This window comes from Takifugu rubripes, chromosome 20 (assembly GCF_901000725.2).
Source record: "Takifugu rubripes chromosome 20, fTakRub1.2, whole genome shotgun sequence".
NCBI lineage: Eukaryota > Metazoa > Chordata > Actinopteri > Tetraodontiformes > Tetraodontidae > Takifugu > Takifugu rubripes.
The window spans coordinates 15,158,671-15,295,841 of NC_042304.1; the positions used below are offsets into that span (position 1 = coordinate 15,158,671).

Sequence of the window (137,171 nt, forward strand, 5' to 3'; positions counted from 1 at the left end):
CTGCAGCCAGAGTTCTGACAGGTAATCACAAAAGAGATCACATAACTCCTGTACTGGCGTCGCTTCATTGGCTGCCCGTTAAATTTAGAATAATTTTTAAAACCCTTCTATTGACCTACAAGGTCCTCAGAGGCGTAGCTCCATCCTACCTGGAGGAGCTAGTGACACTTTACCAGCCCAATAGACCGCCCCGCTCTCAGAATGCTGGTCTACTTGTGGTTCCCAGAGTTTCTAGGAGTAGAATGGGGGGCCGAGCATTTAACTACCAGGCCCCCCTGCTATGGAACCAGCTCCCTGTCCAGGTACGGGAGGCTGACTCCATCGCTACTTTTAAGATTAGGCTTAAAACCTACCTTTTTGAAAAAGCTTATTGTTACTAATTCTGTAGTTCCAGTTAGTATTATAGACAGACAAATTACCATACTTAAGGGGTCGTCTAATCTTTAAGTTAACATCTTAGCTATGCTGTTATAGGCCAAGGCTGCCAGGGTCCAGAAACATGATCATCTGACTGGCCTCTGTCACCCCACTGGGTCATGGTTTTCTCTCCTCTCCTCTCCTCTCCTTTCCTCCTCCTCATCAAGCAGACTGCTGACCCGCTGTATAAATAGTGTATTTTTGTATGTGTTTCTCTCCTCTCCTTCTCCCTCTTCTCTCTTCTCCTCTCCCTCTCCTCTCCTTCTCCTTCTCCTTCTCCTTCTCCTTCTCCTTCTCCTTCTCCCTCTCCCTCTCCCTCTCCCTCTCCCTCTCCTCTCCTCTCCTCTCCTCTCCTCTCCTCTCCTCTCCTCTACCCAGCCGGCCATCAGCAGGACATGAGCCTTGTCCTGCTCAAGGTTTCTTCCTGTTAAAGGGGAGTTTTTCCTTGCCACTGTTGCTTGTCTGGGGTTAGGCCCTGGGATTCTGGAAAGCGCCTTGAAACAATCTTGATTGTAAAAGATGCTATATAAATAGATTGACTTTGAAATAAAAGGCTGTCCAGAGGTTGATAAAGACATCCTGATTCTCTTTTTCTTCACCATCTATTAAACTGTTGTTGTAAATAATTTACTCCTAATTGAAAGCATATTTGCAAACCTTTGCATTTATGATGTGTATCATTCGGGCTGGACAAACTTGTGAAATCATAGTCTGTGGCTGCTTTATTCCCAGTGTATTAGGTTGACTTGGTGATGGACAGCTGCTTTGTAGGAGGTAGGATGGTTGCAAAGAAAGGAGAGAGGGTGGGAGGGCAAAAACAAAGATGATAATGAAGGTGGCAGTAAAGATAAATATTCCATCTGAGGGTACCTAAACAGCTGCTGTATCTCAGCAGCGATCTTTTCACAGCAACAATCTGATGACGCTGATGTCACTGGAAGACGGAGATGGCTACATCTCTCCATTCAACACCTCCTGCAGACTCATGTCTGATGCTTGGAAATCCACTCTCATCAGTGCAGTTCTGGCCTGCCTTGCTCCGCTCACTGTGGTGCTTAATTTAGTGGTTGTTGTCTCCATTTCTCATTTCAGGCAAAGACACTCTCTTGAATTATAAGTTGCATTCGTACAGCTAAATTTTGTTTTGTTTTTTTTACCAATGAAATAGCACAGATGTGAGATAACTTGTTACATGAGTAAAAGCAACATATTTATTGCAGTTTTCTCTGTAGATGTGTGATTTGAGTTGGAGATATTGACAATGATCTCTGTCTTTAGGCATTTCCAGACCACCACCAATCTCATCCTGCTCTCCATGGCAGTGTCTGACCTTCTGGTGGGCCTTGCTGTGATGCCGCTCATGATCGTCACCCTGGATTCCTGTCGGTGCGTCAGTTCATTTTTATGCTTTCTTTTCGACCTGTTTTGCTATATCCTCACCTCTGCCTCTGTTGGGAACATGGTGCTGATATCAGTAGATCGTTATGTGGCCATTTGTTACCCTCTGCGTTATTCCTCCATCAAACCAAGTACAGTTAAAATCTGTGTGTCTGTGTGTTGGGTCATTGCTATTATCTACAATCTCATACTTCTAAAAGATAACCTTTTACACATAAATTTTTCCAGTTCTTGCAACAAGAAATGCCCTCTTTACATGAATTACATTTTATCTATTGCAGATATAATCATCACATTTTATGGCCCTCTAACTGTGATTATAGTTCTCTATGCCAGAGTGTTTGTGGTGGCTGTCACACAGGCACGTGCCATGCGGTCTCAGGTTTCAACAGCCGGGTCAAAAACTGTGAGTGCAATGAAATCAGAGTTGAGAGCTGCGAGAACACTCGGAGTTATCATTCTTTTTTTCCTCATCTGTTTTTTCCCCTATTATATTTCTTCTTTAATAGGACAAGACTTAAGTGATGAAGCTTCAGCAGGTCAAACTTTGCTGTTCTTTAGTAATTCTGCAATCAATCCTATCATCTATGCTTTTTTCTATCCTTGGTTTAGAAAGACAGTGAAACTCCTCCTGAGCTGCAAATTCTTGTAACCTGTGACCAGGAGTAGGTAGATGAGAGCATATAGGCTGACACATGTTTGTAACTTTTGTGGTGGTGAAAAATGAACAGTTCAAAAGGTCAAAGAGAGAGGATAAATGATTATCATAAATAATTATTTTAAATTTGTGGCTCTAGTGTTTTTGATTCCATGGTGTTTCACGCAGATCTTCCTGATTATGACTCAATATTGTTCGTTGAATGAAGGCAACATTGGAGCCTGGAGTGTTGTTTATCCATCTAGGCTGTACTACAGGCTACACCACGGATCTGTCACCCGCTCATCACACTGGTCCTGGAATACTTTCATTTGTATAAATTTCAAAGGAATATTCAACCACACTGATTCTTTGTTAATGTTGAATTTATGTCAAATACATTTGCATTTCTACATTAAAAAAGATAAAGATGTTGTCTGTTTCAGCTTTATTCCACTTTCTGTGCTTTTAGTATAAACTTCAATAGATTGTATTTCAATTTCTTGAATGTGTCTTGACATTAATCACTGTCAAAACATCAGTTTAAACATGAATGATCTGACACATTAATGTCTTTAACAACCTTGTTAGTCAGCTTGAAAAGAGTAATTATGAACAGTGAGAAGTGGGCAGAGAAATAGTTATGAATACATATTCTATTCTTATTCTATGTGGGTTTACTCAGAGGTCAGCTGTTCTCTTTAGCAGCATACTTTGATGACACTCATGTCCCTGTCCATCAAGAATGTACACTTGTCATGCACATAAATGTTTTTTTTTGCCATAGCTGTGATTGCAGCACTTTAATAAGATAGGAATACATTCAGTTGAAATAAAATTTTTCAATCTAAACTGAGCCATTTTATTGGGCCTTTTTCCAGCATACGTTTTTGAAATATAATTGACATGACTCCCACCCTTAACTAAGATTGGCCCAGTTACATTTTTACTGTTAAATTGTTTACTTTAAAAGGAGTGTACTGTTGTTGCATGCAGGAAAGCTAATGTTAAGATTTAAATTTATTTAAAGAAAATATCGATATGTGCGGCTGCCTGCAGCACCAGCTGCTGCCCATCGACTCTTCCACGTCCTCTGCAGGAAAAACCAAACAACCCGGAACCCTGGACCCCAACATACCTTACCCTCAATGGACGCCTCCTGGCGCCCTACCAGGCTTATCCGGGGGGCGCAGTAGAAGTCACGGAGGAGGTTGTTGTCCAGGATGAAATGGCAGGGGACCCACTATCACGTTGCCGGACCGTACCCCTCCCAGTCCACCTGGAACTGGAACTCTCGTCCCCGTCAGCGTTTGTCCAGGATGCTCTGGACTCTGATGGCAGGCCCCCCATCCACAACATGAGGGGGAGGTGGGGGCTTGGACGGAGGGACCAGATCTGACTCAGTGACCGGCTTCACCTGGAGCGGGAGGTCCTTCATGGACAGCCAGACCTTCTGGCCCGGATGATAAGACAGGACTGCGGTCCGGTGCCGATTGGCCTGCCTTTGAAAGCGCTGGGATGCCCGCAGAAGTGCAGAGTGGACCCGCCTCCCAACCCTCCTTTACCGGCGTACGTCGGCCTGTACTGAGGGGACTGCCACCTTGTCCACCAGGACTGACGGATTGTTCAATGGGACCTCACTTGGATCTGGAAATGATTGCTGGGCTGCTGGGACTCTCTCCTCCCCTTGCCGTGATGCGGTGTCGCGGAATTTTTAGCCGTTTTGAGAAGTAAACAATGAATCTAAGTTACTGCGTAGAAGATGGTTTTATTCCAGTCAGTTTGTCAGAATACACACACGGAAGCATGCGGAGAGCTCTCTACTAAATGTACACAGTACTGATCTTATATAGTCGAAGGCCCGTCTCTGAGGCGCGGACACAGGACGTCTTCACAGTAGGTGCACGCTGCATGCACCTCAGGAGTTTGGTGCCTTCACAGCATGTGTTCCGGCTGCCGCAAGAAGTTGAATGACTGAGAATGTAACCCCCCTCAATAGTTTGACGCTGGTCTTCTTTGAACCTCAGCGCGTCTTTGTTTCCTTGTAAATGAATGAGGAACCAAACGGACTTCATCTGCTCTCCTAAATTTCCATTTTAACCCTTCTTTCTGCACTCAATTTATATTTCACAGTAAAATTCCATTTCAATTTCTTCCTTTTGCAGTCAATTTACATTTCACAATCAAATTCCATTTCAGCAGCTACCAGGAAAACTGCAGCAGCTCTCCTTCTTCAGAGAGCTTCACCGACCCCAGGCACCTGGACTGTGCCACCTGGCCGCGCCACACAGGTGGAACGCCCCACCTCCTTAGCTCTCCTGGTGATGTCCGGGCCAGCAGGCATGGGGGTGTGAACAGAGCAAAGGCAGTTAGTCCGACAGGCCATGCTCCAACTCACCACTCTACCGGTCGACCAATCAATCTGGGGTTGTGGCGAGCCAGCCAAAGAGACCAAAGAACCCCTGGGGAAGAGGATGCCAGGATGAGGAACAGGCAGATCTGCTCCCGATGGGTCCTGGAGACAATGAGGGTGAGGGGTTGGGTCTGATGCATCACTGTTGCCAGGACTTTGCTTTTGAGACCAGGGACGGGTCTTGGCTCAGGCAGAGTCTCGATGGGGATACAGGCTTGCATGGCCAAGTCCTGGCAGATGAAGTTGTCGTCTGCACCAGGGTCCACCAGGAATGGTGCAGAGACAGCTTCCTGGCCCCAGAGGAGCGTGCACAGCAGTGTTAAGCGGGGCGGCACGAAGTAGGAAGAGGACGCACTCGCCAGCACTCCAACGCGTGTCGACGAGCCTAGTTCCTTGGGCTGAGACGCGGTATCGGCGAGGAAGTGACCAGCCTGGACACAATATAAACAGACCTTCGCCGACAGCCAGCGCTACCGCTCCGCGTGGGAGAGTCGAGTTCGTCCCAACTGCAAAGGTTCACCGCCGTTGTCATCCTGAGGTGGAGCAGGGACTGGAGTTGACGATTCAATGGGAGCTCCACTTCGCCTGGATGGACTCCCCAAACTCCTCAACGGGAAGTCCCTGTCCCTCTGCTGACATCTCTCTAGCAGACGGTTGTCCAGCAGAATCGCCAGACTGATAAGGTCTCCAGGTACCCGGACTCCTCTCGAGCGGCTAACTCATTCTTGAGTTCCTTGGCGAGTCCTTGGGTGAACACCCCCCAGAGGGCCGCTTAGTTCCACCTGCTCCTGGCCGCGAGAATGCAGAACCGGATGGAATAGTCCGCAACGGAGCTGGAACCTCGGGGCAGGGACAGGATCTGGGAGGCCACCTCTCCACTCTGAACAGGTTGATCAAACACCAGCTTTAATTCAGCTGTGAAGGCCGGAAAACTGGAAAAAGCGGGTCGATGAAGGTGATCTTCGCCCTGTCGCTGGGGTAGATGAGGGGCTGGAGGTCGAAAACTATGGAGCACTGAAGAAAAAAAACTGGCACACACTCCAGCCTCACCAGAATACCGCTCCGGGATTGGTACATTGGGCTCCTGCGGTGTAGCGGTAGCAAGGTGAGGATCGGTTCTCGGCGCCTCAGTGGCTGGCAGAGACAGACCCTGCTCCGCCCGTCCTGAAGTGAGCAGGTCAGTTACGCTCACGTTGAGAGTCTGGAGCGAAGTACAAATATCCGTGGAGCGCTGGTCGTGCTGACCTTACAGCCTTCCCTGAGCCTCCAGCGTACGGCACACTGCGTCTTTATCCGCCGGGTCCATACTGGTCGGAGTGTTCTGTTAAGTTTTGGGTTTTAACAGGACCCGAAAGCAGGCAAGAATGCAGTGACAATAAGTCCAGAAATGACAAAAATGGCAGTCCCCCTGGACTGCAGGGAAGCACTAGTTAAAACTTCTGGGGGGCACAGAGAGCTCCAGCGCGGAGCCAACACAGGATTCTGGTTCTGCATGTTTCAGAAGTCCAGCAGGACGGCACGGAGACCTCAAATGAGCAGGGGAACACACCTAAGACAAGACACCAAAACACTCTGATGCTGGTAGGCAGGCTCTCCCTCTTTAAATAGGTGGCCTGATGGCCGCCACAAAACTAAAGTTTTCATCTTCTGTATCTGAACTAAACAGCTGCACTATTTCAATGTCCATAATCGCTCTTCTTAATCATCTGAATTAGACTCACTGATGTTCCGGTTCAGCGTTGATTTTGTGAAAGCTCTTACAATACATGAAGACGGTATTATAGCCCATGCGTCTACAATTCACCCGCATATGGTGGCATAACTTGCCCGCTTCTGCCTCAGTCTTTGTGAAGGAGTGTTCGCCTTCCGCCATCCAACCCTGTCCGTTTCCGTGGCAGCCGAGAAACACGGTGAACGACGACTTCTTGTGCGCTGTTGTGCGTATCGCCACCGTGCTGGTCCCTTTTCTCCACTTTGTGGGTCAAAGGGAGTCAAAAATCAGAGGGATCTTATCCATGTTGGTAATGTGGCTGGGCGCGGTTATCTTGTCGGGCAGTAGGTGCGGAAAATGGCCACCCTCTCCTGGTAATCCGCAGGCAGCCGCTGCGCAACAGTTGTCCTTGCGCGTAAGGAGAGATGCCGCCGACTCATAAAGTGAAAACACTCAGATTACTCGATTGCCATTTTCAGCCGCATATTTGATGGCCTGCAGTTTAAAGTAAGCCTCATTCATATGCGTCTCGCTTGACCGGCGCCATTCTAGGGGATCCTTACGCGTAGGTGTGCCCCTAATCGATTGGCGGAGCATTTACCGCAGTGCACCCACCAAAGGCGCACAGTAGATTTTGGAACTCAGTCCACACACAAGGCGCTCCATATTATAAGGCGCACCGTCGATTTTTGAGAAAATCTCAGTGTTTTAGGTGCACCTTATAGTCGTAACATAAATAATTATTTTTAATTCGTGGCTCTAGTGTTTTTGATTCCATGTTGTGTCACACAGATCTTCCTGATTATGACTCAATACTGTTTGTTGAATGAAGGCAACATTGGAGCCTGGAGTATTGTTTATCCATCTAGGCTGTACCACAGGCTACACCCCGGGCCTGTCACCCGCTCATCACACTGGTCCTGGAATACTTTCATTTGTATAAATTTCAAAGGAATGTTCAACCACACTGATTCTTTTGTTAATGTTGAATATATGTCAAATACATTTGCATTTCTACATGAAAAAAAGATAAAGATGTCTGTTTTAGCTGTATTCCACTTTCTGTGCTTTTAGTATAAACTTCAATAAATTGTTTTTCAATTTCTTGAATGTGTCTTGAGATTAATCACGATCAAAACATCAGTTTAAACATGAATGATCTGACACATTAATGTCTTTAAAAACCTTGTTAGTCAGCTTGAAAAGAGTAATTATGAACAGTGAGAAGTGGGCAGAGAAGAACACCTGAGAAATAGTTATGAATATATATTCTATTCTTATTCTATGTGGGTTTACATTTTAAAAAAAGATAAATATGTCTTTTTTTCGCTTTATTCCACTTTCTGTGCTTTTAGTATAAACTTCAATAGATTGTTTTTCAATTTCTTGAATGTGTCTTGACAATAATTTTAAAATTTAACTAATCTTGGTGTTGAGCGCACTCTGGGCTCTGATTATCTGCTCAAGATGGCCAAGGAGTGCACCCAGGCTTGGCAGAGAACAGCTCACCAAGTCTACTGGGTGCATTGTGGGCAGGTAGTTCAGTTATGCCAAATGAAGCCAGAAACAGGATCAAAAATGCAAACACAGACAAACCCATCCGTGAAATGTTTGGATTTTCCCAAAAGAGCTGACAAAAAGATGGGAAATCTAACTGAGAAATCCAAGATGAAAAGTCCAACTTCAAAAAATTGTCAAGAAAAATGAGCTAAGCATTACCAAAGACAATCAACAACAATCTGGTGACAGGAGGCAAAACAAACTGCTCTTTAAAGCTGCAGATCCAATCGACCCAGAAGAGCTACAGTGAGGTGCTGTTTCAGACCTGCCTGCCTTTGAATGGGGAACGAACAGGAAAAAACACAAACAAGACCCTCAATCAATAACTTGAAGTCACTATATGTGTGTCTCATATAGAAAATGTCAATGTATAATATAAACAGAACTTGTAAATTGCACCAAAGTAGGGACAAGATTGGTACATCTGGAAAAGAAAAATTGAATCCACCAAATAAAAGGCTGTCCAGAGGTTGATAAAGACATCTTAATTCTCTTTTTACTCACCATCTATTAAAATACTGTTGTGAATAATTTACAGTCTCCTAATTTAAAGCATATTGCCGAAAATTTTCATTTATGGTGTGTATGAAGGCTGGACAAACTACAGAAATCTGGTTTGCACCAAGGGGAATTTGTAAAATCACAGTCTAGAAATTGTGGCTGCTTTATTCCCAGAGTATTAGGTTGATCGGGTGATGGACAGCCACTTTGAAGGATGGTTGCAAAGAAAGGAGAGAGGGGGGGAGGGCAAAAACAGAGATGGTAATGAAGACGACAGTAAAGATAAATATTCCATCTGAGGAAACCTAAACAGCTGCTGTATCTCAGCAGTGATCTCTCCACAGCAACACTGTGACACCAGTGATGTCACTGGAAGACGGAGATGGCTACATCTCTCCATTCAACACCTCCTGCAGACTCATGTCTGATGTTTGGAAATCCACTCTCACCAGTGCAGCACTGGCCTGCCTTGCTCCTCTCACTGTGGTGCTTAATTTAGTAGTTGTTGTCTCCATTTCTCATTTCAGGCAAAGACACTCACTTGAATTATAAGTTGCATTAGTATTTTTATATTTTGGTTGATTTGCACCTTTAAAGTAGCAGAGATAATAACATATTTCTTGCAGTTTTTTCTGTAGATGTGTGATTTGAGTTGGAGATATTGACAATGATCTCTGTCTTTAGGCATTTCCAGACCACCACCAATCTCCTCCTGCTCTCCATGGCAGTGTCTGACCTTCTGGTGGGCCTTGCTGTGATGCCGTTCATGATCGTCACCCTGGATTCCTGTCGGTGCATCAGTTCATTTATATGCTTTCTTTCCCAACTGTTAAGCTTTGTCCTCACCTCTGCCTCTGTTGGGAACATGGTGCTGATATCAGTAGATCGTTATGTGGCCATATGTTGCCCTCTGCGTTATTCCTCAATCACACCAAATACAGTTAAAATCTGTGTGTCTGTGTGTTGGACCAGTTCTATTATCTACAATCTCATACTTCTAAAAGATAACCTTTTACACCTTGATTTTTCCAGTTCCTGCCACAAGAAATGCCCCCTTTACAAAAATTACATTTTAGGTATTACAGATATTATCATCACATTTTATGGCCCTCTAACTGTGATTATAGTTCTCTATGCCAGAGTGTTTGTGGTGGCTGTCACACAGGCACGTGCCATGCGGTCTCAGGTTTCAACAGCTGGGTCAAAAACTGTGAGTTCAATGAAATCAGAGCTGAGAGCTGCTAGAACACTCGGGATAATCATTCTTTTTTTCCTCATCTGTTTTTTCCCCTATTACATTTCTGCTTTGATATTACAAGAAAGTAATGAAGATTTAACAGGTTATATTCTTCTGTTCTATTGTAATTCTACTATAAATCCTATTGTCTATGCTTTTTTTTACCCCTGGTTTAGAAACTCAGTTAAACTCATTGTCAGCTGCAAATTCTGTAAACGATGACCAGGAGTAGATCAGCAATTGAAAACGACTCGTTTTCTCATCCAAATTATGTCATCATAATGTAAATATAAAATGTTTCTGAGAGAAAAGTTTGATTTTGTGATTGATACAGTTTGTGTTCAGTATCTGTTCAGCTTCATCCACCTCCTTTGATCACATTAAATCCTTTTTCTGTACTGGGAATATTTTCTGTCAGTTTTCATTTATGCTTATTCGTCTTTAATGATACGTGATATTATCCTCTATGTTTTTGCATATCAGTTGTTTATAGTCTTGTTTATGCAGCGTTTACATACATTTCAACAGTCATGGCCTAAACATGGTTTAGAATCATTTTTAAAACCTGTCTTATGATTCATTTCCATCATATAATAAATAAGTAAATGGCCAAATTTTTCCTTAATGGCTAATATAAATTCATCAAATTATAGAATTGTGATTTGTGTAGGTGCGGAAAAACACCTGAAAAATGATATACAGTCATTTTCCATGTAGTTTTATTCAGAATTCAACTGTTTTCTTTTCAGCCAAAATGTGTTGATATTAATGTCCTTGTTTGTCTATATATACATATGCTATCTAATAATGCAATAACATTATATTAACATCATATTAATATAATATTTAATTCTACTTACAAACTCACTGGAAGACAAAAATGGCTATTTTTTTAAAGATATATTATCTTTCATTTAACCTGCTGTGATATGTCTCAGAATGTTTATTGGCAATTTCATTTTATTTCATCAATATTATTGCTTTAAACTAACCTTAGTCATTGCACACTTGTTCTCACCTCACATGTTTTTAAGGAGCAATAGTCTTAATAATCTTCATCCATGCTCTCCCCCCACCTCTCTCTTTCTCTTACTTTCTCTCTTTTCTCTTAAATTTGTAATTTTCCTCATTTAAAAGTTGGAACTACAAATTTAAAATATTTATTGCACCATGTAGTGCCACTTCTTTTACAGGAAATGAACCTACAGGAGGCCAAGAGATATTTTTTGTGATAATAAAATCTTATTCTTTGCACTAAAATGCAAAAAGATCTGACGGAACTGAAATCTGCTGTTATTTTTCAATAAAGGTTTCCTGCTTTGGAAGTTTCACTATTGTTGAGACAAAAGAGTCCAATGGAACATTGTAAAGAAAATATAGTTAATCTTTTAAACTTATTACTGGATAAATTATTCATTTATTTTACAACAGTATTTATTATCGGAGGAATACTCATTTGGATCTAAGAGCCTATCTTCCAATTTTTAATGGCTGCTTAAGCTAATCATGCCTTTTTGACAGCTAGAATGCCAAATGTGCCTATGATACATGGTGATCAAAATGTGCTATTCCTAACAAAGGATGTCAAAACTCCAAGTTTCGGAGTAAATCCCTCAGTAAACTTTCATGTTCCAATTACAACTTTAGTCTTTACAATTTTGGATAGACAGTGAAGGGTATTTGTATTCCATGCCTAATTAAGTGAATCTGTCGTGCTTCTTTAAGAGATGCTGGTGGTTCTGCAAACTGGTTTGGAGAAGCCGCTTTGGTCCACTGTGTATTTCACTGCCAGTCTGATGCAGTAGGTTGTCCCGGGCTTGAGATCGGTCACATTGTAGAAAGGGCCTTGTGTAACTCTCACTCTAATAAGCTGGTTTGGCTGCTGGCCGTTCTTCTCCTCGATCATGAGTGTATATTCAATTGCTTCCACCACAGCAGTCCACTCGATATACATGGAATCCCGATTCACTCTCACGGTCACCACTTCTGGTATTTCAAGCCCTGTGACACCAGAAGACTGTTTTATCATGAAGGCAGCAGCCTGATTATGATATAGGGGGACTATAGTTACCTTGGTCTAAAAGGGATGACACATGAGTTGCCTTTAGTTCTCTCTTTCTGCGAGCCCCCGTGGGACCTGAGAGAAGCAATAAACATATTAAAACCATGTCTGATTAGAGGGAAATTCTTATCATGTTTTTCAGTATACAGATATACAGACGCAAATGGCTGGATCAGTTACATTAAGTCAAGGCTACAGATTGTCTTTTTTTATTTTGTTAGATGTGCAAACGTTGTAAAGACCATAGCTACAAAAATAGTTAATAGTCTATCTATAGTTGTGGATTGCAGTGAAACATTCAGCTTGTTTAAAAAGCCAAAAGGTGCCGGTGTTGCTATGGATGGATGCTGAGTTCTAACACGTGACGTGAGACCCTGGTCAGCTCTATTCAAAGTTCCCATGGCTAATCCTGGACTGGCTGCACGCTGACCTGTGATATCTCTTGTAGGGATGCTCTCTCCTGCCACGTTGCTGGCAGTCACTTCAGTGGTACCAGGGTCAAAGGGAGCCAGCTGGCAGTAGAGTTCAGTGGTGTTGCAGAGTTGAACGCGGCTCGTTCCTGACACATTGTAAACGGTGTAACGAGCAGAAAACACTGATGCATTCCAGGAGAGCACAGCAGACTCTCTGCCACCAGAGTATTTAACATTCTGTGGAGCGCAGGGGACTGTGGAAGAGGCGACAGACACAAGGTTTATTTCCATACTGCATGTGGAAAAGAAATTCCTCTTAAAGCAATAGAATGCACGTGGTTTCCTTATTTTGCAGTGGTTTATATCAATGCTTGAGAGTTCAGACGCCCATTTGTACTTAAAAATCAATAAACGATTTGGAATTTCTCATTTTCTAAAAGAGTCCAGCATAGAAAAATATCACAAAACTCAAAATGTTTAAAGAATAATACACCGCTTAAACAATGCTTTTATATTCATAATTACACCAATATTTTGTGCATGTCCCAAATTTAATCATTTAGTTTGAATTAAGAGGGCATACAATTTGCAACCCAAGACAGTGGGCCAGATTCACCAATATGTTCTTAAGAACCTTCTTAGATTCTTTCTTAAGTTGTTCTTAAGAAGTTTCTTAAGAAAACCCTACGTCGGATTCACCAACGCGTTCGTAAGCCTCAGAATTGTTCGCAGCTGTGTTCTTAGATTGATGAATGCCATCTGTTCGTAAATTGAGAGTGCGTGCCAGGTGAGTCTAATTAACATACGATTAGCATAAGTCACCGCCCACTAATGCCCATAAAAGGAACTGCAGCAGGACCCTGTCGACAGAGCAAAAACCAGCATAATGCCCAAAGCTTGCCTCTCCACGCCTGATTTCTGACGCCGTGTTGAACAATCAAAGGATGGCTAACATGCTTGATAAAATTGCCTCAACCCTGATGACTATAGCCAACACGCTTAAAGAAATCAACAAGAATGTAAAAAAAATAAACGTGTAAAAGCTGTGCTCTGAAACCTGTCTCTCTTTTTTTTTCTTTTTGAAGTGAATCAAGACTGTTAGACTAAAATTGTGACAATAATGCATTTTATTCACAAACGGGCAATTAATCGCGCTCGAACGTGAACCGCGTGCCTGCAGTCTGGCCCCATCATTGCGTCAGGACGCACATCCTCAAGGGGTTGTGGCTCTGTGTCCAAACACATCCAGCGCCCCTTTAAAGGCCGATGGTGCGTTCAATGGTGGAGCGACTGCGCGCATGCATCTGATTGAATAAAATTTCCTGTGGAGTCTGAGGGTTGGTCAGTGGTGTCAACAACCAGGGCATATCCTCGATCCCTTAATAAAATAAATCAAGATAAAATCAAATAAAAAGACAGTTTTGGCATGGTTTCCAATTTGGTTGATTAAAGTTCAGTCATTGGCACATTTACGTATTTTTAAAATTCTCCGTGAATCACCAAAAATAGGAAATAAATAAATATGACATAATTATCATTGTAATATTGAATTTTATTGAAGTCCACAAGAGAAGAAAACACAACCATGCCAACATGTCGGCACTGAAATGTGCGTAAGAGTACTCCTGAGTGTTCGTAGGATTTGTTCTCACCTACGCATAAATCCAGGATAAGAAGAAATTGGTGAATGCCACAATCTTCGTAAAATGTTCGTAAGTGGGACTTAAGAACAAATTTGTTCGTAAGAACGTTTCGTGAATCTGGCCCATTGAGCGTAGTCTGGGCTCTTAACCATAAAACCAGGTCACACTGCAATAAAAATCCTCAGCACTTGTCCCACAAACCATAAAAAGAAATGGGTACTAATCTTGAAAAATACTCATATTGGGCCCGATTCACCAATATGTTCTTACGAATCTTCTTAGATTCTTTCTTAAGTTGTCCTTAAGAAGTTTTTTAAGAAAACCCTACGTCGGATTCATCAACGCGTTCGTAAGCCCCAGAATTGTTCGCAGCTGTGTTCTTAGATTGATGAATGCCATCTGTTCGTAAGTTGCGAGCGCGTGCCAGGTGAGTCTAATTAACATACTATTAGCATAAGTCACCGCCCACTAATGCCCATAAAAGGAACTGCAGCAGGACCCTGTAGACAGAGCAAAAAGCAGCCAAATGCCCAAAGCGAAATGCCCAAAGCGAAATGCCCAAAGCTTGCCTCTCCACGCCTGATTTCTGATGCCGTGTTGAACAATCAAGAAAGGATGGCTAACACGCTTGATAAAATTGCCTCAACCCTGATGACTATAGCCAACACGCTTAAAGAAATCAACGAGAATGTAAAAAAAGAAGAATGTAAAAAAAAAAAAACGTGTAAAAGCTGTGCTCCGATTGTGACAATAATGCATTTTATTCACAAACGGGCAATTAATCGCGCTCGAACGTGAACCGCGTGCCTGCAGTCTGGCCCCATCATTGCGTCAGGACGCACATCCTCACGGGGTTGTGGCTCTGTGTCCAAACACATCCAGCGCCCCTTTAACATGCCGATGGTGCGTTCAATGGTGGAGCGACTGCGCGCATGCATCTGATTGAATAAAACTCCTGTGGAGTCTGAGGGTTGGTCAGTGGTGTCAACAACCAGAGCATATCCTCGATCCCCTAATAAAATAAATCAAGATAAAATCAAATAAAAAGACAGTTTTGGCATGGTTTCCAATTTGGTTGATTAATGTTAAGTCATTGGCACATTTACGTAATTTTAAAATTCTCCGTAAATCACCAAAAATAGGAAATAAACAAATAAATAAATAAATATGACAGAATTATCATTGTAATATTGAATTTTATTGAACTGCACAAGAGAAGAAAACACAACCATGCCAACATGTCGGCACTGAAATGTGCGCAAGAGTACTCCTGAGTGTTCGTAGGATTTGTTCTTACCTACGAATAAATCCAGGATAAGAAGAAATTGGTGAATGCCACAATCTTCATCAACTGTTCGTAAGTGGGACTTAAGAACAAATTTGTTCGTAAGAACGCTTCGTGAATCTGGCCCATTATCTGCTCAAGATGGCCAAGGAGTGCACCCTGGTTCGGCAGAGAACAGCTCACCAAGGCTGTTTCCGAAACCACACACTCGTTCCCTATTCACTACTCACTACATGTGGGACATGGATTGAGTGACATGGGGGACATGGATTGAGTGAACTACGTAGTGCACTCAATTTATTTACGGTGCCTATAAAGTGACGTCATGGTTTTGCATAATAATTACGAATCGGTCGCCGGGAAAAGTGGCCAGGTCCATTTGGGACTTTAAAGCTGCAGATCCAATCGACCCAGGAAAGCTACAGTGTGGTGCTGTTTCAGACCAGCCTGTCTTTGAATTGGGAACGAACAGGAAAAAACACAAAAAAGACCCTCAATCAATAACTTGAAGTCACTATATGTGTGTCTCATATAGATAATGTCAATGTATAATATAAACAGAACTTGTAAATTGCACCAAAGTAGATTGGTACATCTGGAAAAGAAAAATTGAATCCACCAAATAAAAGGCTGTCCAGAGGTTGATAAAGACATCTTAATTCTCTTTTTATTCACCATGTATTAAAATACTGTTGTGAATAATTTACAGTCTCCTAATTTAAAGCATATTGCCGAAAATTTTCATTTATGGTGTGTATGAAGGCTGGACAAACTAGAGAAATCTGGTTTGCACCAAGGGGAAAATCACAGTCTAGAAATTGTGGCTGCTTTATTCCCAAAGCATTAGGTTGATCGGGTGATGGACAGCCACTTTGTAGGATGGTTGCAAAGAAAGGAGAGAGGGTGGGAGGGCAAAAACAGAGATGATAATGAAGACGACAGTAAAGATAAATATTCCATCTGTGGGTACCTAAACAGCTGCTGTATCTCAGCAGTGATCTCTTCACAGCAACACTCTGTTGACAGTGATGTCACTGGAAGATGGAGATGGCTACATCTCTCCATTCAACACCTCCTGCAGACTCATGTCTGATGCTTGGAAATCCACTCTCATCAGTGCAGCACTGGCCTGCCTTGCTCCTCTCACTGTGGTGCTCAATTTAGTGGTTGTTGTCTCCATTTCTCATTTCAGGCAAAGACACTCTCTTGAATTATAAGTTGTGTTAGTACAGCTAAATTCTGGTTGGTTTTTTTTACCAGTAAAGTATCACAGATATGTGATAACATATTTCTTGTTTTCTCTGTAGATTTGTGATTTGAGTTGTAGATATTAACAATGATATCAGTCTTTAAAGTTTATCCTTATCCTTTAGGCATTTCCAGACCACCACCAATCTCATCCTGCTCTCCATGGCAGTGTCTGACCTTCTGATGGGCCTTGCTGTGATGCCGCTCATGATCGTCACCCTGGATTCCTGTCAGTGCATTAGTTTATTTTTGTGCTTTCTTTTCGACCTGTTAAGCTATATCCTCACCTCTGCCTCTGTTGGGAACATGGTGCTGATATCAGTAGATCGTTATGTGGCCATTTGTTACCCTCTGCGTTATTCCTCCATCAAACCAAGTACAGTTAAAATCTGTGTGTCTGTGTGTTGGATCAGTTCTATTATCTACTGTCTCATACTGCTAAAAGATAACCTTTTACACCTTGATTCCAGTTCTTGCTACAAGAAATGCCCCCTTTTATTAAATGACATTTTATCTATTGTAGATATAATCATCACATTTTATGTCCCTCTAACTGTAATTATAGTTCTCTATGCCAGGGTGTTTGTGGTGGCTGTCACACAGGCACGTGCCATGCGGTCTCAGGTTTCAACAGCCGGGTCAAAAACTGTGAGTTCAATGAAATCAGAGCTGAGAGCTGCGAGAACACTCGGGATAATCATTCTTTTTTTCCTCATCTGTTTTTTCCCCTATTATATTTCTACTTTGATAGGACAAGAAAGTAATGAAGATTTAACAGGTTATATTCTTCTGTTCTTAAGTAATTCTACAATAAATCCTATTGTCTATGCTTTTTTTTACCCCTGGTTTAGAAACTCAGTTAAACTCATTGTCAGCTGCAAATTCTGTAAACGATGACCAGGAGTAGATCAGCAATTGAAAATGACTCGTTTTCTCATTCAAATTGTGTCATCATAATGTAAATATAAAACATTTCTGAGAGAAAAGCAACCACTGCACTCTAAGTTTGATTTTGTTATTGATACAGTTTGTGGTCAGTATCTGTTTAGCTTCATCCACCTCCTGTGATCACATTAAATCCTTTTTCTTTACTGGGAATATTTTCTGTCAGTTTTCATTTATGCTTATTTGTCTTTCATGATACGTGATATTATCCTGTATGTTTTTGCATATCAGTTGTTTATAGTCTAGTTTATGCAGCGTTTACATACATTTCAACAGTCATTGTCTAAGAATCATTTTTAAAACCTGTCTTATGATTCATTTCCATCATATAATGAATAAGTAAATGGCTGAATTTTTCTTAATGGCTCATTTAAATTCATCAAATTATAGAATTGTGATTTGTGTAGGTGCGGAAAACACCTGAAAAATGATATACAGTCATTTTTCATGTAGTTTTATTCGGAATTCAACTGTTTTCTTTTCAGCCAAAATGTGTTCATATTAATGTCCTTGTTTGTCTATATATACATATGCTATCTAATAATGCAATAACATTATATTAACATCATATTAATACAATATTTAATTCCACTTACAAACTCACTGGAAGACAAAAATGGCAGTTATCTTGTTGATGTAATGACGGGGCCTGAAAATAAAAGGTATCAATATTTTATGTGAAGTCACCTGATCTGTAGATTAGAAACCGAAAATTAATCATTTCAGATTCAGAAGTGAAAAACAAAATTCACAAATGTGTCACAAACTTTTATGTGGATACATTTTCATCATGTCCTTTATTAAGCATGATATGTTCGACAACACCTTAAGTGAACTCAGTAATAATCAGACTGTGTAACATGCCTAATATTAAAACATTCGAGACAGAATTGGGATAAAACAGCTGAATTAACCTTTAGTCACCATCAGAATAGCTTACATCCACTTCATAATACACTTTCAAAGCCTTTTTCAGTCTTTTGCCATATATAATTTTAATATTATTCAAACTATAACTTATTTTTTCACCCATAAACTGTGTTTTACCTTTTCACTCAACAGCCAAACTTCCTGTACTCAGACATGGATATATTATCTTTCATTTAACCTGCTGTGATATGCCTCAGAATGTTTATTGGCAATTTCATTTTATTTCATCAATATTATTGCTTTAAACTAACCTTAGTCATTGCACACTTGTTCTCACCTCACATGTTTTTAAGGAGCAATAGTCTTCCTAATAATCTTCATCCATGCTCTCCCCCCCCCCCCCCACCTCTCTCTTTCTCTTACTTTCTCTCTTTTCTCTTAAATTTGGAATTTTCCTCATTTAAAAGTTGGAACTACAAATTTAAAATATTTATTACACCATGTAGTGCCACTTCTTTTACAGGAAATGAACCTACAGGAGGCCAAGAGATATTTTTTGTGATAATAAAATCTTATTCTTTGCACTAAAATGCAAAAAGATCTGACGGAACTGAAATCTGCTGTTATTTTCAATAAAGGTTTCCTGCTTTGGAAGTTTCACTATTGTTGAGACAAAAGAGTCCAATGGAACATTGTAAAGAAAATATAGTTAATCTTTTAAACTTATTACTGGATAAATTATTCATTTATTTTACAACAGTATTTATTATCGGAGGAATACTCATTTGGATCTAAGAGCCTATCTTCCAATTTTTAATGGCTGCTAAAGCTAATCATGCCTTTTTGACAGCTAGAATGCCAAATGTGCCTATGATAGATGGTGATCAAAATGTGCTATTCCTAACAAAGGATGTCAAAACTCCAAGTTTCGTAATAAATCCCTCAGTAAACTTTCATGTTCCGATTACAACTTTAGTCTTTACAATTTTGGATGGACAGTGAAGGGTATTTGTATTCCATGCCTAATTAAGTGAATCTGTCGTGCTTCTTTAAGAGATGCTGGTGGTTCTGCAAACTGGTTTGGAGAAGCCGCTTTGGTCCACTGTGTATTTCACTGCCAGTCTGATGCAGTAGGTTGTCCCGGGCTTGAGATCGGGCTAGCTCTCACTCTAATAAGCTGGTTTGGCTGCTGGCCGTTATTCTCCTCCATCATGAGTGTATATTCAATTGCTTCCACCACAGCAGTCCACTCGATATACATGGAATCCCGATTCACTCTCACGGTCACCACTTCTGGTATTTCAAGCCCTGTGACACCAGAAGACTGTTTTATCATGAAGGCAGCAGCCTGATTATGATATAGGGGGACTATAGTTACCTTGGTCTAAAAGGGATGACACATGAGTTGCCTTTAGTTCTCTCTTTCTGCGAGCCCCCGTGGGACCTGAGAGAAGCAATAAACATATTAAAACCATGTCTGATTAGAGGGAAATTCTTATCATGTTTTTCAGTATATAGATATACAGACGCAAATAGCTGGATCAGTTACATTAAGTCAAGGCTACAGATTGTCTTTTTTTTATTTTGTTAGATGTGCAAACGTTGTAAAGACCATAGCTACAAAAATAGTTAATAGTCTATCTATAGTTGTGGATTGCAGTGAAACATTCAGCTTGTTTAAAAAGCCAAAAGGTGCCGGTGTTGCTATGGATGGATGCTGAGTTCTAACACGTGACGTGAGACCCTGGTCAGCTCTATTCAAAGTTCCCATGGCTAATCCTGGACTGGCTGCACGCTGACCTGTGATATCTCTTGTAGGGATGCTCTCTCCTGCCACGTTGCTGGCAGTCACTTCAGTGGTACCAGGGTCAAAGGGAGCCAGCTGGCAGTAGAGTTCAGTGGTGTTGCAGAGTTGAACGCGGCTCGTTCCTGACACATTGTAAACAGTGTAACGAGCAGAAAACACTGATGCATTCCAGGAGAGCACAGCAGACTCTCTGTCACCAGAGTATTTAACACTCTGTGGAGCGCAGGGGACTGTGGAAGAGGTGACAGACACAATGTTTATTTCCATACTGCATGTGGAAAAGAAATTCCTCTTAAAGCAATAGAATGCACGTGGTTTCCTTATTTTCCAGTGGTTTATATCGATGCTTGAGAGTTCAGACGCCCATTTGTACTTAAAAATCAATAAACGATTTGGAATTTCTCATTTTCTAAAAGAGTCCAACATAGAAAAATATCACAAAACTCAGTGTGGCATCCAATTAAATGACAAAATGTTTAAGAATAATACACCGCTTAAACAATGCTTTTATATTTATAATTACACCAATATTTTGTGCATGTCCCAAATTTAATCTATTAGTTTGAATTAAGAGGGCATACAATTTGCAACCCAAGACAGTGTTCTGTCAGTGTTCGGAGTGTTCTGTTAAGTTTTGGGTTTTAACAGGACCCGAAAGCAGGCTAGAATGCAGTGATAAAAAGTCCAAAAAGACACCAAAACACTCTGATGCTGGTAGGCAGGCGCTCCCTCTTTAAATAGGTGGCCTGATGGAAATAGCCGACAGGTGCGCCTGCCCGCAGCACCAGCTGCTGTCCATCGCAGGAAAAAACAAATAACCCGGAACCTTGGACCCCAACAACGGACTGGCAACACTCCTTAAAATATTCTCATTAAAAGGGAGTCGAGTATGACCACAGATGATCAATAATGATCTGGCAATGGGAGGAAAAACAAGCCGCTCTTTAAAGTTGCAGATCCAGTCAATCCAGACGGGCTGCAGGTCAGTGAGATATTGTTTCAGACCTGCCTGCCAGGGAATGGTGAAAAAATGGTGGCTGCTGGGAGGCCTTGTAATGGGCATATGTGGTGGAGCCAGAAACAGATTCCCAAGTGTCTGCTGCTGTTGGCCACCAGAAATGTATCCGAGCAAGATTAAAGTCTGTTGCAAACTGGGGTGACCGCCAAAATGTGTCTGCCCACTGCAGCACCTGCGACAAAAGGACAAACAATTAGACAGGCCATCACCTGGATCTGGCTCATGCTGCAATGCTTCTCTTATTCTTCATCGCTCCAGGTGAGTGGTGCCACAACCCGACTTCCAGGGACGATGGTGTCTGCAGTAGCATCTACATCCTCTGAGGTATGAAGGGAGGATAATGCATCTGGTTTGGTGTTCTTGGAAACAATATGGTAGGTGATGGTGGAATTAAACCAGCTGAAGAACAGGGTCTAAGAATATGACAAGAATTCAGTCTATTTATTGTATGCCGAGTATACGCTACATTGTCGAATGTACACTAAATTCCTATGGTCTGTCCATACCACAAAGGGTTGTGGACCACTCTCACGGTGCCTCCACTACACCAGATCCAACTTGACTGATAGCAACTCCTGGTTGCCAGCATTATGATTGCACTCCAGGGAGAAAGATGCCTTGAGAAGAAGGCACAGTGATGCAATTTCCTGTCTTTTCCTTAGTGCTGAGATAATATAGCTTGACCCCACTGTCTGAAGAATTGACTTCTAGCCTTGGGGAAGAGTTGGGTTCAGATATCTGACTCACCAGTGTCCCCAAACTCACAGGTGAGGCCGGTTCCTTTGGCTGTGATGCTGCAGGGGGAAAAAAAATTACCAGTCCTGTCACAATAAAGGCACACATCTGCCCGGAACCTCCAGAAACTTTCCTCTAGTGTTAATCTGATGTGACCTCATTGCCTGGGTTCCTCCCCCACAGGATAGGCTGGATGTGCCGGCTGACTATGTGGACTGGAAAATGTCTGGGGAACAGAGTCCTGGCAATGCAAGATGGTTGGCAAGGAGGGGCACTCGCTTGACCCACTATATGTTCCTGGTGCCGTTTTCATAGTATGTTATCCATCCGGATGTCAAGAGTTGCCAGGAACAGGAGATTTGCAGGGGGATGATGGGCAGTCAAGTACTTTAATGAACACTCCCTGCAGCACAAAAGTCGATCAAATAATCAGACCAGGACCCTTGTCATAGTCCCAACAACGACTGGAGGCAGTTCCGGTATAACTGGAATTGTCAAAAAAAGATTTTAAAAAGTTCATATTTACTTCAAAAGAACATGATACAAAAGGATGACTGTAATTCACAGCCTCTGCCCAAGCAAGGACTCTGTCCCGGAGAAGGCTAAAACAACTAATCTTGGTAATCTTGAGCGCAGTCTGGGCTCTTAACCAAAAAACCAGGTCTCACTGCAATAAAAAAAATCCTTCAGCACTTGTCCTGCAAACCATAAAAAGAAATGGGTACTAATCTTCTACAATACTCAGATTATCTGCTGATGATCTGCAGATGATCCTGTGTTTGGTTCCTGCTTCTGTTGGGTAAGTTATTGCATCACTTCCTGTCTTCTCAGTAAAGTTCATTGGTGCACTGTGCACGGTGTGTGTTGGATTCACTTTATTTAAAATTGAATACTCGGGAAATTCTAGTTACTTGATATAAACAAGGAGAAATAATTAATTTTAAACAAATATAGGACTGCGCCAATTCAACTGATCACTAGCATTAGCATGGCCTAACCATCTGTCTCACCCTGTGTCTGTTCAGTTTGTGAAATGTTCAGTTACTCTTCTGCCCCCTTTAGTAAGGGAATAGATGCAGAAAGTGTAGTTTATTAATGGTGTGAGGGATTTAGTGCAAATTATGAGAATCCCTCCAATAATTTGCCAGTCTCCTCATCTGCAGTGGGCACTCCGGTCAGAGAGTCACAGGACAGCAAGAGAGTGCATTCAATAGCTTTATTCGATAACAAAGGCAGTCAAGTTTGGGTGTGGTATCTGAGATAACAAAGAATGTAGATTCAGGTTTACAGAATGGTTAAATTATACAATTAATGCAAACAAATCACCATCTGAACTCAAAGGAAATTACTTACATGCCGCATGGGCATCAACGCATCGCTGGCTGCCTTCTTCAGCAGTTCACCATACAACAGACCAAGAAAAAACAATGGCCGCCAAACCTATTTATAGGGCCCGAGGACCTCCCCAGCTGCCCAGGCACTGCCCGAATAAAATAAAGATAAAAATAAGACAGAACGGGAAAAACAAGGAGGAATTCTGTACAGCCGCCCCCAGGATAGCACGGCTATTCTGTAATGTGGAGGAATTCCTAAGGTGTTGCTGTAGTTGCCTCTTCCTGCTGATGGTCATCTTGGGGCATCTAGGACATAGGACACCTGGGGTAATGATGCATCCCGCCGCCCCATCAGCAACATACTTGGCGTCACTGGATCAGGATCCGCTACATCAGAGGACACGTACCCAAGTGGTTTGGCATTGAGGATTCCTTCAACTTCAATCAGAACGGTAAGTAGCACGTCTTCAGGCACTGCCTGGGCCCCAATCACCACTTGTAAGGCCCTCTTGACTGAGCGAATCTCCCGCTCCCAGATCCCACCAAAGTGTGGGGATGGAGGTGGGTTGAATCTGAATATAATTTGATGTGAAGCTGAACTCTTCTGGAGCTGTGGTTCCATGTCAGCGAAGGCTTCCTTCAGTTCTCTTTCGGCACCTCTAAAGTTGGTTCCTTGATCGGAATAAATTTCTGATGGGGTTCCTCGGCGAGCGATGAATCTCCTCAGAGCCAAAAGAAAGGCGTCTGTGTCCAGGCTATTTATTAGATCTAGATACACACACCTCGTCGTCAGGCACTTGAAGATCAAGCCCCAGCGCTTCTCGTTACGGCGTCCAACCTTCACTAGATAAGGTCCAAAACAGTCGACTCCCGTGGAGTAGAATGGCGGTTTGAACAGTTGCAAGCGTGCTGCTGGAAGATCAGCCATAAGAGGTACGGTTGGCTTTCCTCTCCATTTCTTCATTTCTTCATTTCTCTGGATGTGTTTGACCGCCTGTCGTCCTCGCAACACCCAGTACTGTTGTCGGAGCTCTGCAAACACTCGATCAGACCCCGGATGCAACAGCCGATTGTCCACTTCTCTAATAAGGAGTTTCACCCACTTGTGATGAGGTTCCAGAACAATGGGATGAATGTCAACTGGGTGTGGTTCTTCCATGAGTCGGAAGCGGCCTCCAACTCTAATCAATTCGGTTGCCAAGTCCCACTCCGGTAAGGGACAGCTTAGTCGGCTGTTACAAGACACCTGTTTCCCCTTCCGAAGAGCCTTGACCTCATCAGGGAAGCTGTCCGCTTGGCAGGTTCTCAAGACTTGTAGTTCAGCATCTCTATAACTTGCGGAAGGTGCCATTGGGTCTTGCGAGACTGACCCAAGCATGGACTGTTGTGTGGCATTCACCACTTCCGCCCAGGTCGTGAACTGAGTTGCCTCTGAAGTGGTAATTACTTCTGCTGTCTGAGTGAGGCCACAGAATGTGCTTCGCTTGAGTTCTTCAGTACCCTCTTTCTCCAAGTTCATTGAAGCTGACGGCCAATGTTTGGAAGACTGGCAGAGAAAAACTGGACCCTCTATCCACCGGTTTGGGAGAATAAGTTCAGCCACGGTCTTCCCGCGTGTGACATCATCGGCTGGGTTGCTATGGGAGTCGACATATCTCCACTCATGATTTTGGGTGAGCTCCGGGATTTCCGAGACCGCCAAACCTATTTATAGGGCCCGAGGACCTCCCCAGCTGCCCAGGCACTGCCCGAATAAAAAGAAAGATAAAAATAAGACAGAACGGGAAAAACAAGGAGGAATTCTGTACAAATGGCTCTGGAGGCGAGACTTAGCAAGCTTGAGACACAGTTCCGCAGCTTGGAGTTGTCTGGAGTTGCGTCAGGAAGCCAGGAGAAGGTAGCTGCTGTGGAGCTTAACTCACACATTAAAATAGTCTCTGGAAGTGCATTTTTTCACCTGAGAACCAGCGCAAAGATCAGGAAGCGACTAACGCGGCATGATCCTGAAAAGTTAGTCCATGCATTTGTTACTTCCAGGCTGGACTATTGTAATTCCTTATTATCAGAGTGTCCAAACAACTCTTTAAGAAGTCGCCAGTTAATCCAAAATGCCGCAACTACAGTTCTGACAGGTATTGACAAAAGAGATCACATTACTCCTGTACCGGCGTCTCTTCATTGGCTGCCCGTTAAATTTGGAATAATTTTTAAAATTCTTCTTCTGACCTACAAGGTCCTTAGAGGCCTAGCTCCATCCTACCTGGAGGAGCTCCTACCTTATCATCCCTATAGACCACTCCGCTCTCAGAATGCTGGTTTACTTGTGGTCCCCAGAGTCTCTAGGGGTAGAATGGGGGGCCAACCATTTAGACAGGGAGCTGTGGAACCAGCTCCCTGTCTAAATGTACAGGAAGCTGACTCCATCTCTACTTTTAATATTAGACTTAAAACCTCTTTGAAAGAGTTTATTATCACTAATTCCGTAGTTGCAGTTACTATCCTAGACAGCCAAAATATCATACTTAGGGGGTTGTCTAATTATTAGGTTAACATCTTAGTTATGCTGCTATAAGCCGAGGCTGCCGGGGTCCAGAAACATGATTACCTGAAATGCCTTTGTCACCCCACTGAGTCATGGTTTCCTCTCCTCCTGCTTCCCCCCCCCCCAGTCATCTAAAGGTATCGCATTCATAGCTGTATGCTGACCTACTGACCTGCAACCCCGCTGACCCACTCAACTCTACTGGCAGCTTATTTCAATTAATACAATGTATTTCTATGTTCTCTACCTATTCTCTCCTCTATCTGTCCTCCCCTTCTCCTCTCTCTTTACCCAGCCGGCCATCAGGAGGGTCCCTCTATATGAGCCTGGTCCTGCTCAAGGTTTCTTCCTGTTAAAGGGGAGTTTTTCCTTGCCACTGTTGCTTGTTGTGGGTCAGGCCCTTGGATTCTATAAAGCGCCTTGAAACAACTTTGATTGTAACATATGCTATATAAATAAAGATTAGTTGGTTGGTTGGGTGGGTAGGTGGGTGGGTCGGTCAACAACAATCTGGTGACAAGAGGCGAAACGAACTGCTCTTTAAAACTGCAGATCCAATTGACCCAGAAGAGCTACAGAGAGGTGCTGTTTCAGACCTGCCTGCCTTTGAATTGGGAACGAACAGGAAAAAACACAAAAAAGACCCTCAATCAATAACTTGAAGTCACTATATGTGTGTCTCATATAGAAAATGTCAATGTATAATATAAACAGAACTTGTAAATTGCACCAAAGTAGGGACAAGATTGGTACATCTGGAAAAGAAAAATTGAATCCACCAAATAAAAGGCTGTCCAGAGGTTGATAAAGACATCTTAATTCTCTTTTTATTCACCATCTATTAAAATACTGTTGTGAATAACTTACAGTCTCCTAATTTAAAGCATATTGACGAAAATTTTCATTTATGGTGTGTATGAACGCTGGACAAACTACAGAAATCTGGTTTGCACCAAGGGGAATTTGTAAAATCACAGTCTAGAAATTGTGGCTGCTTTATTCCCAGAGCATTAGGTTGATCGGGTGATGGACAGCCACTTTGTAGGATGGTTGCAAAGAAAGGAGAGAGGGTGGGAGGGCAAAAACAGAGATGATATGGAAGACGACAGTAAAGATAAATATTCCATCTGTGGGTACCTAAACAGCTGCTGTATCTCAGCAGTGATCTCTTCACAGCAACACTCTGTTGACGGTGATGTCACTGGAAGATGGAGATGGCTACATCTCTCCATTCAACACCTCCTGCAGACTCATGTCTGATGCTTGGAAATCCACTCTCACCAGTGCAGCTCTGGCCTGCCTTGCTCCTCTCACTGTGGTGCTCAATTTAGTAGTTGTTGTCTCCATTTCTCATTTCAGGCAAAGACACTCTCTTGAATTATAAATTGCATTAGTTCAGCTAATTTTTTTTACCAAAAAAGTAGCATAGATTTGAGCTAACTTTTTACTGTATATGACTGAAAGTAACATATTACTTGCAGATTTCTATGTAAATGTGTGATTTGAGTTGGAGATATTAACAAACATCTCTGTGTTTAGGCATTTCCAGACGACAACCAATCTCCTCCTGCTCTCCATGGCAGTGTCTGACCTTCTGATGGGCCTTGCCATGATACCGCTCATGATTGTCACCCTGGATTCCTGTCGGTGCATCAGTTCATTTATATGCTTTCTTTCCCACCTGTTAAACTTTGTCCTCACCTCTGCCTCTGTTGGGAACATGGTGCTGATATCAGTAGATCGTTATGTGGCCATTTGTTACCCTCTGCGTTATTCCTCCATCAAACCAAGTACAGTTAAAATCTGTGTGTCTGTGTGTTGGATCACTGCTATTAGCTACAATCTCATACTTCTAAAAGATAACCTTTTACACCTTGATTCCAGTTCTTGCTACAAGAAATGCCCACTTTCAATAAATTACATTTTATCTATTGTAGATATAATCATCACATTTTATGTCCCTCTAACTGTGATTATAGTTCTCTATGCCAGAGTGTTTGTGGTGGCTGTTACACAGGCACGTGCCATGCGGTCTCAGGTTTCAACAACCGGGTCAAAAACTGTGAGTTCAATGAAATCAGAGCTGAGAGCTGCGAGAACACTCGGGATAATCATTCTTTTTTTCCTCATCTGTTTTTTCCCCTATTATATTTCTACTTTGATATTACAAGAAAGTAATGAAGATTTAACAGGTTATATTCTTCTGTTCTATTGTAATTCTACTATAAATCCTATTGTCTATGCTTTTTTTTACCCCTGGTTTAGAAACTCAGTTAAACTTATTGTCAGCTGCAAATTCTGTAAACGATGACCAGGAGTAGATCAGCAATTGAAAATGACTCGTTTTCTCATTCAAATTGTGTCATCATAATGTAAATATAAAACGTTTCTGAGAGAAAAGCAACCACTGCACTCTAAGTTTGATTTTGTGATTGATACAGGTTGTGTTCAGTATCTGTTCAGCTTCATCCACCTCCTGTGATCACATTAAATCCTGTCTTATGATTCATTTCCATCATATAATAAATAAGTAAATGGCCAAATTTAAATTCATCAAATTACAGAATTGTGATTTGTGTAGGTGCGGAAAAACACCTGAAAAATGATATACAGTCATTTTCCATGTAGTTTTATTCGGAATTCAACTGTTTTATTTTCAGCCAAAATGTGTTCATATTAATGTCCTTGTTTGTCTATATATACATATGCTATCTAATAATGCAATAACATTATATTAACATCATATTAATACAATATTTAATTCCACTTACAAACTCACTGGAAGACAAAAATGGCAGTTATCTTGTTGATTATTAAATTAACATGCTCAATTTTGGATGTAATGACGGGGCCTGAAAATAAAAGGTATCAATATTTTATGTGAAGTCACCTGATCTGTAGATTAGAAACTGAAAATTAATCATTTCAGATTCAGAAGTGAAAAACAAAATTCACAAATGTGTCACAAACTTTTATATGTTGATACATTTTCATTATGTCCTTTATTAAGCATGATATGTTCGACAACACCTTAAGTGAACTCAGTAATAATCAGACTGTGTAACATGCCTAATATTAACACATTCAAGACAGAATTGGGATAAAACAGCTGAATTAACCTTTAGTCACCATCAGAATAGCTTACATCCACTTCATAATACACTTTCAAAGCCTTTTTCAGTCTTTTGCCATATATAGTTTTAATATTATTCAAATTATAACTTATTTTTTTCACCCATAAACTGTGTTTTACCTTTTCACTCAACAACCAAACTTCCTGTACTCAGACATGGATATATTATCTTTCATTTAACCTGTGGTGATACAGTATGTCTCAAAATGTTTATTGGCAATTTCATTTTATTTCATCAATATTATTACTTTAATCTAACCTTAGTCATTGCACACCTGTTCTCACCTCACATGTTTTTAAGGAGCAATAGTCTTAATAATCTTCATCCATGCTCTCCCCCCCACCTCTCTCTTTCTCTTACTTTCTCTCTTTTCTCTTAAATATGGAATTTTCCTCTACAAATTTAAAATATTTATTGCACCATGTAGTGTCACTTCTTTTACAGGAAATGAACCTACAGGAGGCCGAGAGATATTTTTTGTGATAATAGAATATTATTCTTTGCACTAAAATGCAAAAAGATCTGACGGAACTGAAATCTGCTGTTATTTTCAATAAAGGTTTCCTGCTTTGGAAGTTTCACTATTGTTGAGACAAAAGAGTCCAATGGAACATTGTAAAGAAAATATAGTTAATCTTTTAAACTTATTACTGGATAAATTATTCATTTATTTTACAACAGTATTTATTATCGGAGGAATACTCATTTGGATCTAAGAGCCTATCTTCCAATTTTTAATGGCTGCTAAAGCTAATCATGCCTTTTTGACAGCTAGAATGCCAAATGTGCCTATGATAGATGGTGATCAAAATGTGCTATTCCTAACAAAGGATGTCAAAACTCCAAGTTTCGTAATAAATCCCTCAGTAAACTTTCATGTTCCGATTACAACTTTAGTCTTTACAATTTTGGATGGACAGTGAAGGGTATTTGTATTCCATGCCTAATTAAGTGAATCTGTCGTGCTTCTTTAAGAGATGCTGGTGGTTCTGCAAACTGGTTTGGAGAAGCCGCTTTGGTCCACTGTGTATTTCACTGCCAGTCTGATGCAGTAGGTTGTCCCGGGCTTGAGATCGGTCACATTGTAGAAAGGGCCTTGTGTAACTCTCACTCTAATAAGCTGTTTTGGCTGCTGGCCGTTCTTCTCCTCGATCATGAGTGTATATTCAATTGCTTCCACCACAGCAGTCCACTCGATATACATGGAATCCCGATTCACTCTCACGGTCACCACTTCTGGTATTTCAAGCCCTGTGACACCAGAAGAGTGTTTTATCATGAAGGCAGCAGCCTGATTATGATATAGGGGGACTATAGTTACCTTGGTCTAAAAGGGATGACACATGAGTTGCCTTTAGTTCTCTCTTTCTGCGAGCCCCCGTGGGACCTGAGAGAAGCAATAAACATATTAAAACCATGTCTGATTAGAGGGAAATTCTTATCATGTTTTTCAGTATACAGATATACAGACGCAAATGGCTGGATCAGTTACATTAAGTCAAGGCTACAGATTGTCTTTTTTTATTTTGTTAGATGTGCAAACGTTGTAAAGACCATAGCTACAAAAATAGTTTATAGTCTATCTATAGTTGTGGATTGCAGTGAAACATTCAGCTTGTTTAAAAAGCCAAAAGGTGCCGGTGTTGCTATGGATGGATGCTGAGTTCTAACACGTGATGTGAGACCCTGGTCAGCTCTATTCAAAGTTCCCATGGCTAATCCTGGACTGGCTGCACGCTGACCTGTGATATCTCTTGTAGGGATGCTCTCTCCTGCCACGTTGCTGGCAGTCACTTCAGTGGTACCAGGGTCAAAGGGAGCCAGCTGGCAGTAGAGTTCAGTGGTGTTGCAGAGTTGAACGCGGCTCGTTCCTGACACATTGTAAACGGTGTAACGAGCAGAAAACACTGATGCATTCCAGGAGAGCACAGCAGACTCTCTGTCACCAGAGTATTTAACATTCTGTGGAGCGCAGGGGACTGTGGAAGAGGTGACAGACACAAGGTTTATTTCCATACTGCATGTGGAAAAGAAATTCCTCTTAAAGCAATAGAATGCACGTGGTTTCCTTATTTTGCAGTGGTTTATATCAATGCTTGAGAGTTCAGACGCCCATTTGTACTTTAATTTCAATAAACGATTTGTAATTTCTCATTTTCTAAAAGAGTCCAGCATAGAAAAGTATCACAAAACTCAGCATGGCATCCAATTAAATGACAAAATGTTTAAGAATAATACACCGCTTAAACAATGCTTTCATATTTATAATTACACCAATATTTTGTGCATGTCCCGAATTTAATCATTTAGTTTGAATTGAAAGGAGGGCATACAATTTGCAACCCAAGACAAAAAGACTACCGGACATGAAAGTGACACCTTTGCAATATTACTTTGCTTTTTCTTCTAAGGCCTCAACCAGTTTTATCATTAATTTGAGGTTATACTTAATTGCATAAAATGATCAGTTTAAATGCTCTCCTCTGCCAGGGTTAAACATGTGGTTGAATGTGGTGTTACCTGTGATTCCTGTAAGGACGCTGGACGGTTCGCCGACCCCAGCTGTGTTTCTAGAGCGAACCGTGAGGTTATAGGCTGTGCTGCAAGGCATTGGAAACTCAAAGTATGTGGAGGAAACCCAATATGAAGAGACCGCCATCAGAGCATGTGGGCTGTTTTGTATTTCGCCAATTATCTCTACAAGGTATTCAACATCAGGACAATTCACACGGTCCCATGATGTGAGAGCCCAGTGAGATTGGCCTATCTTCTGCATTCGGACCTTAAGAACATTTGGCGCACAAGGAGCTGAGAAGAAAATCAAGAAGATCTTAGGAAATGATTATACAAATGGAAAAATATCAGTTTCCCAACAACTTCCACACAAGTGCAGTGTCCCAAAGTGTTTTAACTATCATTTTACCATTATTTTTTACCATCCATGTCTGGCAAAGAAAATAATAAAGTAACATTCAGAGCTTCAACAGTTGTACTGGTGTTTTGCGTAATTTAATATTTACCTGCTCCGACCTCCACAGGTTCACTGAAGGAGCTGTTGCAAACATCATCAGAGGCCTCCACAGAAAAATTGTAGATTTCTCCACATTCCAGGCCTTCGATGGTGCACGAGATGTCAGTGCTATTGCAGTAGAGCATATTTCCACCCTCAGACTGGGCGCAGCCAAAGTACTCCACAGCGCCCTCGCTCACATCCCAAGATAGGGTAGCAGAGCTGGTCTCACAGTCGAGATCCACCACAAGACCCGATGGCTCACACGGCACTGTCAGGGGAAAGAGAAAGACCATATTTAAGTGAATCAAGCGGGAAACTGATGGTGGATTTCTCAATCTGAAGAGATTAAACTATTTATTTTATTTCTTCATGTTTATACCCGTTCTGAAAAGTGTAGTGCTGGGATAACTGGTGCAGTTGTCCCCGCTCGCAGTGATGCTTAAGTTGTACGACTGTCCGCATTGCAGGTGAGCCAGGGTGCAGTTGTTCACAGAGGTGTTGCAGACTGCAGAGTGCCCATCTACTCCTGTAGCTGTCAGCTGGTAAGATGTCGCCACTGGCGAGTTTCCCCATGTCACAATAGCTCCGTTGTCCTCACACAGTGGTACAGCTGTTATATTGTCTGGGATGCAGGGCACTAAAGAGAAAACAAAACATCTCTATTTAGATACCCTACGTTGCGATTTTCTGGTCTGTTACAAATGTAAACGCAGGTTCAGTGTGGTATTCATATAAAATAAACAATTCTTTATCAGAGTTTTGGGCTAAATTATTTCATAGCATGTGATGCCGCACAAATACCTGTTTTAATCTTCTTTGGCGGGCTTCTCATGCTGCTGCACTTATCGGATGAAGTAGAGACTATGATGCTGTAAAGCATTCCACAGCGGATATTGTGGAGTTCACACGATGTGGACGAGCTGTTGCAGGAGATGAGGGATTGGTCGTGACCCTCAGCAGTCACCACGTAGAGGGGCGTGTTCTCCGACAGCTCCCATTCTACCAAAATTGTGTTACTGTTGCACTGTGACGCTACATTGATGGATGTTAGAGCACAAGGACCTATAGAAGGAAATTAATTTAAATGCACCTTTTATTTATACATATACCACGTTCAAATGGACAATAATCATTCGTTCTGGTGAGCCTTTAAAATGGTGCAATACCAACTTGAGAGAGTTTAGTCAGGTACCTGTCTCAATCTCAAAGCTGGTGTTGTGATTACTGTGACAGTGTGTGTTGACAGCAGTGATGTAGAAGGTGTAGACTGTCCCACATTTCAGATCAGGTACACTGCAGGGGGAGGAGGTGCTTGCACAGCTGGAATTATGACCTCCAACCTCTTGGGCGAGGACAGTGTAACTGAGAGCTCCATCTGAGGCGTCCCAGGTCACCCAGGCAGAGTTTGACACACAGTCCAGGTGTCCATTGGCGTTGGTGGGCACACACGGAGCTGTGAAAGGAAAAGCATAAAAACAAATGCCACATAAAGCAGCACATCAATTTGCAACAGCTATGTTCAGTTTGCATGTGAAAAGAAAAAGTTCACCAGTGAATATTCACCTGAGGACATCTCTACTATGGTGCTGGGCTGGCTCTCACATCCTTCTCTTACAGACACCACGGTCACATTGTAGTTCTGTCCACACGGGAGATTTTCTATGGTGCAGGCTGTGCCGCTGGAGTTACAGTGGTGTCGAGCACCAGTGTTGCTTGCTACAATGACTTGGAAGTCCTGAGCATCTGGGTTTCTGGACCAGGACACGACCATGGAAGCATCACTGCACTGTGAAATAACATCCACATCCTGTGGTGTGCAAGGAGCTGATAAAGAGAGAGGAGGTAAAAAGTTGCTTCAATTTCCAAAAAAACAACTGTAGCTGAATATCATTAGCTGTTTAATTTTTTACTTTCTGTATAATGTACATCGTAATGTACATAATATAAGAGTCTTTTTTATTTTTTTATTTTAGTACTATTCTGTATTGTACACCAAGGGCTACCGCTGTAACGTGTAATTTCCCCGATGTGGGATCAATAAAGTTTTTTATCCTTATCTATATCCTTTATGGTGTCTATTATTTATTTTTATTAATATTTACAATTAAAATTCTGTAACAAAAGTCCAATAACAACTACATTAAAATGTAGACGGAATAAAACAATAGGTGCGATTACTGTTTTTAGGTTTCAGATTTAATTAAGTGATTGGATAAGTGACTCCAGATATTCCACCATCTCTAACAATAAATGATACTGTTATTTCTTGGATGCCTCTTTTTTACCATTACCTGTGCGCACATATGCCTTGTCGCTCTCCACACTGGAACAGAACTCATCAAGGCCAAACACGCTTATGTTGTAGTACCGTCCACACAGCAGATCAGTCAGATCACAGCGGGTCGCAGTGTTGTTGCATTCGATCTGGTGGCTTCCATCCTCTGTGACACCTACGACACGATATGACTGTGCTCCACTGGATCTCTCCCAGGTGACTGCAGCAGAGTTTAAGTGGCACTGCAGAGAAGCCTGGACGTTGGTTGGCCTGCATGGCACTGGGAGAACCAAAGTCAACAGATATGAAGTGAAATATTAGAGGATAAGAGTCTTAATAACTGGGTTTGAACTGAGTCCTGGTATGAACTTGGTTTAATATATCTAATATACAAACCTGACTGTAAGGTCTGAGGGGCATGGCTGCTGTCACACTGCCCATCTTGGGCTGTCACTGTCAGGTTATACATTTGGCCACAGTGCAAGCTGGGAAGTTTACAGCTGGCTGTGGTGCTGTTACACAAGGTCTCATGACCATTGGGCCCAGAAGCTTGCACCACATAGGAGGACACACCATCTGCTTCTTCCCACGACACAAGGCCGGTGTCATTAGAGCACACCATCTGTGCTGCCACCTGCTGTGGTACACATGGCACTGGAGGAAGACAAGTAGAATTAGAGTTGGATATTCAGGATAAATAGAAAAAGAAAATGAAATGATCGCTAAATGTTGATTCTACCTGTGTTCAGCTCCACAACAGAGCTTTCAGCACTGCTACACATCCCATCTAAAGCACTAACAGTGATGGAGTAGTTAAGGCCACACAACAAATCATTGAAGAGACATGTTGTATGACTGCTGTTGCATGTAGAAGCATAGCCTCCGTTGCCCTGGGCGATGGTCTGGTAAGATGACGCCCCTTTACTTGACTCCCAAGAGACGGACACAGCACCAGAGTCACAAAGCACCTGAGCTTCCACCTGCTGCGGTACACAGGGCACTGCACAAGCACGACAACAACTGTGAGGTTTGAGTTGGCTTAATGACGAAAACATACTGCTTAAAATAATCACAGATGGCCAAACTGAAATGTCTGTGTCATTAACCTCAGTCCTGCTATCAAGGGTCATCATTTGAAATCTCTCATCCTTACCTGCTTTGAGCTGGGCCACAGCACTCTCCGAGACATTACACACACTGTTAGCTGCAATCACGGTGATGTTGTACGTGGCGCCACATGAGAGTTCTGTGAGGGGGCACGACTGCGTGGCTGTCTCACAACCAGAACGGTGCTCTTCCCCCTCGAAGGCTTGCACAATGTAAAAATCAGCTCCGCTTCTGGCCTGCCAGTCCACCCAGGCTGTGTTAGTAACACAATCAAGCACGGGTCTGACACTTTCAGGAGGACAAGGCACTGAAGGAGGACAGTTAGAGGTCTCATTTAGGAAAAGTTCAAAATATTGTTGCCTTACTAAAAGAATAACTGCATATTATTTTTCTCAGTATGCAGTTATAATAGGTGATAATAAGAACTATTAATATATTAATTTACATGTTTTAACCACTCACCAGACTCTACTTGCAAACTGGTGCTTGGTGCGCTGCTGCACACCTCATTTGTGGCCACAGCACTCACATTATATGTCTGGCCACACTGCAGGTTCAACAGCTCACAGTTGGTGACGTTGGAGCTGCAGGTAGCAACATGGCCATTCATGGAATAAGCTGTTGCAGTGTAGTTAAGGGCATTCTCAGAGTTGGTCCAGTCTAAGAGGGCGGAGTTGGTAAAGCAGTCCAGAACCACTGAGTTGAGGACAGGCTTGCATGGAACTAAGAGATGGGAAGAAAAGAGGATATCACATTAACAGTTAACACACATTAGTGGCCTGATAGTCAAATATAATAACTAAAATCAACTACACTCAAGTAGTTTTTGTTCTACCTGACTGGAAACTTTTGGCTGGGCTCGGTAAACTTGAGCAGATATTATCCTGTGCCACGACCTGTACCATGTAGGAGTGACCACAGGTCAGGTTTGTCAAAGTACACGTTAGAGCTGTAGTCTCACACAGGGATGTGGATCCCTGTGTGCTCAGAGCCGAGGCTTTGTAAGACAAGGCTCCATCACTGGCACTCCAGGTGACATTAGCCTCATTTTTAGAGCAGTCTATCACCACAGTCACGTCAGTAGGAACACAAGGAACTGAAAATACAAGCGAGACAGAGAGAAAGAAAGGTTTAAACTTTCATTTTACAGCACCAGGATTCCTGAGGAAGTGCAAATGTAATCTGGGCATCTAACCTGACTGCAGTGAGTCTGCCTCGCTGATCTCAGAGTTACATTTCTCATTTGAGGCGACAACAGTCACTGAGTAGTTCTGTCCACATAGAAGACTTGGCATCCCACACTGGTTGCTGTCAGACCAGCAGCTCATGGACTGTCCATCTTGTTGTGTCACTTGGGCAGTATAGAACTCCGACCCAGCCGAGACGGTCCAGGACACCACAGCGATGTTTGAGAGGCAGTTCATGAAGCTAGAGATGGCAGTGGGTGGGCAGGGCTCTAAGGGAGGTAACAAAAAAACAACAGGTCAACTGACTTTTATAACTTGTGCTTTTTATGAAGGGCAGTAATTTGTGCTCTCGTTTATCTTAGCATTGGACGAGTGATTAAAAAAAAAAACTATTTAAAAACCAGTGTTTTCAATGTACCTGAATTAAGTTGTGAGGGCTGACTGGGGCGACTTGTGCACTCAGAATCTCCAGCTTGAACGGACAGGAAGTACTCCTGACCACATATGAACTCAGAAAAAAAGCTCCAGGTGTCATTGGTGACGAGCTGCATTTTGTGGCCACTGATGCTCTCTGCTGTCACAATATAAAACTCAGCAGTTTCAGTGGCATTCCAAGTCAGTGATCCCACCTTAAAACAGATTGGATATTATATTAATTGCAGCTTATTTCATAATATACCTCACCCTAACCCTTTCCAAGCCACAGCCCTTTATAGAAATGGGATTGAACAAATTCAAGTTAGAGTGCAGACATGATTTGTTACAAATAAACGTTCACCTTTGTCGTGCAGTTCAGAGAAGATGTCAGGTTCTGGGGAATACAAGGTGCTTCAAACAAAAGAGAGAAGTTTCACAGTGAGCATTTCCCAATTTTGCATTATTGGTGGGAACGTTGATGTACAGTATCAAAACTTCACCCATTCTTAACGAGGTGCTGTTGCTTGGCATGCTGCTGCACAGGTAGTCATTGGCAACAACATGGATGGTGTACACCTCGCCGCAGTGCAGGTCATCCCAGGTGCAGTTGGTGGTGCTTGTGGTGCACATGTGGATGTGGCCATCCTGTCCTACTGCAAAGGCTACGTAGGAATCAGCTCCGTCGCTACTGGCCCAGCTAACCGAGCCGAGATTGTTCTCGCAGTGAGAGAAACTCTGCACGTGCTGAGGTATGCAGGGGCCTGTCTTGAATTCTTCAGGCAGACTCACTACGCTGTCACATTGGCTGTCTTGTGCTCTGACAGTGAAGGTAAACAACTGTCCACAGGGCAGTTCGAGCTCGACCATTGTCTCATTGGTTTGAAAAGATGTGACGTATCCAAGATTTCCCCTGGCTATTATTGTGTAGATTAATGCTCCATCAGCTGCAGACCAATCCAAGACCAATGTCTCATTGTCACATGACCCACTCACTGTGAGGCCAGTGGGCTGACAGGGCTCTGGAAGATGAGTTTGACAGGGAAAGGTTCGGAGGTGATCATTTTATACCCAAATTGTGTATATTTATGTTGATGAATATGGATGTTTAACTGCATTATACAGTAAATACATCATCCAAAGAGATGGATAATGATTTAATTTGTTAATCAATAATAGGGGAGAGATTTTTTACAATAAAACACATTTTTTTTGTTGCTAAATTAGTTAGTTTGACTGGAGACTATCCCATTTGCTTTGTGAAAGGTATGAATAGACACAGGACGGGTTACTAACCCATCACAGGGCACAATATCTAACATGCCCTTGCTCTTTTCTTGGGATAATTAAAACTATGGATTAGTTGACTCTGGATAGAAGGTTGAATTCAAACAACATACCTGTCTGAATCTCCACTGTGCTGCTGACTTCACTGTAGCACATGTTGTTGTAAGCAGAAACAGAAAACTCATAAGTTTTTCCACACTGTAAATTGGAGAAGTTGCATGTCGAGTTGGTTGAATTGCATTGCTGAATCTCTCCCATGTTGCATGTGGCAGTAGTCACATAGAGCTCCACTCCCTCCACTTCTTCCCAGTGCAAGTTAGCAGTACGCGTTCCACATTGCAGGTCAACTCCGACATGCATAGGTTTGCATGGCCCTAGTGAAGAACAGTATTTAGCCAGAGAAATTGAAAAATGCAAATAGAAACATTTTAATAAGAAAATTTACAAGCAACAATCGTATTCAGACTCACATGTTCCAAAGCTGACATTTGTCTGTGCCGTTCTCTGGCAGTGGGCGTTGATGGCTGTCAGGCTGACGTTATAGACCTGACCACACTGAAGCTCCGTCACATTACACTGATTCTCATTAGTCTCACAGGAAACCCGGTGGCCATTCTCTCCGACGGCACTCACAAGGTAGGACTCTGCCCCTTTGACTGAACTCCATGACACCTCAGCTGAGTTGTTGTAGCAGTCCAAACTAGCTGCCAAGCTTTCAGCCATGCATGGAGCTGCAGAGTGAAATTTGAGCAGAAGCGGACACACAATGACCTTCTACTAGGCTCCTTTAAAATACACTGTCCAAGTGTAATGGTCATTTATTTGCTCCAAAAATATTTAGGAATACTATGAAGAATTTATTTATTGTGGGTGAGAGGTAAAGGCCTAAGAAGTTAATAAATCTGTGAATATTACCTGAGACCAGCAGAACAGTCGAAGAACTGCTACTGTTGAAGACCTCTCCAATGGCAATGACATTGGTGTAATAAGTGACTCCACAGTTGAGGCCTTCGACATTGCAGAAGGTGTCATTAGTGTAGCAGGAGAGAGAGTGGCCGTTGCGCCCGGCAAGAGTGACCACGTATTCTACTGCACCAAAGCTTGCCTCCCATATCACTGTTCCCATATTGTGCTGACACTGCACATTGGTTTGCACGTTTCGGGGTGGGCAAGGCTCTAAGAGGCAGGAAGAGGGAAAAGAGAAACATTGTCTGATAAGAAAAAAATTGTCTGTAATATCTGGATATCTGCAAATTTGAAATGTATCAGTTCGTCCATGTATTTGTATTAATCTATCACAAAGTTTGAATCACTCAGGTATTAACCTGACAGTCTATACTTCACAACTGAAGGCACACTTAACAGGAAGTACCCGATTGTAAGATATAAAAAGTCCATGTAGTCCTCTTCTTTCAAATGCAGAAAGATAAAAATAGAATCTTCCATGTAGCTGTTTTCTCACCTGTTTCAATCGTGACAGATTCAGTCGAGGTGGACACGCCCTGGCACACGTGATTATGTGCGGTGACATTGATGGTGTACATCTGGCCACAGACCATGTTATTCATAGCACAGTAAGTGTCGTTGGTGGTGCACGAGACCATCAGGCCCTGCTGTGTCACCCCCTCCACAGTGTAGTACTCAGCACCAAGGGAGCGGTCCCACAACACCTGGCCAATGTTCAGGCTGTACTGTGTTGTGATGTGCTCAGGGATGCATGGCTCTGAAAAACACAGATCAGTCTATCATACTGCAGAAACAACTAACAACGAACACCTAATATACAAAACAAACAATTGATGCCATGAAGATTTGCAATATGAGAATAAGCATATTGTCAATGTGAATAAAATGGCACTGTAAGTTGTGATATCTATAAGAAATCCCTTAAAGGATACAGATTTATGGTGGAGTACAAATAAATATTACTGCACCTAGAATTGAAGAAGTGGTGATAATAAAAGAAACAGTGCACCGTGGAACAGATTGCAGTTTAAACAAATATTTTGTTACCGGTGAGCAGTTGCCCTGTCATGTGGGCAATGCTGCTGCAGGTGTCTCCAATAGCTCTGAGCGACACAGAGTAGCTCTGGCCACACAGCATTCCTTCCAGGTCACAGTTAGCAATGCTGGTCTCACAGGTGACGTTGTGGCCTGATGCAGATGTGGCCACAGCTTCATACCTCAGTGCTCCATCACTGGGGTACCACTCCAGCATGGCAGTCAGTGTGTAGCAGTCCATCACTGCCTTGATATTGCTCACATTGCAGGGAACTGAGAGGGCAATAAGACGGTTATTCTATTCTAAAATTCAGGTTAGCGGTTATCTTCTATTTTTTTTAAGCACGCTATGTCGTTTTAGCAGGATTGGTTTCTTCTTCATTTTCTGTCAGGGGATGATGTGCCCTACCTGAAGGTGTGTCAACTTCAGGAGTGGGCGGGCTTTCACAGTATCCATCTGAGGAGACCACAGAGGTGTGGTAGATCTGGCCACATGCAATGCCCATCACACTGCAGGAACCCTCTGTTGTGCCCTGGCAGGTTGTGGTCTGACCATAACTGTCCAGCACTGTTGCAGTGTAGGAGTCAGCTCCGGGGCTTTCAGGCCAGGACACAATCAAGGACTTGGTCTCGCAGTCCACCTCAGTAGAGATGTTTGCAGGGGTGCAGGGTGCTGGTGGGGGAGATAAATGAGAAGCTGTGTCTGGCCCATCTAAACACTTTAAATAGTGACCATGATGCGCTGAAGCTGCATTAAATGAGTTTCGGAGATAATCTCTGTTGTAGCATCACGAAATTTCCATATATTTTCTATTTAAGATTAAAAATTCAACCATACAACCCTTCTATATATTAATTACGATGACCCAGATAGTGGTGCTAACTTTAACATGGAGCTAAAAGAGGGGCTGGTGACTGCACATACCTGTCTTGATTGTGATGCTGTTGCTGGGTTTGCTCTTGCAGTCACTGTGCTCTGCCAACGCGGTGGTCGTGTAATGCCGTCCACAGAGCAGACCTGTCAGGTCACACCCGATTTCCCTAGAAATGCACTCGTCCTTGTGGCCATCAGAACTGACAGCGGTCACTGTGAAAAGTTGTCCCAGTACCTGGCCATAGTTCCAGGATGTGGAGGCCACATTGTCACTGCAGCTCAGATTGGCCGTGAGGTTCTGAGGAATGCACGGTGCTGTAGAGGGAGATTTAGAATTTTGAAAGTTTAATTAAGTATCAGGGACTCAAAAAGTATTTTCCATATTTGCTAAAATGGGAATGCCTGGGCATAATATAGAGCATACCTGTCCTCATGATTTCTGCTGCACTCTGGGAGCTGTTACACGTTCGTCCCTCAGCTGTAACAAGCAGGATGAACATTTCTCCACAGGGGAGATCTGAGATGTGGCAGCTGGTGTCTGCTGTGGTACAACAGGTGGTGTTTCCATTGATCTGCTCCAGTGTTGCTGTGTAGGTTACAGCACCGGGAATGACTGACCAGGAGATGCTTGCTGTGTGGTTGTCACACCACACGGATTTCTCGATGTCCTCAGGAGGACATGGAGCTGAGGAAGGAAAATGAGGAATAACATGACCATAACTTAATGATAATCACTTTTGTACGGCTCAAGTTTTTATGTTTAGATTTGAACTGTTCTGATCAATTTGTTTGTCAGCAGAAGAGCTGATGTGGTTGTAAAATATGGACCTTCTGTCTTCTCTCTATTTTAATGTACCTGTTTCCACTGTGACGGCATTGCTGGGTGCACTGGAACACTGCTGGTCGGCAGCTTTGAGAGTGAAGGTGAGGTTTTTGCTGCATGCCAGTGGTGGCAAACTACAAACCCCGTCTGCTGTGAAGTTACACTCATACATCTGGCTGTTGCCTAGACTGTCTGTTGCCATGACAACATAGTCCTGAGCACCATCTGACTCCTCATACATCACCCAAGCTGAGTTTGCTAAGCAGTCGATCTCCACATTTGATAGGTGAGGTATACATGGAACTGGAGGAATATTGGAAAGAGGTAGAAATAGTAAAACAATGATTACCTTTACTGGTTTATTTAAAATCCCTTTTGGAAACTTATAGGTGAATAGAATTGTATTTGAACTCTTCCTTGCCTGTTGTGATCACTTTTGTGGGACTGTCTCTGCCCACACATCCGTTCCTGGATGGTGTGATGGAGACGTTGTACATCGTCCCACATGAAAGTGTGATGAGGTCACAGCTGCTGGTTGTGCCACTGCAGTTGTGTTGGTGCCCTGCGGCATCAACCGCTGAGACCGTGTGCACAACCTCTGGTGAGCTTTCATTCCAGGATACAGATGCAACGCCAGTGTTGCAGTCCATGGAGGTAAGGAAGTCAGTCAATGGACACGGAGCTACAGAAGATAAATTCAGGTGAAAGTGTGAGATAAAGAATAAATGTCTGGAATGTGGTGTAATAATTCTGAACTTAACATACCTGCACTTATCTGTTGTGCAGGGCTGTAGGAGCTGTTGCAGGCTTCATCTTCGGCCAACACTTTGATAGTGTAGGTATGACCACACAGCATGTTGTCGACAGTGCAGTGACGCTTATCTGTCTTGCAGATGCTGACATCACCCGTGCTGCTCACTACGGAGGCGTGAAACTGAACCACATGACCTGTCGACTGCCAGGTAACATTGAGCACACCGTCCAGGCAGTCAAGGCTGTTCTGTATGTCCTGCGGCACACAGGGAGCTGGAAGTGCACGGAGAGTGGTCAGAGAAATCCTCCTATTGGTTCAAGCACCTGTTAAGGCTCTTTAGGAGCAATTACAGTTGTAAGGAATGAAAGCAAAATTTGTTCTACCTGTTTGAATCACTTCAATGTTGCTCTTGGCTCCAATGCATTTTTCATCAAAACCAGCAACATACACTTGATACTGCTGTCCGCAGAGCAGACCGGTAATCTGGCAACTGGTGCTGCTGGTGTTACAGGACCACCGGCGGCCATCTACATTCTCTGCTACCGCAGTGTAGGAGACGGAGCCCTGTGAGGCCTGCCATGACACTGAGATGTTGTTCGAGTCACAAGAAGAGTCAACCCTCAGCTGGGTTGGGGCGCAGGGAGCTGTAGACAATAAAACATGCAACATTTTATTTAAAAATATAATTGATCTCTATCATGTACTTTATTCAGATAGTACTGATTCCCAACATTGATCATCATATATGCTTACCTGTGTTGAGTCTGCTCCAGTCATTAGCAGGACTGGGACAGTTCTGTCCCTGTCCAGTGACGGTTACCCTGTAGCTCTCTCCACATTGCAGATTACTGATATTGCAAGAGGAGTTGCTGGTTGAGCAGGACTGTACATGTGTGAAGGAAAAAGCACTGGCAGAGGCGTTGTAGTAGAGGATGCCACTGCCGGGTGTCCAGGATGCCACAGCTGTGTTTGTGTCACACTCCAGTGAAGTCTTCAGAGCACTGTGGGGACAGGGACCTGCACAGAGCGACATCAATCCCAAAAATATCAGCTGAAGTTTGGGAAATACAGATGTGTACGATCTTAAATCAGTTTTTGCTTTGATTTCATTATTGACTCTTTTTTTGTTCAGTGTCTCCTTCAAAAAAATAACAAATGTCATTTGTCTTTACCTGTAGTCGCATTGATGGACTCACTCATCAAACTGACGCAGGAGTCGTGACGAGCCACCACAGTAATGTTGTAGTCCTGGCCACATGCCAGATTACGGAAATCACAGTTGGTGTCGGTGTTGTTGCATTCATCATTGTAACCGAGGCTACCCCTGGCATACACGGTATAGGATGTGGCCCCACGCGCCCCATCCCATGTTACTACAGTAATGCCCGTCTGACAGTCCACTTGTGCCGTGAGGTGGCTGACAACACATGGAGCTGGTGGACAGAGGTGGAATATTTCAGCTCAGGTTTCAGTGACATTGTTGGAGCCTCGTAACTACAACTAGAGTATGGTGATAACAGCTTTATACCTGTGCTTAAGCTTCCTGAAATAACAGGCTCGCTGCTACATGTGTTTGTGTGGCTGACCACGTTGATGACATATGTTTCTCCGCAGGTCAGCTGGTCAAAGGTGCAGTTAGAGCTGCTTGAGTTGCAGGTGGTGATCGCTCCCCTGCTGTTCACCGCTGACACCACCTGGGTCTGATCTGGTCCTACATTTTCCCAGGTCACCAAGGCTGTATTGGTTTTGCACTCCAGGTTCACCTGGACTGTTTCTGGCTTGCAGGGGGCTGAGGAAGAAGGGAGGAACAGGCACGAGGACAGTACATGTATGTTAGTATATTTAGGTACAATGTCTCCACCTAGTGGACACTCGCAAATACTACGAGCTTCACGCACCCAGGTACTAAAACCAAAGGAAACGCAGTTACCTGACTGCAAACTGTAGTCTGACCCCTCGATGCTGCCACAATTGACTGAAGATGTAACCACAACAATGCTGTAAGTGAGGCCACACCGTAGGCTCTGGATGGTGCAGTTTGTGCCGGTGGTGTTACAGCTTTCACGAGTGCTGTCACTGCCAATGGCGAGGGCGGCATAGGTGTCAGTTTGGCTTACACTCCCCCTCCACTGCACTGCCAAGGAGTTGACATTACAGTCCAGGTCTGCTACCACTCTGTCAGGCAGACAGGGAGCTGAAGGGGAAAAGGGTCCAAGAGGAAAACAAAGCTTTATTAAAGCAAATTTTAAAAGTGTAAATCAATAGTCCAGACAACCGCGCTGGATTTATACCCGAGTCAAACGTTAAGGATGGTCCTGTGCTGCTGTTGCATGCTGATGTGGAGGCAACCAAGGCTGCTGTGTAACGGTGCCCACAGTCAAGCTTTGCTGAGCAGGTTGTTGTGTTGGAGGAACAGGAAGCTACATGGCCATGGGTACCAGTCATTGTAGCGGTGTAGGAGACAGAATTGACACTTGGCGCCCAGTTCAGGATTCCCAAATTAGTGCCGCAGTCTGCTTTGGCAGTTAGGTTTGTTGGGGGACATGGAGCTGGCAGATAGAAAAAAAAATAGTTGCATTTTACGTCAAGGCAAAATAATACACATGAGTTGGAGTTCAATAAAAGTAAATGAACCCAATAATGTTAATGCATTTTTTTCTATTTGATTTCCCTACAGTGATAAAAGCAGCCTAAACAAACGTTCATGTTGAACCATATCTTAAACATATCATAAAGGGAGAGGGCTAAAATAAATAGCACACAATACATACATCTATATCGAGAGCAAAATAATGCTCTAACTGAGCATTTGATAATGATCCATCTGTCTTCATTTCAACACTAATATACAGGCTACCAACCTGTCTCCGTCTGTACTGGTTGGCTGAATACGCTGGTGCACTCTGCATCGCTGGCAGCCACCGTGAATGTGTACGTCTCGCCACACTGGAGCCCTGTGAGCACGTGTGATGGCTGTGCTGTGGAGTGGTTGCCACTGGTCCCACCATCTCCATTAAAGTTGACCGTATAGATGACACCACTCTCTGGACTCTGGTCCCAGGTAACTGTGATGTCATTATTGCCGCAGTTTGTAACTCCAGTCAAGTTGGTTGGTGGGCAAATGACTAAGAGCAAAGAACAAAGGTTGTCAAAAGGTTGGACATCAATCTAATCATATCTGGTCTCATGAATCTACATAAATGTTCTCTGACCTGACTGGAATGTAAAAGGTAAGCTTGGTCCACTCGTGCAGCCTCTCTCAACAGTGGCTACTGTGACAACAGTCGTTTCGCCACAGTGGAGGTCTGTAAGGGAGCAGCCTGTTCCATTTGAGGCGCAGGTGTGATTGTTCTGGTCCACGCCAGAAGATACCGCAGTGGCCACATACTGATCTGCTTGTCCTGCAGCACTCCAGGTCACATGACCTACATTACCAGCACACTGCAGGGACACATGCACATTGGTTGGAGGGCAGGGTCCTGGAGGGCAAAGGAAAGGCAAAACAGTATTATTAATAAAATATTCCCAAAATATTCCTACTAAAATCTTAATTATTCAAACTTTACATTACCCGCATTGTACAAAAGTGGGTAGCTGTCAAAGCCCTTGCAGTCATCAGAGAAGGGGGTGACGATGATGGTGTATGACTGCCCGCAATGCATGCTGGGTAGATGACAGTTTGTGTCATTTGTGGTGCACTGCTTTACATCACCATTGGTGCTATTTGCCATCACTTTGTAGAAAATGGCACCAGAACTGTTCTGCCAGCTCAGCGCTGCAGTGTTATTGTCACACACCAGGGAGGCACTGACATTGGCAGGAGCACAGGGGGCTGATGGGGAAAAAAAATTAAAGACAATGTTTGCAATTTCTTTTTCTTTTTTTTTGTAGCATCACAGCAATGTTAATTAACCCATGTCAGAACTATGTGGTGAGGAACAATCTAGCTTAAAAATAAAACCTATATCAACAATCAAATATGTAGATTTAGACCGAATTACTACCATAACATCTCCAATGTTTTTGGTAGAAGTTATACATCTGGGAGCTGTTCATTACACAACCTTCATGAGTTCACCTGTTGTCATTTGTGTTGTGCCAGGCACACTGCTGTTACAGTGTTGAGCTACACTTGTGACTTCCACATCATATGTGCGACCACAGAGCAGCGAGGGCAGGACACACTGAGTCTGGTTGGTGCTGCAGGAGGCCACGTGGTCCCCTGAATGGATGTGAGCGTAGAAACTCCTTCTTCCGAGTGTTTCCTGCCAGCTCAGGGAGGCGACGCCAGTCTCACAACTGTATGTGTGGCTCACATTTGCAGGGGTGCATGGTGCTGTGTGACAGAAATACTTCATATTATATTTGGTCAAGTATTAAAGAATACAAGGAAGCTCATTATTTAACCAATAATGCAATATGTTGCTTTCTCCACATAACATTAATATTAAAATATGATTATGCTATACTGGCAAACCTGTAACAATGATATATGCAGAGCTGGGTTTGCTCAAACACTGGACTCCTTGTGCGAAAGCCTGGATGCTGTAGGTGTGTCCACACTCTAGTCCACTCAGGACACAGCTGGTGTTGGTGGAGGAGCTGCAGGATGCTGTGTGTCCAAGACTGGAGGTGGCATTGACTGTGACGCCTACAGCAAACTCATCCTTAACCCAAGTTACCAAGGCATGATTGGAGACACAATCCAGGGAGTGATTCTGGATTACGGGAGCACAAGGAGCTTGGGAGGGTAAAATAAAAGAATGATTTGGGTCATGCTTTGACAGTTACAAGGGTCACAACACAACAGCTAAGTGACAATAATGAACATATTCGGGGATTAGCCAATGCATTTTGTAAATGACACCTCGCTAAGATAGCATGCGAGGTGTCTTTACTCGGTATCAACTCACCTGTTGTCACATTTGTTCTAGCGAGTAAAGAACTGTTGCATTTCCCGTCTCCAGCCAGGACAGTCACAGTGTAGTTCTCTCCACACTGCAGGTGGATTAATTCACAGGAAGTGCCAGTAGAATTACAAGAGTCCATGTGTCCATTGGCCTCAGCCAGTACTGAGTAATAATTTGCTCCTGCGCCAGCTCCCCATGTGACTGTCACGATGCCAGAGAGGCACTGCAGGGCGGCTACAACGTTTGTTGGGTCACAGGGTGCTGGAGAGACATTTAACTGATTAATAAAATCCAACATATGAGGGGCTTGCTTTTTACAAGGCTACTAAGGTCGGGGTTTACCTGTTCTTGTTGAGATGACAGAACTCTCAGCACTGTTACATCCATCACTCACGGCCATTACGCTCAACATGTACGTCTGAGCACACTGCAGACCAGTGAAAAGACAACTTTGGTTTCCTGATGGGCAGGAAGAAGAGAAATCTCCTGTTCCCTTCAAGGTGGCAACGTAGGAGGCAGCCCCGGCAGCTGGATCCCAGGACGCCTGCAAGATGTTAGTGGAACATTCCACAACACCCTGGACGTTCGCAGGAACACAAGGCACTGAGAAAGAGATTATGTGGTTGAAAAGAGGGCAGAAAGTCCAGTTAACAATGTCACAGTACAGTTAAATTATGGTTAACTGTTTAGGGGTCAAATGAAACACGCACCAGAATGAACTATCTCAGGGACACTGCTTGGTCCCTCACATGTGTTGCTGACAGCTTTAACAGTCACAGAGTACTGCTCTCCACACTTTAGGTTAGTCGTTGCACAAGTTGCATCCTCTGTTGTGCAGTGAACTCTGGTTCCATTTCTGGTCAAGGCGGTGGCACTGTAGTTCACAGGCATGGCTCCAGGCACCCAGCTCGTGGTGAGTATGTTGGTGGTACAGTTCAGGGAGCTCTGCACATTTTGAACGGCACATGGGGCTAGAACAGGGGGTAAAAAGAACAAATGTTCAGGGATAGTGCATTTAGTGCCATAAAACTAACCCAATTCAGGGGTATGAAACAAAGATGAAAACCTATGCCTATGCCGTTCCCTCTCACCAGTTTTAAGCCTGACCGGCTCACTGTCGGGACTCTGACAGTCACCAGCAGAGGAAGACACAGTGAATGTGTACTCTTTGTCACACTGTAGGCCATGGAGTAGACAACCCAGGTTGATTCCAGCATCGCAGAGCACGGTGTGACCCTCGCTGTTCACTGCCTTGCCAGTGTAGGACAATGCATTAGGGCTGATGCTCCAGGATAATGTGGCAGAGTTATTTGCACAAATCATTGAGACATTGAGCTGAGACGGAGGGCAGGGTGCTGTATAAACACACAGATGGAATTAGTCGGACCTAAATCCCTGACAGAACGCTGTTTTTAATTCCTTCCCTACCTGTTTGGAGTGTCACTGCTGCACTCTCATTACTGGAGCAGTTGCCTTTCAAGGCAGCGACTCCAACGCTATAAACCTGGCTGCACATCAGGCCCTCCAACCTGCACGTTGTCTCATTGGAAGTGCACAGCAGGTGCCCGCCATCTTTGTCTTTTGCAGTGGCTTGATACGACAGGGCACCACGGCTTGCTTGCCAAGTCACTTCTGCAAAATTGTGGCTGCAGTTACCCCTAACAACCACATTGGTGGGCACGCATGGCGCTGAGGGAGAGACATGAGTTTAGCACATCTGAAGAAATGGTTAACAGGTACATTTATGGTCGAAGCAGTTGGCAGTGCTCTCTTACTTTGCATGACAGGCAATTCTGTGGGTTGACTGACACAGGTGCCGTTGAAGGACATCACCGTCAAAGAGTAATCCACTCCACATTCCAGTGAGCTGATCCGCAGTGCGGGCTCCGTGGTGTTGTAGGATGCATGGCTGTTGCTGTGTGAGATTACTGCCATGTAACGCTCTGCTCTAGTTGAGGTATTCAAGCCGAGGGTCAATATGTGCGACTTGCAGTCCAAGTCAACCTTCACGTTGGGCCCACAAGGAACTGGAATGAAAGAGAGGATCTAAAAAAAATGGATTCAAAAGACTTTACACTGACACGAACAGGAGAATCGTATCCTGCTACCTGACTCCATATAAATGGGCTTAGAAGGCATGCTGGGACATATTCCATCATGGTGGCTGACGGTGACAGTGTACAGCTGGCCGCATTTCAGGTTGGGTACGCTGCAGCTGGTGTTGATGGAGCTGCAGCTGAGAAGTCCTTGATCTTCATCCGTGATGATGGCAGTGTATGAGTTCACGTCAAGCTGGCCACGCCACGAAATAAGAGCCTCATTGGCTGCACAGTCCAGAGAGGCAACGACCTCATCTGGCGGGCACGGAGCTGAAATGAACCAAAGGGCCAATTCAACAGCTGAAACACTACTGGACACATATTAAAATGTTAATATAAAATTTGAAAGACAGGGTTACATTTCCCTCGTTTCACAGAAATAACAGAAAAGAAAGAGAAAGAGATACCTGTTTCTATGGTGACCGTCTCACTTGAAGAGCTGTTGCACATGAAGTTGGAAGCAATAACATAAGCTGTGTAGTTGGTGCTGCACCGCAGGCCCTCGATCTTACAGCTCAGATCCATGGAGTTGCAGCTGTGAATGACGCCATTGCTGTCTCTGGCCATGGCAACGTAGAAAATTGCGCTGCCACCACTCCACGCCACCGTGATAGCATCCGCTCCACATTCCTTCACAGCTGATACGTTATAAGGAGCACAGGGCACTGCAGGGGAGGGGGATTTAAACTTTTAGTTCTGGGTGACCAGATTCAGACACTTTTGACTGGCTGTCCTGAGGAGAAAATATGATTGTTGATTGTTTCATGAACAGTGTTGTGAATGTTCTTCACCTGTCTCCGCCACAGGCCCCAGGGTCCTGGGGCTGCTACATTCATCATCAAACGCCGTGATGTAAACTGTAAGGTAATCGCCACAGTGGGTGCCCTCTATGGCACAGCTGTTTGACATTGAGCTGCAGTTGTAGCTGTTCCGTCCCTTGTTGCCGTAAGCCTCCAGAGTGTAGCGTAAGGCCCCCTCAGCGAGGTCCCACTTGCTTAGTAGAACATCAGACCTGCAGTCAGCTGAAGTCTGAAGATTCTTTGGAATACACGGTGCTGGAGACATGCAGAAATGATGATCAATTAGATATTTTATGATTTTAACAACAGACAAAAGAACACCCATCTTATGCAAAGTCACCTGGGTAAAGGTCTTATTATATATTTATATATTCTACTGCCTAAGATCTATAATTGTCGTACCTGTACGAATGTCCACAGAAGAGCTGACCTGACTTTTGCACTGTCCTGTGATGGAATAAACTGTAAAGTGGTAATGCCGTCCACAAAGTGTGTGTGTGAAATAGCAGGAGTTGTCTTCAGTCAGGCACTCCTGGACGACTCCCTGGATGCAGACATGGCAAATGTTAAATTACATTTTTAAGATACCTCTGTGTTAAACCTAATTAACATTTAACTAGTAGTCAAATATTGACTGATTCAGATTAACAGAAAGACTTAAAAAACAGAAGTCACAAGATCTTCTGATTAGGTGGCAGGTGGTTGGCTTCATATATCTTTAAAAAAAGGTTTTGTATGATGGAAATTGCTGTTGAAGGCATTGATTCTTTGCTAAAGTACCTGAGAGTCCACTGCTTTGGCATTATAATAGTCGGTATTATTGGTGTGTTCCCAGGAAAATACAATTACTTCACTGGAGCAATCTCGCAACAACTCAAGTTTCTTCGGTGGGCAGGGAACTGAGAGAAACAAACACAATGATGAAGTAAACAAACAAGCAAATTAGGTTACAGAAAATGTCAGCATCAAAGGGTGAGTGTTTCAAATCCGGCTTCAGGTTAAAACGCCCTGATACAGAAGATTACACGGGCCTATTTTCATTGGATTGAGTTTCAGGTGTAGCATAAACGCTGGCCCCTCTCATCCACCTGAACAAAATACAATGAGACTCCTGCAACCAAACTCAATGGGAGACCCAGTTTTCTGAGTGAATACCTTTGATCCCAAACATGTGTGAAACAGTGTGATCCACATAAACGACTTCTTTCCAGATGACCCCAAACTGATTTGACCTTGCACATTGATTTCAAAGATTGTTTCCACCCTCTATATGCATCTCACTTTGTTAGCTCCACAACCTTTTTTCAGTTTTTCAACAGACTAAAACCTCTTACCTTTTGTGGGAATTGTTTAAAGACTGAAAATATAAAATATACAGGAAAATACAGGGAAAATAAATTAGCCGGAGTTAAAATGTATGTGCACTGACATAAAATCCACCACAGGAACTTCCTAGCACACTCAAAAACATGTATTTCAGTCTACGAGGAGTCTTTTCAATTTAATGTGACAGAATCACAATTTTAGCTTTTATTTTATTCAGTTCAGCCTATTCAGTGTTTGTATCTGCCTTATTCTCTACAGATAAATGAATATTACAATGACGCCTGTACAAGGATTAAATGGCTGCATGTAACAATTACTGGAAAGGTTATATTCGGAATCAGTGTCATTCTAGTCACGGAAATTTAGCGGTGCACAATGTGGGCACAAGGGTGGGGTTGACTGGCTCCTGCAGAATAGAAAGCAATGGGAGGTGAACGGATTAACAGCCTCTGAAACACAGGCGCTGGGGCGGAGGCACTGTAAAAATGGGCATCAGCCAATTACTGAATAGACAATAAGTCAAGCAAGTTAGTTTTCTGGTGGGTTAGTTGCTCATTCATTTGTTGGTAAAATTTTATGTTTGGATTTGTGATCAAATGTTTCACTCAACTCAAAATAGCAATAAAATAGACAACCATTCATCAAGCGGTGCCGAGCTTCTCTTAACAACGATGTTGTGATATTTGTTAGTATCCGTTCACATCCATATTTAGGATTTTTGGTCTCACCTGTCTGAAATGTAGCAGAGGTGGTGTTTATCATATTAGTGCAGCTCGCTGACATGGGTATCACATGGACCACGTAGCTCTGGCCACAGGTCAGCCCACTGATCTGACAGCTGGTGCTCTGGCTCGTGCATGTTAGCTGAGTGCCGTTGTCCCCCATCGCAAAAGCTTTATAAGACTCGGCTCCGAACACGGCTGACCAAGACACCATGCCGGAGTGGGTGGTGCAGGTGTAGTCCACGGAAACCGATGACACCGGCATCAACTCTGCACACACATAAAGACACATTATTACAGTCATCGGAATATGTAATTCATATCGAATGTGTCATCAGCTCCAGCTAATTTTCTGCTGATTCTGAAACAGTCAGTCCTGCATACCTCATATCTAACATAATTAATGGTGCTTAGAGAATTAAGCTTCACTCTCCATTCATGGCTTTAGATCTTGTGACTAACTAAAAGCAACAAGTAGGTTGTTGGGACATTTGAATCCTTACAGCCCCTGAGGATTATATTCTACATATCTGAAAGGGATGCCTTAGAGAGAATAGCTGACCTAGATACTAATCAGCTTTGTGGCAGTAATTCAGTGAACTCACTGTTGGTGGTGTAGGTGTAGTCTGTGGGCTCGCTCAACATCAGGAAATTGTTGAATGAGGACACTGATATCAGATAAGTGGAACATGGGAGGATGCCTTGAACACTGAGATGAGTGTCTGAGACGTTGTACAGCGAAGGTTGCCTGGTGGGGTCATCGATCACCCGGACTTTGACCTGGTACATCAGAACATCCTGCACCGGCTCCCAGGTCACCCTCACAGCACTCCAGCCGGTCTGTGTTACGCTGATGTTCACTGGCGGCTCTATCACTGCAGACAGAGATAAGGCCCAACCCGACGCCTCAGGGACACATAGCGAGCCGAAAAATCATGTTCCAAATTGTCTAAAAAGTAAAGCATCACTCACAGGTGGTGATGGTCTTCACTTTGCTCTGGCTGCCCACACCGCCGCTGTTTGCCGTATAGACGTAGCAGTCGTAGTTGGTGGAGGGCTGCAGGTTTTTCACCACTGCGCTGGTGTTGGTGAGGGTCATATTGAGTGTCTGTCTGCTGGCCTGAGATTTCACCAGCAGGTGGTAAAATTCTGCTGAGGGGATTCTACTCCACTGGATCATGATGGATGTGCTGGAAATTGCCCATCCGTTTGTTATCTGTGACGTGTCAGGAACTGGGTGATGAGAGCAGAGAAATCATTTAAAGGCTTTAAAGTAATAGTCTCTTTATATTGCTGCATGCAATCCCATATTATAAATGATATATAGATTATACCAACTTGCTATGGCTCATGTAATTTATGAGGATGAAAATGTCAAGATTAATGGTACATAAAAGTGTGTTATGTAGGATTTTCCTCACCTGTGGTTGCCACGTCTGTGTCCATGCACACCACAAAGTAGAACTGAAAGACCTTGAGCGTCACGCTGTATTGAGTCCCAGGTCTCAGACCCTTGACATCTCTCTCTGTCTGGGATGAAGGCAGCGTCACCACAACTGGTGCAATGTTTGTGTTGTTTCTCACTCGAAGGTCCAAAAAGTAGTTTGTTGCCCCGGCGTAATTTTCCCATTTTACTAAAATCGACGAGGGCCCGGAGGGTTTTGCTGACAAGATGTTACAGGCTGCATGAGATGGAAACACAATCAACCTCTTGTTTGTTTAAACTTTAAGTATTCTCTAAAAGAAGGTCCTGGACTCACCTTCTGCACCCCAAGGTATCTGCAATTAACAAACAAATATGCCAATTATAATTGTTTTCTATAAATGAATGTGGATATTGTTGAGCTTTGTATCCAAAGATTAACACATGAATTACAAAATTAGCACCTTTACCTGAATCAGAGATGCCAATGCTAAAGAAAAGCCCACAGCTCCCAACAATCCCATCTTTGGTTTGGAGTGCAAGATTCCAATTAGGTTAGTATACAAGGAACCCAGAGACAAACATTGTCCTGGATTCTTCTGACGTTTAGTCCAATAAACCAATCCCAGAATGGGGCCGGGCCTCAGGCAGTGAGGAGGGGGGGATGGAGGGGTGGAGGGCAGGATGGAGGGATGGGAGCCTGGTAAATTCAGGCTGAGTCACAGGTAAAAAGAAAGTCTTTCTCTCACACACAGGCTCTCACGCTCTCAAAGATCAGTTTGCATAACTATAATGAGACCGAAGATGACAATGACAAGGGTGTGAACTTTATAGATCAGATGTGGCGCGACTGTAAATATATTTTTTAAACTGATGCTTCAGAGGCACGATGTGGTTGAGGTCTTCAAGAACCAAAGCTACTTTAAAAAGCTACCGATATTCATGTGATCCAGGCCAGTGATGGTCACTGAGAGACGCTTTCATGCAATATGATTCAGAGCCAACGATGTTGCGAAACTTGTCCAAATGAACTGCAGGAGGTCAACTAGTGACTGTGATTCAGAATAATTTGAATGAATTGCATTAACACAGTTTTTTCTTATTAATTTCTCACTGTCTATATTTATTTCAATCTCTATTTGTCTGGTGTAAATCTGAAGGGACAGTGTGGCTTCACACATTCTCTATTAGCTGTCCTTTCATCCCTATAACAATACATGGGAACACAGAGGGAGCTGAACCAAAGACATAAAGGCCTGGGAGGGACCACCCAACCAACAGAGACAAGTGCCACTGAAACCAAAGTCAAGAATGCGAACTTGGGAATTGAAACTCAAAATACTGAGTCGTTCAAAAAACAAACAAAAAAAACACTTCGCATTCATAATCTGTTTGTGGAAATATTTTTATGAAGAACTTAAATTCCTGGAAACATCTGTAAGGCCGTACTAGTTTTCTGTGGGAAACATGCAAAGCTGAAAATGACCTTTAATAGCAGGATAACAAAAGCGATCACCTAATGGTTTCTTGCTTTTTTTTGTTTTTTTTTAAATAAAGGAAGTCCACGTGAAAGTGGATACATGCCATAAACCTGACAGGAAACCTAAGCTGCCCTTCTTAAACAAGAGAGCAATTTTGAGGCACAGCAAGTAAGGACAATGATGTGAAAACCTTGATATGTCATTGTATTATCATGTAGGAGATATTGTGCGTCAGATGCAGATCACATGAAAATCTTCTGATACAGTGTCACAAATTCTGAAGAAGGGTAATGCCATGACGTCAAAATGATGACAATCAAGACAATAAATCAATGCATCTGGAGTGGATAGAGGGCGAAAAACAAGAACTGGGCAAAAAGTCAAGGAGCTGTTTGATATGTTTGAAGAAGTTACTAAAAAAGAAAGTGCTGAATCAGCCCTCTTACAACATACTGGGAGACAGCGTTTAAAAAGGACTGTGACTCTCAAAACCGCACGAGTAGAACTAAACTTCCTTTGTTTGAAAGCCTGGCACTTCAGTCACATCTGGCACCAGTTTAAGTTAAATATTCATAATCATCGTCGTGACTTTTAAACTTTGGAGGCCGAAGTTTCAAACTTACATTTTTTAACATTATTTCATACAAAAACGGTGAAGAAATTAATTTACACGATATAAGTAATTAAAGAAAAAATAGGTTTAAATTCCAGATTATCTTTACAGAGTACAGCGAGATGATCTGATAATTAGTTACATCATGATGGGTTTCATAACCTCAGTGTTGCATAAACCTGTGAATGACCAGGTCTAAGCAAAAAGATCTCCAACACACATTTACCTATCTTAGATTGCCTCTGGCTGTCTGGATAACTATCCCCAGCCTAAAGCGTTCTTTTTTGGGCTGTAACATTTGTCACAGTCAGGCATCCTTCTCATGCTGCTTGAGGATGCAGTGGCTGGTGCACATCTGCAGCACAGCTTGGAGGTTCACCTGATGGGCCTTCTTGTGGCGCACATCTATATTGAGTTTGCTGTGATGTCACATAACTCATCTTGGAAGCACATCCGTGGTCGCTGGGGTAAAACAAACAGGCCTGTGGCAGCCGTGGTGCCGATCGCTGCCAAAAGGTGCCACTGAGGTTCTGTTAGCAGGACTCCAAATGGGCCCAAGTCTCAGTCTTGAGGGATACTGAAGCAGCCTGGAGAGTTTGTTGTGGGGGTGCGACCAGGGGACACTCTCCATCCACCAGTGGTGTCGCGCTCCAGCCACGGCTGATCCTGGTGACGCTCAGATGTGGTTACACCTGCCATGAAAAGGTCTGAGCAGGACACTTTCTGAGGAGAGTCTCCACCTTTGGCCAGAGGAAAGATGCTGTAGTGAAGCTGACATTAAATCTGAACAGAATAAAATTTAAAAAAAAAAAAAAAAAAAAAACTCTACCCGGATCTACTTTGGAATCCAAAGTTTTCTTTATGGTTTATGACACGACCCATGTTGTGAATATGTAAAGCTTTATATCGATGAATACTCAGTATGGATTAAAAAAACAACACACAAGAGATGCTGAAAACCTTTTATTATGTGTAAAGAAGACAGTTCATTCACCCTGATCACAAGCAGCAACGCGTCTCAGGAGGTATCTTAGTTGGGGCTGAAGCTATATGATAGAATTAAAAATAGAATTAATTAATTTGTATTTTTCATTCATCTTTGACATTTTCTTTGCAGCTCCATTTAAATTATTTATTTTAAATGGAGACTTTTTTGTCTCATTTTTGTAACATTTAAGGGTTTATTTATTTATTCATTATCACGGTGTGCATTTATTTAGTTATGAGATCTTATTTCTCATGAGTAATCATGATGTCATCATTGTTACTGGTCAGAAATGCTTCTATCTGATTTAATTCTAAAGGGGGAGAATTAATGCAAGATGAAGATGTCTGCAAAGAAAGAGATTGATTAGCAACACAGGCACTATTCATTGTTAATATTTTAACTGCCCAGGTCTGCTTTCTCATTTACTCACTATTTCCTAGTCCACACTTCGCTTCCCTCTGAAAATCACTGCAGAAAAAAGATGGACAGTTTAACATTTTACATATTTTTATTAAGAGTTTTATTTAAGTAGCTATAATACAGTTTGACCGTGCAGATCCAAAGTCAAAGTTTTCTTACCTGTGCCAACAAAAGTCCCTGAGCAGGTAACTAAGAACAAAGGAAAAGATTGAAAAATTCAGTCAGAGGTTTATTTGTAACATTTCAGCAGAGGTTCCAACAGTATATCTATCCGTCTATATCTATAGCTCTCCTACCTGAGTACAGTCTGTGCGCACAGAACTGGACTTTGCTGCCTTCTGGTGTTAGCGGAGCCACCACCACATTATACACATCCCCACACTGGACACCAGCGATGTCACAGGAGTTCTGTCCAGGTGACGCAGTGCAGGTGTAGTTATTGCTGCTGCCCAACAACTCTGTCACATAGTTGTGGCTGCTGCCAGAACTGCGCCAGTGCACACGGAGAGAATTACTGTCCATCCTGTAGAGCCTGACACCCGAAGGACAGCAGGCACCTGAACACACACATTTAAGCATTGTACTGAACTGTACGCAGTAAAATTATATCAGAAAACAGGATCACCTTGATCATTTGTAAGCACAAACTAAAATGGAAATCCATTTCACATTTACTTTTTCTATCTTTTTACAATTTCAGAATAACTTTTGAAACTAATCATTCGACATAGTATAAGTGATTTAACACATTATTACAATAATAACCACCAGGTTGTTATGTGACAACCATAGATAGATAGATAGATAGATAGATAGATAGATAGATAGATAGATAGATAGATAGATAGATAGATAGATAGATAGATAGATAGATAGATAGATAGATAGATAGATAGATAGATAGATAGATAGATAGATACAGTTAATTTAATAAAGTTTAAGTTCTTCACTATGGAAATATCAGTATTTCCTCCTTTTTGATGGAAAGCACCATCACTCACTGGATGAGAAGCCCTGGTAGGTGCAATTGGACACATGCCCACTCTGGCTGTGTGTCGCCATGGTGACAGTGTAGTTAGTGCCACAGGTGATGCATCCCATGAGGCAGTGGGACTCCTGGGTGTGGCAGCGAGCATGTCCACGGGATGATGTCAGAGAAATGATGAAAGAACTGGACCCTCTGGCATGGGACCACGAGACATTGGTCATCGCCTGAGTCACCTGAACCACTGTCAGATTCGCTGGGCAGCATGGTGCTATAAATAAATATAAAAGTCAATATGCTTGTCCACATTTGCTGGTTTCATCTATGCTACCCCATAATCCACCTAAAGCTTTGAGGCCTTGCCTGTTTCCAGTACATCAGTGTAGCTCGGTAAACTCTGGCCTGCAGCACTGTTTGCCGTAACGCTGATTTCATAAGTGGAGCCACAAGGAAGGTCAGTGATATTACAGCTGCTTCCAGAGGAGGTGCAGTTGTGCACTCCACCACCTCCCATTGCACGGGCTGCGTATGTAGCAGCCCTGTTCTGTGCGGTCCAGCTGACACTGACAGCGGAGGAGTTCTTCAGAGTCAGCTGTAGATTCACTGGCATGCAGGGAGCTGATGGAAACAAAGCAGATAACAACTTAGTATTTGACTTAAATGAGAATCTTCAATAGCGATGGATTTATAGTCATTTAAATAACCCTGTTTATTACATACAATTATCCACATCTGTCACCTGTGTCTTTGGTGTGAGCTCTGCATCCTCGGTTGCATCCGCTAATGTCGTTGCAGGGCGTCACCAGCACGCTGTAGGAACCGTCGCAGCTGAGGTCAGAGAGGGCACACACGGGCGCTGTGTCATTACAAAGGATGACGTCCGAGCCGTCCACAGCTCGAGTCTCGTACAGCTCTGCCCCTCGGGAAGCCGCCCACGTGATCTCCAGCGTGTCGGTGCTGACCGCAGACACAGACACGCTCTCTGGACAGCAGGGCACTGCAAGGATGTATTATTAACACCAGTGTCCGAGCCAGGAATGGAACAAAGTAGTCTCATAGTGGTGACTTACAGGTAGTATAGTTAAAAACTTCTCCTTCAGGACTGGTACCAGCCTGGTTTAACGCGAACACGGACATCAGGTAGGTGTAGCCACACTCGCAGCGGTATGTGCAGTTGTTTGTGGTGGTGTTGCAGCTCTCCTCACCACCATCACCTCTCTTAATGAAGGCCTCGTAGCTGTCAGCGTGAAGAACCGTTTTCCATTTAAGGGTGCAGTTCCTTTCTGATGACTCCACCAGCTCTAAGGAGCCTGGAGGGCAAGGGTCTGGCCAGACAAAAGGGGCAAGTTCAAAACAATAATGCTCTTTGGAACAATAAACAGTAAAATGCAATAGTCAGTAAAACTACACGCACAGGTGGTGAAAAACACAGGATTGGATGGCTGGCTGGGTCCGGCCTCGTTTGAGGCAGTGACCTGTATAGAGTGTGTTTGTCCACAGTCGGCAACCCACAGGGTACAGGAGCTGGATGTGGAGTTACATGTGAGGTTCTGGTCACTAATCACATGGTACTGAACGGATCCGTACAGCTCTTGGTCTACATCCCAAGATACAAAGAGCCCAGCTACACTCTTGTTCATTGCCATGGAGACATTGGCAGCGGTTGGTGTTGGAGGTCCTGTTAAAAAAGAAAACAATGACTGATTTAAAAAAAATCTTAGAGTCATGACTACATTGATAGTTATGGAGGTGCTCCACCTGCATTATCATGTTTAAATTCAGGAGAAATATGGTTAATCTGGTATTTTTTGTTTAAAAAAATTAAAATCTTACGTGTTGTCTGGTTGATGTACAAACTTTTCTCTCCCTCTCTGCCCTCGAGGTCCCAGGCGTGACCCGTGATGGCATAAAGTGAGCCAGCATCCAAGCCAGAGAAGGTCCAATTGGTGCTGCTGGTGTTTTGCTTCAAGTGGGTGCTAGAGCCAAATTTGTATATGGACAGTGTGTATATCACAGCGGTGGCAATGGGGCCCCAGGATAAAGTGATGCTGTCATTCTTAAAGGAGGAACTGGTGATTTCAATGGGAGGCAAAACTGTGGCAGAAAAAACAGGGTTAAGTTCCAACAATTAACCAGCAATAAAAAACTGGACAGATGATACATCAGAAGTTGTGCAGCATATGCAGTTTAAATGGCAAAATGCTCTGTGTTTCATTTAAGCATATAGCTATATGCCCTCAGGAAGTCTAGTATTGGTTAAAAATGTTCTATACTGGAGTAGTGTTTGTTGTTATAAATGTCTGAAATATATTCTGTCAACTAGTCCCATAAAGTGAACATTTTTTAGTTTTTCTTGTTCTTATACCTCACCAAAGTGTTGGTAGTCATGTAAATAAAGAAAAGAAAATGAAAGTTGTGTTGTGTAGGTGCTAACTTTCAGGCTTATTTCAGTTATTCATATGTTTAAGCATAATTTCCCTACACGTAATTTATAGTCAGTAAAATTTTTAAGCTGTTTTACAATAAGACATTTAAGTTTTCAGAGAGCTTTCATCCTGAAGTCACTTTAAAGTTAAATCTTCCTGCAGTTAGGCAACTGTGGTTGTTGCTGCTGTTTCTTTTAATTATTGACAATCAAAGAGAGCTCTACATTAATATCTGTATAACTGCAATTCTGAAATAATTAGTACGGTAATAATATTCATGTAATTACAATTTCTAGGGTTTTGTACAGTATAAAAATTGTTGTCACTGCATTTGCACTACAGTTAACATATCTGTATTAATGTTTTCTCTTTTTTAAATTTAATTTTGCATTTATTGTGAGTGTTTGATCAAATTTCCTCCCCTGGGATAGGAGGGAAGGTGAGAAGTGACAATTACATTTTTAACCCAGGGTCAATGTCACTGTCATTGTCAGGTACAGTAAGTAGAAGGGGCCCAGAGGGGGTCCCGATGTAAGACACACCTACATTTGCCCAAATCCTGAAACTGGGTTCAAATTATGGTGAAACCAGCAAACGATACAGCAGATCGGGTGACTTCTGCAGGACACATTGACTGATGGCGTAAATACTCTCTGTTTCCTGGTGACAGCATGACTAGTTTTGGATATAAAACTCTGGCCTGGAGTGTTTCTTTGTCACTAAGCAGGAAAACAAGCATACCTGTCTTTGCAGTCACAGGAGCAGAGGGCTGACTGCGCCCTCCACTGTTCACAGCCATGATGCTGAGAGTGTACTCTGTGTACGGCACCAGGGACTGAATCTCTGCAGGGGAAGAGCTGACTCTGTCTTCTCGAAAGAAGCCATTGCCATTCTGGACTCTTATGATGTATTGACTGGCCCCAGACTTCAAGTTGAAATCCACCATCAAAGTCCGGCTATTTTTTAGCTTCACTGATTGGATGGGATCCATCACCGCAGGGGCTAAAATAGAGCCATAAGAAGATGGTTTACACAAGAAAGGAACACACAATTTAAACATATCTGTCAAATTCATTCCTATTTTACAGTGCATTTCACGTTGTTAAGACATTTAAAAGTCATTCCTCCCTTTTAGGCAATTAATAGCAATTGTTTTACCCATGAGATGCATACGCCACAACTATGCTATTAAATCCACTTTCAGAACAGGATTAGACTGAAGTGTACATCACCTGAAGATGAAATCAAACTGCCGCTTGTCAGTGGTGCTTGAGAATTATCCAGTGCTTCAATCTCAAATGTATATTCAACGCCCGGGGAGAGAGAGTTTACAGAACCCATCACTGTGTTTGGACCAAAGGTAACAAATGCAACTGGGATGTTTGGGGAGCTCTGGGTGGCAACTGTTATCTTGTATGAGCTGGCTCCGGGCACCCTTGTCCATCTGATAATTACGCTCTTCGATGTTGCTGAGAATATGGAAGCTTGGATTCCTGATGAGATATGTGAATTAAGAGTGAATAGAATGAATCATAAATATCTATACAACTCACAGTTTTTGTGTTCATTTTGATAGTACAGCAATACATTTACGGGGAAAGAAATAGAGTACCTGATGTGACTGCAACCTGCAAAGCAGAGTTTAAAAAAAGTTGATGATTTTAAAATAAAATTTGAAACAAATATAACAGTTAAATGCTGGTTGTCCTCGTAGCAGCAGAGCCTTTGCATGAGCTATTCTGATAGGAACAATCAAACATGCTACTTTACCTGTGAGCAAATGCTCAAAAAGACGAAAACTATTAGCATCTTCATAACTCCAATCTTCAGCACCTCTGCTCTATTTCTTAACTTCTTTCTTCACTCTTAATCTTATCTTTCTATATGTATACCTGGTGTCCATTCAGCTTAAAATACCAAGACACCTTCATCCAGCCCCTCCTACCAGAAGCAAACATCCAGTCACATGAAAGGGAGACCTGGACCATGGGGCATATGCAGGTTAGGTAGCATGATATAGACACACCTTCACAGCTATAGGCATGTTATTCTATATTCAAGGATGTAGCCACCACAATTGTAGCATCTTGAGGGATCTGGATTGGATACCCCTACCCAGAGGTCCAGAGTCCTTCCCTTTTAACAGAGTAAAATATAAAAAGGAATTCGATTTCTGTCAGGAAAATAACTAATAACTACTCCGAAGGATTTTGTTTTTCCATTTACTAGATCTAGTAATGTAACAGCAGCATGTAATGGAAATACTTTCAAGCTTTTAAGATCTTTATTTTTTATAAAGAACATTTTTCTCTACCGGATATTTAATTGTGGGTTTGAAATTTTAACAAACCATAATTATTATGTTAGAATTAGAATTATGTTAGAATGTTAGAAGTTAAAATTGTGTTTCCTTTAATAAAAATAAAAAAAGGATATGCTTCAACCACAAAGGGCTACAAAGAAATTGGAACTCGAAAAATGTAAATAAAATTTATCTCTAAATTATTTTATTATTTTACAATGAGGACATTATTTCTCAATGTCGAGACTGGGGGGGAAAGGGGGGGGGGGGGTGATGTCTCGATCATCCTGCTCAACCATAAAGCTCTAAATAAAACATAAAACCCCACTAGATCAACTCTGTCTCCAAGCACCTTGATTCTCTTACTGTAATCGTAGGCTATAAGCAACCAGCTCGGAACAGGTGTATTTTTTAAAGGATTTGAAAGATGTTTTTGTGCTTGTAAAATCACTTCTATCAAACCTCTATTTGCAAAGAAAATAAACACAAGTCGGCGCGCTGTCGCATAGTTGATGACGTAAATGTCGTCACAGCCCGGGGGAACCGGAAGAGGCGCAGAACGAAGGGAAAATAGACAAGATGGCAGCAGTCACAGACTACGGACTAAGAAAAGTAGTTTGGAAAAGTAAGTTTACTCCAGTTTGACACGGCTAAACGTCCATTTTAAGCAGTACGACAGTGCTTGGTTTTGTGACTAACAACTGCGTTTCAGCTTTATCAGCTATTTAATTTACACCATGAATCGAATAGGATGTGATTCTTCTGCTTATTGTTTTGTTCGTAAACGGAAGTTCAAAACTTTGATCTGGGAGAATTTGAGGGATGACCAGTCGAACAGGACTTACAGTAGACTGGCTACAGTCTTGTTCGTCGCGTTGTTTTTGTCACAACGTTATAAAAAAGGCGATTTTGGAAAATAGTTTGTAGCGAGGTCACAGCCTCCTGTTGCCACACCTAAAGTCATCTGGCGAACATTAGCAAATCACTTTAGGTTTTAGAGAAGCTTTAACTATCTGGCCCGGACCTCAACATCTTTTTACACATTTATTGAGTTAAATGTTGAGTTTGTCCCAGGTTTGCCTGATGTCCAAGGACATGGCAACTGTTACCAAGGATGGCAACCCTGGTTACTGAGTATTTTCTTTTCTGTCCTGATCGTCAAAAACATGTTTTGTGTCTCACGCAGAAATAAAAGACACAATTATTGCAGACTGCAGCAAATCAGAAGTATGGAAGGTAGGTTAACCTATTATTGGGTAAATGCTGAGTCTATCTAGTTGCATGAAAAGATTACCATTCATAACATGCCTCTGTTCAGTTAACTTTGTACTGGGTTACCGAATGACAGCTGCTGATTTATTTTCTGACAGATAATGATTCTGGACCCCTTTACCACCAAGCTTCTGTCATCATGCTGCAAAATGTCCGATCTAATGGCAGAGAAAATAACAAGTACAAGAAACACTCAATATTTTTAGTGGAAGGATGTGAAAAAACATTCATATGGATGATGTACTGATCTACTAAAACATTCTTTGTTTCTAGTTGTGGAAGACTTGTTCAAAAGCAGAGAACCTGTACCCGAAATGAAGGCCATTTACTTCATGTCCCCAACTGCTAAGGTTTATAAGATGAAATCTATATAAAGCATTTTCATAAAGAAGCCACGTTATACAAACAGATGATTTTGGTATTGATGTTTAAGCTTTGTTGTTATCAGGAAGTATTTTATGTAAATTAGTGACACATTTTATTGTGTTCCAGTGTGTGGAGTCCTTTATTGCTGACTTCAAGACCAACCCGAAATATAAAGCGGCCTATGTTTATTTCACTGACTGTAAGTAGCTTATAGATGACTTCTTCAAGCAAAATAACTAACTTGTGCCCATCTTAATCAAATGGAGTTTTTTTGGTATAATTTTCTTTTTAAAATGACAGGCTATTTAAAAGCATTTTGGTCTCACAGATTGTCCTGATGACCTTTTCAACAATATGAAGTTGTACTGTTCAAAATACATCCGTGTCTGCAAGGAAATAAACATGAATTTCATGCCACTAGAAGCACAAGTGAGTACTTATGTGAAGGACCAGCTTTTCATGTGCTATTTCTTTCTTTTTTTGACGGCTCCTGTAGTAATATGCATTTTTGACTGAAACTGTGTTTTTGTTGTTTAACGTCGTTAAATTTAGGTGTTCTCGTGTGATAACCCAGGAGCTTTCAAAAGCATTTACAGTCCCAAGAGTCAAGACAAACAGAAGACACTGGAGGAACTGGCAGACCAACTTGTTACACTTTGTGCAACACTGGACGAGTACCCAGGGGTCAGATACAAGAAGTAAGCCTAGATGGCATTTTCTGACCAATGTCTCGAATCAGGGTAATGTGAGATTCATTTGATTGTGAGAATTATTTTGACTACTTTGTGTCCCAACTAGAGAGAGCAATATGGAGAATACAAAGATCTTTGCGGAACTAGTGGACAAAAAGCTGGCAAGGCACTATGAGCTCGATGACAGTGGGACAAAAAAGGTGAGATCACTGAGCTTGAGAAACGAAACAGCCTCCAGGAGATGATAGGAACATGAGAGCTTTTTGGGCATTTCCTTTATACAAACCAACAATGGGCAGCAAACAAAGATACAAAACTCCCACCTTTTCCTGAAGCATAATAATTATACCCAGAGATTTAATTTGTAACTTTCTGTCTCAAGGGAAAGACGCAGGCACAGCTGCTGATATTGGAGAGAGGTTTTGACCCAGTCAGTCCACTCCTGCATGAGCTGACCTACCAGGCCATGGCTTACGACCTCATCGATATCCAGAATGACACCTACAAGTAGAGTCATCTTTCATACAATCCATGCAGTGTGTTGTATGGTTATATATATTTGTCTACCAGGGATGCTTTTTTCAATGTAGCTAGTATATTTCCAGCTGTACATTGTTTTGTTTTTTTAAATCAGGTATAAGTCTAAAGATGGCTTGGAGAAGCAGGCTATTCTGAATGAAGATGACATGCTCTGGGTTAAACTGAGGCATAAGCACATTGCTGAGGTTTCAGAGTAAGTATGCAACATCTGAAGATTAGAGTGGTTACATTTATTCTCTTTTAACCAAATTGTAACCTTTTTCTACTGTCAGACAAATTCCCAAGATGGTCAAAGAAATATCGGCAAGCAAAAAGCAGCCAGATGAGAAGGTGCAGTGCTTTGAATTCTACTGTCAAATTTATGCTCAGTATTTTGCTCTTTAATGATGTCATTTAGACAATATTGTTTTAATTTCAGATAACAATTCGCAATTTGGCCCAAATGATGAAAAAGATGCCCTCAATCCGTAAACAGCTGACTGAGGTATGTGGAGACTTTAGGAATAAATAGCTTTTGAAGGACATCTGGCAGTCATGAACCCTAAAATGTCCATTTAGATGCAATATATTAAAACACAAATGAGTCATTGTTGCTACTAAATATATTTGTTTCCAACCAGTTACTATAGGTCTTGGTTGTAATACTAATATAATCAGATGTGGTGCAAAAACAAATAAAGAAACAATCAGATTTGACCATTTTGTTTTTATCTGAATTCTAGAAAACGGCCCATCTGCAGCTGGCTGAGGACTGCATGCAATGTTTCTCCAATAATGTGGAGAAACTCTGCAAAGCTGAACAGGTCTGCTTCTATCAAGTGTTTACATGTTTAACACAGTCTGAGTTAACCATATGCATAACAGTAGCAAGCGAGCAGGCATGCACAAGCATGGAGGGAGAGTTGACAGAGGGAGTAGGATTCCCCAGACGGGAGTCCTGAGAATGCTAAAGCACATCATTGCAATTTTGGTCCACAGCCAGGTTCTCCACCCTCCACCTCTCTGCCCAGTCCCTGACAGACGGAGCACCCACCACCCCATACTGGTGATTCTGTTAACCAAGTTTCCCTTTAAATCATCTAAAACTGTGTCTCCGTGCAGGACCTGGCAGTGGGCTCAGATGTGGATGGTCTAAAGGTGAAGGATCCCATGAGGACCTTGCTGCCTGTGCTGCTCCACCCCTACAGCACCCAAGACAAGATCAGAGCTGTGCTGCTCTACATTTTCAGCCTTGGAGGTACGCAGCATACTCCTTTCAACATATTCATCATTTACAGTAATAATAATAAAGCTGTTTAAATTTTCACTGAACAGGAACAACAGATGAGAATTTGAGCAAACTCATCCAGCACGTGAAGATTGAAGATGAGCGAGAGTTCATCCTCAACTGGAAAGAACTGGGAGTCCCAATCATCACAGCAGTATGTGACCTTAACTGTTGATGTGCTCCTTTTCATTTCTTTGTCACATATTTTACTGCTGATCTGGCTCAACGTTGCTTTTGTTCTTCATAGCCGAGTTTCTTCTCACGCAAATCGAGTCGAAGGGATCGTTCCCAGGACGAAACGTACAATCTTTCCAGATGGACACCAGTCATAAAGGATGTAATGGAGGTGAGTGAGTGTGAGCACCTAATGTATTCCGCAACGTATCCACCTGGGATGATTCAGTGTATTCACCCTTACTGTAAGAATCACATGCTTTAAAATTGGATTTTATTCTGTGCACAAGACAAAAGTTTCAGCAGCAGCACAACATATTGTTTCCTTTAGCAATCACTAAGATCAATCTAGGTCACTGTAAAGAAAGAAGTGTAAAAACACAACAAAGGGGTGTCATCCGATTCAGGTCATTTACGGTGGTCATGTTACATTTATGGTTATGTTGCGTATGCTTTTGTGCATGTATAAATAGCAATAATGCTTCATGCATTGAACCCTACAGAGGGCCCTCTGTCAGGTGACAACCCTCTCTATTCATCCTCTCATGTCTTTTTATGTACATTAAACGTGTAAAGTGGTTACAATGGTTAGGTGAGATGCAGTTTTGAGCCTAAACAAAGGTTACGTCTCTGTCACACGCTGCCTTGTTGAGGCATTCGGCGCAAAATAAGTCATGGCACAGACGACAATGACGATTTATTGTTTCATTGTGAGGTTTTCCTGCTGGTGTGAGTCTAGTGATTCAGCAACACAAGCCCTTTTGTAGTATGGTGACCACTCAGTAACACCATTATTTTCATTGCAGTGGAATTGAACGCACACACCTATCTTATAAATGAGATTGACATTTCCTTTTATTGGGGTTTCGAACACACAAAGTAATAAGGTTTCCCCCTCAGGATGCTGTGGAGAACAAACTAGACGCTAAAGACTGGCCGCACCAGTCGGAGTGTCCTGCAGCCTGGAACGGTTCAGGCGCCGTCAGGTACACTAGGTTCCCTCCTAAAATTCAGTTAAAAGTGGTGATGAGCGGGGTATGGTGAGGTCGCCTTCCTTCTGAGATACGGACATTCTTGTATTAAATAGATGTCTCGTCCTGTCCTCTACAGCGCTCGACAGAAAAGCAAAACAACCCAGGATGAACGCCGGTCAGGCTCCCGCCTCATCATCTTTGTTCTTGGGGGGATCTGCTTCTCTGAGATGCGCTCTGCTTATGAGGTCAACCAGGCCGTAAAATCCTGCGAGGTCATCATCGGTGAGATCGAATAACTGATTAACTCGGTCACGTCAACGTGTCTCTGATGTGCTCGGCCTCTTGGAGCCTGCAAGGAATGATTTATGTCACTTCTGATGTTTTGATCTAGGGTCTTCACACATTTTGACCCCGACCAGCCTTCTGAATGACATCAAGGCTCTGAGCAAAGGCCCCATGGAGACATTCACAATAGAGGAAAGGAGCAATGCCTGATGCTCCTCTCAAACCACGGCAGACTTTCACCGCCATCCCACGTCTCAAATCAGGAAACCTGAAGGGAACTTGCCTTACACTTAGCTTTAGATTATAATCCTCTTTCAACCCTGCACCCTGTGTAAAGTAGTGATAAGGACAAATGCTTTTGGACTTAAAAATATGAGTTTATACCAATACTAAAATCTGGAACATTTCTAATTTGACCATTTGCATTTGCCTTAAAGGAAGATATTGATTGTTGTCTTAATTTTACATCCCTAGTAAACTTTAAGACAGAATTACCTTGGCAAAAAGTTATTGTATATAGTGTATGTAAGCACCGGTCCTCCTACTTTACATTTCCAAGCGCTACTGTCAAGTTTATAGACGCTTGATGTACTGTGTTTTGAAGTGTTTTTAACAATGAATTTAAATTTTTCTTTCTGGAAATGAACGATGGACAAATAAATGGATGAAGTGGTTCAAATATTTGAGCTACAATTGCATTTTTCATTTTAAATTGCCAAAATGTATATATATTTGTAAGGAAATAATTTGACTACTTGACTCGCCATACACACACATGCGCCACATTGAAAGATATGTAAAGTTTGCAGAGAAAAGAACTTTGTTACACTAAAACACATGATGATAAGGTGACCTGTGGTCAAAAATGGAAACAGGAGCCTGACCTTAATAAAGATCAAACGATTCTAGAGATCAAAGAGTGATGTCCTCCAATGACAATGACGAAGCAGAGACAGAACAGGCGTTGCACAACAGCGTCACTCTCTTCACACGCTTGAGGATACCTTAAGCACAGCGCAACAGCGCCCCCTAGCATTCGGGTGTTTCAACTGCACAGTCTCTATAAAAAATAGCGGATCAAAGGGGATTTGACGCTTGACCTTTGATTTTAAACCGTGACATTTATATGACTGGTATCGATTAACTTTAACCAGTCAGCAGCTATAGAAAGAATTCAAAATAAACTGGACCATTGTCCAAGATCAGAGCGTTGTGAACAAATCCTGCTGTCAGTTACCAGTTTAAAGACAAACTCATTGATGGGTCCTGACTGGCATCCTCGTTCTGAAGCCTGAAGCATAAAACAATTGGTGTAAACTATAATTAGAATTATGACATTTTGACAAAAAAAAGAAAAAATGCTAAGTGAAGAACACTTCTCAAGCCTCGCTTATGATGGATGGGACTCTGTAGACAATTGTATGAATTCCATATGATACCTAAACACATCTAAAGACCATAAAGCCCATCCTTTCTGACACCCATTGAATCACTTAATCCCATTTTACAAACTTTCACGTTTCAGACGCCCCAGAAATGAAAACCATGGCCTCTCAGGAGGATGAGGAGAGACCACCAGGATATGATATTGAGGAATGGGATGACGGATCCATATATGAGGGGGAATTTAGGAGTGGATTGAAACATGGAAAAGGAAAATATTCCTGGAAGACTGGAGAGGTTAGAGCCAAGAGTTTTCCCTGGTAATTTTAGAAAATGTTTACATATTAGGTAAGACACTTAAAATACTAAGTTTCAAAGTCCCATTATTTTTCCCCCCTCGTGCATTATATGAGTTTTTATATTTCTAGCCAATGAGTTGGGTCACCTGTTTAAATGGATCTGGATTAAAATAGTATTTAACGCTGGAGGTAACTGAAAAACCAAAGGAGGGATTTTCAGAACACTTGTTTTTGCGGCAACGTTTCGCAACTTAAACATATTTTAATTGAACATTACAGTACTACGAGGGGTGTTTCTACAAAGACTACTGTCACGGTGAAGGTTTTTACTTCTGGCCCTCAGGCCACAAATTTACAGGTAAGTTCTACCTCAACAGGAGGGAAGGATACGGACATCAACTCTTTCCCGATGGCACCAGCTTTCAGGTAAGAGGTCGTTGGATCCGTGGCAGGCATGTTTTTAAAAGTAAATTTGTAAAAGCTAACAAATCACAATACTCTCCCCTCTCAGGGGTTGTACCACCTCGACCACAGGTTTGGTCCTGGCATCATGACATATCCAAACGGCCAAATAGATGTGGGTCTTTGGGTCGGGAAATATTTGCACAAGCTCTGTGATGCAGCGGAAGAAAGCTTCACCCTGGAGAACTTTCCTGAATATGCTGCCTACATGGACCCCGGTGCCCCAATTCAGGTACAGCATGGCCCTCGTGGTAAAGAGCCACTAAAAACCACAAGTTGACTTACAACAGAGTGAATTCATTCTCCACTCAGGGGGATTTGGGCAGAGATCGGCTTTTAGATTATTCTTTTGTCCCCCCTGGCATTGAGAGATCCTCAGCAGATGGCGATCTCTCACTTCTAATCCCTGCCCAGAGAAGAGACTTGGATCAAGTGTTTTTTGGTGATCTGTGGGAGGCGGATCATTACCAGGGCGAGCGAGACCCGGCCTTCAGCCTGACCCTGCAGGCCCGTGTGGAGGCTCACATACACAAACACAGGTCAGATAAATATCTAAATGTGTTTGAAACACACTCAGCTGCCTGTTAGCAATAGTGGAAATTGATTTTTTTTTTATTTTTCACAGGCTTGCGGCTGAGAAATTGAGCTGGGATGTCGGAGCTGTTTTGGCTCCGAACAGGAAGGATTTTGGTCCTAAAGGACCTTTGGAAGTCATCTCAGAGCAGCTGATCCGGCATGCCGCCCGTGGTGATCTCCAGACTGTGTCAAAGATCATCCGTGCCGGACTGGTCCACCCCGATGTGGCAGATTCACGAGGAAACACTGCGCTGATTGTTGCCACGGTAACGGCGGTTTCAAGGACTTAGGATTTGAATAAGATGTGATTGTTGCTTCCGTTGATGCTGTGGTTTGGTGCGGATCCCGGACAGCTGGTGTCAGGTGGCACGCTGTCTCTTTCTGACTGCCGTGCATGGTTTTGTGCACCCGTCAGGTAAACCGCCATCATGATGTGCTCCAGCTGTTGTTAGACGTGGGGGCCGACATCGACAAGCTGAACAGTGAGGGCATGTCGGCGCTGGCTGTCTGCCATGTGCTCTATTACCCCTTTCATTGTCTACATGCTGCTTTCACTAAACCACCAAACAACACTCAGGTTAGATTTTACCTCGTGCCATTTTTCCTACAGTTTGCAGCACACAAAACATTTTTGTTTGAAGTAGATTTCTTATCATCAGGTTTTGGAGTCCCTTTCTAAAGATGAAAATAGTCCCGATATCAGCCAAGTGGATCCCTCCACGTGTGAAGTGGCCCTGAGCAGCCAGAGTCCCCCGTCTGACCCGTATGGACTGTTTAAAAATGAAGAAACTGATCATTATCTTGAGTATTATGACGCTCGCGTTCGAGTCCCTCATTTTGTTTCTGCAGGACATCCAGAGAAATATCGTCTCTGGCCTCTGAAAAGCAAGTTGTCCAGGAGTCAAGAAAAGAGAAGAGGAAGGATTATTTAAACACCCTGGAGCTGTTGGTGAAACGGGGAGCAGACCCCAACATGTCCAGGATCCCCATGCCTGTCCTCTTTTTAGCCATCCTGGCATGTGATGGCGAGGGCATTAAGAGGCTGCTGCTGCTGGGGGCCCGCACTGACATCCCTCTTTCTCCTGAGGCAAGACTTCAATTTTTAACTTTAATCTAAGATCAGGAATATTTGTTTCCAGCTAATTAAAGAAAAAAAACCTTTGGTAGAGAAAAGGCCTGTATCCGCTGCACGTGGCTGCAGCACTGCCAGGTCCTGCAGGTCCTGAAATCACAGAGATGCTGCTCCACACAGTCCAAGACCCAGACGCACGGGCAAACGACCACGATGAGATCTTTGAACTAGATAAGGTCTGACGTCAGTTGGAACTTTTAAAACATGTACTTAACATTATATATAAGAACTTCTTTTAATGGCCTCAGGTTTTCATGAAAGGCCAAAAGAGCACAAGTGAGAGTGCAACGCTCAAAGAAGGTGGACGCACAGCTCTGCACGTGGCCTGCCAGAGAGACCGCGACCACCTGGTCAGCACACCGGCTACGCAGGCTTTCATGTCATTATTGTTAAGGAGCTACATAATAATAGAGCTACATAACAATGACACAAATGAAATGCATTCGTTCTTGCAGAACGCTAGTAAGATCGTAGCCCTCCTGCTTTCCCATCGAGCCAACGCAAACCTCCTGTGGAGCGGCCACTCCCCACTTTCCTTGGCTATAGCAACTGGGAATATTCTGGTATCCCCCCCCCCCCATACACACACACACACACAATCATACAAAACCTGTTTGATCTGTGTTTTCCATGTCCAGGCAGTGGAAGCGCTGTTAAATGGAGGAGCAGATCCCAACCTCCCTCTGGGCCCCAGTGTGGGCAGCGCTCTCTGTGCCTTCGCTAACATCCACTACACTTTAAATGGCAATAAAGAAAAGCTGGTACGTGCATGTGCATATAAACTGTTGGCCAACCCGTGACAGGCAGATCGAAACTGGATTGCATCCGTCATTCCATTCGAAAAGAATTGTGATATAGAGATATCACTGGATGTCTGTCCTGCCCTTCAGGTGTCAGGTTGGTGCAGCCTCCAGGTGAATGTTTCCTCCTGCTTGTGTCTTCACTATAGATGGAAATGTTGGTTAAAGCTGGTGCTGACATCCTGATGCCAGTTATGGTGGATGGCGTGGGAACGGCAATGGACTACGCATACTACTCCTTCAACCAGGTAAAGTGTCAAATGCTTCTTCTGCTGGACTTTGTTGTAGTAGCTGTGTGTTCTGTGTCATCAGTTTAACCAACATGCAGCATCGATTGCTTGATACTTTGGGATTATTTAGGATTTGCACATCACCTGCACACCCTTCAACCATCTGAGCGCCCAGGAGCAGGACATATTCCGAGCAAGGTGTCGGCTGCTGTGCATGATGAGAGATCAGATGAGGGCGGCCGCTCATTCTGGTTTTGGGAAAGCATTTCCAAAGTTCTGCTACTACTGTGGCCGATCTGTGTCGGTGACGCTGACCCCGTGTTACCGCTGCTACAAGGTGCTGTACTGCTCCAGGCCCTGCAGACTGAAGGCATGGGATGCAATACACAAGAAAGAGTGCTTCAGGGTGAAAGCTGGAACACGGGACTGTGGTACTGCTCACTAAAACTATCAGATTATAAAATAACTGGTTGGCTTTTTAATACACCCTCCATTTAATGCTCTTATTCATGAGTGTGTGTGTTTTTTCTCAATCTAGTGGCAGCTGTTGGTCTTTCCCAGAATGGCCTGGAAACATCAACAGTCATCCAAGGCGATCCAAGAGAAAACTACACCTTCAACTAAACGGCTCCGGAATTATCCGTAAATAAGACGAGCTAAACACAGCTGTACCCAACGTTAAACATTTCTCCCCTTTTTCTTTTTCTAAAGAATGTCCATTTTATTACTTGAACACTGACATTAAAGTTCCACTGAAAACACGTGTGTGTTCACAGTTGAATGAGTCCATGTTGAATGACGACAATAAGTTCCTTTTAACTTTTATTTTCCCAGCCAGTGTTTTCCAGTGATTTATTTAACTGGAAAATTTATTTAACTGCTTTTTGAATGGTTACAATCGTGTTATTTGGATTTGAAATTCCGATTATTAATGAATATTGATATAAAATATGCTTTATGTGACTGAGAAGGGACTTTATCGACCTGCACACGTGACGTCACTGCTGTTTTCGAGCCTTGCGTCACTCGCAGATGAGTCAGGAAGGGACGGACATTCACAGGCGATTCCACACGGAACAGACCGGAATTGTCTTTTTAAACCAGCTGCCTCGGACCTGTAATCAGAGGGAGTTCAACTTCTGTGTGATTCGGGTCCAAGTTATGAGTTCCGACTTTGAGGAGCAGGAAGACGAACTGCTCGCGCTTCAGAGTATCTTCAGTCCGCAGGAGTTCGGCCGGAATGAGCCGAAGTTTGGCGGAGAAATCCGAGTGTGTGTGGACGTTCCTGCGGGTTTCACTGTGGCCACGAAAGAAGGTAAATTGAAAATAAAGCTCAGGAATCTTTTCTTGTTTGTGAAAAACAAACCGATGGTAGAGTTAGACTCTGATTTCCAATGACCTCATTTCAAAGCACTTTATTACAAGCAATATTCAATGCTGAACGTCCAGATTATGGAAAAGATAGCCTGAGACTTGGATTAAATGTTGTTTTTTTTCTTCAGGTGAACTGTTGTGTCAGTATGAGATATCGTTCCTTCCTCCTCTGCTCCTGAACTTTGACCTACCTGAGGATTACCCCTCCTCCTCCCCCCCCTCCTTCACTCTCACCTGCAGTTGGCTGTCTCACACTCAGGTAATTCTGGACCTTTATTACCTGTGACACTCACGAATGGAGATAGAGAGAGTGCTATTGTTGCAGAGGGTCAACGGAGATTACATCAGTCTCTTTGCCGTCTCCTCCCACAGATCTCTGTGTTGGGAGCCCAGCTTATTGATATCTACCAGGCCACCAGAGGCACTGTGGTCCTCTTCACCTGGGTGCAGTTTCTTAAAGAAGATGCTCTCAGGTTCCTGGACATTGAGAATCTGCTGGAGCTTCCCTCTGATGATCACACAAGCAAGAACTGTTGCCATGCTGCAAATCAACAGCCAGATAATCACCCCGCCCCAGACGCGGGGACTTCTCATAACGTGAGCTGTAATCTATCAGGTCACTGTGAGGGGGATGTGTCTGCTCCATCTGACCTCTCTGCATCTGCACCATCAGAACCAAGAGCTGAAAATGCATCCCTATCCAAAAGCCCTGGCCACTCTAACTCCCAGGAGGACGACCAATCCATCTCCCCTCCTTTTCTGTCTCCATCACAAAGACTTGTGTCCCAGATTCTGATCAACGATGCGACCCAGCAGCAGAAGCGCTTTGCATCAACCGTCTTTGACTGCGGCGTGTGTTTTTCGGGCTACCTCGGCTCGGACTCCGTGAAGTTGCCCGAGTGCGGCCATATCTTCTGCCGGGGCTGTCTCTCGGAGTTCTGCAAGGTGCTGATCACAGAGGGGAACGTTCGCGGCGTCACTTGTCCTCAGGCAGAGTGCTCCTCTGCTCCAACACCTGCACAGGTACGGGCCTCTCTCTTCATTATCGGTCAGAACTTTAGCATTCTGGACGGCTCATTCATTTCTATAAATGTATCTAGTAACACGCTGATTGGTGACACTTGTTCTTTGACAGGTGCGGACCCTGGTGGGAGAAGAACTGTTTGGACGTTATGATCGTCTCCTGCTTCAGAATACTCTGGAGCGTATGTCTGGTATGTACTCCGCACCCTTGTTACCCTGAAGGTCCATCAAAACCTCGTTTAGGTGAATGCTGCGCTGCCGGTTGTTTATTGTTTCGCCGCCCATGTGCGCTTCCTCTTAGATGTGGTGTACTGTCCCCGGCGTGACTGCGGTTCTGCCGTCATCCGGGAGAAATCCAGCAACGCAGCAATGTGCTCCGCGTGCGGCTTCGCCTTCTGCGTCGCCTGCAGGAAGACGTACCACGGCGCCGGCAGTTGTCGCCCCGAAATCTCCTTGGGTTCAAATACAGAAAATGAATCGGAGGAAGGGAAATTACCGCTGCCGAAGTCAAAAGGTACACACAAGTGTTTTATATTGCAATGGTGTCTGCGTGGTCTTCGACTGCTTGGAACGCTAAATGTGTAAGATGAGAAGCACCTCTTCATGTCGGGCTTTGTTGTCAAAGATTGATCTGATTGATGAGTTGGATCAGTTCTTTCACAAGAAGCTGTGAGGTGTGTGCTGTTGTGTCTCTCAGAGGGGTTGGTTGCTCTGTGGGAGGACTATATCGGTGGAGGTAAGGAGAGAAAACGCCTCCTGGAGAGCCGATACGGCCGTTCTGTGATGACCTTAAAATTGGAAGGTTTCCTGAGTGAGAGCTGGGTGGCAGTCAACACCAAGTACTGCCCCTACTGCTTCTCAAGAATAGAGGTATTGATTTTCTGATAATCACATCTTGTGATGAGGATTTTTTTTTGCGTCAAAGTTAATTGTTGTGTTTTATTTTGTAGAAGAATGGCGGATGCAACGTGATGACCTGTTGCCGCTGTTTTCGCAACTTCTGTTGGGTCTGCCTCACCAAACTGACAGAAAGGACAAATAATCACTTTGAGAATGGTACCTGCTCCAGGTACTGGTAATCCCCTAATTCCATCTGTCATATATCTGAAGCCACTCCTCAAGGACAGAATTTAGTCTACTTAATGCTTAAAATGCACAGAAAACTCCATTTTTCAACATCTCATCCCTGAAGTCTTCGCTCTTGCCTAAATAAAATCCGCCATGACCGCTAGAGGGCGCTACTGTCACGCAGCTCTACGGAGACCGTCACGATATCAATCCACCAAAACTTAGTTTTATTCTTCCAGTATGGATGCAATCAGTGCTTAATCTACTATGCTGATTGGGGAACTCTTTTATCATTTATCATAAATGTTTCTGAATGAACTAACTGTTCAAATCATCACATGGTCTTTAAAACTGCCTCTTACAGCTCTAGTAAAACTGTGGTATTCTATTATTCTTAGACACACCTCATACTGCATATGAATATTATTGTTGTTTCCTTCTCAGGTGCCTGATCAGGTGTCAAGTTATCGTTGTAGCTTCAGCAGAGACATCTTTTTAACTTTATTTAGGTTGCTTCCAATTGTAAATTCACTATGAATTTATGAAATATTTTATTTAATTGCAATTGCACTATGCACTTAAAATCTTCTCTACTGTTTTTTTCCCCATTTGTTATGGGAATTTTTTATGTTTACATTAATCTCAGTCCAGCCTCTGTTATCAAGAGATAAGTTATGTGACATTACAAAACTCATGTTTTTAATAAACTGGACCGACTCTTTTTATGTCGGTGTCATTTAACTCCAGTGTACAGCCTTGAGTCTGAAGGAGTTTTACACCTTCTCACAGACTTCCTGTTTTTAAAATATTTTCCTCTCCTGCTTTCTCCTCTCTTCTGCCGTAACAGAAGTGATATAGAACAAAGCACACTCTCACATGTCCTCAGGCCACCCGAGACGATCAAGAATCTCCAGCTGTCTTGTGCACGACGCCAAATATACTCGTGTTTCTGTTGCTGGTTCTTTCTGTATTTAAATGTCCTTGTATCTCTTCCAGGAAAAATCATTGTCCCACAGGGTTCAGCAATGCTAAAACACTGTTTGTCTTCCTGAACTACAGTCCTCTAGATAGGGCAAGGCCCGGAGGACTAGTTGAGGGGCTAGATATACACTTTTTAGAAAGTAAGCAATTACAAAGTACAAATGCATGTCAAAAGAATTTTTGAAGACTTATTTCAAAGTTAATATAGCCGAGGATGGGCCAGTATTCTTAATGTCAAGCCAGAAGGTGGAAAGCTGTGGTCTCCAACCCAGATTTATTGCTTTCTGATATTATTGCTCAAGTCTTAAAATAACTGCAGCACAGCAAAAATATTAAATACATCGTTGTGGTTCAACTCGTGCACTTTTCAATTTGATACAAAATGAAACTCATGCTTGTGTTGACAGTGAACCTGCAGAAGTCCAGCAAACCAGATTCATATGCAATCTGCTCCTGCTGGCAGGCATCAACACACCAGCGGCACCTATCAGAGGTGGTCTGAATATCAATGAGAAGAGCCTCCCTACTGGCGCAGGGGAAATTGGGTTATTGTGCATGTTCACCTTGTGAGCTAATGACAGAAACATCCCTCGGCAGCAGCAGCAGGACTGGAAAAACCACAGACTCGGCGCCGTTATTAATATCACCTGCATGTTTATTCATCTGTCAGGACAAAAAAAGCACAATGTCATTCAGACATCCAGTCAGTCAGTGGTGAATTATCAACAATGTTCAGAGGCACTGAAAGTATGTTGAGGTTTATTCTGTGGGTCCTGCAGGGGCACTTCTAGGACGTCTGGGGCCCTTAGTTAATGTGGGGGCTCCTGAGATCTGCCAGGATGATACATTATGGGGAAATCTTCCATATGTTCTGACTATAGTGTTGCAAATAAACACAGCCGCAGCAGAAACACAGACAGCATTTTCACTGATTTAACACAGGTTTAAATGTGGGTTTAAATAGAAGCCGAGTTAAAATGAATTAGAAGAAAGAGAAAATATATCACCTTTAGTACGATCGCTGAATGGGTCTAATGGTCCTTATGCCACAGCAATGTTCTTAAACAACATATTCACAGGAACAATTGAAACCTAGCATTGATGACACTTTTTGACAGTTTAAACAGAAATCTTGGGATTTTCAGAAATATGTCACAATTAGAAGCCTGTTAAATGTTGAAAACTGTTTCATTTCATTGCACTTTGCCCTGTCAAGCAGGAATTCAGCGGCAGAGACAAAGAAGTTATTTCTAGAAAGAGGAGCTATTTAAAGAGTACAACTGGCATCCGACCTGAAGAAGTCTCTTTGATTGAAATGCACAAAAGCAGATCGATACAGCGTAGCGTTTTAATTCTAGTGTCTGTCTCACAGTCTCCCGCGTGTTTAGGATCAAAACGCAACACAGTCCTCACAGTGCTTTGGTGTGAGGCCATTTCTGTGTGTGTGTTAGTGTAAAAGCAGGATGAGAATAGCTGCCTTCGCCTCACCGTCTAGACCAGCAGCCAGAGGAAAAACAAAATCAAAACAGGATGCTGCTGCTTTCATTTCATGCCGTGACACCTAATCGCACGTCCAGATCAGGACTTTTCTAAACTGCTGCCGAAAATCAAATCTGACACCAATTACGTAAGTGACTGTTTCACATTGGGCAGAGAACAGAAAAGTGGCCGGACAGAGGTCACACAGGGTTGAAAATGAATCCCATATTATCACCATTCTCATCACCTCCTGCAGGAATTGTGATTGACTATGAGGTCCAAATCCAGAAGCACGTCAACTTTTGCCATTAACACGTAACAAATGTGGAGCAAGAAATGTGTTTAGTCAGTCCGACCCGTAATGAATGATTTGGTTATCTTAAAAAGACAGATGGCACCAGACCAGTTACCTAAACAGGTGGAAAGGATTGTTTTTCCCCTCTAAGAGCCACACAAAACCACCGCAGTGTTTGATGGACTTTGCAAACATTTCTGACCAGGATGAAACTGAATCTTAATGCTGGATCCTTAATATACGTTAATATTAACCAAATAAACAACATATTTACATCATTTGAGAATATTTACATATTTGAGTGGACTGAATACAAGAGCATTATTGGCAATATATAGTAAAAATACTCCATCTTTCACTCAAAAGCATGAACAGAGGCTAACCAGAGCCTTTAGGTTTATACACATGAAAAGGCTGCAAAGAGGTCAGCAGGCTGAGATCCATTTACTCCATAAAGTGCCTCCTGGCGTAGTTGTGCTTTGTTCAGAAGTTACTGTACTAAATACATCTGGAAATTTCACTCAGGTTGTAAAGAATGAACTCTTTTGTGCCCCGTATGGCTCTGAGAACAGGCCTTTTAAATCACCGTCACCGTTGAGCCTTTAAAAATACCTGCAGGGCTGATCCACATACAACAATTAAAAATAAAGGAGTCAAGTTTGTCCTTCAGGAAACTTCCTCAGACTATTTTTCACTTTGCGCCAGTCCGCATAGAAACAGTTCGGACTCAAATGTGTTGATCGGTATCCTGAGTCAACCCACTCAAGGCCTTGAAGAAAACACAAGAAAACCGTGTAACAAAAGGTGGTGGGTTTAAACTGGCGGTGGGTTTAATGTCTCGAGACCTGAACATAAAAATCCAAAGACTTCCTCAGATGCAGTCTGAAATCACAGCCGCAGATTAAATCAGAGAACAGAAGTCCATTAAATCTACTTACAGCTTCATTTGGTTTATCGAAACACGAGGATTTAAAGTGTTTTGGCCTTATTTCAAAATATGTACAAGATTACAAGTTCAAGTGCATTTTCTCCTTTTCGCCCCCGCCACGCGTCTTAGCTGTACCCGAGGTTCTCCATCTCGTGGCGGTACCGTAGCTCCGACACTTTGGCCTTATGCTGCTTGCTCTCCAGATGTTGCCTGAAATCTGCCTCCTGCTCCGCTCCACAGTTGCACATGGAGCAGTAGAACTGTCCACTGGGAGTCACACACATGGCCAGGTCCCTGGGGATGCGCTGCCGTGGTCTGGGGTTGTAGTACGGCCCTTAGAGAGGGGGGAGAGAGCAGAGCCCGCTAAAGGTGACGGATCCTTTCTGGACTTATGAATGACAGCAAAATTTATGTTAAGAATGTTAAAAGATTGACGTCTTAAAGCTATTGTACTCTGCCCATCAACTGCAGCTGGTGCTTTACCTCCTTTGCCTCAGGTTGCCAGATGTGGACCCTGACCTTTGTATTTATTTATTTGAAACTTGACAATGATGCATCAGTGTCAATGATTGGTGGTGATGTTGTTAAGATCATTCTTTATTATCAGTTATATCAAGAGTATTGATAAAATTTCCCTGCATTGATTCAACACATACAGAACAAGACAAGAGAGGGAGCGAGGTGGAAAAAAGAAAGCAAAAAGGTTACTGCAGCTATTTTGGGGTTCGTCCATCAAGAAAACTGATTAAATCAGCAGAATGGCGCAGAGGGAGAGAGAGAGAAAATCCACCTTAATTATTCATTGCTCTGTCCTAAATTAATTTCCATTAAGTATAGCAAAAGACAAAGGAGAGAGACTGATTGAATGACATCAGCAGCAGAAAATCTGCTCTGATATGAATCTATTGAGGCACAATTTTAAAGGAAAATGACCAAAATGAGTCCCTCATAAGATTTTTGAAACGCCTCCCTCAGCACTGAATTAAAACATGCTAAATTAAACAAGCCTTGCAAACACAGATGAAAACAAAATGTTGATAGATGTATAGAATATTCAATGTTTGCTCATCTTTACTATTGTAAAATAGGCTTTTTTTTTTTTTTAAATATCCAGCCTCCATTTTTTGCATTTAGTCACATATCTAATCTTTAATACGACAGATACATATACAGTTTAGGTGACCTGCTAGCATAATGATTCAGGAAGCGGAGCTAAATAATCATACAGCTGAATCTAGCATGCCATGGACTGTTACCTGACACAGAAGCAGGCAGCTGTGGGCTGCGGCGGTTCTTCACCAGTCTGTACTCGCTGCCATCTTTCCTGCTTCTTTTGGGAGCTGCCTCACTGGTGCTCTCTCTGCCGCAGACGCATGTAAATCACATTTAGTGCTTTGACTATATGCTATAATATTCCTGTCTGAAAACGATGCCATGACCTCAGCTGTAGGGGTAAAGAAGTTCAGGAAAAAGTCATCTATGAATATAAACAAATAAGGAGACCTACACGTTAGTGGAGTTCTGTTGGGCTTCAGCGAGCCGCAGTTTCTTGGCGTGGTTCTTGCCTTGATAGTGTGCCTGAGCAACGGCCAGTGAACTGAACGAGGCGTCACACAGCTTACAGTAGTCATTTTCTGTGGCCAGGATGACACGGGTCGCCCCTTTATACAGAGCCTGTGGACACAGGCAATGCTTTAAAAGTTAAAAATAGAGCTTTTTGGAGGGGGTTTTAAAAAAAACACACACATTTTGCATGTGGACAGGTCAATGTTTTAAAGGGAATCACAAAGTGATAATGTCAAAAACACTAATGTTAGTTTAACCATCAATACCTGCTTTAACCGCTTGGAAATGACTTTTAAGATGGTCCTGAGAAGGTGGTTGGGAGTGGTGAAAGCTTTATTGCAGGGTAAAGATAATGCTGTTTGATGGGATGCTTGTGTCCCATTGTCTTTTTAGAAACAGTCAGCATGATTTCACAGTTTATATAACAGAAATGCTGACTAATCGTTGCCACTATTTCATGATTGTGCATTTTAATGCTGTTTCTTTATTTTTAGACTGTTTTTAGGATTGACACTGTTGAGAGGACCCAAAAGTTCAGACCTTTGAGGTTACGACCAGTGTGACTTTTCACTGTCGTTACACACTGCGTTGTGTCATCAGATTGGGCCTTATAATGTAATGTCACTCATCCAGAAAAAATGTCGTGCAGGTTTAATAGCAAACATGCAGGAGATGCATGTAAACATTCTGCATTTCGTACACTCCAGCCATTAAATGTGCTTTTTGTACTCGAGTCTTCTGGACTGTCTTCTTTTGGTATTAAGAATCAGCTAATGTGATAGGACTCCTGTAACTATAGGTTAGAATAATGAAAAATAAAATAACAAAATGACTGATTAAATGAATTTTGGCTGTTCGAGTGAAAACAACAACAACAAGAAAGCAGCTCGACAATTGCAATTTGTTTTCACCACCCCCTCGGAGGGAAATGACCTCCATCGGCCACTTCAGCAGCATTACACCCACCTGCTCCTCTAAAAGAGCAACGATCAGGTACGCTGGAGCTCAGTTGCTAAGTGAGGATCTAACCTGCCTTCCCGCGTCACCGTCATTGGATCCTGAGCTTAGTGCCGTCTGGCCGGCCCCCTCAAGCGCCTCAGGGATTCTGATGGCTGGAGGCTGCTGACTGCCAGCATAGAAATTTCTGAGCTTTTTGCTGTGATTTTTTCCCTAAAAACACAGACAAGGAGGAAGAAACATAAATCTGCATCTTAATATTTCACGTGGGTAAAATGCATCGTCTGACCTGGTAGTGAGCTTGTGCCTGCTGAGCAGAGTTGAGTGTCACATTGCAGAGTTTGCAGTACAGTGGTTTACAAAGTTCCCCCAGTCCAAGAGAGTCCTCTTGCTCCTCTGCACCCAGAGGAGGGTCATCATCCTGCGGCTGCTCGCTAGCTAGGGGTCCCTGTCCCAGTAGGGGGCTGGAAATGAGGCAGGACACTGGGGCTGGGATGATGACTGGAGGTGGTAGCCTCTGTGGCACCTGTGATGGTTCTGGACTTGGAGCTGGAGGTGAAGACAGTGGACTGGGGGGTAGTGGTAACTGACCATTTCCAGGTGTTACTACAGGTGGGGGGACCAGCGCATGAGCAGGGTTGAGAGGTGGAAGCCCCAGGGGCGGTGTTAGGTCCATATTGGGAGGCACTGTGGGCCCTAAGGCATGTGCCATCGGTGGCAGCCGCATTGGCTGAGCTGGAGCCATAGGGGGAGGGCCCAGGCTGTGTGATGGGGTGATCGGGGGAGGCCTTAATGTGTGACTCGTATTTATCGGAGGGGGGGCTAGAGTCCTAGTGGCAACCACAGTTGGGGGTCCGATTCCTTGAGCAGAGGCTATAGGCGGTGGGCCTAGAGGCTGGGCTGGTGCCATTGGTGGAGGTCCTAACTGATGCAGTGAGTCCATACAGTGGAAGGTCTGCTGTGGGTGACTGAAGAGACTCAGAGGAGGCTTCAACATGGTCTCAGGACCTGCTGACATCAGAGGGATGGAACGCTTGTATATTTAGACAGAAAAAGGCAGAAGAACAATCAATGGTTCCTGGATTTTGGAGCTTTGCATTGAACAATTCATCCTAATTTGCTGTCAGTATGCAAAAATTAAGAAAATATAATAATAAATATGCCTTTTGAAAAGAAACTGGGTGAAAACCCAAAGATTCTAGAGGAGCTGTAGAGAGAATGCATCTGAGGGTTGGAGCCCTGAGGCAGAATTGATGTAAAGTGACGTATGAAAGGAAAGGCATTCCAGAACTGTGGAGTTTCACACTACAGTGAGCATCAGGAAGACTAGAAAGAACTGACGCTGCCTGCAGTCATGCATATGGGACATTGGATAGGGCACATATGCACTCGCATGCACACAAACAGACATTAAATACTCATGTTTCTTTGATTAAAACTGATCACTGCCTGAAGTCTGTTTGAGCTTGTGTGTGTGTGTGAGTGTGTGTTGGTCGGTCAGTAATAGGTCAACAGCTGTGTCAAAAGTCGCTGTGCTGAAAGCTTTTATTCAGAATCCAATTCGATGCCAATGGCAGTAACACGCAGACCCAAAATAACCTGGAGTGTTTGTGTTTCCGACTGCTGCTTACTGTACGTCTGTCTCCTGGGTGTGTATCTGCCCGTCTGTCACCTTGCTGGGCTGACCTCAGCGGACAGACACGCCGGACAACCTACTGACCTTACAACTGTTGTGGCAGCTGCAACACGGGCGCCTGAAACACTTACAAGAGCTGTAGACGTTCCTGCGGAATAAAGCAGCAGCTTCGCAACATTTTTGGATTATGTGTGCAGAAAGTCCCCCCCACACACACACACACACAAAAAAACACTTGCTGGATTTGGAGCAATTAGCACAACAATGTAGAGCGGCGCAGTAGCATTTATGAGAGGACACCCAACGAAAGACAAAGAGGGTGAATGAAGCTCTAAATTCTGATGCAGACACACCAGAGAGAGGCCACAAACTAATGCAAATCATTAATAAAGATCAATTCCAGTAACCTTAGACTGGATTTAACAGTAAATATATGCAGTTTCTTATAAACAAGGCTTTCTGGTTGATAACGGTGAGGGCCAAAACAGTAGAAAACCCACGTGTATTGTACATTGCACTGACAATCAGTGGCTCCTTTACAGAGGTACAAAATAATAGTATCAATATTGTCCACAATGGAAATGCTTTAACCTGCTGGCAGGTATTTCAATCGTTGCGGTATATAACATAACAGAGACTGATGTTTCCTCGGTACTGTCTCGTCACAGAGTGAGCTCTCTGCTGTTCTCTCGTCAATTTGCTTGCCATGCTGCTGTTACTAAGAATAAAAAAACATATTATGCCAAGTAAAAACGCATTATGGGCCAAGTAGAGTGGCTGGTTTTGCTGGCCTGGCACAGGCGCATGTAATTCCATTAAACAAGTCTCTCAAATGGATATTATGATTGAACCACCAGAATAAAATTGAAATGAGTCCCACTTTCTAACTGAGTTAGTTAGTCTGAAAATCCTGACTGGAAACCCAATAGGTAAACACTCAACATTAGAATAAACTATTAAAATCAGAGAGTGTGCTTGTGAAATCCTTCTCTTTGAAAGGTTTATTGCAGAGAATTTATGATATTACTTCCCCTATCAGGTAGAAAGTAAAATAAAATATTATGTAGACATGAAAAGCGAATTAAAGAAATAAGGATTACATAGTTTGAACTCCAGGTATGACCAAGACAGCTAAATGTACCGAGCACCTCATCAATCATTCAGAAACTGAAAATGCTTTATAGGCAATTATTGATTTGTTCTGAAACACATTTGTTTTTCTAGCAGCAGAGAATAAGTGATGACTTGGTGGCCCAGAGAAAAGAACATATATTTAACCGAAGAAAATGAGGGTAAAATCTGACATTTCCAGTAGGAAAGGCGATAACAGCTGTACTTAGTCAGCAGAATTAGTGACCTCGAAACCGTCGAAAAAGAGCAGTTTTTGTATTCTGTCAACACAGTAAAGAGGAACTATTTTCGACCAGAAGGTGTGAGACAGCAGCGTTTGCTCCTGTTCTGCCCATTATATTAATGTGAGCTAGATAGGCCAAGGGCAGCCTTGTGTTCCCCCTCAGAGACACAGATCCAGGCTAACAAAATGGAGTGCACAGAGCTGAGGCACGTGTGTGTGTGTGTGTGTGTGTGTGTGTGTGTGTGTGTGTGTGTGTGTTCACAGCACAGGTATGTGCGTTCTGACAATAGTACTGAACTTCAAGTGTTGTTCTGCTACTGTTTGGTTTAAATTAAAAACTGAATTGTGCATTGGATTAGCACAACTGTACCCACATCCGCAATAACTGATGCATCTTTCCTGGTGCCTGATCATCTAAATAGGTCAAGCGTTCATGTTCTGTTGAGTTTTTCTCGCCATATTGTGTTATATATAAATTATAGAGCGATGGGAAGCACATGCCTCCCACACATATTCCATCTGCTTCAATGGGCACCAGAAACATCCTGCTGAACCATTATAGTAAAGCTAGACACTCAGAATCTGCCTGCATCGATGCCATTAATAACATTTAATGTGATGTGAATGCAGATACCCAGCCCTCATCTTCAGGGCCCTATTTCTGTTGAGATAATTATCTGTTCGTGCCATGCAGAAGAACAACAGCCACCAAATGACTTTGCAGAATAACTCGAGCTCATTATCAGCTCTGCTCTTTTTGTCCTCATCACAAATCAATGTAAATGGTTGTGGCTCATTGGGGGTAAGTTGGGAAATTCGCTGCTGTATTTGATAATACTCAATCGCTTAGGTGCGACGAAATTTCTGTCATTAATCAACTGACGTCTCAGCAATGGCAAAAGATATGTACTGTAGAGGCTGAGCAGAGATGTGGAGAGTCATGACTCTTTGATGGAGGGATTCAGTGTCAAGCGGTAAATCCACTGTATGGCTATGAGATGGCATCAACAGGAAACGCTGTTTTAGCAGCATGCAGGTGCAAAGAAGAAACCCTCACTGTGTAATAGCCTCATGCCGTCATCAGCGGAGCAGATCAAGCTGAGCAAAGCAACGACTCAGCCCCCACTTGCCCTGACAACAGGCCACTTGACTTACTGAAGGAAGTGGACATTGCATTGCACTGTTTCAAATTACAGTAAGGAGCTCTCTGGGTCCTACATGGGGACCGTGAGAGCTCTCCTACAGCATAAGAGACTACGAGAGTGTCTTCACAGCTTCAGATTTTTCAATGCAGCATCTGCAAAATGATCAGAATGATGCACGTTGCAAACCCCCAGATGAGCTGAAGATGAGAAGGATGGTGATGATGACGACGACACTAAACCAACAGCTACGTTTCCCTGTTATTTACGATCTGCAAATGTCCCTGGGTAGATCCCTCCCCCCCCAATTTTTGCGCATAAAGACTGCTGACACTCAAGGGGAGTGATCCTGTGTGGCTCTTTACCTGGGAATCGGGCAAGATAATGTCTGCTGTCACCGTAGCTGACAGGCGGCGAAGTGTAATTTCTGCAGAATTCTGCACTCTGGTAGTACGTTGCAGTCCCATTCTTCAGCTGCAGCGCCATCCTTACAGTCACATCCCTTTGCCAACTTCTTCTCTCCGAAAAACCGGACGGCCAGGCAGCAGGATGACAGACCGCACAGCACGCTCAGGCATCGCACCTTTTACCGGAGGGGCGTTCTCTCAAGAAGGAAAGACATTTCCGCCTAAAATGTAGAGATAAAGCATCCTAATCCACACCATATATGCTTGTGTTAGTTTATTTATTACGCTGCCTGTCTGGAGAACACATTTAAATCGCTAGAGTAGATTACTTAGGGTGTAAAGCTTCTTAGGGTTCCTCTCACACCCCTTTTGGATTTGGTACAGTCCATTTCCGATTTCAGCGCTGTTGGTTTGCATATAGGGCTCAATCATGACATATTTTGTTACACCTATGTGCTACGTTCAAACAGAATAATATGGATATGATTTTAATAATAATAATAATAATAATAATAATAATAATAATAATAATAATAATAAAACCATACACTGTATTCTACCTAGGAATTTAGCACAATAATTTTCCGTTATTTTTGTTGGCTTACATTTTCAAAAATTATATTATGGGCTCATTCATCTCATCAGAACTTTATCTAATTGCATTTTAATTCATATCCGGTTGCAAATCACTGCCAACAATCAAGTGTTTAACAACCACGCCCATAAACATACGTGTACTTGTGTAATGCAGTTGATCACGAATGATAAAATCAATCAAAAGTGTTTCGCACCTCTCGGCCACCGTAAGAAACAGCTGGATGGAAGAAACCACTGTATCAGTCCAAATATTCATCATTCCATGAGAGGAGAGGAGAGGAGAGGAGAGGAGAGGAGAGGAGAGGAGAGGGGAGAAGAGGAGATGAGAGGAGAAAAGGGGAGAAGAGGAGATGAGAGGAGAAAAGGGGAGAGAAGAGAAGGAGAGGAGAGGAGAGAAGGAGAGGAAATAAGAGGAGAGGAGAGGGGAGGGGAAGAGAAATGGGGAGATGAGAGGAGAGAAGGGAGGAGGGGAGAGAAGGAGAGGAGAGAAGGAGAGGAGAAATGAGGAAATGAGAGGAGAGAAGAGGGGAGAGGGAGAGGAGAGGAGAGAAGGAGGACTGAGGAGAGAAGGAGAGGAGAGAGGGAGAGGAGATGGGAGAAGGGGAGAGGAGAGAAGAGAAGAGAAGAGAACAGGAGATGAGAGGAGGAGAGGAGAGGAGAGAGGAGAGGAGAGGAGGAGAGGAGAGATGGAGAGGAGAGAAGGAGAGGGGGGAAGGAGAGGAGGGGAGGAGAGGAGAGGAGGGCACCAGACAGACAGCGTGGCTGCTGTACTGCTGCAACAAGCCAACTTGTCTGGTCGAGCAGCGGCTCAGCTGCTCTCACCATCCTCAGGCTGGACGCTCCTCAATGGACACTCTGGACACATTTCTCTCACTCGGAACTGCGTAACACCGACGTAAGAGGATCAGGGGTTTTCGTTGTTTTTTAGTGCGGAGTGAGGGCGACTGTCACGGACAGCTGGCACCGAAGCCGGTAGACAGCAAATAACAGCTCGCTTTACCCGGAACCGAGCCGGGAGCCTCCGACGGGCCGTTGGGAAGAGCTGGAGGAGGGTTGGGCTAGCAGCAAGGCTAGCAAGCCTGCTTAGAGAGCAGCTCTTACAGCATCCTCAAACTCTTCGCTGCCTCGACGCATACTCGGACGTGTAAGACGGGACATGAAATAAGTAATTATTTCATCAATTGGTGGCTTGACGGCGTGTTTGTAATGTTAGTGACATGTTTAGCAACAACAGGTTCGGCGTTAGCCTTTAGCCAGTAGCACTCGCTCACATTCCCAAACAGGTTGTCGAAGGAGATTTTTTTTTTTTGGTAAGACAGAGCCTCAATAATCTGTGTATTTAATTGCTGGTCTTTATAAATATTTATAACGTGAGCGGACGCGTCTGTCTTTGGTAAACAGCCCATCGTTAGCCAGCCGGCTGCTAATGTGAGGACCGCTGCGCGATGTTATCTTTTATGTTCTTCTCTTCCATGTTTTCACATCTGTGGCAGCGTGAAGATGGATTGAAACATAGAGGGTGGAACTCTTCCATCCCCACAGTAGGAGCCCCCCTCTCTCCGAGGTATGCCTTCTCTTACCATTCTTTTACCAACTGCTGTTTTTTTCCTTTTGCATTTGCAACTTGAAACTGCAAAGTTAGATTCCAACAATCACTGACTGGCCATTGATATTAATGAGGCGTGGTGTTAGACCACTTTATTTGGCCAGCCAGCTGCTTTTCCCCAGTATTTGCCTGTGTGGGTCAGTGTGATTCCTCTTTCCACACATCCTGTGTTTTGAGGCCGCTTCCTTTTTTTGTCATGAAGTGTTTTTAGCTGCATCCTGATCAGGGTCACGCATCACAGGGCTGCTCAATGGGTGGTTTGTTCTAACTTAGATTGATCTGATTAGGCCTGTTTTTTGTTATTCAGAGCAATCCTCTGTGAACGACACTGCTTGTTTTCCCTCTTTGATATATATGCCTGCTTTACCACATTGTGTTACTTTAATATTCGGCCACACAAGTCCTCCACAGTGGCCATGAAAGTCTTGCTTGTTGCATTTTTCTAAGGGAATTGACACAAAACCCCATACAAACCTTTTTAGGAATTACAGAAGGAAATTGGCTAAATGCAAAAAAAATGTAGAGCGCTTCAGCCACAGCTACAAGAAGTCTGATGACTCCCTGCCAGGTCTGATTCATCCAATCTCAGATCTTCAAGCTACATTATTATTTTTGTCTTTTTTATAAACGCTATTGGGGGCTATTATAAAATGTGGGGAAATCCAGCATCACAATAACGGAAGGCCAATGTTTCATTTAAAGTGTTACTGTTGTGGAGTTCAGTGTCTATATGACAGTGAAAATCTATTCATAAATACAATGTTTGCTGAAAATGTGAATATTTTAGAAAAAGTATGATCAAAGTTCTGTTTTTTTCCTCACCTCTGGCTTATTGATGGCCCTATATTCACTGAAGGTTAAAAAAATCCACCCTGTCTTAATTTGTAAGTGTAAATCCCACTCAGACATTCTTTCCCATCAGTGTGTCACGATCCACAGCTGAGTCAATGTGCTGTTATGAATGTTTGCTGAGAACTGTTTCTAAAATAAGATCATGACTAATTGGAAAAATAAACATATTGACATTGGAAGCATGAGCTGAGTAATGTATGCCGGATCACTAGGAAATATATGATTTTCCTCGTGCTATTTGTCTTGCCTGAATACAACTGCTTCACTTGAAACATGGAGAAAGGTGCTAAAAGTCACCAAATTTGTCACTGGCCAATATTTTCCAATTATTTTTCCAGCTTGTAAATGTTTTGGTTGCCTAACTGGGCACATAATTAGACTGGGATTCACTGGGAAGTGTTGCCATCTCCCAGGTTGAGTTCTGCAGGATAACTGTGTAACTGAGGGAGGAAACCGAGGGAACCATGCCTCCCAGGCCATCCTCGGGGGAGCTATGGGGCATCCACCTAATGCCTCCCAGGTACGACACACTGGACTGCATCCCTGAACCAAATTATATGTTGTATTTTGACATTGTGTGAAAAGAAAGCCAGGTAATCAGGCTTGTAGGGTGATGACGACTGTGACTGTAGGATCCTGGTGGACTGTCTCCTGCCCAACGGGATGATTCTGACCTTGGAGTGTCTCCGTGAGGCAACGCTCATCACCATCAAACATGAGCTCTTTAAGGAGGCAAGGAAATATCCCCTCCATCACCTCCTGCAGGAGGAGACCTCCTACATTTTTGTCAGTGTTACACAGGTGGGAATTTTTAACCTCAGTTTCAGCGCGTCAGTGACACTTTAAAATGAGCAAATGCTGCAGATACAGTATTGAAGGGTAGATAATACCTCTGTGGTTCCTTTGTGCTTTTTAAATTCCTCTTTTGGGCCTTTCCTTTTTAACCTAGAGGAAGGACACCAGCTCTCATGAAAAGTGACCTTTGCCTTTCGTGAAAAAACAAAGTGGTTTGAACCCGGAGCATCTGTTTTGTTTTCTGGCCTACAGGAAGCAGAGCGGGAGGAGTTCTACGATGAGACTCGGAGACTCTGTGACCTCCGACTCTTCCAACCATTCCTCAAAGTCATTGAACCAGTTGGCAACAGGGAAGAAAAGATCCTCAACAGGGAGATTGGTGAGGCTTTTTCATTCCCTGCCGTGCTAGTTAAAATTAAATGAGTTAAAATGACCTTAAAATTCTAAAAATCTTTCCTTTGCCAGGTTTTGCCATCGGTATGCCCGTATGTGAGTTTGACCTGGTGAAAGATCCCGAGGTTCAGGACTTCAGGAGAAACATCCTGAATGTCTGTAAAGACTCTGTGGAGTTGCGAGACGCCAGTGGGCCCCACAGCAGAGCGCTCTATGTTTACCCGCCCAACGTAGAATCCTCACAGGAACTCCCCAAACACATCTACAGCAAACTGGACAAAGGTTGGTGACGCGTTGTCCAGCAGATAAAAATGTGTCATTTTTTTATCGATGCATTAACCTTCTGAAAAAGATTGTCAGTTGTCTCCTATCAATGACTAATCCCTGCAAATCCATATTTATGGTGGATAAGAACTCAGAACTGGGCAGCTTAATCAATGAATTGATTGCCCTGCTATTAGTGGAAAGCTTTTCTCCCGGAACAGTGCATGCAAAGGAGGAAAGTAATTGCTAGCCTACCCTCAGAACAGATAATGGCGGGTTATTGTTTGATGTTAACTGAGTTAAAATGCGCTTATTCATCTTTTATTTCCCGTCCAGGTCAGATTATCGTTGTGATTTGGGTCATCGTTTCTCCAAACAACGACAAACAGAAATATACACTGAAGATCAACCACGACTGTGTGCCTGAGCAGGTATGGCAGTGCATATAGAAGCAAATCAGTCACGAGCCACAGCTTATAAATGAAACGAGTTAATTCAGCACAGGAGGATAAACCTCACTCCAGGCGTGAGGCGGGGTTTATTGTAAAGATTGTCTTATCGCTAAGGTGATAGCAGAGGCCATCCGTAAGAAGACACGCAGCATGCTGCTGTCACCAGAGCAACTGAAGATGTGCGTTCAGGAATATCAGGGTAAATACATCCTCAAGGTCTGTGGCTGTGACGAGTACCTGCTGGAGAAACATCCCATCAGCCAGTATAAGGTAAGAAACATGACCGCCAGGGTCTCAGGGCACCCCGTACGTAAAGACAATGAATGCCACGGAAACATGTATGCTCCTGAAAATGAATCTAGTTTAGGTTAATGTGTTGTGTCAGCTGCTTCAAAAGCATCCTAATAATCATTTTCAACACTAGAACGTTGAGAGTTAAAGAGTAAAACTATAAAGCTGCTCAGAGCCTTTCGTGTTTCCTGTGTAGGCACAGCGTAGCTTCTGGTAAAGGAATTGATGGAAATAAATGACAGCACTTACGTTTGGCATCACTCTCTGCATACTTTTGTTCTCAACCTCCTTCCTGCTTGTCATTCCCCCCCTGTGTCTCTTTCTAGTATATCCGTAGTTGCATCATGTTGGGCAGGATGCCTAATCTGATGCTAATGGCTAAAGACAGCCTGTACAGCCAGTTACCCACAGATAACTTTGTCATGCCATCCTACTCCCGGCGCATCTCCACGGCAACATCGTATATGAATGGCGAGGTAGCTGCCAAGTCACTGTGGACTATCAATGGAACACTGCGAATACGAATCCTATGTGCCACCTACGTTAATGTGAATATACGGGACATAGACAAGGTGGGGATGCACAGTGCTCAGAGGAATCAACCACAGACGCCTGAGTCTAATTCTCTAATTATAGACAAGCTGTCTGTAGCCGCTAGTTTGTCTGTTTTTCATGACCCAAAGAGAATTCCAGTTGATTATTTATTTATAATTACAAATGTATTAAATTTGATCTCAGTCTTTGAATGTTTTGCCAGTTCTGCACTGGACCATGTCTTCCAACTCTCTTACTTCCTGTCAAAACAAACAGTCTTTGTCCAGGTTTCATGTAAGCAGGGAAAGTAGTTCTTGTTTATGCTGCAGCACTGTCCTGAATCATTTATGTTAATGTAACTAGTCCTAACAGACTGTCTGCCTCCTTTTGACTGTTGAGATCACCTGACACGACAGCTGCCACTTTCTGTTAATCAGCCTGAGATGAGGTTTTAACAACACTGTAGTGAATTTGTCACATTTTATTGACTTTTGATGGGGTGTTTATTGTCTCTCTTGTAGATATATGTGAGAACAGGCATTTATCATGGAGGTGAACAGATGTGTGATAATGTAAACACACAAAGGGTACCATGCTCCAATCCCAGGTATAAATCCTTAATGCTCATCAACTGACCCTAAATATGTCATCTTAAACATTTTGGTGTCTTAAAATTGCTATAAAAAGCTTTTTGCTGTACATGTACACCTGATTGGTTTTTAAAATAGAAAGCAATGCTTTAGATCGTTTACAGTGCTGTGAGAGCAGCAACGTTAACTGTTTAATGCTGTAGGGTAACACTAAACGGCGGTATTGCCTTACTGTTAAACCTAAACCTTTTAACACTGGAGAGAAAGGAAGACTGTTTGCTGTATAAGCTGTTGCCTGTAGACAGTCTGTAGGCAGTATCATTTACATAATTGTAGCCTGCTGCGAGTCACTTAAACAATTTACCTTGTTCAGCTTAGTTTCAGTGCCCTTCAGAGAACCTGCACTGTCTGTTTTGGTGGTTTTGTAGAACACTTTATGCTTTATGTTGTCATAAATTGTGTTTGAACATGGTCGACTTCTCTTCTAAAGGTTCTGTGTTTCCTTCATTCTCTCTCTATAGGTGGAATGAGTGGCTCACGTATGATATGTACATCTCTGACATCCCACGTGCTGCCAGGCTTTGCCTTTCCATTTGCTCTGTTAAAGGCAGAAAGGGAGCAAAGGAGGTAAGACGAAAATGTCTAAACCTAACGTGACGTGTTCTGTGATCAGAAGTGGCCTTGACCCTTCTGAAGCTGCATTTTTCAGTCATTAAAATCATCAAGTGGTCACTGATATATAGAAAAAATGTACCAGTAATCAGTTGATAGCATCTTTTTTTAAAAACAGACTTATTACATTGCATTTGTTTTTAAAATATGTAAAATAAGAATTTACTTACATTTAGCATCCAGTAAGGAGAATGTGCCTGTGTGCTTTGAACTCTTTGTCTGGAAGCCCTGTGGTGTCAGGCGCTTGTGTCTGAGGCTGATACTTGTAACAGACACCCACACTGATTTCCTTCTACCCCTGTGTGGTACAAGAGCTTGCAGAAGTATCAGTGAATGCCAGACATGGATATTGTAAAAGACACCTGCGGTTGAGCTCTGTCCAGAACACCGTACGACATTGAGATCAAGTTAGCAGATGCTCTTTCATGCCCCATTTGAATTAAAGATAAACACTCTTCTTCAGCATCTTTTGTTCCAGCACTCACTCCTAACAGCCCATTTTGACCAGCTGTCAGCATCACACATTGTCCCCATTTCACCCGGTTCCACTGTTGCTCCTTTTAGTCACTCCTTGCTATGAACTACTGATTATTTTATATATATTTATATAGCTTTTTAGAGTTTCCTTCTTATCATAACAATGATTAATTTAAAAACAATGGTTTCTGGTTACAACTAACTACACATTACCGAACAAAAGAACTAACATAATTCTTCTTAACCCCTTTTTAAACTCTTCTCTAGGAACACTGTCCACTAGCTTGGGGTAATATTAACCTGTTTGACTACACTCATACACTGGTGGCCAACAAGATGGCTCTGAACCTCTGGCCTGTGCCTCATGGGCTTGAAGATCTCCTTAACCCCATAGGAGTAACTGGATCCAATCCAAATAAGGTACCCAAATGTTTAGTTTGATCTGGTAGCAACGCAGCTCAACAGTGTGACTCTATCCTTCTCGTACAGGAAACCCCGTGCCTCGAACTGGAGTTTGACCACTTCAGTAGTTCAGTCAAATACCCGGACATGAATGCAGTTGAGGATCACGCTAGCCGGACCATCTCAAGAGAAGTGGGGCTAAATTACACCCTCTCTGGACAGGTGATATATACCCTTATGTATTTTAGCCTGCTTCAGTTGGAAAAGACCGCAGATTTAGGCAGATTTAAGATATAACATGCAGGAGGATCATGGGATAGTTGATGATGAGGTCAGAAGTAAATTACCGGTAATCATAAAATGACATATTAATGAAATAAGAGTGTAGTATGTGTTCAGCTCCTTATGGTTGAGGTATCTTATCAGATTTCTTGATAACGAGAACAATGACTTTCAGGGCGATGGTCTGACTCCTGGTTGGAGTTACCGACATGCGAGTGGATGTTAACGGTGTTTAGTTATTCATGGTGTGTGCGTCAGGTGTGAAGAGCGCAGGTGTAGCATAAAGTGTGCGTGGTGGAAGGAGCACGATCATTGTCTCGCTGGGAATCAAATGAAACGTTATTCTGATGAAGCACAAACAAGGGGATGCTCATCTGCTTGATTTTATTTAGACATTGTTACACTTTGGTGTTTCTTTTAAACAGCAGATCTCTGCTGTTTGACGCATTTGTGATTTTACTTTATTTCACATAAGTAGAAAAAGTTATTGTATTAACCTTTGAGGATGTTTAAAACATCTTGCTATAAACATGATTTCATGCTTAGATTGACTTTGTAACTATGTCATGCACACATATATATGGCTTTGTAATAATTGTATCTAAGTGCTTTCTTTCTTTTCACTCTTTTTGCAGAGTAACCGTGCAGCCAGAGATCATATCCTGACAGAGGGCGACTCTGAGCAGCTGAGACAGCTCACAAACAGAGACCCTCTTTCAGAAATCACTGAGCAGGAGAAAGACTTCCTCTGGAGAAACAGGTAACCTCCCAAAACCAGTGTGTTGCCAGAGGTTTTTTAATGTACATGTTGTTTCCATCCAACCAGTAGACTTGATTGTTGTTGTTTTTTTTTAGGATATTGGCTCAATCGCTGTTATTCCAAAAATATTTTTAATCAAAAGTACCTTCATATGTTGCATAAAAACAGCAGTTAGTGCTGTTCTGTTTCTCTGGCAGGTACTACTGCATGAACATCCCTGAGATACTTCCCAAGATCCTTCTCGCAGTCAAATGGAACTCCAGAGATGAAGTTGCAAAGGTTTGTGTACAGTAAATGTCTACATTATGATACATTTCCAAACCTTCTTCCATATTGGGCCTTTGGTCAGCAATGTTTGATTTATATGTATGCTGATGTGGTTCAAACATGGTGTTTATTTTGTAGATGTACTGCCTACTAAAGGAATGGCCCTCCATCCGTCCTGAACAGGCCATGGAGCTGTTGGACTGTAACTATCCTGACCCTATGGTCAGGCACTTTGCTGTACGCTGCCTTGATAAATACCTGACTGATGACAAACTCTCCCAGTACCTCATCCAGCTTGTACAGGTACGGTAGTATAGAGTCAGAGGCACTGGAGAGATAATGATTAGTGAAGTGTTTTTACAGCCACTTGGTAATTTGGCATATTTGGGTTAGAGAAAAGCGGTAATCTGTGCCTAATCTCCTCACCTGCTGTGGTTTTAGGTGCTAAAGTATGAACAGTATCTCGACAATCCCTTGGTCCGTTTTCTCCTGAAGAAAGCTCTGACCAATCAAAGAATAGGACATTTCTTTTTCTGGCATCTTAAGTGAGTCACCACCCATTTCCTTGTTCTATTCTGAATCTTTTTAGAAGGCATCTTGTGTCTTCTTCTTCATCCCCGGTATCTCCTTTCTTCCCAATAGATCAGAAATGCACAATAAGACAGTAAGCCAGAGGTTTGGTTTGCTTTTGGAGGCTTACTGCAGGGCTTGTGGCATGTACCTTAAGCATCTCAGCAGGCAGGTAGAAGCCATGGAGAAGCTCATTAACCTCACTGATATCCTCAAACAGGAAAAGAAGGATGAGACCCAGAAGGTGAGGACAGCAGCAGCACACCTGCTTACTTAGCTGGGCACGTCTGAGCAAATGCATGTGTGTAAAACTGGGATTGCATGTATTTGTCTTGTGAAGGTCCAGATGAGGTTTCTGGTTGACCAGATGAAGAGACCAGACTATATGGATGCTTTACAGAATTTCACCTCTCCTCTCAACCCTGCACACCAGCTGGGGAACCTGAGGTGGGTAGCAATAGAATGCTGCCAGTCAAAGTCGGGCACATTATTGTTTATGCCCAGTTGTGTATAAATTGTTAACAATAGCTTCATTTAAATGACCAACAGGTTAGATGAGTGCAGAATTATGTCATCAGCCAAGAGACCACTGTGGCTCAATTGGGAGAATCCTGACATCATGTCCGAGCTGCTTTTTCAGAACAATGAGATCATCTTCAAAAATGGAGATGGTAACACACTTTGAAACACTCACGCTTTTTGGCCTTAGAACACAGCACTAGTTCATATGTCCTCAGGAGTTCTTGTTTTATAAACCTTAGCAGTACATTCAAATGCTGATGCTGGAGAGCTCCCTGGTGAGGAACAATGTTCTTATTGTTCTCCCAGGCTGCGTTCATCTTCAACTGTCCTCATTGTGTATGTTCATGTTCTAGACCTACGGCAGGACATGCTGACATTGCAGATTATAAAAATCATGGAGAATATTTGGCAGAATCAGGGACTGGATTTACGGTACTTCTTTCTCTTGTTATCTCAGGATTTATTTCTGCCTTTACTTTAGTCGAAATGCTGTATTATTGTGGTGTGTTTCCAGGATGCTTCCGTATGGCTGTCTGTCGTTGGGCGATTGTGTCGGTCTGATTGAAGTGGTTCGCAGCTCCCACACCATCATGCAGATTCAGTGTAAAGGAGGCTTGAAAGGAGCCCTGCAGTTCAACTCCAACACCCTGCATCAGTGGCTCAGGGACAAGAACAAGGGCGAGATGTGAGGGGCTTGTTGGTTGCATGTGTTAAGGAATGAAAACGGAATCTGTCATCATGTGCAGAGCCCTTTTTTCATCTTTCCTCATACAATTTCTGATACAATTTAAATTCTTTACCGTATCTTCTGTTTCAAATGCAATATTAACAGCATCTTATTACACAGTGATGCCGTACGTGTGTTTGTGCAGGTACGATATGGCCGTTGATCTGTTTACGAGGTCCTGCGCTGGCTACTGTGTAGCTACATTTATCCTTGGGATAGGAGACAGGCACAACAGCAATATTATGGTCAAAGATGATGGACAGGTACATCCTATAATATGCTCAGAGCGGAACATTAGCTTATGCCCGGCATTTAACCATGCTGTATTACTATTATGCTTTAAATAAACTACTGTCATTAGTAAACAAGTCAGGACATGTGACATCTTTCCAGTCTTGCTCCATGTTGCTCTTTTTGTTGTGTTCCTCAGACTTGACAGTGGTGTGCTGACCGTATTTCTAAATTCTACCTTGAGCTCTATTCTTTTATGCATCAGCCTCCCACAGCTGACTAGCGCAGTGACCACAGAGGCAGGCGACGTCATTGCCGTGCACTGTGCTGACTCGCACGTTCTTTCAGGCAACGGTGGGATTTGATAGACTGTAAAACTGGCCGAGGCTGAAATCAGTTGTGACGCCACCACTAATTTTTTGCTCCACCTTTTATGTTCCCGCCGCATCAGGCTGCACACCTACAGCTCCACAAGATCACCAAAATTCAGTGAAAGAGTGCCACATGTGCAGTATTTGTACTTCGGAATGTATATTTATGCACTTCTCTAGTTTACTTCCTAGGTAGAAATTATGAACACCAAATACCTCTTTTCTAATTGGTTTGGTCCTTTCCCAGTTATTTCATATAGATTTTGGCCACTTTCTGGATCATAAGAAGAAGAAGTTTGGCTACAAGAGAGAGCGCGTGCCCTTCGTGCTGACACAAGACTTTCTCATTGTCATCAGCAAAGGATCCCAAGAGTGTGTGAAGACCAAAGAGTTTGAGAGGTACTGGAGCACTGCTTCTACATTTGCTGTACTTATTCAGTGTTCAGTCAAACCACAACACCAAAATTGCATCTCTTTATTCACCAAAAGCAGATTATTTCCACTTGTTTGATTGTAACAGTTTAAGGCAGACAGCTGTTATGGGTCAAACCTGTTTTCAGGCTGTGATCTAACAGTGTACCAGCCACTGCACAAATGTGACAATGTGCACCACCCTCTTTCACGCCTCTGTCCTTCTCCCTCCAGATTCCAGGAGATGTGCTATAAAGCATACCTGGCGATCCGGCAGCATGCTAATCTCTTCATCAACCTGTTCTCCATGATGCTGGGCTCTGGCATGCCTGAGCTGCAGTCATTTGATGACATTGCCTACATTAGGAAAACACTGGCCCTGGAGAAAACTGAGCAGGCAATGATGCTTTTCTCTTTCCTCATATCCACTCACCCTGTGGAGGAGTCTTTCAAGTGTCTACCTTTGTCTGATGGTTTATTTTACACCCTTTGGTTTCCCACAGGAGGCGTTGGACTACTTCATGAAACAGATGAACGATGCTCATCACGGTGGATGGACCACCAAGATGGACTGGATATTCCACACAATTAGACAACATGCACTAAACTGATCTGGAACGTCTGGGAGCGAGCTGTTTGAACCCCACATCGGTCTAAGGAATAATTATTCCAGGTTTCTAAACACAGCACAATGTGTGTTTAAATGGGGTTCTGCTTTTTTTGTCAACGTCATCTTCCTCAGACTTTGTTCTGCACCATCCAGAGAGATTGCCCTCATATCCTGGACAAGATGTGCCCAAACCACCGTTGCTGTGCTTCCTTAACTACGGAACCTTGCTGCTTCAGAACCAACACAAAAATGTCAGAACAGTGCAACAAAAATGCACCTGCAATTTTAAAATGTAGCCGCAAATGAAATTTGTCGCCCCCCTGTGGTGATGTACAACACTAGCTCCATCCACAAACGACAACCACAATTATGTTCAAATTACTACTGATGGGACAGCAGCCACAATCGGCTGTCTGAATTATTTACGTTGTAATTTACACTTCATTCTTTTATTTAATTTATTGGAAAGGGAATACCGTAGCCCTTTGCAGCTGACTTCGCATCTGCTTGTAACCCTTTGTGAGCACTCTGGGAGGCTGTGTTTTGCACAGCTCTGCAGTCTCCAACAGCCTCAAAGAAACAGCACTCCACCCCTGAAAACCTTTGTTGTGTTGCAGCTCAGACTCTTGCATAAACTTCAGGGTGTCGATGTCTCTCCACCAACAAGCAGCACTTACAGATAGCAGAATCCCAGAGAGATGCATTATTATTTTAAATTGATTGATGTATTTCTTTTCAATTCCCGCATCCTACTCCTAGTATAGGCGTAGCTCTATTTTATGTTGGATGTCATTAACTGACGATGACTTTTGGTACATCTCAGTTGCAGTTTCAACAAACCTTGCAGCCCTACATGCGTCAATCATAATAATAATGATGAATTTGTTTGGGAATGCCAACTGGTGAGAGGCCAAAGTGCCCATCTCCCATTGTTTGTGACCTATAGGACCTATTTTTTAGCATCTGGCTGTCTTCCTGTTGATAAAATGCCTTGGCAACACAGCACAACCCTCCACCAGGACCTGCCAACTCCTCCCCAAACAGCCACAGGCAGCAAACCACTGACACTCCCAACATGTCAAGTCAGCTGTAATCTTCATTTTTCTTTTTTTTCTAGAAATATTTCATTGAGAAGTGTAGACAAAATAACAATTATGGATGGATGTTTTTCCACCCAGAACCCCCTTTCACTGAGCCCATCGCCCTGGCAACCAAACCTCTCTGCTTGCTATTCTGAACCATGTTTTTACATTGACAGCTTCGACGATTATGTGTAACCCAAAAGCATGAAACGAAATCTCGCAGCTAAAAACGCACTTTCCCCACTTCAGTCGCCGATTGTATCGAGAAGCCAAAGTGTTGGTCTGTCCCGATGTGGCGCATGAACGTGATGTCATGTTATCGCAGCATTAATGAGTAGAATGTATTTAACGGCTAATGTCGAGCGCATGTCCGCTTGGTTTTTATTTGGTTCGTTTTGTGTCCATTATAGTGTCGGACCCACTTCCTCCGAGCAGACAGGAAGTGAGCAGCCTCTTAGTCATGAAGCCTTTTTTCTTGATGTGCCAAATCAGGCGTCCGTGAAGCCTGAGGTGAACGCTAATGCTGGGAGGGAGATGTACAGCAATGCATATCAGTTACAGTGTTAAAAAAAAAAGAAGAAAAGTTTGGCATATGCACTTGGGAAATTCTTGTTTATAATGCCTTTTTTTGTCCAAGTGGACTCTTTAGAAGAAAAAGAAAACACCTAGCCTAGCGTGCATGTTTGTTGAGCAGCATAATCTGTGTGATGTACATCTTTAACCTGTAACCTGCACATTGGCAGTCGCACCTCTGTTGTCTGCAGGAGGCGTTGTGTGTGACGCGCCTGTGTGTTTTCTGTGTCCTCCAGATTCACGCCCACGTTCATCTTCTCTGTACAGGCTGCAGAGGTTCATTGGCGGGTCCCAATGAAGACACACACCGTGTCTGTGCGGTCGCGTCTGTGTGACGACACTCGTCGCAGTGACGGTGTCGCTAAATGTTTTTTATGCCTTTTTCCACTGGTCTGTGCCAGAGAAGACGAGGAGAATTTTTATTTGCATCGTTTCTATATAGAAAAAAGAAAAACCTAAAGAAGGAAAGCAACATTTCTTTTTTCATAAGCTGTAATTATGTGGAATGTTATCAGTCGCAGCAGTGACTTGTGGGAGGGTTGATGCAGCATCTGTTCTGTGTGTGTGTGTGTGTGTGTGTGTGTGTGTGTAACGTGTGTGTGTGTATTGAACAGGCTCTTTGCTTGGAGTTGCTACTGTTTTATTGCAGCCACTCTGAGTGAGTCACCATCTACATGGTGAATTATTGAAGGACTAAAGCTGAGCTGGGAGTGATTTCAGGCGCCGGTATCTTCTACCATCTTTGCCTCGTTTCTAAAAAGCGACTAAATGTTAGTTTGCACATGTTATTAGCAGTCGTTTGATGTTTTTCCTCTTCTTCCACATGAAATCGCTGCTGGGATTCCTCAGCTGTGATGACACTGTGTAACACGGACACAAGCCCATCACCTTTCAGAACCCGCTAATTGAGAGCAGGGATGCGGCCTTTGGTTTTGGTGCCAAACCAGTTTTTTTCTGACTGGATTTTTCTTTAAACTCAAAGCAGGATTTTGTTTTTATTCTGTTTTTCTCTTGACAAATGCAATCACGTGACCAGAACTGAAAAGGACTATTGATGCAGTGTGCGTGCAGTACTTTTTTTGAGAGTTCTACCGTCTGTTTTTTTTAATGAGTGCCAGAGTATTTACGCCGAGGTGCTTCTGTTACTGTCGGACACGTGTTCTCGTCAGTATGGACCCTGATGTTTGTTCTGGCGGTTGCTCGTATCACTCGTTTTAACTTTGCAATGATTTTGAACCAAATGTTTCAGGTTCCACACAGAAAAACATGGACTTTGGATCAGAGAAAATGTGAATTATTTAAGGCCTTTTTTTCAATTTTTCAGGCTCCGTCAGTACCAGAGTGGCGTGTGCATTTCTTTTCTGTATGCTGTGCTCGTTCTATCTATATTTTTGTGTGTCACTGATGCATTTCCATCAGCTGATTGATCCATATTAGGTTATGAATGAATGTACGATGGGCCAATGTGTTGCTGCATGAGATTTTTTTTGGGTGGGGGGGGCGACTTGTCTTTTTGTTTGTTAAATTCTCCTACACAGCCATACATGTTTATGAATGAATGCCTTAGGTTTGCTTCCTGTGGGAACCCTTTCAAGGATGAATGTTTCCTCTGAGCATTATTTTTTTTTAATTTAAAATTTAAATAATTATGCTGGCTCCTGAGTCAGAGGGTGAAGGTTTGTACCCTGACTGACTGACTCATTCATCTGGGTGTTCTGTAAAGATGTGCAAATAAATTTGTTAAACATTCACAGCCGTTTGCTCTGGCTCTATTCTTATGCTGATGGTCATATCATGTTTAGATCAATGAGTGATGGACTACATCTGGATTTGCACAGAAAATACCTTTTATTTTATCTTCTGGCTGGTTTTGGACATTGAGTGCCATATTTACAACCAATTCCACATCATAAATGGTCACCGGGGCTCAACTACTTGTTAAATTTGGGCAGCACGAAACAGGGAAACGGAACAGACCTCTTGTATCGTCTTCAGTGTTGCACCAACAACCTGTTAAAACCTATTTTGTTTTCATAGTTTGGACTAAAAGGCATAAAAGATTTGCGAGTGTGTGGCAAGTGGAAAACTTATGCCAGCAGGTCTGTGTCACTCAAGACTGGCGCATCTGCCGTCATGTTGGGGGCATCAGTGGGAGCCACAGGACTGGGTGGATTAAAGACTTTCCAGGGTTTGGAGGGGCAGTGGAGGGGGTCGTCGGGCACCACGTCGACCACTGGGGAGGCAGACGGTTGGGCTGCTGCGGTGTCTTCCTCAGAGGATTCCTCCTTGGCCGCTGAGCCTGGTTTTTCGAATTTCCTGAGCGGAGTCCAGCCTGGTGGCCGACGCTTGATTAAAGGCTGAGAGGGAGTAATACATGAATAAACTGTCTGGTCCTGAGAGAGAGAAATGATCCACTGACAATTTGTTATGGCGATCGAAAATCAGGTTTTAGACTGAAGCCTTTTAACCCCAAACTGAGAACTTGATCATTTCACCCTCAACTCTTGCTTCACCCTCTAAGCCCTTTATTTACCTTTTCCAGGTAGAGCAGAGTGGATAAGAATTTCAAAAATAGTAACATTTCTGGATATTTTGGGGTATAAGTGGGTCTCACCATGATTAACATCCCTTCTTCACACTCCATTTGGACCTGGGGGAGCTCGTGTCTCCAGGGTGCTACATCCACTGTGGAGTTACAGTTGGCAAATTCCTGCACACACACACACACACACACACACACACACACACACACACACACACACACACACACACACACCCGTCAGGCCAAACAAGCCTGTAAAAGGTCACATTTGCTCACCAGCAGAGTGTGTTTCTTCTCGTGTTTACCATATTCTGGTCATCGGGGACACAGAGATCACTCAGATCACTGTGTTGACTTTTGGCACATGTGGTCTTCTTCATGTCAAATCTTATCTTGAACCTGAAACCTGCCACCACCTACAGAGAAGACACGTGGGAAAAACATGTTTCTGTCCCCTGAAATTCCTCAACTCCCCCCAGGTCCCCCTACCTGTCTGGTGGCGTAGCCCACACTGTTCAGGGTAAACAGGTGAAGCGAGTTGGACATGGAGTTGTACTTGGTGATGGAGACAGACAGAGGACTCTTCAGGTCCTCGGAGTTCTCATCGATCTCCATCTCACAGCCCAGGCAGGGAGCCTTCTCTGGGGTGAAGTGACCATCTGCCCGTTGGGAAAAGGCAGACACGGGTCACAGATTTATGGGGTTTGTGCAACATATTTGTGCTGATTATTATTATTATTATTTGCTGAAAGGCTCCTGAAAATCGAAGCAACGTGTGGGGAAAAAAAATTGCAAAATTGAGAAAACACGACATGTTTACTGTAGTCTGTCAATGGGCTGGTCAGGCAAACAGATTAAAGTCTAGATTCCATCCGCCTCTCATGGTGCCCACCCTACCTGTGGAGATCTTGCGCAATCGCACCCCCACCCGAGCCCAAACCTCTCGCCTGTGCCCAGCGGTTGTTTGTTGTTGTTGTTGATGGTGACACTACAGTTGCACCTCATTCAGGGCTGATTTCTTCCACTTAAAGTCGCTCACCAATCTGACATTCCACGTGTCTTGTGTTCACTTCAGTGGCTGTCACGTGGACGATGGCGCTGCATGGAACTGGGCTCTGGGGGAGGACAACAGGGCTGTGAGTTCGGCCGCTTGTCTTGACCTACAGCGTAAACGTCTGTCACCTCTCCTCGCCACCAGTGGAAGCCGGCCATTACCTTTCGTCTGGGCAGGTAGTCACAGTCCGTCCAGGGTTTAATGCCCCCTGCTGGGCAGTCGCTCCTCCTGCTGGTGAACTGCAGTGAATACACCGCGTCGGCGCCAGATCCTGTCTGCAGACGCATCACAAACACACCATCAGTGTGTACTAAAAGGTCAAAGTATCCGAACATGCCAGAATTTCTGGGTAGTCGTTGCACAGCTTTAGTTCTGTACTTTCATTGACACTGTGTCCTCCCAGGTCCAAAACGTTTAAATCTGTATGTTTTGACACCAGATTCCAGCTCAAGTAGACGTACTGAAATATTTAAATCTCATACCTTGCTGGCCGATTGTATCTGAAAGAGTGCCAGCTTGTTTCCTGTGGTCAGCTTCTCATTGAACTTCTCCACAGCGCTGCTGACGGCCTTCTCCACGGACGGGTCGTCACAGGAGACCTTCACTGGTTCCTGGAGGAGCAGAGAAACTCAGAACTCCCTGACTGAAGACCACTCTCATCAGAAAGAGGGGAAACACACTTCTTGGTTAAACTGCTTCCCATTTTCTACCTTATAGTAGGATTTACTCAGCATTTTCCTCTCCAACCTAATACCCGTCTACATATCAGTTCATCTTGAATTACAATTTATATAAAAAAACATAGCAGTTTTACTGGTTTTATGGAGGAAAAAGGTGGCAACTATATAGTTGGAGTGGCTGAATTTTGTATGATTTTGTGCAGATAGACTTCTGCTAATATAAACACTTTATACTTCCCTAATTATTCTGCTCCATTTATATTTATATTATATTTCTCCTCTAAAGGATCCAATTATCTGAAGTCTTGTCACATTATTTGCATATGATTAAAGACTGATTTTAAACATTTGCTATATTAATAATTCATATTCAGCTGCACGCAGCGTTCAGTATTTCAAAGGGATTTTATGATAATCTGACCACAGGATGTCGTCTCATCTCCTCACCTGTGCCCTGACTGAGCTGCTGAGGCACAGCAGGCCCAGGACACACAGCCCCAGTCCGCTCCTCATCGTCGGATAGTGTAGGAAGTTCGTCTCTTTTCAGCTACAAGAGGACAAATTAGCAGCGAGCTTGTTTACCCCTCGATTTACTGACCACTTTCCATCAGTTTACAAACCGAGAGAATTGATTCGCCTGAGGAAACTCACGGTTTGTGCAGGTGGAGGCCTGCTGTCGATCCTGCAGAGGAAAAGCTGGATTCCTCTTCACACAGGGATGAATGAGTGACTGAGCTCCTCCTGAAACTGAAGGCGGGACCCTGAGGGTTGGGGTCAGACGGTGACGTGCTGACGGGGGCACAGATGCTGGAAATGCTCAGTCGATGGAAGGGGAGTAAATGTTTGCTCTTCTGTTTGCCCTCCTACCCTGCTTAGTCAATAACAGTTCAAGAGCATGTGAGGAAAAGTACCGGCTTCCTTCATGACTCAAACACCGTCTTACCTGACCTCACACGGAGACGCACGCCACACACCATCCTGGAGCTTCGTTTTAAGTTTTAACTGCGTTGTAGCAAATAGTCCCAGAACTGTGCAGATTCAGCTGTGTGTGTGTTTGCATATGCGTGTCCAAGTGTGTGTTTTGTGTGTCTTGACTGGTACTTTGTCCCTAATGACCTTTAGTCTAAACCAGTGTGCTTTCCCCACTGTTCCTCACTGAAAGGAGAAAAAAAAAAATTGTATAAGGTGAATAAAAATGAATAAATAGTGAATGTACAAATCAACACCAAAATTCACTTTTGATGTCACGTGACTGCCATGTATTTACATCTCTGTAGTGACATAACCGGTCCACTCATATTCTACACGCGTGTATTTGTGCATTTTTAGAGTGAAAGTATAAAATCAGACCTGTGAGAATTCTGCCCTCTTGTGGCCACGTAAAGAAAAACAGGTCCTGCTGACCTTTGACGTCCATCCTCGTGATGAAATTTGAGCTGATCCACAATTAAGTGATTTCAAGTTAATCTACATCAATAGACCTTAACCTAAATAACATAATCACGGAGGGTTTTTGAGGGCTGTGGCCCTTGACTGTAGGTTTTCTTGGAGCCTCATGAGACCTCATTAGTGGCTCAGAGATTTAGTATTGGGAGTAAAAGCAACCATGCAGTGTATTATATTTGTAATAGCTATTGTGGTGTTTTTTCCTTCATGTTCAGGAGCTTTTCTTCACTGCGACCGCCAGTCTTCAGATCTGAGAGGCGGTGGGCTTCTCCCCGCCTTTCATTCTTTACTTCCTGTGTGTGGTGCACAGAGGCGCTCTTCAGTTTCACAGAAACGAGCCAGACTGCAGCAGACACCAGAGCTTCACATCCATCGGTCTCATTTTTCCACCTTTTTCTTCAACATTATGTTCAGGAGTTACCAGGCTGGATGGCGTCTTCTCCTCCTGGCTGCTTTTATTCCAGGTAAAGATGATTTCCAATATTTTTCTGAAGTATCTGCTTCAATATTTTTGTTTTTCTCTGTGATAAACTTCCAGTGAAGCAGTTTCTGCTACTCTTTTGAAGCATATCATCACCAGTATGAAGGGTCCACGGTGATACTCAGGGGTTTTAACTGTCCCACTTGTGGTTCCAGCTTCGTCATTCATGCACACTCATTCCTTCAGAGTGATTAAACTTACAAATAGGCGTGCACGTGAAGAGATCTCAGGGAGAAACGGCCACATTTAAACACGTTTTAATGCGCCTTTTGTAATGTAAACTGTCAAAACTGTCAAAATTCTGGTGTGTTGCTGCTGGGAAGAATATTTCTTTCATTTTGTTGGCTTTTACGCCATTTTTTAGGTTTTGTTTCTTATCTCTGGCTGTCGGCGGGCCCGGCTCTCATTAAGAGTGTTCACCTAATAAAACAACTGAGTTGCTTTGGTGTCAGGATTATTTATGGCTTTTTTGAAGGTGATGAACAGATCTTGAAAGTGTCTCCTGGCCTCTTCCTGAGCAGGTGTGAACCTCCAGAGAAACAACAGCTCTGAGCTGCCCTCCGAGGCCAAGATCTTCCGTCCCGTCCTGCAGCCCTCCGAGTCCATCCCTCCTATAGGTACTTGCAGAGTAGAAGGGGAAAATAACCACGACTATAGGGAGGTGTTTGCAGACAATATATCATTTTACAAATGTGTGTTTCGCACGCAGGAACCTACATGCTGAACTCTCTGAAAGGGAATCCTTGCATCAAAGTTACCATGGGAGTGGAGTACATCATCACCGAACAGAAGGTCAGAGAGTGTGTGTGTGTGTGTTGTGCGTGTTGCGATGACCGTTGTTTCAGCTCATTCTGCATAATATGTGTGTTTGTGTCAGCATGTGTGTGTGAGGTGTCACGTGTAAAGAAGCAGCTCTCAGCTCTTTCTGTTCCATCAAGCTGCGAGGTGTGAGCTCTGGTGTGACAAGAAAACCGTCACTTTTCTCCTGTGTGTCAGACTTGGTACTTTAACTTGGACAGCAGCAGGGTCAGGGTCAGCGGTTACTGTGGCAACCAAGCCGCTGTTCTCTCCATCACAATGCCGGACAATGCTGCCAGTCTGCAGTTCACCTTCACAAAGGTAGAAAAAAAAAAAGAAACTACAATAAATGTCACCTTATGTAGGTCACTGTTGCATCTCCATTTAAAAAAAAAAAAAAAAAAGCTGTATAAATAACAACAATAACAATCTTTCCCCTTTGATGTGTACCCTACCTCTATATAATGCATCTGTTACTATCATTTTTTACTCCAGGAAAAGAAAGTTTTCTTTGTCACCAAGCTGACTGCTCATCTGTCTCCCATGCCTGTCTGCAAAAAGTGCGCCAGTAAGAAGAGAGACGGCTCCCGCCTCGCACTGTTGTGATGTTTATGTTTGAATCGGGAGAAAGTAGCTGCTTGGTGTCCTTGTCCCTCCAGATAAGACTTACTCAGGTTTGGTGGCCCACGACAAGATGTTCAAGACAGCCAACGGAAAGAGCTTCAAGTGCAAGTCTGAGAATCAGCTTCTGATGTCGTCGCTGCTGCAGGTCAAGCTGGTTCCTCTGCAGATCCAGGCTTTCACCCTGGACAAAGGACAGTATGGGAAAGGTGGGAGGACGCTACACTGAGACTGGGCAGATATGCACAAATAGACTGAATGTGTTCCACCCTCATGCAGTAATAAGTTGGTAAAGGTGTCAGTAGGTAGTAGTTTTAAAAAGAACTCCATTAGAAGCACTGAGACTTTTTCTGTTTGCCTGTTTCAGAAGTGGAGTGTTGGGCCGACTATAACAAGCGGATCATTCCCATTGTCATCGGGGCCGTGGTGGTGGGTCTCCTTCTGATCGCCGCCCTGACGTATCTGTTCCTCAGAGACAGTCGCAGCCAAGGATACGAGAGCCTCTGAGGGTGAAGGAGCTCAAATACGTCGAGCATTGACGTAAAGGGATTTGAATATGTTTGGAAATATATAGGACCGAATTACATTTGATACATTTTTCCCCATTTTGTTCATCTGTTTACTGCTGTTGCAGAAATTTGACCTGTTTTGTATTTTTGAGGTGTTTGCTGGAAAGAGCTTCTATTTGACATTTTGTAACTTCTTTAACTTTAAGAACACAAAACTACATTATTATTAAACTATTAAACATTTTTGCTGCCCCCTTCCCCCCCTGCACAGTTAGTACATGATTAAAATGTCTATCTAAATATTTATTTAATGTCTGAATTTTCACTGGCTCCATATTGTTACTGGTTTATTTGAGAACCTAGAAACAAAGCATTTGGAGAGCCCACACCACCAAAAAGCTCACTTCCCCACATATTGTGACTTACACTCAGTATAGTAAATTGGGCCTTAATAAAATATTACATAACATAGTAGATGCCTTTCTCATTCAAGCACTTTGGCTTTGACCATCACCTGTGACTAAATCACCAAAATTCAATGAGATCTTTCTTGGTCAGGGATAATTTCCTAAATAAATTCATTAAAATCCGTTCATAAATGTTTGAGTTATTTCGCTAACAGAAAGAAAAACAAGCAAATACCTTCTGAACGCATGCAACAGCGCCATCTGCTGGCCATCTATCGTAACTGCTACCGTCTCCCCGCCTCTGTGTCTCGCTTTATTATTGGCTGTCGACATTACGGGTACTTGGAAAGGTCATAAATGTCTGTTAAAAAAACGTATTAATACGTGTCTTTTGTTATAAGTATGTGAACAGAATTCCACGCGAATGAATGTTTCTTTGTAACGAGCTTAAGTAGTAGTCGTGTTTGACGGTAACTGAATAACGTTAACTGAATTACATTAATATCATCTTCGCTTTTCTCCTTAGCTATATTGTTAGCTGCCTAGCGGCTAACTCCAGAAGCAGGTATGGCTGCAGTTATTCTAAGTTTCTCAACTCTTCAGGGTCTAAGGATATGTACACAGTGAGTATAGAAACACTTTTATGTACTTATAGCGAAGCACCATTCGTATTCTCTTGCTTTTGTTTGTAAAAAACCCAGTTTTATGAAGCATGCAAAGCGACCAATGTTAATCGAACGTGCAAGGTTAGAGGGTTGAGTGACAGCTAGCACGGCTAAAGTTGTTGCTGCAGTGCTTTTACCTGCGTAAACTTCACTCACAGTTTCCTCTTATGCACAGCATTTACCTCTATAAAGCAAGGGGATGCTAACTTTGCTGAAGGTGTTCACTTCTCTTCCAGAAGACTGTCATGGAGCAGAAGAGGAGTGAGGTTCTTTTCAGGAGGTGAGTGAAGAAAATGCTTGTTTTATCTGAGAATAAAACAACTTACTATTGTTAAAAAAAGGGGGGGAATAATTAAATATCCTGTTCCCCACCTCCCTCCCTGTATTTGGTGTTTTGATTATGCATATTTAATTATTTTCAATGCATGTAGGATGCATGTGTCTCTCCCAGGGACAATAAAGTTAGTTTTACAGGAGACTGCAACAGAATTATTGTCATTTTTAAATCAGGAGTGGCAAAGATAGAGAAAGTGCTGATTGCCAATCGAGGAGAGATTGCATGTCGTGTGATGCGCACTGCCAAGAAGATGGGCGTTCGCTCTGTGGCCGTGTACAGTGACGCAGATCAACACTCCATGCATGTGGCCATGGTAAGATGTTTAGGTCACCTGCTTTATGCCCATTAAGTTCTGTTCTGTTTCATAGTTGTCGGTCATGTTCCATTAAAAACAATGTGATTTCCTTTTTTAATGCGTAGGCAGATGAAGCCTACCGCATCGGTCCTCCACCGTCCCAACAGAGTTACCTCAGCATGGAGAAAGTGTTAGAAGTGGCAAAAAAATCTGGGTCACAAGTGAGTCTTCCTTCTTCAGCTGTATCGTCTCTATAGTCTGAATTTTTGCAGGTTACAGGATAAAAACTTTTTCACTAAATCTACATTTGTCCAAGATCAGTTAGTCTGATTCTGACTGAATATGTTGTTATTGCTGGTAAACCAGTAATGGGGCTTTTTTTGGTAGGTTCTGTGGTGTATATTTCTGTTTAATGTGCGAAATATTTGCTTGTGTGAAGGCCGTCCATCCTGGTTATGGCTTTCTGTCTGAAAACACGGAGTTTGCTGAGGCTTGTAAACAAGAGGGCATCATCTTCGTTGGGCCACCTTCCTCGGCGATCCGAGACATGGGCATCAAAAGGTAAGATGCATATTTTTATGTCATTCAGACGCAAGAATGATTGAAAATGCATAAGAAAGAAGTGGCTGCTTTTCAGCACGTCCAAACACATCATGTCTGCCGCTGGGGTCCCGATCATTGGCGGTTACCATGGTGAGGACCAATCGAATGAGAGGTTGCAAGCAGAGGCTGCCCAGATCGGATACCCAGTGATGATTAAAGCGGTCCGAGGTGGAGGCGGGAAGGTGAAAGAATTGAAATAAATAAAAAAAGCTTTTACAAAAACATAAATCTGGCTAACATTTGTTCCTCTGGGTTGGTGCGCAGGGTATGCGCATTGCGCGGTCAGATGCCGACTTTTTGGAACAGCTGGAGTCGGCGAGACGGGAGGCCAGGAAATCCTTCAACGACGACGTGATGCTGGTGGAGAAATTCGTGGAGGATCCAAGGTGCCGTTGATTTGTCCGTCTGCTTACCCGGGCCCGTCTGCCGCCATTTCACGTTCATTTTAAAAAGGCCGAGTTTGTCGCCGCTGCAGACACGTGGAGGTTCAGGTGTTCGGAGACATGCACGGCAACGCCGTCTACCTGTTTGAGAGAGACTGCAGCGTCCAGCGGAGACATCAGAAGATCATTGAAGAAGCACCAGGGGTGGGTGGTCGTGTCGATATCTAAAGCCCTGAGGCTTTAGGCTGGACATTTGAGGAAGTCTTTGATCAGTTTTTACTCATTTTACTCTTCTTATTTATTTTTTTTAGCCTGGAATTGGTCCTGAAGTTCGGAGGAGACTCGGAGAAGCAGCAGTGAGAGCAGCCAAGGCTGTCAACTACGTTGGGGCAGGTGAGACGCCCCCAAACAAACCGCTCCAAATGTTGCCAGGGAGCGTCGAGCCACAGCGTTGGCTGCTGTTCTTGTTCCTGTGCAGGTACGGTGGAGTTCATCATGGATGCCCAGCATAACTTCTACTTCATGGAGATGAACACGCGGCTGCAGGTGGAACATCCCGTCTCTGAGATGATCACAGGCACCGACCTGGTGGAGTGGCAGCTCCGGGTAAGACGGCCCTTTGACTTTGGCCTGTTTGGGCCTCAGTCATTGACCTGATTGTACTCCAGGTGGCAGCAGGGGAGCGCCTGCCTCTCCTTCAGGATGACATCATTTTAAGGGGACACTCGTTTGAGGCCAGGATCTATGCCGAGGACCCAGATAACGACTTCCTTCCAGGGGCAGGGCCTCTGCTGCATCTCTCCACACCGCCTCCCGACCAGCACACGCGGATAGAGACTGGAGTCAGAGAGGGTAGGGATCCACCATCCCTGCTGGAGCTGACACGGATCACGTTATGTAACCCAGTGTTGTTTCTTTACCCACCGCTGTACCTTGTGTCAGTGCCTGTTGTATCAAATAACAGCGCTGGCTTATATAACACTGGAATCACCGTTGTGGCTGCAGCACAGGCTGCTTTCTGCCCGGTTGATTTAGCAAGGAAATATGAACGTAAAATATTAGCTATGGAAGAAATATGAGCCATCGTTGTTTTTTAAGGCTGTCTAAGCTCACTGGGATTGACTGGCTAAGTAAATTGAATGAGCATGTTTTCAACATAATTATACAAAATAATAATAATAGCTTTCCATTGATGTGTATGTTGTTTCACAGTTTTATAAAGGGTCATATTTCCTGGCAAAAATAACCCGATAATCCCAGAGGACTGTCGGGTTTTATCTGTGGGTTCTTCCCAGATGAGCTGCAGTAGAAACAATGGCGACGTGCGGCTGCTTTTTCTCAGAGTACCAGCGAGCCGCCTGTCCGCTGACACGACCTCTGTGCGCCTGTTTTCAGGGGACGAGGTGTCGGCTCACTATGACCCGATGATCGCCAAGCTCGTGGTGTGGGGAGAGGACAGACCTGCCGCCTTAAAGAAGCTGCGCTATTGTTTACGGCAGTACAACGTAAGTCGGCGATGCGTTTACTGTCCACGTGGATCCGTCCTGATGATAATGGTGACACCCAAACGCCCCGCGGGTGACGCTGGTGCCCTGTCTCCCGGCAGATCGTAGGCCTGAACACCAACATTAACTTTTTGCTGAGCCTTTCTGGCCACCCGGAGTTCGAGGCCGGAAACGTGACCACCAGCTTCATCCCGCAGCACCACGCTGACCTCTTCCCTGCTGCCAAAGCTGCTGCGGGGGAAGCGGTGTGCCAGGCGGCCCTGAGCCTGGTGCTGCAGGAGAGGCAGCGCACGCAGGAGTTCACGCAGAATTCCGGCGGTGAGGGCTCGTCGGCACAATCGGACCGCAGAGTCGCAGTGTTTGGATCGTCTAACGTGCACAAATGTTGCCTTTCCGCAGACCCGTTCTCTCCTTTTGGCTCCAGCAGCGGCTGGAGAAACAACATCCAGTTTAACAGGAACATGACTCTGCAGCTGGGAGACAAAAGTAAGCAGGACTCTTTATTCCTCATAAAGATTTGTCTTTATCTTTGTTCTGAGAGAGAACCTGGAACGTTGGAAATGTTCTTTCCTCTTCAGTAATTTACAGGTCTGCAAAAGGGTTTATTGGTTTAATAAATGAGATTAGGAGAATATATATTTGTTAACCTCCACAGACCAAAACCTGTTCAGATGGTTTTCATTTATTTGACTCTCAAAAAAGAAAAAGAATGTGTTAAAGGACTCGACACCACACTGTCACCATGGGAATCACACCTTTTGATGTGTTTAATAACCATTTAAATAATTAAGTGTTGGGTTGATCTGGTTTGACAGTTTGTTAATGACCTTCATTCATCACTCAGCGTTTCTATGAAAATGACACAGTGAGGCCAAAAATAAGCCCACATGCGTCGGCTGTGTCAGTGGCCGGTGAGACCCCCCCCCCCCACGGTCCTCCCCCCCCACAGTCCCACTTTTAAAAGCTCTTCTGTTGTTTTGTAGAGATCGATGTGGTCGTCGTGTACAACAAAGATGGAAGCTACACGATGCAGGTGAGCAGGACTCCATCACTTTAACCCTTTAAACGAAAGGATTCTCACTGAAGAACCAGGAACTCCCCTGCCTCATCTGACCTTCTGAACGTGTGAACGTCAGGTGGGCGAGGACCAGTATCATGTGAGTGGGAGCCTGGAGGCAGAAGGTGGAGCATTGTTCCTGCACTGTTCTGTCAACGGGGTCAAATCTCGTCCCAAACTGGTGATACTGGACAACGTGGTGCATCTGTTCTCCACGGTAGGTTGTTCCCACTCCTGGAGTGTTGAGTAGAACACCTTCAATCCAGAACCTTTATTTGGACCTGCCTCTTCAGGTTGAGGCACCGTCGCTTCCAACAGCCTGGGGGCATTTAAAGACTGTTGCGTCCTCTTAGCTGAGCCGTCAGTCACCCGTCACTTGTGTTTACGTGGTCTTTGCATATGTTCTGCAGGAGGGAAGCTCCCAGGTGTCGGTTCCAGTGCCAAATACCTGGCAGGTGTGAGCGGCTCCGGGGCTCAAGGAGGAGCCGTGGCCCCCCATGACAGGAACCATAGAGAAGGTGGGTTTGGGGTTTTTGGCCAAATATGCAAGTCATCATATTTGATCTGGAGTTTAATGATGATTTAACTAGACTTCAAATTAAAACTGCAAATTTAATATAAAACCAAAAAAGAACTGTTAAACATTCTTTATGGCCATGATTTCTTAGATAATAGATGATTTGGCGCGCTAGATGGCATCTAAAGTGACCCAAAATGATTCCCAAGATGAAATTTGGAGTTTTCTTGTTAAGTCATTCAATTTTTTGAAGGTATTTCCTCCAACTGCTTTAAAAACATGCTGAACCCTCTAAAAATCAATATTTCCTTTTAACATTAACGCTTCATAACACCGCCTCATGCACACGTGTGCTGCTTACAGAAGGTTAAAACTAAAGCCGTTTTACATTTTTATGACCGAGAGGGACTGAAACAAACATCTAATATTTGTTTTGTTGTGTTTGAACTGGTTTGGCTGTTGTCCTGTTTAGTTTTCTCATTTAGCTTTTCAGTCCAGTGAATCTACTCTGAAAAGTGGACGCAGACTCGTTCATCATTCTTTTGTCTCTGTGAAACCTTAAAGAACGCTAATCTTTGTGATGCGTTCAGGTGCTGGTTAAAGCTGGAGACAAAGTGGCTGTAGGAGACCCGCTGATGGTCATGATCGCCATGAAGATGGAGGTAACTGAGCTACTACATTATTTTAATTATACACTTTAGCTTCTTGGTTACCTTTTCAGAATATTTTGAACATATATTGAGGATTTTTTTTTAAATGGATCTCATAATTGAGCTGGATTAAAACTCCATTTGCTATGGTGCAGCACACGATCCGAGCACCCCAAGGCTGGAGTGATCAAGAAGGTCTTCTTTGGCGAAGGCTCCCAGGCCAACCGCCATGCTCCCCTGGTCGAGCTGGAGGAGGAGGAGGAGGGAAGGGGAGGAGAAGAGGAGCAAGCAGCCAGTGAAGAGACTCACAACACAAACCACAAACAGACTGAGGTAGGAGAGAGCTGGAACACTTACTGTCCCTCCTTTCTATCCAGCCGAGACAAAATATGCTCGTTTTGGACCTCAGTTCCATCTAAGAAAGAATCAAATTGGAAAAAACGGACCTGATGGACAGAAGCTGCGGACAAGCGTCAAACATTAATCGGTTCATTGGTAACAGGTTGGCCCCTTATTAGACATGTCTGCATCCTTTTAACCCTCTGTGGACAATTAAGGGACAGTAGGACTGTTGCTGGAGGTTGTTTTGTTGCAAAAGTGCTGCTAAAAGAGGACAATGAGGGGGGAGACCTGCTAAAACTAGAGATGGATGGATCAAACATTAAGGCTTTTATGGCTAATTTGGAGCCAACGTGTTGCTGATATGTTGTAGCTATGGTTACCGCCGTCACGGTCACGAATGGGGGTGCTTTGAAACTGGAAATTTGTGCAAGTGTATTTATTTGGTGGCCTCCCATCAAGCTTGTTGAGACTCTGTCGGTGGTTAAATGTTACTTTAAGAGTTGGAGCCCATCTTGTTCAGTGCTTAATGCTGCAGACGGGCACGTCTGGAGTGGAGGTTAAAGGAATTTGATAGGCTGATAAGGGAGAAAAGGACACTACAGAATTCTTGAAATGATTCCGCACTTTCCTGACAGGATGTTGGCAGGAACCATCGCTAACAGGTGGATTTAAAGACGAGCCTGAACTCGTCACTTGGTTTCTTACTAACTTGTGTGTTGTGAGGCGTTCTAGTCTAACCTTGTGTACGAGGTGATAAATGATGTTGGAGCCATCAAACTATGTAATAAAATCTTTTAAACTGCATGCAGCTGTTTCATGTCAGGAAGAACTCTGAAGGCCTCCTTCATAAAAATGTATTTATTTTGCAAATAGAACAGCATCTTCATAAACATCAGCTATGAGGCCGACATACAGACAGGACAGACGGACAGATATCGGTCAACAGAAGAGCGGCGGTTGTGGTTAAAAGGGCCGTGGAACGCTCGGCAGCCTCTCTGCTCACCACTGATGGGTGGACATTTGAACTGGAACTCCCCTTTTAGCTGATTCGATCATGGAAACCCTTAATTTGATTGCAGCCTGCACGGCGGCCGCACGGATGTCACCTGCGTTCGCCTCATCTTCCCGACTGCGCGGTTGCGTTTCTGAGTAAAAACAAAGATGGCTGCAGGAAGCTCTGGCCGCTGCACCTTCAGACGTGAGCTTTGCTCTTCAGGAAGGAATCCAAATTAAAGTGAGATGGTGCCTCTGATGGATGACATCATCACCAAGGTACTGAGGCTTGATAAAATATTAAATTACTCTTTTTAAATTAGGCGGCTGAGTAATCCTTCCAGAAATGCCCCCAGAGGCTTTGAGCTCAGGCTCTGCTGCTCTTTCGTGGCAACGCTTCGGTGACGTCAGTGCTGCGGCGCAGACAGAAAAACACCTCCTCGTTATTGCAAATGAGCAAAATGGGTTTTCCACAAGCTTCCGTTGTGATCGAGATGTCACTGGGATGCAGGTTGAAACTAGATATGTCGAGTTCTGGTGTGAGATCTGACTTATTGCTGCGCAGTAGCAGCTGATTTGGACTAAGATGTGATTGTGTTGATAGACGTGGAGAACTGCGACCTCTGCTTCATCAGAGTTGATCATTAGGACATTAAAGGGGTGCTCTTACATTTACTATTGCATTAAAACTCAAGAGTGATGCAGCAGAGGTCACACTGACAGGGCTGCTGGATTAAACTCCCACAATGCAATGCAACCTGTCAACTTTCTCAGGTTTCTCTACATTTCAAAATGAGAACAGAAGCTGATGTTTTCCTTTTTAAACAGCACGGACACAAATTTGTCCGAATCCAGGTGCAGATTACAGGTTTAATAGCTGTATCCAGACAGCGAGACTGGCGTTCCCGGCGACACCTAAACCACCCCGAGGCAGCGCAACCTCCCGTGGATAAAACATTTACCGTCCAGGCATTTGATGGAAAAACTAACATTCGAGCATCGACATGCTGGAGAAACCCACAGAAACGGCTTCGCTGGAGGATAAAGCTCCTGCTCACATGTCAAGTTTTAACTAACTCAGTATGAACGAATCCAGCCGATGAAATACAAATATTTAGAGTTGGAAAAAAAAAACCCCACAAAAGTACCGTAATAATAAATACAACATCAGACCCAAGTAGGCGTTCAGCAAAAGTTGTACCAGAGAAATTAGAACATCTACTTAACATAAACAACCAAACTTTGATCGGAGTCACCGTGCCAACAAAACCTTCCTACATTGATTTCCTGTAACAGCTGCGTTGATGATGTCAAGTTTAAAACGGTTGTCTGGAGGTTCCTACAGTTACCGGGTCGCCTTCAGGACCTAAAAGGAGAAATGGACCTTCAACTTTTTCCTCCCTTCACAGGAGACGCCTGCAGCAGCGTTACGCTGCAGACGGCGTAGAGACACAACGCCAAGATACACGCACACACACGCTTCAAGGACAGCAACACACAGCCTGGAAACTCAAAAACATGACAATGAATATAATGACTGGTGTGATGAGAAAAGATGCTCTGTGTGTGTGTGTGTGTGTGTGTGTGTGTGAGATCTGTGCAAACGCGCTGCTTTTGCTCCTAAATTCTAGATCTCTCTCTAAACATTCTGTTGTCTGCATCAACCCGTGTCAGCTGTGGTTTTTAAAAGCATCTCACCACTGAAGCCAGAAAAGCAAAAGACGTGATAACAGGAGTGCATCTACCTCCAGGTGTGTGTGTGCACTCCCTCAGGATGGAGGTCTTCAGTGCCAAGAGGCCTTTAACAACCAGGCTGAATGAGAAAAGGCATTTAAAGGGAACATTTCTAAACACTAAAGGACAACGATTGAGCCAACTATCTGCAGTCTCGTCAATCTTCTACCTGAAAATATGGCTTTTTCCATGGATTCCCATCTGGTCTCCTCTGGGAGACAAAGTGGTCAGTCTGACCCGAAAAGCAGCGCCAACGATTATTCGTCTTCACACATAAGCTCCTTTACAATCAGGCACAAAAATAAACATCTTTTAAGCTCCAGTCTGAATTCTTTTGGTCTTTGGTTCCACGGTAGAGACGAGTCTCCTTTGCACAGTGTCCATCAGACACACACAGTGTGTGTCTGGGAAGCGGCTCCAGTTCAGAGAACCAAGAAAAGCTCTGACGCTACAGGACGAGCGGCGGCGGGGATTTCCACCTTCAGAAGAAGAGGCTTCCTTCTAGGTGAGTCAGCACATCCCAACGCCTCGTGTGTGTCGCATGTGTGACATTAACGGGGCTGATCTCAGAGGACAGCGCCGCCATTGAAATGTCCCAGAGCAGAAGCAGCTCCACACGTGTCAGCCTTGTGCTCAAGAACTTTTCGGTGGTTTCCCACCACTCGGACGTCCTTTCGACCTTTCTGCTGATCGATTCACTTGGAATCAAATGCGCTCGGACTGCGCCCGTTCCTTTGGCTTCACGCATTTACACTAATCCCAGCTGCATCCGGAGGAGGATGCGTCCACTTAAAAGTCTACACTGGTTTTCAGGAAGGTTGGAGCGTGACTACGGTTCACAGGTGCTGCGTTACGGTCTGAGGCGCGGGGAGTCAGCAATGGGTGGCCTCGATGGGCGACAGTGTCAGGATGCTGCGATCGTTGCTGTAGAAGGTCTCCGTGTCGCTCCAGGACCTGAAAACAGGCAGCAGTGACTGAGGGTTAGGAGACGGATGCAGTGAATGCGTATGTGGAGGAGGTTGTGGGCTGGGGGGAAGGGGGGGTCTGAGTGGGTCAGTAGATTAATATTAAAAAGAAACATGCTGAGAGAATCAAAACTGGGGGGGTTTATGCTTGGTCACTAATCACTACTGGTTATGAAACCCGATAGATGTGTCTCTAAAACTGGTTTGATCCAGAGGGATACTGGGCTGCTCAGCCTGGGCCCAGTTACGCCCAGTGGCCGCTGGTGGTATTACACCCTCCAGGCAACCGTTGCAATAAGAGCTGCAACTCTGAGTCAATTGATTAGTTAATCTCTCTAATAAAACTAAGGTTTTTAATCAGAAAAATGTACAGCACAACTAAGAGAAAATACAGATTCCTGCCACAACTAAAAGGCCAAAGGTGAAACGTACTGATGAGTCTCTGTCGACCTTTCATGGCTATTTTTTACCAAGACTTAAGTCTGAAAATATATTTTGAGAATACGTTTATTTTCTAACTTTAAATGAGGCACATGAACTCAAAATAATAAAGATTCACAGGCTTTTGTGATAGCTTAAAGTGTATATTTTAAAAGTGACACATTTGCATAATCAATCAACATGAGGTGGAATGAGATGAGCGTTTAGTTACTCAGACAAAAGATAAAAAAAGACATGAAGAGAAATCAAACTTTATGCAAGAATCAACAGTCATACCCATTCACCACAATTAGCATATTTGCTTTGAAAAAAATATAGTTGCTCTCCAGTGAAGGTTCCTTCTCATTAGTGAGCGTCACCGTGCAGTCGTGATCAGAGCCTGAGAGCAGCAGCAGAGTCCAACGGACCCCGACCACTGTTCTGACATGAAGACAACCGTTTTAAGACTTCAGTAATAATAATAATGGAATAAAAAAGGCCGATGATGACTCAAGGGGGCTGATTTGACTCCAGGCATCTGCACACGTGACATCACCAGCTCAGCTGACTTACTGAAGCTAAGGTCAAAATCAAAACCTCAGCGCTAGAACAGAAAGACTCATTTAGCACCAAAACACTGCTGGAGCGGGAAGCAGAACCAGGGAAAACACAGAACGAGCAGGTTTCTGAAAAGACAACGTTCATGGGGGGGACGCTGACAGCACATGAATAATTAATCTGAAAAGGTCGAAGGACATTATGCAGCTTTGACACCAGGACAAGGACACAGGACAGAAAACGGACAAGAGTGAGGCACAAACACAGAGTGTTATATTGTATTCAAAGTACCAAAGGCAACTACAGCCCCCATGCGACAAGACATCCGGGCGTTCTCACTCCGTAACCGTAGGTAGACTTACATACTCCAACACAGAAGGAGAAGGTAAACTCCGCCCGCCTGAAACACCCCTGGCTGTTAAACAAGCATGCTGTCAAAGTTAGCCTCTTCTCAGAAGCACACATAAGGCTTTGGGATTGTTGAAGGGAAAAAAACCAAACATAGCATTTAAAAAAGACTCTGAGACTCCATTTCCCAGCAGCCTCTCTGGTTCTGGAGTTTTCATTTCTCAAATTTTCAGGGCACTTTTGTCACATTTGAGTAGAATCAGATAAAGACTTGACAGTATGCATGTTTGATTTATTATTATATTCTCTCATTCTGGCTGCCATCGCTACAAAGCTCAGAGAGAAAAAACCCGTCAGACTGCTGGCTACAAATGAGCTTCCACTATATAGGAGATAAATACCTAATGCATATATAAGTTAATAAATAGACGTAATAAATGTCCCCATCAAGTCTATAAGTCACACAGGCCTGGATTGATACATTCTCCTATGTCAGTCTGATAAATATGGCCTGTCTGAGTCTAACCAATGGATTTGGATTTCACTTCCTCAAATCCGGACTGTAAAGATGAGACTGTAGGAAATGGTCACTGTTTATATTCTGTTCCTCTGGTTGCTGTTCGTTCAGCTGGAAAATCAAACTAGCGGCTTCACTTCAAGTTCAGAGAAGGTGATTTAGTGGTAACGGGAGGGAACCTTCCTGCCAACAAAATGGCCCCGACAACAACAGACAGATCATTTCTGCTGCTGGGAGACGAGCCGGGAAAGTCCTGGGTCCCTTTTTAGCTTCCAACCTGTCTGAAGTACTGGCTCATTCTCCCCGACAGAAGGAGAAACGCTGCTAACGACTTCACGCTCCCTACAGAATTACTCATGAGACAACAGAAGCCCCCCCGGGGGGGGGTGTGCGTGACTGAAACTTTACACGGCTCTCTTCTCAACTATTGAATTTAAAAGTTTCTGTCCAGAGGGGCTGATGGGAGGAACAGTGTAACCGTTATCAGACACGCATGCAGTCGGTTCTCACAAACACACACAGTGGTGAACAAACATGCCCCCCCCCCCACACACACACACACAACGTGAACGCTACATCTCCGTTTCTGGTTCACCAACGCCGAGTGTCCCAAGCTGGCCGGCAGGATTGATGATTGCTCAGCAGAACGGGGCCGTCAGGCTCGGTTTATCGACGAGCCTTCGGAGGCTAAAGACAACAATGACGCTGCGGCCGCCCCCACGCGCTCGTTTTTAGTTTTTCCTTTCGTTTCCAGCAGAGAATAAAATCGAAGGAAACTGACATCATCTTGCAATATTTAACGTCTCTCTCTGGGCGGGGCTCCGCCTCTCGTGATAAACGAGGCTGATATTTAATAAAGTGCATCACGAGCCGTGTCCGTTTTCCCCGGAAACGGGCCGAGCACACACACCGACATTTATCTTCAAAAGAGGACTGGACAAAAACACTGACACAACAGATTAGATAGGAGGACAGGAAGATGTGGGCAGATGCCCCCCCCACCCCGGTTTTGGGGGCCTGACAATCAACAGATAACACAACACAGATGTCTTCGATACCGCTCTATACTGCAGCAGCTTAGTAGTGGTCCAGATGAAAATGCTTCTATCACATCTTCCTGGCTACACTGCAGAACATCAGCATTAAAAGGGCTGGTCATCACAATCTGCCGCTCGATCGGGTGGACACAAAGGAATTTCTGCCTGAATTGTTAATGTTTAAGAAGCTATTTGAACAAACACAATGAAGAAGTCAGAGGGTGGCCACACGCTCCTTATTGACGGCACCGGTTATGCTGCTGGCCAGGATCCGTGAGCTCAGCTACATGTTTGACTTACAGCAACATTAAAGGCTAAAACAGTCAGTCAGAACTGCAGCCCGCATTTTTTAAACCGTGAGGTGCAGAGGTATCGTGAGGATTCATAATCATTGTTTCACAGCCGGCGGCCTCCCCCCCACCTGTTTGCTGCGGCTGGAATGCGTGGCAATGGCCGGCGCCGGCCTGGCACTGCCCGGTCATTTGTTCCAGGACGCGGACCAGGCGGGAACAGCCGCTCTGCCCATGTTGGTAGCAGCACAGGGACTCCATACAGCTGAGGGCCTGCGTCTGGGGGGGCTGATAGAGGCTAAAGGAGGCAGAGAAGGAAATGAAATAAGGAGAGGACAGAAGAGGAAGGGGTGATGAAAAGGTGAGAGAAAATAGAGAAAATGACATTAAATGAACACAGTATAAATGACATTTCACAGGATAATGGATAAAGCACTCAGGAACAATTAAAAATGCACGTGGGGGGGGGTTAAAAGAAAATGTGCACACAAAGACTGATGACAAAAACTGAATGAATGGCAATATTTTAGAGGCTGATCCATTTCAGTGTAAAGTTGGAAAACTGTGCAGGAGGTTACCGTGTCGTGCTTCAAGAAAACCACTATCCGATATATGCCGGAACCTCTCCGCAGACACTGAATGGAACTGTGAGAAATGAAATGAAGCTGCTGCCCCAAAACCTGCAGAGTCAGGTGACCACCGCTTGACCCGAGTCAGCACTCCGGTGACAGAGGGAGAGAGGGTGGCGGAGTGGGAAGGGGGGGGGGTCAAGAAACAAAGAACCAACACAGAAACGAGTGTTGGTTCACTTGTGTAGCTCGTATCAGCACATAACGACAATGTTAGAGGTCTTCTGTGTCATTTAAGGCACAAAAATCCATTTTAACTAAAAGGAATTGGGTTGTTGTGTGTTGAAAAAAGTTTGACAATAATATAAAATGAAGTGAAAATTGCCTTAAAAATTGCTGTGCTAAACGTCACAGTAATTAGCGGTAAGACACCGGCTAATTACGCCATCAACACACACCATTCTGAGCTGTAGAGTGACGGCAGCAGCATTTTGAACTTCAAAACCCTCATCACAGCCATTAAATAACAGCATTTCTCTGGTCAGGGAATCAAAGTTTTATGATAAAACACCTGAGGCCTCATCAACAGCTCGCTGCAACGCTAAGGCTAGAGACACGCACTGTTAGCACATTGTGTTAGCAGTGTGTTCACGGCAGGAGGTTCTCCTGGCAACTTGTGCAAGAGATGAACTGTATGTATGTGCAGAAAACAAGCATCAGCAACAACAAACATATGCTTTGTAACTGTACCTAAACTGCAACGTAAGATATCAAAGAGTCGCTAAAACGATGCTTAAAATAATCAGCATTATTGCTTGGTTAAGGTGGATAAATGGAACAAAAATGCCAACAAAGACAACATGCCAACAGCATTCTCTAGGTAGGAACTCCAAATTAATAATAGTGGGAGCAAATGAGGAGGAGGCAATGATTGGACGGGACAGTCAATCATTTCTGTGCAGGACACACGATGTAGGTGGAAGGGGTCGGGGGGGGGGGGGTGGCAGAGAGATGACTGGGGGGACCTGGGAATATCTGCTGTTTTTAAAGGACAGTGCAAGGGCAGCTGTGACATGCAGCTGACTGAAAAAAAAAAAAGACTGAATGTGCAGATTATTTGACCCAAACATATGGAAACATGTGGGTGGACAGGTTTGGTTGGTCCTGGGGTGACTTGAAATCAAAACGAAGGAGGGGGACGATGGGAGCAAAGTACATTACTACCTAGGGGAGCAAGGGTCTGGGCCGGAGGCAGTAGGGGGAGGATAAGCAGCTAGGAGGTGCCAATTGTCCTCCCCTGGGCTCCGCTGGTCTTTAACAGGGTCATATTCTGGGCCGACTGAACCCTCACCCTCTTCCATCTGAAGGACACAAGATGCTGACAGTGAGGCCTGCTGCCTAATCAATCGGCTCTCCGGCCAAGCAGGTGCTGATGTCGGTCATTCATAAAGCCAGCCAGACTGCAAACTAACCAGTCGCATGGGGGAAAAGATACACATCAGTCATTTTGTCTCATGACCTTTTCCCTAACTAGATCTGGATGATTCCTACTTTAATAGAAACCCAAACAGAGCGCATTGACACAGTGAGGAGTTAATAGATTACTTGGTTTATATTAAACTCAACATAAGACAGGAAGACTGATGTGTGTGCTGATTGTTGAGAAACCAGCTGAGTAGTTAGTGAACAAGTTAGCTATTTACTTTAGCTTCATTTAAGGAGGGACGAGTAAACCATTTCCGAGCATCAGTGTAACCTGATCCGCGTACGTTCGTTACATGCTGGTCCCAAAAGCCCTTCAGCAGTGACCTCAGATAAAGTTCTCCACATGTGGGTGCAGCACAGCAAATAAGAGGCTTCACTGCTCTTTATTCCCCAGTGGGAATCTTAACCTCTTCTAAATCTGGACTGGGAAATAATCAGAAATGGTGTTTTTTTAAAAAGGGGGCCGAGAGCCTGAGCGGGGCGATGAGGGTCACTGGAGGAGGCTTTAAATACTGGCAGGAGCAGAGGCGCTTGGACAAACTGCTGAGTGTGAGGGCTGCTGATGAAATAAGCAGGAAGAGAAAACAGCTGCAGGCACATGAAAGATGTCCTGAGGGGAAAAGTATCTTTCGTGTGCAGATAAGTACAAATACATTCATCCAAACCAATTAACCTGACTGAGTCTTTCAGAGCTGCTGAGCAGGAAAACAAAGGAAACCCCCCTAAAGTGCCCCCTGGGCTCCTTTGTGATAACGTCCTTCTACTTTAAAGACACTGCATTTATTTCCCAGCACAACTACATCAAACGAATTATAAAACTCAGGTACAGACGGGATCCATGCTTTCATTTCAACCCACCTAAGAACTCCTGGAGTTGGGTGCAAGCAAAAGTTAATTTTGGATTCATGCTGAGTTCTAGCTTGTGGTGCACACAAGGCTCGGCTTCAATCCAGTCTTAACTTCTACCTTTAATATACCATCAGTGTCCTGTTAATGGTGCTGAGGCCCATTAGCTTTAATCCTGTCGATGAAACATACTTACTGATGCCTCAAAAACATGCAACACAACATTACCTGTGAAGGAAAAGCAGTGTCTCAGAGCTCGTTTAGAAAGACGGCTGTCCAAAATAAAGATGTGGGACTTGTTTTTCATGTTAAGGCTCAAGTCAGGTCTCCAAACCGCGGCGACTTGGCTCATGCATCTGACAACGCAGCAACATGCGGCTGTGCGCGGAGCAGAGCAGAGCGGCACAACCCAGTGCAGCAGTCCGACATGCAGCTGTAGCTCTGCACCATGCGCACGGAGCAGCTGAGGAGGACGGAGCAGATGAGGAGGACGGAGCAGCTGAGGAGGACGGAGCAGCTGAGGAGGACGGAGCAGCTGAGGACGACGGAGGCAGCTGAGGAGGACGGAGCAGCTGAGGAGGACGGAGCAGCTGAGGAGGACGGAGCAGCTGAGGAGGACGTTTCAAGAGGTGGCTCCAGTTTTAGACAGCGGCACATGAATCGAGAGGACAGACTGCGCACGTGAGACGTATCATGCAACTATACGTCAAGACGGTTGATCATAGCGCTGATGGTCAGGATGCAGAGCTGACTGGATGCTGCCAGAATGGCAAATCCACCATTGGGAAGCCAAGTGTCTCCCTGTGTGACATCACCCATATCCCATCAGGTTAGAGTAAATGAATCAAGATCTCTTTGTGATCCACTGTATGCTGATCACCCATCTGATCATGCTGGGAGGGAAATGATGACATCGACGTGCAGAAACAAGCATGAAAGATGTGGGGGGTCGTGAACAAGGTAAAAAAAAAATCAAACACAACTGGCGGCTGATGTGAAACACTTTTTGTCTTTGCGTATCCCAGTCGGGGGAACGCCGAAAGGCACGTCTGGTGCATGCAGTCACATAAATGACACACAATGAGCTGCTCCCACACTGACCGCACACATCAATGCAGTCAGTGTGGCGCCACTGTTGGACATAGGCCTCGGGGGGCTGAATTAAGTCCAGACCTGGGGATAAAACCATTGGTCTCACACAGACCAGGAATATTTGAATGTGAAGCAATATTTCTGCCTTTACTGACGGGTCCCGTTGGAGTGTAAATGCAGCATCGGCACCTTTTATCTCTCTGTAATTTGCAAAAAGAGGTTTTTCATGGAGCGTCGAGCCACTTCTGTACTCCAGAAATGTTGCTTCAGGACGTTTGTTTAATTGGATTCTTTATGTACATTTATCCCAGGACTGAACCAGACTGCACCATCTACCTAATTTTGCCCAGCTGGCTCTTGGCTCTGGACAGAGGCTGCAGAGCGATGAAGTCATCACCTATTGCCACACGGTTGGAATACATCTACATCAGAAGAATACACAGAGGACAGGAGGGAAGAGCACACAGACACACATAGGTAAATAACAAGCGCTCACGCACTCACAAGTCAGAACGGGATACGGGTTAGAACAAACAAAAGCCAGTTAGGACAGAAAGGTAGTTGGTTTTTCCCCTGAGAAACAGGCGACACATAGAAACACAAACCTTCTCTAGCTGGATGAGTCAGGTGAAGGAGCAGCAGGGGTCTACAGAGAGGTGATGTACACACTGTGGCTTTTTGCAGGAGTGTATGAAGCAAAAAGAGGTCATGCAGTGTGTGTTGTAACCCAACACCATGCTGTTTATGTAAAGAAGCCGCTATCATGTGACCGTAGACGTCGGGCATCGACTGACCAAGGACGTGACATGCATAATCATTTTCTGTCTCAGCCTTGAATTTGAGTTACAGAGACATTTAAAAGCTATTTTCTCTTTCTAGGCTCCAATTACATTTCAGGTACGCATGAAGATTTGATACTGCTGCGCAGAGTCCCCTGAAGCCCTTTTTGTGCCGTTTCATTAGCTTTGATTGGTTTTAGTCTCGGGCCTAAGCCCGCAGACTTCCAACAACAAAATGTTTTTTGGGGGGTTCTTGAGGAGAAAATCCTGTGAGAATGACGAGTCTGAACTACTAATCTAACTTCTATCATCCTTTTTAAGATTTATTGCATTAACCTGCTTTCTCAGTGATTTTGACTGGATCTAAAGGATGTAACCTTCAAATTAGCTGCTCCAGCTGTTAGCCAATATGTTAAAAGACTGAAAATTAGCCTAGCAGCGAGCAGGACCTGTGAAACCAAGACAAACCTGGAGGTTAATCGATAACAGGTAAATAACAGATTAACTCTATTCTATATTTGATTCAGGGAGAATAATTAAACTGACGCACTTTGGAGAAAGAAAAGCCTCAGCTTGAGTTCCTGCCTGGCCTCTGTGCATTACCTGACTCTTCTGTGTGTTGGTTGGCTGCAGATGTCTGTAGAAGACCTTCTTCACCACATCAGGAAACAGGCAGGTGATGACAATGATGATGATGGCGAACCAGGCTGAACCGCTGGACAGCAGCTGCACGAAGACAAAATACATGTCCTGTGTGTGGAGGAACGGCCTGGAGGGTGGAAAAGAAACAGAGAGCTCAGAGATTACAGATCCAAAGAGAGAGACGTTCCATTGACTGTACTCGGAAGATGCTTTGTCCCAATGACCATCTTATAATTAGAATCACCTCAATAACATTTGCATCTGACTGCAACTATAAGCTAAGATGTAGATCAGGAGGCAGTTTTAGAGTTGTTACACGTGAGTGTGTTAAACCTGCAGTCTTCTCAGGTAAATTATGAAATCGAATCTTTTGATATGTCTAATTATTGATGATGTGGACTTCTTCCTCACCAGATGATTCCTCCATAGAAGAGGGAGAAGATGAAGTAGAAGGCGATTGAACCCCACGTCACTAAATGGTTCATCCATGTCCAGAAATGGGTCTCTAAAGCAAGCTATCATTGCACACACACACACCACACACACACACACAGAGATAAAAGAAAGGTAGAAGTAAATCTCTGCGACAGGTGCATGTGCTTAGGTCATAAACAACAGCAATCTGCCACTGTGTAATTAAACAGGCCATGACCCTGAACTGTGACAAATCCAAATCCAATTAATGGCCAATGACATCATCCCAATACTTCATAACAAGTTTGTTTTATTATGTCCTCAAGGGACCGAAACACGCTACATAGTTAGTTAACCAATTTAACCAACAAGGAAAATTCAATATATCGGTTTAACGTCATCAATGATAACCTCTTTTATTATTATGAGGAAAAGCTGCCTGGCTGAACTTACCTTTAATGTGACGGTGATGACCATGACAGTGAAAACCAGTGTCCCAAAGGTCCAGTTTCCAAACATCTTCAGAAACAGATCAATAGATACAAACATTAATGAAGCTACCAGGAATAGTTTGATGCTATTACATTGCTCTTAACTGCCAATGCTAACTAATGAGCGTGATTTGACCTCACGCTCACACGTATTCTGACGCCAGTTACAGCTGTAATTACTGATCCATGTCGGTTAGATGGAAGGTGCTGCATGTGTAGCCACCACCACCTCCTACATCTGGTAGGAAACATCTGATGTAAGCCAATCAAGACACCCAACACTAATAAACACCAATCTGGAATTGAAAGCGCCTACTGAACCACTCATTTCTTTCCTTTTTTAAAAAAAAATCTGCTACAGCACCACTACAATTATGGTTACGAATCACTTTGGCAAAAATAAAAGATGTGGAAAAGAGTACATAGCACACATATTAAGAGAGCAAACTATCTGGAGTCATTGTGACGGTGTTCTCATTAACCCCCTGAGGATACATGCATTCAACTGTAAAGCAGACTCTTACCAGCTGTCTGTTAGCTCGCAATATCTGAAGACATGCACAGCGTGAAGGCAGAAGAAAAAAAGAGCAATCAACAAAAGAGAAGGAAAAGACAAGCCAGTGAAGGAGTGAGTGCTTTCAGAAATACCAGACTTCAGTGGGACAGAAAGATAGAAAAGATATGAAGAAGAAAGCTTTTTAGTAAATTAGAGACACTATGAATACGATTAGAAAGGTTAAAGGTTCTAAAACATAGTCATTAACAAGTGAACGTCTAAAAGGTTTTAACCAAAGTGACAGGATGATGATGAGGAGGAAGATAAGAGGGAAGCAGAATCTTTAAAAAAAGGAGAGAATGGACAAAGGCCAAAAGGCAGCAAGGCCTAATAGCAGCATTCTCATCATAACACACACACAGACACACACACACACACGCACTCTTGCATTTCATTTAAACCTGTTGAATGCTTCTGCTCATCTCTGCAACATTATAGCTGCTGTAGGAATGTTGAGAATATGATTTAAGTGTAAAGATGAAAGGACACACCTGTCCGTTGCCCATAAGTGTGGTGTCTTCTCCCATTAGTATGTAGGAACCAAAGAAGAAGACAAAAGCGTGACAGAAGCCGAGAATAGTCCAGTACAAGAACGTCTGGAAAGACAGCAAAGCGTTCTTGCTGATGTCCCTGCAGGGAAAAGAAGTCATTTCTTAGTAGGACTTTCAGAGGCTTCTTAATAAACAGAGAAAACAAAAGACAAACTGTTTGAATTAATATTAAGATTAATCTTAGCTACGGTATATATTAGCAGGACTGCAGTGTACACCGATGGTTCAAACTAACTAACAATCGGTATAATAACAGTTTTAAAAGAACAGTTAATACCAGTTAACATATTAGCGCCTCACCTGTACAGGCCAGGTTTATTCTGCAGTATGTGTGGATGGACCAGCTGTTCAAACAAACTGTACACCAGGATGGGCAGAGAAGTGAAGCAGATGTTGTACAGTGTCAGATAAACACTGTCATACAGAGTCTGGGATGGGACACAAAACACTTCATTCAACACCAGCTTATGAGCTTAAGCATTTAGTGATCAGATTAGCAACAACATTCCTTTTTTGTGGCACTGACAGCTACTGCCCGTCCCACCTTTTAATGTTCATTTGATTGAACTGGACACAAACCAGTGACTAGTCTCTAGTTTCTGTGGTTGGAACAACTTAGCTTGGCATACGTCCCCCTTTACAATAAATCCATCAGTTACAGCCTGAATGACGTGTTTAACGTTTGCATCCATGTCCTGCTGAATATAAACCTGACACTGACAAAAAGACCCACAAAGACATATGAGGGAGATGGAGACACTTACTTGTTGTGAAAACAGACAGAAGAACTGGTATAAAAACTGGGGTGTGATAAAACACACATTCTAAAAAAAACAAAAAAACAAAAAAGAAGAGTGAAGGAAAGAACCATTACAAATATTTCAGTGGAAGCGGCGCGGCTGTAATCATCTCTGTTGTTTTAAATATTAAAATACAGTAAAAGCTGACCAGACTTATTTGTTATCATCTCAGTGTCTCACCTTGTAGAAAAAGTACTGTACAAGCGTAGCTATTCGAATGTAGTAGAAGTGACCGTGGACCAGTAGAAGCTTCGCCAGGAACTTAAACCTGGCGATTGCATAGTCACTGTTTCTCACAGCCTGGCGACCCTCGCGTCCCATGATACCTGGAAACACATGCACACACGCATGAGGATGTAATATACAATCTAATTTCTATTAGACCACTGATCTCTGCACGGTGACCGGTATTTACCTATCCCCACGTGGGCTTCCTGTATCATACTGACATCATTGGCTCCATCCCCAATAGCTAAGGTGATGGGTTTCTCTGGAGATGTTTTTAAGAGACGCACCACCTGGACACATCAAGGTCAATCAGTCTTTATCTCACCAAGCACAACACTGAAATGCTGATTCCATCTATTAGAACACCCTAAAACAAATGCTTTCATTTGCAAGCAAGGGGTTAACATGATGGTCTATAGTTGGGCTGCTTGCTGTGTAATTAGGAGTCACTGGGCTGCTACCTTGGCTTTCTGCAGAGGGGCCATTCGGCAGCACAGCACAGCGGAACAGTTTTTACAGACTTCCATAAAGAGCTTCTCATGGCCTCTCAAGGCCAGAGACAGGCTGGCTCCATCCACAACTAAGCCGTGCTGAATCACATGGTCCTCCTTTATCCTGGGGAAAAATCACAACACATTTAATTCCATCTATCCACACAGAAGTAAATGAAATATCATAACATGGAGCCAAGCTTTCCTGGTTTTAGAATGAAATGGTATATATTCTACACGCACCTCCTGGCCAGTATGCGGAGCTGTTCAGCACACTCATTATCAGAACGTTGCTGCACCAGTTCCAGGATGTTCATGGTTCTGTGAAAGTGGCCACAGGACAGGCTAACGCTAACAGCTGTCTCGTGTTTGTCCCCGGTCAGGACCCATACTTTGATCCCCGCTAGCCGCAGAGCTTCAATCGTCTCCTGGACTTTATCTTGGAGTCTGAAATATAGCAGAAAAAAAGAAAATGCAATGCATATTTACAGTATGGTGCGAGGCGAACAGTCGCCTCTTTTCCACTCTAAATACTTTATAGTGCAAGTGTTTATTCACACTCACACACGGGTGGCAGGGAGCCAAACGGTCAATCACAAGTCGATCAGCAAAGATGTAACCAATAACTGATTGGCCAGTTAATATTCATTCAGCTAGATTATATTCCCATTTTACATATAATTTATCATATAATATCATATTAATCGTATGTATAGTTTCAATATACAGTAGTCAGGGACAACACTAATATATTCTGATTTATTCTTTTGCTTCCATACTTGTCCTCCACCCCTGTTGCTCCGAGCAACTGCAGGTCTCTCTCCACATAGCTGAAGGCCTCCTGCAGCCTCTCCTCCCTTTGCTGCAGCGCAGTACGAGCAGCGTTCAGGCACCTGTCGACATCGGCGTACTCCTCCGGGCTAAAGTGGCGACAGGCAACCACCAAGATCCGCAGTCCTTTCTGGGGTGGGAAGAGGACGGGGTGATGAGAACGGAAACAAACGCGTGGAGACAAGACAAGAGAAAATATAAAGGAGAAGGAAAAATGATGGGTGGAGGACAAGAACGGGAAAAAGGAAGAGGAGATAAAAAGAAACAGAGCGGAAAAAAATCTGAACACAATTTATTATAGCTGGGTTTGAGATCACAGATCCAGCCTGAGGGAAGGATGACCACAGCTCATCCCAGTCCAGAACACGAATACGGGGAACTGACATGCCATTTCAGAATGTGGATGTGCGTGCGCTTGTTGCTGAATTTAAGGTGTAATAGAGCAAAAACATGTCAGAAGTAAGAGCAATCTGAGCACAGAACTAAAAACCTGTGTGTTATCTGTAACGCATCATCATTCCCAAACTCTCAATTGTCTGTATGGAAAGTTAGATTCAAAAATGCACAGCACAGTTAACATTTTGAGATCCAGGAACTATTTAAACTCACCAGAGCGAACTCATCAACATGCAGTCTTGTCTTTTCTATCTCGCCACCGGTAGCATAAGGCAATATCGCTGACTCTGCCCCCTTGGTGAACAGCACTTTGCCCCCTTAAGAATCAGAGCAGAAACATGATAGATTAAACAGGCTAAAAGCATATTTGTCAGCTGATTCTTTTCTACTTCAGCCACAAATGTTTGTCATAAATACACGGGAGAAGACGACTGAAGTGTGCAGGTTAATGGAATCTCTGTGTTCCCAGTGCCTGAGCTAAGCATATCCAGCTGTCTGGGCAGGCAAAGGTCATCAGTGTCCCAATAAATCACATGAGTTTATGTTAGTTGAGTAGAAATTGCGTCATTAATGGGAAAAGTAGTGGACAGATTAGGGTGTCATTACCTGAGGGCATCTGTAGTATAACACTCATTCTCCTGCGGTTGGCGTCAAACTCCAGGACATGTAGGAGTTTATACCTGAGCAAACGAAGCAGAATACTCACTTCTGAGCCGCAGACTCTTTCAAACTGTTAGCTATTTGGGGATTGGACATACTTTTCTGACTTTCCAAACGTTTTGATCTCCATGATATCTCCATTAGTGCCAGTAAAGGCCACACCAATCCTGAGGAAACAGTAGCAAAAACATGAATTCGGGCTTTTCCATAAGTTGGTAAAAGAAAAACAATGTTCTATCAATCTGCTGCCGTTTGGCGCGATTGTGTGTGATTTTTTACGTGTCGACAGTGGAGTCGACTCTAATGGCTCTGTGCACTGGCTTGTCAGTCACATTTGCAAATGCATGCAGATTTGCCGACATACTAGTCCTGCTGCTTTTGGAGAGGCGTGGGAAACCGACAAAGAATAAAACTGTAAAAACAAATAATATAAAGTCTAAAAATGAAAGAATCCTTGAAGGATTCCTTTCAGACATCGTTGTACATTTATATAATAAAAGTGATTTAAATCAGGCTTTAAATAACAATCACACTGATATAAAAGGATTAATCTGAAAACCAAAAAATGTAATCTTTCACATGCTGCTCTAGTTTCCTGACTAACCACATGACTCCATGTCAAATGCTCCTAATTACATAACCCATGTATCACGGTTTACACTCATTCAGGGTTGATGAGCGGGACAGCTCCACATTACCTCTTCATGGCTTCTACCAAAGCCTTCTCATCAGGTGAGGAGGCATAGTACTCCATGTGATTGGAGGAAAAGCCGTTTGCATGGGAGAATGGGTCCCCTCCCCCAGCCTGGCAGTCTGGCTGGTCATAGCTGATCTGAACTGTGTGACACAGTGACACCGCCTTGAGAAATAACAATTCATCACCAATCTGCAGGAGGAGAAGGATGCGAGGGAGAGAAACACCAAAGCTTATTCTCTGCAGAATGTCGAGTCAAAGACGGCTCATTTTTAAAGAACATTGACAGGAGATTTGATGTTATTGAACCTACAGTTTACATAATGTGTACAGGTGTGTTTGTACATCATTTATCCCTCCTTGACAACTTGAATTTCCTGAATCCATCACAGTGTTTGTTTACTAGTAGGAAAGCTACCAGGGCTACATGTGCACGAGCTGTACAGTATATCAATGGCAGTAAAGCTTTCAATTCCATCCCATAAGTGTATTACCAGGTGAGGCGTAGAGCCATCCGGCGAGTCACCAGTTATTCCCTCAGGTACCAATTTACCATTGACTTCCTGGTATTTGGTTCCATTAATGGAGCACTCTCGGAACTGCATCTCGTTTTCTGTCAGTGTGCCCGTCTTATCTGTGAACACATACTCCACCTGGGAAACAGAAAAAGATGTGATTTATGAGTGATAAGCTTCAACCCCCCCCCAAAAAAAAAATCCTTAAAACCATTAAGTTCCCGGGCCTCCGTTTCCTACCTGCCCAAGTTCCTCATTGAGGTCAGAGGTGTTGACCTGAGCTTTCTGGTCAGTCTCCTCGTGGTAAAGGTCCAAATCCCAGCCGATGAAAAAGGATCCCATGAACTTCTGCATCTCCACGGTAACGTAGAGCGAGATGGGGATGATGAAGTTATAAAGGACCAGAAATGCCAAGAAATCTGAGATGAACTGCAGGATCTAAAGGAAGACACGCAGTTTCATTAAAGGGTGAAATGCTGGGAAGAGGAAACTGGGACTGTCAAACTCATTTGGAAAAATAATTCTATATTCACAAGCATCACATTTCATTTTAACTAATGTAATTTTATTTTATTTTTTAAAAAAAGGGGGAGAGAGAGAGAGGACTCCCCTAATTGCCTGAGAGGAAATTAAACTGAGTTACTGCTATAAAGAGATAATTACTTTAAGTGGCATGAAAAGAGATTAAAAGTCCAATACAATTGCAATATAACAAATACACTTATATTAATTAGTATAAAGTATAAATCTTGGGACTTTTCAATTCTGGAAAGGCAGAGAGAGTGGAGGTAAATGACACTATGGAGGCAAAGAGTCATAAAAGCAGCACAACTTGTTTGTGGCATAACTTTCTTAGTTTTCAGGGACAACGGAAGGAGTGATGAGCAGTCTGTTTTATTCTATCCTGTCAGAATATGTAATAATATATAATATAAATTGAGGTAGATCGGAAAAAATACTTCAAGTCCAAATCTAGAAGCACTAAACTGCCCACCAGCTCCCTTCCAGGACAGTACTAGACAGAAAAAGGACATTAATACTCGGAGTGGAGATTACGTCTAATTAAGAATATGATCTTGCCTAATTTTATCTTAAGGGCAAATGATGTGCCCTACTTACAGAATGGACTCAAGAATGATTTCTTCTGATGTTTCATGTGAGGCTAACTAACCGGACTGCTGTTTCGCTCCTGATCAGTCTTTTGGTTGTAGAAAGGCTCGTCCCATTTGTCCTCAGCCTGCCAG

General features: G+C 43.5%; 12 protein-coding genes and 2 long non-coding RNA genes across 28 annotated transcripts in view; 6 read left to right on the plus strand and 8 right to left on the minus strand.

The window, feature by feature from the left end:
• Positions 1–10,692: 10,692 nt before the first annotated feature.
• On the minus strand, positions 10,693–12,640 carry LOC115247255 (uncharacterized). The gene is made up of 3 exons (XM_029828401.1): positions 12,367–12,640; positions 11,946–12,011; positions 10,693–11,875 (listed from the first exon to the last, which is right to left on the minus strand). The coding sequence occupies exons 1-3, from the start codon at positions 12,638–12,640 to the stop codon at positions 11,595–11,597; spliced, it is 621 nt and encodes a 206-aa protein (XP_029684261.1). The 3' UTR covers positions 10,693–11,594.
• A 6,257-nt stretch (positions 12,641–18,897) lies between these two features.
• LOC115247230 (uncharacterized) lies at positions 18,898–21,749 on the minus strand. The gene is made up of 5 exons (XR_003886291.1): positions 21,672–21,749; positions 21,375–21,578; positions 20,141–20,377; positions 19,719–19,784; positions 18,898–19,648 (listed from the first exon to the last, which is right to left on the minus strand). It is a non-coding gene; the product is annotated as an uncharacterized lncRNA (long non-coding RNA).
• A 7,008-nt stretch (positions 21,750–28,757) lies between these two features.
• Positions 28,758–54,449, minus strand: fndc7b (fibronectin type III domain containing 7b). Its single transcript, XM_029828402.1, has 55 exons — positions 54,396–54,449; positions 54,263–54,281; positions 53,924–54,166; positions 53,475–53,735; positions 53,108–53,377; positions 52,509–52,772; positions 51,235–51,353; positions 50,857–50,998; positions 50,446–50,709; positions 50,062–50,319; positions 49,664–49,924; positions 49,331–49,582; positions 49,085–49,244; positions 48,647–48,840; positions 48,305–48,526; positions 47,950–48,158; positions 47,123–47,312; positions 46,217–46,477; positions 45,858–46,124; positions 45,507–45,770; positions 44,576–44,839; positions 44,174–44,434; positions 43,818–44,078; positions 43,399–43,662; positions 43,029–43,289; positions 42,657–42,917; positions 42,313–42,573; positions 41,925–42,194; positions 41,493–41,753; positions 41,120–41,383; positions 40,604–40,867; positions 40,207–40,467; positions 39,656–39,916; positions 39,109–39,369; positions 38,664–38,924; positions 38,307–38,567; positions 37,410–37,853; positions 37,271–37,320; positions 36,911–37,121; positions 36,501–36,761; positions 36,141–36,401; positions 35,768–36,028; positions 35,352–35,612; positions 34,938–35,198; positions 34,595–34,852; positions 34,215–34,478; positions 33,487–33,747; positions 33,116–33,376; positions 32,725–32,985; positions 32,303–32,560; positions 31,931–32,191; positions 31,431–31,718; positions 30,653–30,889; positions 30,232–30,297; positions 28,758–30,161 (listed from the first exon to the last, which is right to left on the minus strand). Exons 1-55 carry the CDS (start codon positions 54,447–54,449, stop codon positions 29,881–29,883), a joined length of 13,077 nt encoding a protein of 4,358 aa, XP_029684262.1. The 3' UTR covers positions 28,758–29,880.
• Positions 54,450–56,969: 2,520 nt separating this feature from the next.
• On the minus strand, positions 56,970–62,817 carry LOC115247229 (fibronectin type III domain-containing protein 7-like). Its single transcript, XM_029828317.1, has 14 exons — positions 62,609–62,817; positions 62,451–62,466; positions 62,071–62,331; positions 61,580–61,840; positions 60,246–60,506; positions 59,827–60,090; positions 59,483–59,737; positions 59,152–59,409; positions 58,776–59,030; positions 58,429–58,683; positions 57,724–57,984; positions 57,587–57,616; positions 57,438–57,475; positions 56,970–57,351 (listed from the first exon to the last, which is right to left on the minus strand). The coding sequence occupies exons 1-13, from the start codon at positions 62,651–62,653 to the stop codon at positions 57,444–57,446; spliced, it is 2,454 nt and encodes an 817-aa protein (XP_029684177.1). The 5' UTR covers positions 62,654–62,817; the 3' UTR covers positions 56,970–57,351; positions 57,438–57,443.
• Positions 62,818–63,662: 845 nt separating this feature from the next.
• stxbp3 (syntaxin binding protein 3) lies at positions 63,663–69,396 on the plus strand. The gene is made up of 19 exons (XM_003978212.3): positions 63,663–63,765; positions 64,327–64,376; positions 64,511–64,592; positions 64,686–64,762; positions 64,905–64,977; positions 65,107–65,207; positions 65,331–65,476; positions 65,577–65,670; positions 65,853–65,977; positions 66,105–66,203; positions 66,283–66,340; positions 66,429–66,494; positions 66,733–66,813; positions 67,112–67,247; positions 67,325–67,431; positions 67,525–67,623; positions 68,352–68,437; positions 68,562–68,707; positions 68,817–69,396. The coding sequence occupies exons 1-19, from the start codon at positions 63,720–63,722 to the stop codon at positions 68,918–68,920; spliced, it is 1,776 nt and encodes a 591-aa protein (XP_003978261.2). The 5' UTR covers positions 63,663–63,719; the 3' UTR covers positions 68,921–69,396.
• On the minus strand, positions 68,289–69,648 carry LOC115247298 (uncharacterized). Its single transcript, XR_003886351.1, has 2 exons — positions 69,595–69,648; positions 68,289–68,774 (listed from the first exon to the last, which is right to left on the minus strand). It is a non-coding gene; the product is annotated as an uncharacterized lncRNA (long non-coding RNA).
• Positions 69,649–70,110: 462 nt separating this feature from the next.
• On the plus strand, positions 70,111–74,304 carry ankmy1 (ankyrin repeat and MYND domain containing 1). The gene is made up of 16 exons (XM_029828305.1): positions 70,111–70,129; positions 70,236–70,390; positions 70,672–70,818; positions 70,904–71,086; positions 71,167–71,393; positions 71,480–71,696; positions 71,846–72,007; positions 72,090–72,193; positions 72,280–72,517; positions 72,598–72,738; positions 72,811–72,912; positions 73,018–73,125; positions 73,201–73,323; positions 73,512–73,610; positions 73,723–74,023; positions 74,131–74,304. Exons 2-16 carry the CDS (start codon positions 70,247–70,249, stop codon positions 74,214–74,216), a joined length of 2,382 nt encoding a protein of 793 aa, XP_029684165.1. The 5' UTR covers positions 70,111–70,129; positions 70,236–70,246; the 3' UTR covers positions 74,217–74,304.
• Positions 74,305–74,629: 325 nt separating this feature from the next.
• Positions 74,630–78,693, plus strand: LOC101067518 (E3 ubiquitin-protein ligase RNF14-like). 3 transcript variants are annotated; one of them, XM_029828551.1, is made up of 8 exons: positions 74,630–74,907; positions 75,095–75,225; positions 75,339–75,989; positions 76,102–76,180; positions 76,291–76,503; positions 76,687–76,859; positions 76,940–77,058; positions 78,446–78,693. In XM_029828551.1, the coding sequence occupies exons 1-8, from the start codon at positions 74,754–74,756 to the stop codon at positions 78,606–78,608; spliced, it is 1,683 nt and encodes a 560-aa protein (XP_029684411.1). In that variant the 5' UTR covers positions 74,630–74,753; the 3' UTR covers positions 78,609–78,693. The 3 variants fall into 3 exon arrangements, with proteins under 3 accessions (XP_029684411.1, XP_003978266.2, XP_029684412.1); XM_003978217.3 differs by lacking the exon at positions 78,446–78,693 and adding an exon at positions 77,905–78,393; XM_029828552.1 differs by lacking the exon at positions 78,446–78,693 and adding an exon at positions 77,062–77,798 and having other exon boundaries at positions 76,940–76,998.
• On the minus strand, positions 78,676–87,954 carry zmat3 (zinc finger, matrin-type 3). Of its 2 annotated transcripts, none has more exons than XM_029828553.1 (6): positions 87,761–87,954; positions 83,553–84,274; positions 83,336–83,476; positions 82,248–82,414; positions 81,997–82,100; positions 78,676–81,074 (listed from the first exon to the last, which is right to left on the minus strand). In XM_029828553.1, the coding sequence occupies exons 1-6, from the start codon at positions 87,879–87,881 to the stop codon at positions 80,866–80,868; spliced, it is 1,464 nt and encodes a 487-aa protein (XP_029684413.1). In that variant the 5' UTR covers positions 87,882–87,954; the 3' UTR covers positions 78,676–80,865. The 2 variants fall into 2 exon arrangements, with proteins under 2 accessions (XP_029684413.1, XP_029684415.1); XM_029828555.1 differs by having other exon boundaries at positions 83,553–84,271; positions 87,761–87,953.
• A 1,126-nt stretch (positions 87,955–89,080) lies between these two features.
• pik3ca (phosphatidylinositol-4,5-bisphosphate 3-kinase, catalytic subunit alpha) lies at positions 89,081–103,882 on the plus strand. 10 transcript variants are annotated; one of them, XM_003978211.3, is made up of 26 exons: positions 89,081–89,709; positions 89,893–89,963; positions 91,271–91,377; positions 91,490–91,658; positions 91,905–92,031; positions 92,118–92,327; positions 92,646–92,740; positions 92,876–93,031; positions 93,379–93,624; positions 94,108–94,193; positions 94,698–94,803; positions 95,593–95,745; positions 95,815–95,949; positions 96,645–96,769; positions 96,967–97,048; positions 97,175–97,339; positions 97,478–97,581; positions 97,679–97,850; positions 97,947–98,053; positions 98,156–98,277; positions 98,482–98,560; positions 98,643–98,813; positions 99,001–99,118; positions 99,705–99,856; positions 100,103–100,265; positions 100,372–103,882. In XM_003978211.3, exons 3-26 carry the CDS (start codon positions 91,322–91,324, stop codon positions 100,477–100,479), a joined length of 3,207 nt encoding a protein of 1,068 aa, XP_003978260.1. In that variant the 5' UTR covers positions 89,081–89,709; positions 89,893–89,963; positions 91,271–91,321; the 3' UTR covers positions 100,480–103,882. The 10 variants fall into 10 exon arrangements, with proteins under 10 accessions (XP_003978260.1, XP_029684006.1, XP_029684002.1 ...); XM_029828146.1 differs by having other exon boundaries at positions 89,081–89,564; positions 91,196–91,377; XM_029828142.1 differs by having other exon boundaries at positions 89,081–89,564.
• Positions 103,883–103,924: 42 nt separating this feature from the next.
• Positions 103,925–110,570, plus strand: lamp3 (lysosomal associated membrane protein 3). Its single transcript, XM_029828404.1, has 8 exons — positions 103,925–104,009; positions 108,071–108,319; positions 108,858–108,953; positions 109,046–109,128; positions 109,333–109,455; positions 109,630–109,702; positions 109,794–109,964; positions 110,123–110,570. The coding sequence occupies exons 1-8, from the start codon at positions 103,928–103,930 to the stop codon at positions 110,260–110,262; spliced, it is 1,017 nt and encodes a 338-aa protein (XP_029684264.1). The 5' UTR covers positions 103,925–103,927; the 3' UTR covers positions 110,263–110,570.
• Positions 103,959–107,219, minus strand: kng1 (kininogen 1). The gene is made up of 9 exons (XM_003978215.3): positions 107,061–107,219; positions 106,857–106,956; positions 106,212–106,340; positions 105,891–106,004; positions 105,715–105,790; positions 105,165–105,334; positions 104,981–105,091; positions 104,748–104,843; positions 103,959–104,490 (listed from the first exon to the last, which is right to left on the minus strand). Exons 2-9 carry the CDS (start codon positions 106,920–106,922, stop codon positions 104,221–104,223), a joined length of 1,032 nt encoding a protein of 343 aa, XP_003978264.2. The 5' UTR covers positions 106,923–106,956; positions 107,061–107,219; the 3' UTR covers positions 103,959–104,220.
• Positions 110,571–111,043: 473 nt separating the features above from the next.
• On the plus strand, positions 111,044–116,856 carry mccc1 (methylcrotonyl-CoA carboxylase subunit). 2 transcript variants are annotated; one of them, XM_029828150.1, is made up of 19 exons: positions 111,044–111,294; positions 111,512–111,616; positions 111,847–111,986; positions 112,094–112,189; positions 112,408–112,529; positions 112,606–112,753; positions 112,836–112,957; positions 113,047–113,158; positions 113,266–113,347; positions 113,433–113,560; positions 113,623–113,806; positions 114,350–114,459; positions 114,561–114,777; positions 114,859–114,945; positions 115,443–115,492; positions 115,596–115,733; positions 115,927–116,034; positions 116,624–116,695; positions 116,839–116,856. In XM_029828150.1, the coding sequence occupies exons 3-17, from the start codon at positions 111,906–111,908 to the stop codon at positions 115,975–115,977; spliced, it is 1,728 nt and encodes a 575-aa protein (XP_029684010.1). In that variant the 5' UTR covers positions 111,044–111,294; positions 111,512–111,616; positions 111,847–111,905; the 3' UTR covers positions 115,978–116,034; positions 116,624–116,695; positions 116,839–116,856. The 2 variants fall into 2 exon arrangements, with proteins under 2 accessions (XP_029684010.1, XP_003978263.2); XM_003978214.3 differs by having other exon boundaries at positions 111,573–111,616.
• Positions 116,857–125,582: 8,726 nt separating this feature from the next.
• The window catches only part of LOC115247207 (probable phospholipid-transporting ATPase IF), an 18,052-nt gene continuing 6,463 nt past the window's right edge, over positions 125,583–137,171 (minus strand). Inside the window, exons 11-30 of one of the 2 annotated variants that reach the window (XM_029828138.1) lie at positions 137,099–137,171; positions 136,168–136,365; positions 135,907–136,065; positions 135,417–135,604; positions 134,817–134,885; positions 134,665–134,738; positions 134,272–134,375; positions 133,611–133,792; positions 133,075–133,278; positions 132,802–132,955; positions 132,528–132,630; positions 132,293–132,438; positions 132,077–132,136; positions 131,613–131,740; positions 131,253–131,391; positions 130,168–130,233; positions 129,712–129,815; positions 129,262–129,427; positions 128,216–128,301; positions 125,617–125,817 (exon numbers count right to left, since the gene is read on the minus strand). The exon at positions 137,099–137,171 is cut by the window's right edge and continues 78 nt beyond it. In XM_029828138.1, the coding sequence (XP_029683998.1) occupies positions 125,730–125,817; positions 128,216–128,301; positions 129,262–129,427; positions 129,712–129,815; positions 130,168–130,233; positions 131,253–131,391; positions 131,613–131,740; positions 132,077–132,136; positions 132,293–132,438; positions 132,528–132,630; positions 132,802–132,955; positions 133,075–133,278; positions 133,611–133,792; positions 134,272–134,375; positions 134,665–134,738; positions 134,817–134,885; positions 135,417–135,604; positions 135,907–136,065; positions 136,168–136,365; positions 137,099–137,171 (2,491 nt within the window). In that variant the 3' untranslated portion in view covers positions 125,617–125,729. Of the gene's footprint in view, positions 125,818–128,215; positions 128,302–129,261; positions 129,428–129,711; positions 129,816–130,167; positions 130,234–131,252; positions 131,392–131,612; positions 131,741–132,076; positions 132,137–132,292; positions 132,439–132,527; positions 132,631–132,801; positions 132,956–133,074; positions 133,279–133,610; positions 133,793–134,271; positions 134,376–134,664; positions 134,739–134,816; positions 134,886–135,416; positions 135,605–135,906; positions 136,066–136,167; positions 136,366–137,098 lie in introns of both variants that reach the window. The other variant, XM_029828139.1, reaches the window with a different exon arrangement.

Bases quoted from the DNA above. Each gene is read 5' to 3' on its own strand.
- LOC115247255 (XM_029828401.1), bottom strand. From the start codon at position 12,640: ATGGAAATAAACCTTGTGTCTGTCGCCTCTTCCACAGTCCCCTGCGCT. The intron at 12,012-12,366 runs GTCAGCGTGCAG...TGCTTCTCTCAG, and splicing joins CCCTACAAGAGATATCACAG to GTCCCACGGGGGCTCGCAGA. The intron at 11,876-11,945 runs GTAACTATAGTC...CTGGTGTCACAG, and splicing joins GTCATCCCTTTTAGACCAAG to GGCTTGAAATACCAGAAGTG.
- fndc7b (XM_029828402.1), bottom strand. From the start codon at position 54,449: ATGGGATTGTTGGGAGCTGTGGGCTTTTCTTTAGCATTGGCATCTCTG. The intron at 48,159-48,304 runs GTGAGGGACCAA...TCTCTTTCTCAG, and splicing joins TAAAGCTGTCAGCAACACAT to TGCCTTGTGTTCCTGCGAAC. The intron at 30,162-30,231 runs GTAACTATAGTC...CTGGTGTCACAG, and splicing joins GTCATCCCTTTTAGACCAAG to GGCTTGAAATACCAGAAGTG.
- LOC115247229 (XM_029828317.1), bottom strand. From the start codon at position 62,653: ATGAAGATGCTAATAGTTTTCGTCTTTTTGAGCATTTGCTCACAG. The intron at 59,031-59,151 runs GTGACAGATGTG...TGTTTCCATCAG, and splicing joins AGCTCACACCAAAGACACAG to CTCCCTGCATGCCAGTGAAT. The intron at 58,684-58,775 runs GCAAGGCCTCAA...ATTTATTTATAG, and splicing joins CACTGATGTACTGGAAACAG to CACCATGCTGCCCAGCGAAT.
- stxbp3 (XM_003978212.3), top strand. From the start codon at position 63,720: ATGGCAGCAGTCACAGACTACGGACTAAGAAAAGTAGTTTGGAAAA. The intron at 64,377-64,510 runs GTAGGTTAACCT...ATTTTCTGACAG, and splicing joins GCAAATCAGAAGTATGGAAG to ATAATGATTCTGGACCCCTT. The intron at 66,204-66,282 runs GTAAGTATGCAA...TTCTACTGTCAG, and splicing joins CACATTGCTGAGGTTTCAGA to ACAAATTCCCAAGATGGTCA.
- ankmy1 (XM_029828305.1), top strand. From the start codon at position 70,247: ATGAAAACCATGGCCTCTCAGGAGGATGAGGAGAGACCACCAGGATAT. The intron at 72,194-72,279 runs GTATGGACTGTT...TTGTTTCTGCAG, and splicing joins CAGAGTCCCCCGTCTGACCC to GACATCCAGAGAAATATCGT. The intron at 74,024-74,130 runs GTACTGCTCACT...TTCTCAATCTAG, and splicing joins AGCTGGAACACGGGACTGTG to TGGCAGCTGTTGGTCTTTCC.
- LOC101067518 (XM_003978217.3), top strand. From the start codon at position 74,754: ATGAGTTCCGACTTTGAGGAGCAGGAAGACGAACTGCTCGCGCTTCAG. The intron at 75,990-76,101 runs GTACGGGCCTCT...GTTCTTTGACAG, and splicing joins CTGCTCCAACACCTGCACAG to GTGCGGACCCTGGTGGGAGA. The intron at 76,860-76,939 runs GTATTGATTTTC...TTTATTTTGTAG, and splicing joins ACTGCTTCTCAAGAATAGAG to AAGAATGGCGGATGCAACGT.
- zmat3 (XM_029828553.1), bottom strand. From the start codon at position 87,881: ATGGCGCTGCAGCTGAAGAATGGGACTGCAACGTACTACCAGAGTGCA. The intron at 84,275-87,760 runs GTAAAGAGCCAC...CTCTGATGTCAG, and splicing joins TTATCTTGCCCGATTCCCAG to CAGGTCCTGAGACCATGTTG. The intron at 82,101-82,247 runs GTAGGTCTCCTT...CGTCTGCGGCAG, and splicing joins CAACAGAACTCCACTAACGT to AGAGAGCACCAGTGAGGCAG.
- pik3ca (XM_029828144.1), top strand. From the start codon at position 91,322: ATGCCTCCCAGGCCATCCTCGGGGGAGCTATGGGGCATCCACCTAATG. The intron at 96,770-96,966 runs GTAACCTCCCAA...TTTCTCTGGCAG, and splicing joins GACTTCCTCTGGAGAAACAG to GTACTACTGCATGAACATCC. The intron at 97,049-97,174 runs GTTTGTGTACAG...TTTATTTTGTAG, and splicing joins CCAGAGATGAAGTTGCAAAG to ATGTACTGCCTACTAAAGGA.
- lamp3 (XM_029828404.1), top strand. From the start codon at position 103,928: ATGTTTAGATCAATGAGTGATGGACTACATCTGGATTTGCACAGAAAA. The intron at 104,010-108,070 runs ATTGAGTGCCAT...CTTCATGTTCAG, and splicing joins TCTTCTGGCTGGTTTTGGAC to GAGCTTTTCTTCACTGCGAC. The intron at 109,129-109,332 runs GTCAGAGAGTGT...CCTGTGTGTCAG, and splicing joins ACATCATCACCGAACAGAAG to ACTTGGTACTTTAACTTGGA.
- kng1 (XM_003978215.3), bottom strand. From the start codon at position 106,922: ATGAGGAGCGGACTGGGGCTGTGTGTCCTGGGCCTGCTGTGCCTCAGC. The intron at 106,341-106,856 runs GTGAGGAGATGA...CTGCTCCTCCAG, and splicing joins GCAGCTCAGTCAGGGCACAG to GAACCAGTGAAGGTCTCCTG. The intron at 106,005-106,211 runs GTATGAGATTTA...ATGCGTCTGCAG, and splicing joins AGATACAATCGGCCAGCAAG to ACAGGATCTGGCGCCGACGC.
- mccc1 (XM_003978214.3), top strand. From the start codon at position 111,239: ATGGCTGCAGTTATTCTAAGTTTCTCAACTCTTCAGGGTCTAAGGATA. The intron at 111,295-111,572 runs GTGAGTATAGAA...CTTCTCTTCCAG, and splicing joins GGTCTAAGGATATGTACACA to AAGACTGTCATGGAGCAGAA. The intron at 113,159-113,265 runs GTGGGTGGTCGT...TATTTTTTTTAG, and splicing joins TCATTGAAGAAGCACCAGGG to CCTGGAATTGGTCCTGAAGT.